General features: G+C 42.3%; 1 protein-coding gene across 1 annotated transcript; it reads left to right on the plus strand.

The window, feature by feature from the left end:
- The first annotated feature begins 4,795 nt into the window (after window positions 1–4,795).
- Window positions 4,796–73,933, plus strand: LOC127573780 (transmembrane protein 182-like). Its single transcript, XM_052022286.1, has 4 exons — window positions 4,796–4,931; window positions 57,935–58,027; window positions 60,476–60,613; window positions 73,707–73,933. The coding sequence occupies exons 1-4, from the start codon at window positions 4,796–4,798 to the stop codon at window positions 73,931–73,933; spliced, it is 594 nt and encodes a 197-aa protein (XP_051878246.1).
- The last annotated feature ends 70,246 nt before the right edge of the window (window positions 73,934–144,179 follow it).

The raw sequence follows: 144,179 nt of genomic DNA on the forward strand, positions 1-144,179 counted from the left end.
TATTGATATCTTTCCTGTAGATAGGTGACTAGAACTGCACACACTACTCCAAATTCTGCCTCACCAATATCTTGTACAACTTCAACATAACATCCCAACTCCTGTATTCAATGTCCTGATTTATGAAGACCAAAGTGCCAAAATCTCTCTTTACAACCGTCTAGCTGTGACACCACGTTCAAGGAATTATGTATCTGTATTCCCAGGCCCCTCTGTTCTACCACACACCTCAGAGCCCTACCATTCACTGTGTAACCTTACCCTGGTTTATCTTCTCAAAGTGCAACACCTCACACTTGTCTACATTAAAGTCCGTCTGCCATTTTTCAGCCCATTTACCTCAATGGTCAAGATCATGCTGCAAGTTTTGATAGACTTCCGTGCTGTCCACTATGCCCCCAATCTTGGTGTCATCTGCAAATTTGCTGATCCAGTTTACCACATTATCATCAAAATTATTAATATAGATGATAAACAACAATGGACCCAGCACCGATCCCTGCGGCACACCACTAGTTGCAGGCCTCCAGTCAGAGAGACAACTATCTACTACCACTCTCTGGCTTCTACTGCCAAACCAATGTTGAATCCAATTGGCTACTTCATTCTGAATGCCAAGTGACTTAATCTTCTGGAGCAGCCTCCCAAGCAGGATTTTGTGAAAGGCCTTGCTAAAGTCCATGTAGACGACACTCAACACCTTTCTCTCATTGACCTCTAGGTAACCTCCTCGAAGAACTCTATAAGATTGGTTAGACATGACCTACCCTGCACAAAGCCATGTTGACTATCTCTAATCAGGCCCTGTCTATCCAAATACTTATATATCCCGTCCTTTAGAATGCCTTCCAATAATTTACCCATGACTGATGTCAGGTTTACCAGCCTATAATTTCCTGGCATATTCTTGGAGCTTTTGTTGAAGAACAGAACAACATTAGCTATCCTCCAGTCATCTGACACCTCACCTGTGGCTAAGGCTGTTTTAAATATCTCTGCAATTTCTGCACTAGCCTCCCACAAGGTCCGAGGGGACACCTTGTCAGGCCTTGGGAATTTATTCACTTTAATTCATCTCAAGACAGCCAACACTTCCTCTTCCATAATCCAGATATGGTTCATGACCTCACTACTCTTTTGCTTCAGTTCTATAGTCTCTGTGTCCATTTCCAGAGTAAATACAGATGCAAAAAATTCACTTAAGATCTCCCCTATCTCTTTCAGCTCCATGCATATATGGTCACGCTGATCTTCAAAAGGACTGATTTTGTCCCTTGCTACCCTTGTAATATAACCATAGAAACCTTTGGGATACTCTTTCACCCTGTCTGCCAGAGCAACCTCATGTCCTCTTTTTGTCCTCCTGATTTCTCCCTTAAGTATTCTCTTGCATTTCTTATATTCCTCAAGCACCTCATTTGATCCTAACTGCCTATACCTGATATGTGCCTCCTTTTTCTTTACCAGGGCCTCAATTTCCTTCAATAATTAAGGTTCCCCAAAGCTGCTAGTCTTGCCTTTTATTCTAACAGGAACATACAGATTCTGTACACTCAATATTTCACTTTTGAAAGCATCCCGCTTACCAATCATCTCTTTGCCAGAAAACAGCCTATCCCAATCCACACCTGCCAGATCCCTTCTGATGCCATCAAAATTGGCCTTACTCCAATTTAGAATCTCAACCTAAGAACTAGTCCTATCCTTCTCCATTCTGCACTATCTTCCTATTTCTTGCCTCGGTAGCACGTGGCACAGGTCGCAATCCTGAGGTCACTACACTGGAGGTCCTGCCTATTAACTTAGCACCTAGCTCCCTGAACTCATTTTGCAGGACCTTGTCACCTTTCCTGCCTACCTGATTGGTATTGATGTGGACCACGACTTTTGGCCGCTCACCCTCCCCGCTCAAGAATGCTGTGGACTCGATCCGAGATGTCTCTGACCCTGGCATCTGCGAAGCAACATACCATCCGGGAGTCTCATTCTCGTCCACAAAATCTCCTACCTGTTCCCCTAACCAATGAATCTTTTATCACTACTCCAGTCCCCTTCCCTCCCCTGCTGAGCCACAGAGCCAGACTCAGTGCCAGAGACCTGGCCACTGTGGCTCTCCTCTGGTTGGTCACCCTCCTCAAAAGTATCCAAAACTATATACTTGCTATTGAGGGGAACAGCCACAAGGGTACCCTGTACTGACTGCCTATCCCCTTTCCCTCTCCTGACAGTTACCCAGCTACCTACATCCTGCAACCATGGTGTGACTGCCTGTCTGTAACTCCTGCCTATCATCTCCTCAGTTTCCCAAATGATCTGGAGTTCATCCAGCTCCAGTTTCTTAACACAGTCATTAAGGAGCTGCAACTAGATGCACTTCTCACAGGTGCAGACATCAGGGACACTGGAGGTCTCCCTGACTTCCCACATCCTATAAGAGGAGCATACCACTGCCCTGACTGTCATTTCACTACTGTAACTGTGGAATAAGAGAGAAAAAAAAAAGACCTCACCTGAATGCCACCTTAGCCTCTGATCACCAAAGCTTCCTGAACCAAAGCTGAATCAATGATAACAGCAAATATAAAACAAAAAACCTTACCTGATCTTACCTACGCCTTCTCTCTTAAGCCTTTTTCCTAAAGAGCTGCTTTCCACTCTCTAAAACTTGGACCAATTACTCCGCCTCTTCACGCTAAAGCCTCAGCTCCTCTACGTTGACACTGTCCACTCCAAAATGGCCACTTCACTTGACCCTGACTTCTTTTTATTGGTTGTGTCAATGAGCTAATTAGCTAATCAGCTATTAACCAACAATTTGCAGATGTGCCAATTGTAGGGTCCTGTTGAGTGAAATCAACAAGTCCTGAGACTTACCTGCTTGAAACTTTAGCCTCTCACTCCGAGTCCCGTCTCCTGCTGGGTGAAATCTAAACTCATTCTCAAGGCATTCTTTGCTAATATCATTTATCCACTTCCTACAAAGATTAATTCTTATTGAATCCTTCTTATAATCCTCATTATTTCTTGATTTATACATTCGGCCCATCGTCCATGCTAGCTCTCTGTAAAAACAATCCCGGTCCCTGTTCCCTGCTCTTTGCCATGGCCCTGCATGTTCACCTCCCTCAGTAACTGACAGCAGCAGATTTCAGTCACAGTTGAATTATTGAATTGAAGGTATCACACACATCTGTCCTCATTTAAGTTCAGGTGAAAGATTGGTTCCCTAAACTTTCATGCTGAAAGCTCATCCTCACCTCCCTTCACATGACCTCCATTTTTCCTGGAGGAGCATTGGGACACCCAAGGCTGGAAGCAAAATCTTGGAACCCAAGGCTTTAAATGAATGGAAAAATACTTCAGCACAGTCAGACCACTCCAAGCAGACCATTTCAAACATCAGGTGAGTATTACTGCCATCAGGGAAAAGATACAGGAGCCCACAGTCAACATTTCAGGAACAGCTTCTTCCCGTCCGCCATCAGATTTCTGAATGGTCCATGAATAGTAGTGTAGCGGTTAGCGTAACACTATTACAGTGCCAGCGACCCTGGTTCAATTCTGGCCGCTGTCTGTAAGGAGTTTGTATGTTCTCCCTGTGTCTGTGTGGGTTTCCTCTGGGTGCTCCGGTTTCCTCCCACATTCCAAAGACGTACGGGTTAGGAAGTTGTGAGCATGCTACGTTGGCACCAGAAGCGTGGCGACACTTGCAGGCTGCCCTCAGAACACTCTATGGAAAAAATGCATTTCACTGTGTGTTTCGATGTACATGTGACTAATAAAGATATCTTATTCTTAATCTTAATGGGCAACACTATAGCTTACAGCTGGCTAACAGTTCCAGCCAACTGGCTTCGATCCTGATGATAACAGCCAAATCTCTCTCTCAAATTGGTTAGAAGCTGAAAATTTAGCAGACAATTTGGAAATACTCAACAGGTCAGGCAGCATCTGTGGCAGGAGAAACAGAGCCAATGTTTCAGTTTAATCATTTCTAATCACAAGCTTTCATCAGAGGGCAAGGAATTGTCCCCCAAAACCTTTGGCTAGACGTGACTTAAAGTCCATTTTTCATTCCCTCCCCTCTCAACAACCTTTAAATGAGCAGCTGATGGTTGCTTGATTGTTGATATGCATAACTTAGACAGCAAACACAGACTATTTTAACAGCAGGATTAATTCATTTGAAATAGTCCAGTTGGAGCATCCACTAAATTAATCGAGAGAGAAATTTAAGGTTGCTCTGTTAGATGCTTATGTAATAATGTCATTTATAATCACTTCCAGTTTTTAATTTGGGCTTAAGTTGCCTTCCCATTTCCCTTCCAAGTAAGCTACACACTTGTTTTGAATCCTGAGGGAGGAACACAATGATCTGTGGCATTTGCAATACCAGATTTTTTCCCTATGAATGATCACACATGGGAACCAGATTACTGGCATGAGGCGCTTGTGAGAAAGTAAAATTCCATTTTATGGGAGTTAGACTAACTTTCCTCACCACTGGTGCCTTTAGCTTCTGGACTATTTTTGGAAAGGAAGCTGAATGAAGAAGCATTTCAACCATAAGTTAGTGCCCTTTTTAGCACCAGCAGTTTCATTTTCTTCATTGTCATCTGTTCATCTGGCAAGGTCATTTACTTTAATAAATGTTGAGGCATACCACTCTGAAACTTACACCAGTTACAAAATGAAATTGATCTACGTCCTAAAATAGCCATCTCATTCTCTCTCATACACACACAGGCGCACATGCTGCTAAAACTTCATTCTACTTATAAAGTTTAATTTGACCATGAAAGTTAAGGTAGTTGCCTTTGTTGGTGGGTTTATCGGAGCTATTGGGCTACTTCTCTTTTTGGTGGCGCTTGGGACGGATTACTGGCTCCTAGCGACTGAGAACTGTGACGTGTATGAACAGAGCTCTGAGAGTGGGAAGTCTGGCTCCACATCTCCTACACTGGTGAGTTGGAGGCATTTGGTGTTCAAGTTATATGCAATGTTGACATGCAGTATGGCCAGAAGTCACTGCAACAAGACAAGGTACACTGAAGGAGTCAAATTTATGATCACAGAACAGTATAGTAGGGCAACCCAAGACCATCTTCCTATTTCTGTAAAATCCAGGCTGTACTTTTGATAATCAATAGATTGCACTTCAAACTGATAAGCAACAGATGGAATCTCATTTGATTTCCATCAGATTTACTCTCTCACTTTACTAATTTGGACAAAAGGCTGGTCAAGTATTCTTTCTTTTTCAATCATTTTATTAATTTTCAAATTAATACGGATTAATACATATAACATCAGTAACTATACACGTAATACAAAGAGATCGGGAGGACAATCATGACATATAGTCATAAAGAATGAAAAATATATTCTAGGCCCCATGGTTTCTTGGTAAATGAATATATTACAAAAAAATCCAAAAGGAGAAAGAAGAAGATTTATTATATATAAAACCCCAAATTGAAAAAAAATTGTAAGTAATAAAACAAAACAAACTAAAAAAAAATTCAAAAGAAAAAAAATCTGGACTGATATTTCTTGATGAACAAAGAGCATTATTATGTCTTCAACTCCGCTCCTCTAAATTCAAAGATTATTGAAAAGGGATCTATATCATATGAAAATATTGAATGAATGGACTCCAAACTTCCTGAAATTTAAGCGAAGAATCAACAGTGCCACTCTTAGTTTTTTCTAAGTTTAAACATGATATAGTTTGAGAAAACCATTGAAAAGTGGTGGGAGGTATTGGATCCTTCCATTTAAACAAAATAGATTGCTTGGCCATTAATGTAACAAAGGCAATCATACGGCAGATAAGTGGCCAGATTCCATCACTGGTAACCTAAAAATTGCAGTGATTGGGTGAGGTTGTAAATCAATATTCAATACAGTTGAAATAACGTTAAAAATGTCCTTGCAATATTCTTCCAAAAGAGGACAGGACCAAAACATATGTGTCAGGGAAGCCACCTCCGAATTACATCTATCACATATAGGATTTATATGGTGATAAAAACAGGCTAACTTGTCCTTTGACATATGGGTCCTGTGAACCACCTTAAATTGTATCAAAGAGTGTCTGGCACACATTGAAGATGTACTAACTAATTGAAGAATTTCCTTCCATATCTCTGTGGGTAAAAGTATCTGGAGTTCTCTTTCCCATTCATTCTTAATTTTATCAAGTGTCTCTGGATGTATTTTCATAATTAGATCATAAATTATTGCTATCAAGCCCTCCTGATAGGGATTAAAGCATAACATTTTTTCCATAATTTCAATTTTATATGGAGTTGGAAAAGAAGGCATAGTAACTTTTAAAAAATTTCTAATCTGTAAGTATCGAAAAAAAGTGTGATCTAGGCAAATTGTATTTATTAGACAATTGTTCAAAAGATAAAAACCAGTTATCAATGAATAGATCACAAAAACATATTATTCCCTTCATTTTCCATAAAGAAAAAGATAAGTTGATTCTGGATGGTTGAAAGAAAAATTAGATTGAATGGGGCTTGATAAGTTAAATTTATTTAATCCAAAGAATATACAGAATTGAAACCATATTCATATTGTATGTTTAACTACTGGGTTAATCACATGTTTACTCAATTTAGTAAGTGCAAAAGGGAGTGAGGCTCCTGAAATAGAAACTAATGAAAATCCTTGCGCTGATTCATATTCAAGGTATACCCATTCAGGACATTGGATTACATCTAAATCTTGTGTCCAAAAAATTAAATATCTGATATTAATTGCTCAGTAATATAACCTAAGGTTAGGCAAAACCATGCCACCATCCTTTTTTAATTTTTGTAAATATTTCTTACTCAATCTTGGGTTTTTATTCTGCCATATATATGAAAGAATTTTAGAATCAATAGTGTCAAAAAAAGATTTTGGGATGCAAGTTGGAATCGCCTGAAATAGATATAGAAATTTTGGTAAAATATTCACCTTAACCACATTAATTTGGCCTATCAATGATAGAGATAATGGGGACCATTTCGTAAATAATTGTTTAACGTGATCAATTAAAGGTAACAAGTTAACTTTACAGGTCCTTATGCTTCTTGGTAATTTTAACACCCAAATACATGAAATGATCTGTTACTAATCTAAATGGTAATTGCCTATTTAATGGAATGAGTTCACTCTTATTAAGATTTAATCTATAACCAGAGAAAACGCTAAACTGAGCAAGCAGTGATAATACTGCAGGGATGGATTCCTCCGGGTTAGAAATATAAAGTTACAAGTCATCTGCATATAGAGATACCTTATGAATCCCCTGTCCACGTGTGATATCAAATATGTTAAAAGAATCCCAAAGGGCAATTGCCAAGGGTTCCAAAGCAATATCAAATAATAAAGGACTTAGAGGGCAACCCTGTCTAGTACCTCGAAAAAGCCTGAACAAAGGGGATCTCTGATTATTAGTAAGTATTGAAGCCATAGGTGTGTGATAAATCAATTTGATCACAGATATAAAATTGGGACTAAAATTAAATTTCTCAAGTGTACTAAATAAATATTCCCATTCGACTCTGTCAAATGCCTTTTCAGCGTCTAATGAAATAACACATTATGGAATTTTAGATGCGGGGGTATATATAATATTCATTAACCTCCTAATGTTAAAATGTAAATAACGATTCTGAATAAATCCTGTCTGGTCATCAGAGATAATTTGTGGAAGAACCTTTTCTAATCTAGAAGCCAATTTTTTGGAAAATATTTTGGAATCTACATTTAATAAAGAAATGGGTCTATAAGATGCACATTCAGTGGGATCTTTATCCTTTAAGAATTAAAGAAATAGTAGCTTCATAAAAGGATTGTGGTAGTTTACCCACTGATAGGGCATCTTTAAAAATTTTTCCTAACCAGGGAGAGAGAAGATCAGAAAAAGATTCAAAAAATTGGACTGTGTACCCATCAGGACCAGGTGTTTTACTTGAATTCATTGAAAAAATTGCCTTCTTTATTTCTTCCTCCAAAATGGGTGCATCTAATATTGAACATTCATTACATGATAATTTCGGAGTCTTCAGGTCCCTTAAAAATTCATGCATTAATGTAGAATCCTCAGGGAATTCTGATTGGTATAAAGAAGTATAAAATTCTTGAAAAGATTTATTAATTTGTTCATGGTCCATTGTATAGTTACCATCTGGTTTACGAATTTTAATAATCTGACGTTTAGTTGAAGCAGCTTTCAATTGATTGGCAAGCAATCTACCAGATTTGTCACCATGTATATAAAACTGACTTCTGGTTTTAAGTAATTGATTTGACTGGAGATGTTAATAGTAAACTATGTTGTAATTGAAGTTTTGTTCTCTTTTTATAAAGCTCCAAATTAGGAGCATCAGAATATTTTTTATCAATTTCTTTAATCTTATCAGCCAATATACACATTTCATTATTAGTTTGTTTTTTCAATCCAGCAGAATATGAAATAATTTGACCACGGATGTATGCTTTAAAAGTATCCCATATTATCCCACTGGAGATTTCTTCAGTAAAATTAGTTAAAAAGAAAAATGAAGTCCGGTCAAGTATTGAGTCAAGAAATTACATAGAGGTCTATCGTCAACTAAACATCACCTGTCCAACAAAAGGGGAGCTTTTAACTGCTATAAAAATTCATTTCAATTGCATGGCCAGAAAGGATAATCCATCAAGCATTTAACAATAAATGGAAACAAGGTGTAAGCATAGTTGTTGGAAATCTTTAGAGATCCTGTCCTAAAACCGATGTGTTGAATGGGTGTTGTGTTTTGTCCATCACCAAATCAGGTCTTCCTGAGTTTACTACCATGGGGTACCATGGTGATAAGGAAAACTAGAGAAAGAAGAGGGAAGAGATGAGAATCAGGGGGTAGGACTAAACTGCACTGTGGTATGTCATAGGGCACCCCAGTCAATGGGAAGGCTCATTCTGCAACCATGCAGCTGTATCGGTGATCGTTAGGGCCACAGAAGGCAGCATCTAAAGCACACATGTTGCAACATTTTATTAGTGTTGCCTGCTTGCAAAAGAGTGGCTCATGGAAATCAATGCAGGGGAATCAGATGTGTAAAACAATGTCCAATGGAAACTTTTTAATCTGCACATAATTTGCTTCTTGTTTTACTGTAGTGAAGAAGGAAGCCTTCAGGCCATGTCCTTTAAATCCATTTTTTGGTCAAGAAAGAAACACACGTTAATGATGTTCAAAGTCAATGTTGAGTGTTATCATGTTATCATGTGTGTGCTGCATGGCAGGGAAATAGCAGTCACTTTACATTGAAATGGAACATGGACTGTCCATCCAACTTTCCAAAGAGCCAGACTTCCATCAGAAAAGGGCACACAATAAAAAACAAGCACAAGACGTTGGGAGAGTCAGGTATTGTTAATGGGCATGTGTGAGGAAATAGGTTACAGAGAAATCAGTGGAGCAATGGGTTTGATAGAATTGCCCTGAGAACTGGCATTGACTTGATAGGCTGAATGGTCTTTTATGTCATAATGAAACATGAGAACACATCTTATTCCCAAATTACATCAAGGAAGCAAATATTGTTTTTTTTTCTAAACCAGTTTCTCATCTTTAATGCTTGTTCATTGTTCAAAGCTTCCACATTGGGGTTATTCAGGCAGTATTGTTGTACAAATATGCTTCAATTTGTAAGGAGGATGTTTCCCTTCCTTCCAATGGGGCCTGAGTATGTCTTTACAGTTGATTCATTATATCATGTGAAAGATGATCGTTTTCTGAAATCCAAAGCAACTTTCATGTGAGGTACAGAAAATGGACCCCCCAGTACCAACCTGACATGTCCTAATAGCAAAAGGTGCCTCTGGCTTTGATAACAACGTAAATAAGTCACAAACACAATTCATTATTCACCAGGATGAAAGACTGGGTCATAGATTCAACTTATCCATGCTGACCAAAGTGCCTACTTGAGCTAGTTCCCTTTGCTTGTGGTTGACTCATATCCCTCTAAATCCTTCCTATCCATGTAAATGCCCAAATGTTTTAAATGTTGTAATTGTACCCACCTCTACCACTTCCTCTGGCAGCTTGTTCCACATACTCATCACCCTCTGTGGAAAAACTTGCCCCTCAGGCCCCCTTTAAATCTTTTCCCTCTCACCTTAAATCTATAACCTCTCGTTTTACTCCCCTACCCTTGGAAAAATATGGTGACCATCCACTTTATCTATGCCCCTCATGATTTTATAAACCTCTATAAGGTCACCTCTCAGCCTCTTTTGCTCCGGGGAAAACAGTCCCAGCCTATCCAGTCTCTCCTTATAACTCAAGCCCTCCAGTCCTGGCAGCACCCTTGTGAAACATTTCTGCACCCTCTCTAGCTTAATCACATCCTTCCTCTGGTATGGTGACCAGAACTGCACACAAATAATGAATCTTGCTGTCTGTGGCCAACAGTTCTGAAGAGAACTCTTGGTGTTCCGATGCTCCTGGATAATTAAGATCCAGATTTGTGCTGTAGATCTGCTATGTGATGAGTGACAGATGTCAGCACATCTGTTACCATGCACATCTGACATCTCATTCCATCACTGGACTCCAGATGGATCCACCAATGGAGTTCAATTGTGTTGGGATTTTCCAGCAGTACTCTGTGTGGTCTACAGCAGAGGTGTAGAGTCAGAGATCCCACTTACCTGACTGGAGATTTGGACGATACTTACTGTATAATGATGGGATTAGTTGAATTTGGTCAGCACAGACATGGTGGGCTGAAGGGCAGGTTCCTTTGCTATATAGAACATAACTGCATAGTACAGGCCCTTGGGCCCATAATGTTGTGCCGACATTTTATCCTGCTCCAAGATCTATCTAACCCTTCCCTCCTACATAGTCCCTTATTTTTCTATCATGTGTCTAAGAGTCTCTTAAATGTCCTTCATGTATCTGCCCCCATAACCCCTGCCGGCAGTGCATTCAACGCACCCACCACTTTGTGTAAAAAAACTTACCCCTAACATGCCCCTTATTCTTTCCTCCAATCACCTTAAAATTATGTCCCCTTGTGTTAGCCATTGTCGCACTGGGAAAAAGTCTTAGTCCACTTGATCTATGCCTCTTATCATCTTGTATACTCTTCTATGTTCCATACAAATCTATTTATTTTTTTATTTTATTGCATTTCAGTATATAATTTACTGCTTCATGCTTCAATGCATTAAATTTTTTTAATTATCTGGAAGAATCTAAGTAGTTTTTAAATCCTTTGTTATAATGTCTTAACAACTCTTATAGCATATGAGGGTTTGCCCCTTAGCTTTGCCCCCTGTTATAGTGTGTTTCAGGGTGGGCTGAACAGAACCATACCTGAGAACAACTTACCACTGAGTCCATGCTACTCCTTGCCAGACTCTCCCAAATGGAAGGCTCAGCTCATTTATCCCTCCATAGCTGGCCCAGATAAATGGGGATGGTGTGTGTCTGAATAGAGGGCCTGATCCTGCATGGTTTGGCCCAATGTTGCAATTCCCTGAATTTATTCCTAGTTACCTAGTATTTATTCAAAGTTACCTAGTATTTCAGAAGACAGTGTAGAAATACAGGCAAGAATTTTGTACAGCATACTCTTCTTTTGGAGGAACACTAAAGCACACTCCATCTCTGTAAATAACATCTACAGTAGTAGAGTTGAAGAGCAACAGGGATGTACAGCACAGAATCGGGCCCTTCGGCAAATCACATCCACGTCAATGTTTTTGACTATCTACACTAAACCATTTGTCACATTAGGTCCAAATCCTGTTTACTTTTCCTATTTAAGTGTCTGTCTAAATGTCTATTAAATGTACTGATTGTATCTGATTCCACCACCTCTGACAGTGAGTTCCAGATATCAACCACTCTCCATGTAAATAAACTTTCCCTCGAATCCTCTTTAAAACATTTTCCTCTCACCTTAATCTTACGCTTTCTTGTTTTGATACCTCTACCATGAGAAAAAAGATTTCTGACTATCTACCTTATCTATGCCCCTTATAATTGTATACACTTCTATCAGGCTCCATCACTCCAGGGAAAACAAGCCCAGTCTATCCAGTCTCTCCCCATAACTAAAGTCTTCCAATCCAGGCAACATCCTGGTGAACCTCCTCTGCACTCTTTCCTTTCTTTTTCAATCTTTTTATTAATTTCAAATTGATATACATAATAGTAATTATACACATGATATAAAGAGATCGGGATTACAATAATAACAGTTAATGTATACAAACATAGAGTTAAATATGTAATCTGAATTTCCCAATCTCTTGATAATTGAACATGAAAAAGATTTAAAAGAAATTTGATTATATGAGAAAAAAAGCCCCAAACTAAAAAAAGTAAAAAAACAAAATGAATGGTAATAATAAACAAAAACTAACCAAAAACTAACAAAAGCTGGACTGTCGTACTTCATCGATTAAAAAAAAATTGTCATTAACTCTGCTCCTCTATATTCGAATAGAAAATTATTGAGAAGGATTCAGAAAGGTCAGCTTACATCATATGAAAACGCTGAATAAATGGACTCCAAGTTTCTTCAAAATTAACCGAAGGATTAATAGTACCACTCCTAATTTTTTCTAAGTTTAAACATGATAAAGTTTGGGAAAACCATTGTAATGTAGTTGGAGGTTTAGGATCTTTCCATTTAAATAGAATGGATCTTCTGGCTATTAATGTAACAAATGCAATCATACACAAACTGAGGCAGATAAATGGCCAGAATCCATCATTGGTAACCCAAAAATTGCAGTAATATAATGTGGTTGTAAATCAGTATTCAATACCACTGAAATTATATCAAAAATGTATTTCTAATACTTTTCCAAAAGAGGGCAGGGCCAAAACATATGTGTCAGGGAAGCCACCTCTGAATTACATCTATCACAGATAGGATTTATATCCTTATCCTTAGACATATGGGTCCTATGAACCACCTTAAACCATATTAGAGATTGTCTAGCACACATTGAAGAGGTATTAACTAATTGAAGAATTTTCTTCCATGTCTCTACAAGTGGAGGTATCTGAATTTCTCTTTCCCATTCATTCTTAATTTAATCCAGTATCTCTAAACTTATTTTCATAATCAAATCATAAATTATTGCTATCAAGCCCTTCTGATAAGGGTTAAAACCTAAAATTTTTTCTGTAATTTCAATTGGATGTAATATCGGGAAAGTAGGTAGAGTAATGTTTAATAAGTTTCTAATCTGTAAATATCTAAAAAAAATGTGATCTAGGCAAATTGTATTTATTAGACAACTGTTCAAAAGACAAAAAACAATTATCAATGAATAGATCACAAAATCATGTTATTCCCTTCGTTTTCCATAAAAGAAAAGCTAGATCAATTCTAGATGTTTGAAAGAAAAAATTAGATAGAATAGGACTTGATAAGATAAATCTATTCAATCCAAAAAATTTACGAAATTGAAACCATATTCGTATTGTGTGTTTAGTTATTGGATTAATCATTTGTTTATTCAATTTAGTAAGTGCAAAGGGGAGCGAGGCCCATAAGATAGAAACCAATGAAAACCCTTGCACTGACTCACGCTCAAGATACACCCATCGTGGATATTGAGTTACATCTAAATCTTGTGTCCAAAAGATTAAATTTCGAATATTAATTGCCCAATAGTAAAATCTAAAATTAGGCAAAGCCATACCGCTGTCCTTTTTTAATTTCTGTAAATATTTCTTACTTAATCTTGGGTTTTTATTCTGCTATATATATGAACGAATTTTAGAATCAATAATATCAAAAAAGGATTTAGAGATAAAGGTTGGAACCGCCTGAAATAGATACAGAAATTTAGGTAAAATAGTCATCTTAACTGCATTGATTCAACCAGTGATAAGGACAGTGGGGACCATTTAGTAAACAATTGTTTAACATGATCAATTAAAGGTAAAAAGTTAACTTTAAATATGTCCTTATACTTCTTGGTAATTTTAACACCTAAATAAATAAAATAATCAGTCACTAATCTAAATGGTAATTGCCTATTGATTGGAACTAGCATATTTAATGGGCTCTGCACTCTTTCCAGTGCAATCACCTATAGTGTGGAGACCAGAACTACACACAGTGCTCCAAGTGTTGCCTAACCAGTATCAAACTATCTAATCTTTGGTAAATAGAATCATTTCCAAATCTGGACTAGATTTTCAATGGAGCTTCTCTTGTTGGCTCAGAAATTGGAATTTATTGTAGGACATGAAGATAAGGAATTACAGCCATAAAGTACAGGCAATTGAGGTGGAACTGAGTGGTCTTGATTCCCAAAGAGGAGATCCTCTGTTACCTTAGAATCTACTTCCTGAAATATATACTGGTGTACATAGACTTATATAGAAAAAGGCTATTTGGCTAATGAAGACAGTTTGGAGTTTTTATACTCCACATAATCTTCTTTCCTTTCAATAGATCTTACCTCGACCGTTCAACAGAATTTTCTAATCCCTATGCCTCCTATACTTATCTACTGCCCTATAGAAAGTAATATATTCTAACTATTCTCCAAGTAAAGAAATTTCTCATCTTGCTGGATTGATTAGTAATTATCTTGCATCTATGACCTCTAGTTTTGGATTCTCCCACAAGTGTTATATTTTTCTCTAAATCTACTTGAAAAATTCATTCATAATTTTAAATACTTCTATGGGGTCACTCTTATGAGTTCTGCTTTCCAAAAACAATTTACCTTAGCCATATTGATCTTACTCAATGGCCATCAGCTCTGGCACACCCTTGCAAACCCTTTGTATGTCCTTTGGAAGGTAGGAGATCAGAGTCTGTGTTGAATTTGAAGAGCAGCTTAACTGTTGTCCTTGGTAAATTTAACATAACTTGGTAACTTCTAAAACAATGTCATTTTTTTTATTAGAATTGTAATTGCTTTGTTCACTTGCAATGCTGCCCTAAATGATTTGTCCACCACTGTTCATATTCACTTGTGTTGTGTGAAAAGGTTCTTTTGGAATTTTAATGATGGAGGACTCTGGACACAGGCTTTGGATTTTAAAAATAGTTTAATCACAAAGGCAAACACAGGAACAGAATGAACAGGAACAGATGCACACTCACAGTGAACCACAAACATGAAGGGGGAATCACAACAAGGATGAGATACACACACACAATAAACAAGGTACAGCTTATCAAGGGATAAACACTTCAATGCCTGAATACCTTAACCCAAACAAGCATTAGCTCTAAAACTCCCTGGAATCTGACTAAGAGACTCTCAAACCACATGGCGGTGCACCCTTTTACCAGTGGTCTCTGCAGCATTGTCTCACTATTCCTGGGGCAGTCAATAGAGGAAGGGCTAGGAATGTGCAACACCCTTTATAGTGCTGGAAGGCTGGGTGGAGCCTGGCCAGGTAATTTAGACAGGCCAATGGCTTCGATGTCAAGGACAAAGGTGTTTACCAAGACCAATGGTCAGACAGGTTCAGGAACAAAGGTGATCTCCAAGGCCAATCCCTATGCCCACACCTGATGGGTGGGGTGGAGCCAAACCTTGATTGACAGTGGTGTCACTTCTGATCCGATAAGCAATGCTGTCTTCCGACCAGAGGGGTCAGTGTTGTTAATGTCACGTGACAGCCATGTGCTCTCATACTACAACTTGTAACGCAGAAGGAGGCCATTTGACCCATCAACTCTTTGATGGATCTCAGAGCATTCACATCAATCCCATTCCCCCACTCATTTCCTTGTAACCCATTCTCTCTCATAGTCCCATCAACTAATCCCCCCTCTCTAATTTGCTCATGACCACCTACACCAGGGGGAATTTACATTTGCAACCTACCAACCAACATATCTTCGGGATGTGCAACAAACAGAAGGAATGTGGTAGTCACACACACAAAATGCTGTAGGAAGTCAGCGGGTAGTCAGTTTGGACTCAGTTTGCTGAGGGACCTGTTTTTGTACTGTATCTCTCTGTGACTCTTTGAACGCAGAGCATTCAGGGGAAACCCACACAGTCACAGGAAGAATGTGCATACTTTACACAGAGAGCACCCAAGGTCAGCAATGAATCGAGGTCACTGGAGTTCTGAGTCCTACTGACTGCAAAAACAGAAACGGAAACACTCATCAGGTCAGATGGCATCCATGGAAAGAGTAACAAAATCATCATTTCAAGCCAGTTTTGATGATGGATCTTCAACTTGAGACATTAAGAGATCAGTTGTTGTTTGTCTTTTATATAAATGATTTGGATGTGAATGTCCAAAGTACGGTTCGTAGGCTTGCAAACATAGGCTGGTGGCATAGACAATGAAGAAGGCTATCAAAGGGGCATGTTGATCAGCCAGGTAAGTGGGCTGAGAATTAACAAATGGCTTTCAATTCATTGTTGCATTTTGTGAAGTCAAACCAGGGTAGACTTATACAGTGAATGGCTGGGCCCTGGGGAGTTTTGTGGAACAGAGGGATCTAGGAGTACAGGACATATTTTGTTGAAAACAGCATCATAGGTAGACAGAGTGATGAAGAAAGTGTTTGATATGCTGGCCTTTATCAGTCAGGGCACTGAGTAGAGGAGTTGGGATGTTATGTTGCAGTTGTATGAGTCGTTGGTAAGATTGTACTTGGAGTATAGTGTACAGTTTTAGTTGCCCTGTTTATAGGAACAGCATCATTAAACTGGAAAGAGTGCAGAGAAGATTTACAAGGATGCTGCCAGGACTGAGTTACAGGGTAGGACTTTATTCCTTGGAGCATAGGAGATTGAGGGGCGATCTTATAGAGGTGTATAAAATCATGAGGGGAATATATAGGGCGAACACACATTGTCTTTTCCCAGTGAAGGGGAACTAAAAACTAGAGGGCATAAGTTTAAGGCCAGAGGTGAAAGATTTAAGAGACCTGAGGGGCAACTTTTCATGCAGAGGATGGTAGGTATACGGAATAAGCAGCCAGAGGAAGTGTTTGAGGCAGGTACAATAACAACATTGAAAAGACATTTGGATAAGTACATGCAGAGGAGGGGTTTAGAGGGATATGCCCCAAACATGGGCAGATGGGACCAGCATAGTGGGCACCAAGTTTGGCATGGATGAGCTGGGCCAAAGGGTTTGTTTCCATACTGTGTCATTCTGTGACTCTAGAGGCCTGAGTTACAGGGAGAGATTGGTAGGCTAGGACTTTATTCCTTGGAACAAAGGGGACTGAGGGGTGACCTTATAGAGGTGTATAAAACCTCGAGGGGCTGAATGTATACAGTCCCCTTTCCAGAGAAAGGGAATCAAAAACTAGAGGGCATAGGCTTAAGTTGAGAGATGAAAGATTTAAAGGGGAGAGACAATTTCTTCATGCAGAGTGGCAGGTATATGGAACAAGCTGCCAGAGGAAGTGGTTGAAGCAGGTACAATATCAACATTTAAAAAACACTTGGACAGGTACATGGATAGGAAATATTTTGAGGGATATGGACCAAACATGTGCAAATGGGACTAGCTTAGATGGGCGTCTTGGTCAGCATGGACAAGTTGGGCCAAAGGGCATGTTTCCGTGCTGTATTACTCTATAACTCTATGAGGGTAAAAAAAGGCCAGTTAAAGTTGAGGAAAATCACAAGGTATTTATAACCTTAAGAGCAAGATGGTAGAGAGGGAAATAGTAGGACCCACTTGGGACTAAAGGAACAAATTATGTGTGGAGCCACAGGAAGTGGGTGCAGTGTTAAATTAATACTTTTCATCTGTATCACTAAGGAGAAAGATATTGTCATTGGAGAGCTCTTTTGGGGATGGTGAAATTCTAGAGCATGTTAAAATTAAAAAAGAAGAGACATTTGGCATCTTGATAAAATAAACCATAGAACTACAGAACCATAGAACAATACAGCACAATACAGGCCCTTCAGCCCACCATGTTGTGCCGACCTTCAAACCACACCTAAGACTATCTAACTCTTTCCTCCCACATATCCTTCTATCTTAAATTCCTCCATATGCTTATCTAACAATCTCTTCAACTTGACCAACGTATCAGCATCCACCACCACCCCAGGCAGTGATTTCCATGCACCAACCACTCTCTGGGTGAAAAACCTCCCTCTGATATCTCCCTTGAACTTCCCACCCTTTACTTTAAAGCCATGCCCTCTTGTATTGAGCATTGGTGCCCTGGGAAAGAGGTGCTGGCTGTCCACTCTATCTATTCCTCTTAATATTTTGTATACCTCTATCATGTCTCCCCTCATCCTCCTCTCCAATGACTAAAGGTAGAAAATTCCTCAGGGTTCCTGGTTGAGAGGATTCCCAGGCTGCTACGTGAGGCAAGGGAGGAGATTGATGAGGCCCCTGATAGAGATATTTAAATCTTTGCTGGCTACTGGTGAGGTTGCAGATGACTGGAAGACAGCAAATACAGTAACTTTATTCCAGAAAAGCAGTTGGGATAAGGCAGGTAATTATAGGCAAATTGGTCTAATGTCAGCAGTAGTAAAATTATTTTAAAAAACTATGTAAGGTAAAATTAATCTACCATGGAGTTCCACAGGGCTCAGTTTTGGGTCCGCAACTTTTCTCTTTATACATTATTGATCTCGATGAAGGAACTGATGACACTGTGTTGGTAACAGATGATACCAAGATAGGTGGAGGAACTGGTGGTGTCACGGAGGTTGGGAGGGTGGAGAAAGAAGTGGCAGATGGAATACAGCATAGGGAAGTGGGGGGTTACGCACTTTGGTTGGAAGAATAAAGGTGTAGACTATTTTCTAAATGGGGAAAATATTTAGAAATCAGAGGTCCAAAGGGACTTGGGAGCTGTAATTCAGGATTCTCTCAAAGTTAACTTGCAGGTTGAATCAGTGCTAAAGAAGGCAATGTTAGCATTCATTTTTAGAGGACTAGAATATAAAAACAAGGATGTACTGCTGAGGCTTTATAAGGCATTGGTCAGAATACATTTGGAATATTGTGAGCAATTTTGGGCCCTGTACCTAAGGAAGGATGTGCTGGTCCTGGAGACGGTCCAGAGGAGGTTCACAAGGATGGTCCCAGGAAGAAAGGCTTAACATATGAAGAGCGTTTGATGTCCCTGGTCCTGTACTCGATGGAGCTCAGGGGGGATCTCATTGAAACCTACCAAATATTGAAAGGTCTGGATAAAGTGGATGTGGAAAGGATGTTTCCATTAGTAGGAGAGTCTAGGATCCGAGGGCACAGCCTCAGAATAAAGGGACGTCTCTTTAAAACTAAGATGAGGGGGAATTTCTTCAGCCAGAAGGTGGTGAATCTATGGAACTTGTTGCCATAGAGGGCTGTGGAGGCCAAGTCTATGGGTGTATTTAAGGCAGAGATTGATAGGTTCTTGATTGGTAAGTGGGGTTAAGGATTATGGGGAGCAGGTGGGAGAATGGGGTTGAAAAAAATATCAACCATGATTGAACGGCGGAGTAGACTCAATGGGCTGAATGGCCTAATTCTGCTCCTATATCTTATGGTCTTATGGTCTTGGAAAGGCTGGGTTTAATAAGGAATAAGGGATAGTCATTATGGATCTGTTGGTGGAGACCCTCTCAGTTTTTTTGAAGAGGTAACTAAGGATAGGCAGTGTGGTGGGTGTGGTTTACATGGATTCCATTAGGTCCCATATGGTCGAAAAGGTCAGAGTTCATGGATTCAAGGCAAGTTGGCAAATTACATCCAAAATTGGCTTAGTAATGGGAGACAAAGGATGATGGTGGAGGGTTGTGATTGTGATTGAAAGCCTGTGACCAGTGGTGTACCACAGGAGTTGGTGCCGGGACCTTACTGTTTGTTATATACATTACTGGGCTACATGTCAATGTAGCAGGTATAATTATTAAGTTTAAGGGTAACATGAAAGTTGGTAATGTTGTTGATTGTGAAGAGAACAGTTTTAGGCTGTAGATTGATATTGGCCAGCTGGCGAGTTGGAAAGGCAATGGCAAATGGAATGTAATACTGATAAGTGGGAGGTGATGCATTTTGGGGGTCAGACAAGGATAGGACATATATCATGAAATGATAGGGTCCTCTAGAGTATTAAGGAACAAAGAGGCATTGGTGTACAATTTCAAAGTTCTCGGAAGGCGGCAGCACATCAAGATAGCGCAGTGAAGAAGACATACAGAATTCATACCTTCATTAGCCAGAGCAGAGAGGACAAGAACAGTGAGGATTTGGTGCACAGGTGGAGTATTGTGTGCAATTCTGGTTGCTGCACTATAGGAAGGATGAAGGATGTGATTGAACTTGAGAAAGCGAAGAGGAGATTCACCAGGATATTTTCCGGGGTGGAGTGATTCAGTGATGAGGAAAGACTGATATAGATTCAGTTTGCTTTCCATGGAGTGGAGGAGGATGGGGGTGACCTGATAGAGGTCTATAACATTAAGAGAGGCATGGATATTAAAGTTTCCCCCCCCCCCCTCAAATGACAGGTATCTAAGACTAAAGGGCATTGATTTAAGGTGATATGAGTTTAAGGGAATCTGATGAAACCTTTTTTTATCCAGGAAGTGATTGCAATCTGGAATGCAGCACCTGAGAAGGTGATGGAGGCAGGTACACTCACGACATGTCAGAAGCATCTGGGAAAGCACCTGAGTCACCAAAGCACAGCAAGCTACAGACCACAAGCCAGTAAATGGGATTAGTATAGATCGTGGTAGGCCAAAGGGCCTGTTTCTGGGCTCTATGACTTTCTGGTTATTTGCTTTGCCGCTCCATCTCCCTGCTGTTCCACCTGATTCATTTTCTTATTTTCCAAGCTGTGGTTGATGTTCCAGTTTTCCCACTGAGGTGCATCAACTCATTTATCTGTGAGCAAGTTGATCTGCCATTTAACTTTTTTTTTGTATTCCACTGTAGCCTCTCTCATTGTTAGCTACTTCAACCAAGTTAGGATCATCTTCAAATTTTGGTGTGGAGTTACTTGTTACTAAAATTTTATCATTAACATAAATGAAAAATTATACTGGTCCTTAGAGCATAATATAAGAACATAAATCTCTCACCTCTCACCTTAAATCTATGCCCTTTAGTTTTTGGTTCCCTTTTCCTGGGAAAAAGACTGTGTGCATTCTCCCTATCTCTGCTCCTTATGATTTTATACACCTCTATAAGTCTCCTACACTCCAAGGAATAAAGTCTTGTCCTGCCCTGCCCAACCTATCCCTATAACTCAGGACCTAGAGTCCTGGCAATATTCTCGTAAATCTTCTTTGCATTCTTTCCAGCTTAATGACATCCTTCCTATAATAGGATGACCAAAACTGTGCACAATACTTGAGGTGCAGCCTCATCAACATCTTGTACAACTACAACATAATGTCCCAACATCCAATCTTAGTGCCCTCACTGATGAAGGCCAATGTGTCAAATATCTTCTTCACCACCCTGTCCACTTGTGACACCTCTTTCAATGAACTATGTACTTCTGCTCCCAGGTCCCTCTGTTCTACAACATTCCCCAGGGCCCTACCATTCACTGTATAAGTCTTACCCTGGTTTGACTTCCCAAAGTGCAACACCTTGCACTTATCTAAATTGAAAGCCATTTGCCAATCTTCTGCCCACTGACCTGCACCAACCCTATATCCCTTGATTCCCTTAATATCTGAAAATTTATTGATTCCTCTTCTTATAGTTATTATGTCTTCTGTGAGTAAAATCCTTTTATCACCACACTCTGCTCTCTATCTAAATGCCCAGATGATTAAGGGTCACTTCTCTCAAACATTTTCCTGCCAATTCTTTCCCCTTGGTCGGGTACCCCCATCACAAAATGCACAATAAGGTCACCAAAGCCAGATTTTATATCTGTTCAGTTTGGGAAAAAAAAGGTAAGGATTAACACAGAAACATAGAAAAAAACTACAGCGCAATACAGGCCCTTCGGCCCACAAAGCTATGCCGAACATGTCCCTACCCTAGAAATTATCCATAGCCCTCTATTTTTCTCAGCTCCATGTACCTATCTAACAGTCTCTTAAAAGACCCTATCATATCTGCCTCCACTGCCATTGCTGGCAGCCCATTCCACGCACTCACCACTCTCTAAGTACAAAACTTACCCCTGACATCTTCTCTATACCTGCTCCCCAGCACCTTAAACCTATGTCCTCTTGTGGCCATCATTTCAGCCCTGGGGAAAAGCCTCTGACTATCTACCCGATCAATACCTCTCATCATCTTATTTACCTCTATCAGGTCCCTCCTCATCCTCCATCACTCCAAGGAGAAAAGGCTGAGTTCCCTCAACCTACTTTCATAAGGCATGCTCCGCATTCCAGGCAGCATCCTAGTAAATCTCCTTTGCATCTTTTCTATGGCTTCTACATCCTTCTTGTAGTGAGGTGACCAGAACTGAGCACAGTACTCCAAGTGGGGTCTGACCAGGGACCTATATAGCTGCAACAATACCTCTCGGCTCCTAAATTCAATTCCCCGATTGATGAAGGACAATACACCATATGCCTTCTTAACCACAGAGTCAACCTGCGCAACCGCTTTGAGCGTCCTATGGATTTGGACCCCAAGATCCCTCTGATCCTCCACACTGCCAAGAGTTCTACCATTAATACTATATTCTGCCATCATATTTGACCTACCAAAATGAACCACGTCACACTTATCTAGGTTGAACTGCATCTGCCACTTCTCAGCCCAACTTTTCATCCTATCTATGTCCCTCTGTAACCTCTGACAGCCCTCCAAACTATCCACAACACCCCCAACCTTTGTGTCATCTGCAAACTTACTAACCCACCCCTCCACTTCCTCATCCAGGTCATTTATAAAAATCACAAAGAGCAAGCGTCTCAGTACGGATCCCTGAGGTACACCGACCTCCACGCAGAATACGACCCTTCAACAACCACTCTTTGCCTTCTGTGGGCCAGCCACACTGCAATGCCCCCTTGGATCCCAGGGTTATTAAGCCAGGCTTATTAAGATTTGAACACCTTTGCCTCAAGGAATCAGCACTACAATATATAATTTTGCCCAAACTCTTCCCACATGTGGAACAAACTGGAGTCTGCATGTTTAAAGTTGTTAAAATTGGCCTCCACACATCCCTCCTCCCATCCCCATCCCCATCCACTGCCTCTGTCGGTACACTCTCATCTCCTCTTGTTATTGCTCAGTTATCCCACTCCTTTTTAACTTTGATCGGAACACAGAGCAAACACCATTGAAAGCCAACTAGATTGCTAATAAATCCTCTTATTTAAATTGCTACAATAATTTAGAGAACTGGAGATGTCGCGCATATGAAGGTAAAGATGCAATTGTATTTTAAGTTGCCTATTCAGTATACCTTGGGCCAGAATGAAGAAGAGACAAGACCCACAAGACAGGAGGAGACTGATTGGTTAATTATACCTATCTACGGCCTCTCTCTGAAAGAACTTTCCATGTGATTCCTTTCCCTAGTCCTTCCCTACACAAATAATTAGTCCACTCTTTTTTTAAGGCATCATGATTGTACTTCTGCCACTCTTTCTAACATTCCATGTGAACAACCCCATGCACTACAGAAGATTCTCCAATTAGACTTTCGGGGATAGTCTTACATTTAATGTTTTTATTTGTCAAGGTATCTACTGATGGAAACAATTTTCCTTAATGGGCTCATAATAATTTTGAACAGATCTCCCCTCTAATGAAAAGACACTTCTTGCTTTTTACATGGCTATTGTTATAATCAATCTCTTCTCTGCCATTTCAAATTACAAACTGAAGTTTCAATCTATGTGTCAAAGTCTTGTTACATTTGAAACAGCAGTAACAGGGTAAATGTACATACAACTGCATTGCTTTACAAGGTAATTCCTACTACAGATAGGTGAGAACTCAAACTCTAAATGCTTAAAGTCACAGCCTCCAATCTTCATTGACACTTTGGACAGGTTTTGGGCATGAAAAGGAGCTGTGTCATGTCTTGTGAGGGAATATTTTCATTTGAAAGCAGCACATGGAGATGATGAAGTGTCAGGATCGTGTGAAGGAATCTCTGAGGGGTTGAGACATAGCTTGGTAACATAAGCAGTTTCAGGATTGAAAATGCATCACAGATGTAAATGCGTATATCATGCAATGTGAAGGAACTGAGCTAACATACATTGTTGAACTGATATGGACCTATAAGATGTCTGTGGTAATGAGTAAAAGCTAATTCATTTGCTCCCTTTGTCCCTATGCCACACATCATTCCCTGCTCTCTTGAGATGAATACTGTAGATGTATGAGGAATGGCTCATATGCCAGTAGTTACTGCCCACACAAGGAAGTATTTATCTCTACACATTGACTCCTGCTAAATGTATGACCCTCCTCAGAAATTGTTAGGGTAAAAATCCATCTTGGGTGGTAACTGAAAACACACAGCCACCTGCTATATGTTCCATTCCATTGATTCCAACGTAACTGAATATCTGGTGGTGAAATATAAAGAACTGTACATTTTGGAGCGTCCATGCGTTCTTCACTTGAGGGAATTTTTGATTTACAGAAGGATTAAATTCCTGGAAAATGTTTCGTTCAGCAAAAATTCAGCAAATAGCAGGGCTTTTCCTGCTAGTTTGAATCCAATAATCCGGTTGCCTTCCAGCGCTCAAGAATTCCAGTCAAAACAAGCCAAGCATATAAATACACATCAGTAAAAGTATCTGAAATAATAACATAATTTTATTAACAATTGGACTCTAAATTAAGATAACAAGAACAAGAACAAGTAACGTACCCTTCCACTGTCGACCAGGTAGATGTGGAAACAAGGTTTCCTTTTGTGGAAGGATCGAGAATGAGGGGCCTCTGTTTAAAAACAACAGATTGTAGCGGCCAACTACACACTACAAAATGAAGACACAGAGTCGCTGGTTTGAAATCAGAAGTCGAATGAACGACAGGGGCGCTGTGTGCCTTTTATACTCCAAAATTTCCCGCGCTACAGTTCCTGCTCTGACGTCACATGCGGGTCACCTGACCTTCCTGCGTGTGGGCTTTCCTAGCCCAATGATGGGGAAGAAGGAGGGCCCTGCCCCATCTTGGATCAGGGCCTCCGACGACATCCGGTGTGGTGAGTCACGACAAGATCATCTATTTATGACAGACATAGTGTTTTTTTTCCCTTGGAAAATGATGAGCTTTTGCAACTCTCACACTCAAAAGATAGTGGAAGCTGAATCTTTGAATGTTTTTAAGGCAGAGGTAGGTAGATTCTTGACACGCAAGGGGTTGGGAAGATATTGGGAATAGGTGGAATGTGCAGGTGAGGTTACAATCAGACCAGTCATTGAGTTATACAGCATAGAAATAGGCCCTTCATCCCAACCCGTCCATGGCCACCAAGGTACCTTCCTGAGCTAGTCCCAATTGTCTACATTTGGCTCATATTCCCCTAATCTTTTTCTATCCATGCACCTGTCCAATAGCGAAGCAAGATAGAGGGCTACATGGTCTACTGCTGCTCCCAATCCATATGTCTACATATTGATTTGTTGGTGGTTGAAGTGGGTTTGCACAACAGGTGGTGACAGAGTTGTCCCTGTCATTTGGATGGTGGTATTGGTGAATCTGACCTTGATGGAGCTTGTGATGTTGAAAGCGAGGGTGTTTCCCGTGACTGTGCCTGGGTAGTTGATGAAGGAGGTTTAAAGAACATATTAATAAGAATCTAGACAGCTCTGTTCTTTCTCATCTGATAAAACTCTTTATAACAAAGCCAGGCATTTTCCATCATACAGCCTCTTCTAATGCTGCATTCCATGTTGGGATTATCACCTTTGATGATTGCTATCATTTGTCTCAACTGGGCAGAATATCTCCAAAAGTCTTTTCATGATGAGTTGCTTTGGTGGTGATACCATGTCTGTGGTTTCTTGCCCTTGCTGTAGCCTCCATTGCTCAATGCTAAATGGCCATCATCCGTGAGCTCTTTGCCATGAGGTTCCAGTAACTTTTCCACATCATCCTGGTCTATTTCAGTACAGGTCTGGCATTGCTGCTCAATGATGAAATAATGTATCTTGTTACACAGTGTAAATCGTAAGTCTTGAACTTAGGAATATCATTCTGGTCCATGGGTTCTAACAATGAAGTTGTGCTAATGAGCAAGGACATTACATGCCAGCAATGTCCTTGATGTTAAGCGGATATCTAAGGGCCTTGTTGACGATGTCGTTCACGATAGTGCAGCGGTTAGCATGACGCTATTACAGTGCCAGCGATCGGGGTTCGATTCCCGTCGCTGCCTGTAAGGAGTTTGTACGTTCTCCCGTGTCTGCATGGGTCTCGTGCTCCGGTTTCCTTGCACATTCTAAAGACATACAGGTAGGTTAATTTGGGGTTTAAAATGGGCAGTGCGGACTCATTGGGCCGGAAGGCCCTGTTACCACGCTGTAAATAAAATTATAAAATTAAAGGGGGAGAGATAAAGTGGGATTGGAAAGAGCAGCACCATCATCTAAGCTTTTCAGTTAAATCACCACACCACTGGAAGACTTTCCTTTGACTATCCCGTCAGAGCCTGAGGATTCTCTGAATGTTCATCTAAGGAAACTTACAGTCACCCTCAACATTGGCTCCAAGGAGAAGAATAAGTGATCTTTGGCTGACTTGATGCCTGAAACAATTTCTTCATCCTTGAAGATGAACATTTCTTTCAAAAGAGCCCTGCCCCATCCACGTTGAACACAGAGTTAGGAGAATAACCACCTTCCTTGATGATTTGTTTCAACTCTTGGGAAAACGTTTCGCTACCATGGTATCTGTATTTTGAGCCAGCTCCCACAAGGTGAATGTTTTACAGATTGGGAGATTGACTGAAACATTCAAACCAATCAGGGCTGCCCTTCCACCCATTGGCACCCTCTGAGAGCCACTGCCCACCTTACATGTGGTGAAGATTGTGGTGACCCAAGTTCAATTCTAACCTCTGTGGAGTTTGCATGTTCTCCCTGTGAGTGCATGGGCTTCCCCCGGGTGTTCCACTTTCCTCCCACATCCCAAAGGTATGCAGGTTTGTAGGTTAGTTGGCCACTGTAAACTGTCCCTAGTGTGTAGAATCTGAGGGAAGTTGACGGGAATGTGGGGGGAATAATTAGGGAATAGTTTGGGATTAGAGTGAATTGGTATTGGATTCTCAGTGCAGACTCGATGTGCTGAAGAGCCTATTGCCCTCTGTGACTGATCCTATGATTTTATAACAACCTCACTTTTCCTGGGATATCCTCAAATTCAGCAGTAAATTCCATTAATTTTGATCATCTAAACACAGGCTTAATGCTTTTTCCATTCTCTCCATTATAAGAACTCTGTCCTCTGTAACACACAATGCACTTACAGGAGTAATAATTTGGCATCAAGTTTTAGTTAATCAACATTGTTAACGTTTGTTCACACTGTCAACATTGCAAGTTTCAGTGAATGTTCACCCATTTTCACTTCTATTGGTTGGTTTGGTTTCTTATTATTGTCTCATATATCAAGAAGCAGTGAAAAGCTTTTGTTTGTGTGCCATCCAGACAGATCATGCCACACATGTACATTGAGGTAGTACAAAGGAAAACAGAATGCAGTATATTGTGTAGCAGCTGCAGAGAAAGTGCAGTGCAGGTAAACAAATAAAGGGCAAGGGCCACAATGGGGTAGATTGGGAGATCAAGAATTTCATTTTTAGCATATGAGAGATCTGTTCAAGAGTCTGATAACAACAGGGATAGAAGCTGTCTTTCAGTCTGGTGGTGCATGCTTTCAAGCTTTTGTATCTTCTGCCTGACAGGAGAGGGGAGAAGAGAGATTGACCACAGTGGGAGGGGTCCTTGATTATGTAGGCTGCTCTCCCAAGGCAGCAGGAAATGTAGACAGAGTCAATGGAGGGGAGGTTGGTTTTTGTGATGTACTGGGCTGCATTCACAACTCCCTGCATTTCTTTTGGTCTTGGGCAGAGCAGTTGCCACACCAAGCTGTGATGCATCTGGATAGGATGCTTTCTATGGTGCATCTGTAAACATTAGTAAGGCTCATTGGGGACATGCCAAATTTCTTTAGTCTTCTGAGGAAGCAGTGTTATTGGTGTGCTTTCTTGGCTGTAGTGTCCCTGTGGCGGGTCCAGGGCAAATTGTTATTAATTATACTCAGCTTAGTATTCATGGTGTGGTTTGCTGTGATCTCTTCAAAGTAGTGCAATGCTCAGAACCACTAAGCAATTGAAGCCATCTTGAATGATACACAACATAGATTGTGAAGAGTCACATTTACGGGGAGAGTACTGCAATCTCCTTGAAAAAAAATAATGTGATGGGAAGTGCGAACTGCATTATGGGTGGAGAATAATGTGCCCCACCTTACAGCAAAACAGTGTTACAGAAATCAAGGAAATAAATCCTAAGAAGTCAATGATATTATACTGAAAATTCTTAGGTTGAGAAATCACTATATATTGCTCTTTAGTAAGGCTTGTATCAAGGATAGAGCTCTACCAACATTTCTGCCTCTCTTGAGCATGTGTGCCATAACTGCTCTTTTCCATTTGCAGGAGCTCGTGCCAAGGACACCATCTGCTCAAGAATCTCATTGCTATTATATGATTGCAAGTGCTTTCTTGCTGCCCCACAGCAAAGGAACCATGTGCAGAACTCATAGACATCCAAACGGTCAATACTGCAAATGGCCAGCTTCAATGAAACACTCTTAGAAAATGTTTAATTCCATGTAAGGTACATTGTTCACTGATGTTCCAAACCTGCAGCACATCTTCATTTCTGGGAGTATCGCCTTCCCATGTGCTGCGACACAGCCCTCAGTTCCACATTATTGGATTTTCAGGCAATCTATTGAGGAAGCAGACACTGTATGCAGACATTGAACTTCCAGGTCTCCTCAGAACCATAGAACCAGAGAACAATACAGCACAATACAAGCCCTTCGGCCCACCATGTTGTGCAAACCTTTAAACCACGCCTAAGACTAACTAACACTTTCCTCCCACATATCCCCCTATTTTAAATTCCTCCATATGCCTATCTAACAATCTCTTGAATTTGACCAATGTACCTGCCTCCACCACCAACCCAGGCAGCACATTCCATGCCCCAAACACTCTCTGGGTAAAAAACCTCCCTCTGATATCTCCCTTGAACTTCCCACCCATTACTTTAAAGCCATGCCCTCTTGTATTGAGCATTGGTGCCCTGGGAAGGAGGCGCTGGCTGTCTACTTTATCTATTCCTCTTAATATCTTGTATACCTCTATCATATCTCCCCTCATCCTCCTTCTCTCCAAAGAGTAAAGCCCAAGCTCCTTTAGTCTCTCCAAACCAGTCAGTATCCTGGTAAATCTCCTTTGCACCCTTTCCAACGCTTCCACATCCTTCCTATAATGAGGCAACCAGAACTAGACACAGTACTCCAGAATTTTGTAGAGCTGCATCATTACCTTGTGGCAATTAAATTCGATCCCATGACTTATGAATGCTAACATCCCATAAGCTTTCTTAACTACCCTATCCACCTGTGAGGCAACTTTCAGGGATCTGTGGATATAAACCCCCAGATCCCTCTGTTCCTCCACACTACCAGGTATCCTGCCATTATCCTTGTACTCCGTCTTGGAGTTTGTCCTTCCAAAGTGTACCACCTCATACTTCTCTGGATTGAACTCCATCTGCCACTTGTCAGCCCAGCTCTGCATCCTATCAATATCCCTTTACAATCTTAGACAATCCTCCACACTATTCACAACACCACCGACCTTTGTGTCATCTGAAAACTCGCTAACCCACCCTTCTACCCCCTCATCTAAGTCATTAATAAATATCACGAAAAGTAGAGGTCCCAGAACCGATCCTTGTGGGACACTGCTAGATACAGCCCTCCAATCTGAATTCACTCCCTCCACCACAACCTTCTGCTTTTGACAGGCAAGCCAATTCTGAATCCACACAGCCAAGCATCCCTGGATCCCATGGCCTCTGATCTTCTGAAGAAGCCTACCATGTGGAACTTTGTCAAATGCCTTATCAAAACCCACTTAGACCATATCTACTGCACTACCCTCATCAATCTGCCCAGTCACCTCCTCAAAAAAACCCTATCAGGCTTGTGAGACATGATCTTCCCTTCACAAAGCCATGCTGGCTATCCCTAATCAGTCCATGATTCTCTAAATGCTCACAGATCCTATCTCTAAGAATCCTTTCCAACAGCTTGCCCACCACAGACAGAAGTTTCACTGGTCTGTAATTCCCTGGACTATCCCTACTAACTTTTTTGAATAAGGGGACAACATTTGCCATCCTCCAATCCTCCGGTACCATTGCAGTGGACAACAAGGACTCAAAGATCCTAGCCGCCAGTTCAGCAATCTCCTCCCTCGCCTCATGGAGCAGACTGGGGAATATTCCGTCAGGCCCTGGGGACTTATCTGTCCTAATATTTTCTAACAGCTCCAACACATCCTCTCTCTTTTTATCTATATGCTCTAGAACATTAACCTTACCAACACTGTCCTCAGCGTCATCAAGACCCCTCTCCTTGGTGAATACTGAAGAGAAGTATTCATTGAGAACCTCACCCACTTCCACAGCTTCCAGGCACATCTTCCCACCTTTGTCTCTAATCAGTCCTACCTTTACTCTCGTCATCCTTCTGTTCTTCACATAAGTGAGAAAAGCCTTGGGATTTTGCTTAACCCTACTTGCCAAGGCCTTTTCATGTCCCCTTCTTGCTCTCCTCAGCCCCTTCTTAAGTTCTTTCCTTGCTACCCTATATTCATCATGAACCCTGTCTGATCCTTGCTGCTTACACCTTATGTATGCTGCCTTCTTCTTCCTAACTAGTTGTTCCACCTCTCTTGTCACCCACATTTCCTTCACCCTGCCATTCTTTCTCTGCCTCACCGGGACAAATTTATCCCTAACATCCTGCAAGAGTTCCCTGAACAATGACCACATCTCCATAGTACATTTCCCTTCAAAAATCTCATCCCAATTTACTCTCGCAAGTTCTTGCCTTATAGCCTCATAATTTGCACTTCCCCTATTAAATATCTTCCTGTCCTCTTTGCTCCTATCCTTGTCCATGACAATGCTAAAGGTTAGGGAGCAGTGGTCGCTTTCCCCCAAATGCTCACCCACTGAGAGATCTGTCACCTGACCCGGTTCATTACCTAATACTAGATCTAATATGGCATTCCCTCTCGTCAGCCTGTCAACATACTGTGACAGGAATCCATTCTGAACACACTTACCAAATCCTGCCCCGTCTAAACCTTTGGTACTAAGCAGGTGCCAATCAATATTTGGGAAGCTGAAGGCTCCCATGATAACAGCCCTGTTATTCTTGCACCTTTCTAAAATCTGCCTCCCAATCGGTTCCTCGGTATCCCTGCTGCTACCTGGGGGCCTATAGAATACTACCAGTAAAGTAACTGCTCCTTTCTTGTTCCTAACTTCCACCCATACTGACTATAGAGAGGACATATTCCACCCTTTCTGCAGCTGTAATAGTATCCCTGAGCAGTAGTGCCACCCCTCCTCCTCTTCTCCCTCCCTCCCTATCCCTTTTAAAACACTGCAATCCGGGAATATTCAATATCCATTCCTGTCCTGGTGAAAGCCAAGTCTCTGCAAGAGCCACAATATCATTATCCCATGTACTTATCCGAGCTCTCAGTTCATCAGCCTTATTCCTGATACTTCTTGCATTTAAGTAAATGCACTTTAGCCTACCTACCTTTCTACTTTTATACCCTATACTCTGCTCTCCTTCCTCAAAGGCTCTCTACATGTTAGATCTGACTTTTCCACATCCACTTCTTCCTCTGACCTACCCCTCTGATTCCCATCCCCCTCGCAAACTAGCTTAAACCCTCCTGAACCACCCTAGCAAACCTGCCTGCAAGAATATTGGTCTGCCTCGAGTTCAGGTGTAACCCATCCACTCCGTACAGGTCCCAGCTTCCCCTGAAGAGATCCCAATGATCCAAAAATCTAAAATCTTGCCCTCTGCACCAACTCCTCAGCCACGCATTTATCTGCCATCTCCTCCTATTCCTACCTTCACTATCACATGGCACTGGCAGCAATCCTGAGGTTGCTCCTCTTGAGGTCCTGTTCTTCAGCCTTCTGCCTACCTCTCTAAACTCACTTTTCAGGACCTCATCCCTCTTCCTACCTATGTCATTGATACCAACATGTACTATGACTTCTGGCTGTTCTCCCTCCCACTCAAGAATACTGTGGACCCGATCAGAGACATCCTGGACCCTGGCACCTGGGAGGAAACATACCATCCAGGATTCTCTCTCACGTCCACAGAACCTCTTATCTGTTTCCCTGACTATCGAGTCCCCTAACACTATTGCCCTCCTCTTCTCCTCCCTTCCCTTCTGAGCTGCAGGACCAGTCCCAGTGCCAGAGACCTGGCTACTGCTGCTTGATCCCTGCAGGTCATCCTCCCCAACAGCATCCAAAGCTGAAAACCTGTTACTGAGGGGAACAGCCTCCGGGGTCCTCTGCACTATCTGCCTGTTCCCTTCCTTTTTCTTTTTCTCTCCCCTGACAGTCACCCTTCTATCTGCCTCCTGGACTGCAGAAGTACCTGCTCTAAGGGGGGTGGGGGTGACTATCTCCCGATGCACAGCATCTATATAACTCTCTCCCTCCCTGATGCTTTGCAGTGTTTGAAGCTGCGGCTCCAGCTCATCAATTCTGAGCTGAAGTTCCTCCAGCCTCCAGCACTTACTGCAGATGTGGTCACTGTGCTCCACAGCAGGGTCCACTAGCTCCCACATCATGCAGCTGCTGCACATCATCATGTCATCATGTGGATAGTGTAGAAGGTTGTTGTAGATTATAGCAGGATATAGACAGGATGCAGAGTTGGGCGGAGAGGTGGCAGATGGAGTTCAATCCAGTAAACTGTGAAGTGATACACTTTAGAAGAACGAACATGAAGGTGGAATACAAGGTTAATGGCAGGATTCTGAGAAGTGTGCAAGAACATGGATCTTGGGGTCCAAGTCCATAAATCACTCAAAATTGCCACTCAAGTTGATATGATGGTTAAGAAGACATATGCATTGCTGGCCTTCATTAGTCAGGGGACTGAGTTCAAGAGCTGTGAGGTAATGTTGCAGATCTATAAATCTCTGGTTGGAACACAAAGTATTGTGTTCAGTTCTGGTCACCTCATTATAGGAAGGATGTGGAAGCTTTAGAGGGTGCAGAGGAAATTCACCAGGATGCTGCCTGGATTAGAGAACATGTCTTATGAGGAAAGGTTGTGCGAGCTAGGGCTTTTCTCTTTGGAGTGACAGAGGATGAGAGGTGACTTGATAGATTATGAGGGGCATAGATAGAGTGGACAGCCAGTACCTTTTCTCCAGGGTGGTAATAGCCAATACCAGAGGACATCTGTTTAAGGTGAGTGAAGGAATGTTCAAGGGTTCTTTACACAGAGAGTGATGGGCGCCTTGAACACACTGCCGCGGGTGGTTGTAGAGTTTGATACAATCGGGACATGTAAAAGGTTCTTGGATAGGCACATGGAAGTAAGAAAAATGGAGGGTTTTGGGCTGTGCAGGAGGGAAGGGTTAGATTGATCATGGAGGAGGTGTAGATTGTGGGCCGAGTGGCCTGTACTGTGCTGTACTGTTCTATGTTCTGTGAGGCGCTCTCCAACACAACTGAGTCTGTGTACATAAATGTTATGAAGCAAAGAATTTTGATAGACAAGTTCTATTGTGGGAGGCTATTAAAATTATCTCTCTCTCAAAGTGGTGAATCTATTAACAAATGACTTTTTGGAGGTGTTTTGTTTTTAACAAGGTATTACAAAAGTTGTGAGCAATTGGGGTTTAACTTTATGTTGAAGAGATAATTTTACTAATCCCTGTAACCTATCTCAAAGGACAATGGTTGGATGAGTGAATGCTTTGTTTAGGAAATAGTATACTCTGGCACATACTGTATCTTGTTATAATTATAGATAGAATATGAAATTTATCAAAATTTGATAACAAAAAGTTATCAAGACTGAATGAGGAAGAGATCGGCTAAGTTTGACTTTTAGAATATGAAGACACATACTTCACTGTTCATTTTTTCTGCTATCAAAATGCTATTAGTGATCTTCCTAACGGTAGAATGTTAGAATTCAAAAAATTCTAACGAAACTGCCAAAAAATTAATTAGCACTAACTCCAAAACCCTCTGAGCTGTCTACCTCAAGAAACACGATACTACTCCAGGAACAGCAGGCATTCAGTGTCAGATTTCTTCTCTTAAAGCACTGACCTCAGCAAGTAGCCCTTAAAGGGTCACACCCCAATACAACCAGCTCTCTCTCAGCTACTGGGAAGGAATGTGTTCACACTGCAATGATGGCTAAGCCCTCTCAGGAAGGCAGAGAATCTGTACCAATTTCTGAAGAACAACACCCTCAGGAGGTGGCCTCATTACCCAAAGGGGAAATAGTGTGAAGGTGAAAGCTGCATTTCTCAAAAGTCAAAGGCGTCATGCAATGTAGCTAGGGCAATTCTTGACTTCCAAACTGCTGCAGAGAGTAGCAAGTGTCACATCTGATATATGTCAGCAAAGAGAGTCTAAATGCAATCTGAGGCAATGTTTCTGAGAATGATGGTGACCCCAGCCTTAACTTGTCTTTGCTTCTTGAGTTGTTCTGGTTTGGGATGAAGGGTGCAGAAAAGATTTATAAGGATGTCGCCAGTACTCGAGGGACTGATTATTATTGAGAGGTTGGACAGGTTAGGGTTTGGTTGAGAGATCAGTATCGGTTTATTACTGTCACTTGTACTGAGGTACAGTGAAAAACTTGTCTTGCATATAGTTCGTACAGATCAATTCATTACACAGTGCAGATAGATTGGGTTAGTACAGAGTGCATTGAGGTAGTACAGGTTACAAACAATAACAGAATACAGAGTAAAGTGTCACAGCTACAGGGAAGTGTATTGCAGGTAGACAATAAGGTGCAAGGTCATAACAAGGTAGATTGTGAGGTCAAGAGTCCATCTCATCGTATAAGGGAACTGTTCAATAGCATTATCACAGTGGGATAGAAGGTGTACTTGAGCCTGGTGGTATGTGCCCTCAGGCTCATATAGAGGGGTATAAAATCATGAGGGGCAAAGAGAGGGTGAATACACTCAGTCTTTTTCCCAGGGTCAGGGAATCCAGAACTAGAGGGCATAGGGTTAAAGTGAGAGGGGAAAAATTTAATAGGAACCTGAGGGGAAACTTTTTTACACAGAGAGTGGTATGTACGTGGAATGAGCTGCAAGGTGAAGTGGTTGAGGCAGGTACCATTACAACATTTAAAAGACTGTTGGACATATACATGGAAAGGAAAGGTTTGGAAGGTTACGGGCCAAATATGGGCAAATGGGACTAGCTTGGATGGGCATCTTGGTGGACATATACTAGTGGGACCAAAGGCCTGTTTCCAACCTGTGTAACCATAGAACCATAGAACAATACAGCACAATACAGGTCCTTCAGCCCACCATGTAGTGCCGCCCTTCAAACCACACCGAAGACTATCTAACTGCTTCCTCCCACATATCCCTCTATCTTAAATTCCTCCATAAGCTTCTCTAACAATCTCTTGAACTTGTCCAATGTATCAGCCTCCACCACCAACCCAGGCAGCACATTCCATGCACCAACCACTCTCTGGGTGAAAAACCTCCCTCTGATATCTCCCTTGAACTTCCCACCCTTTACTTTAAAGCCATGCCCTCTTGTATTGAGCATTGGTGCCCTGGGAAAGAGGTGCTGGCTGTCCACTCTATCTATTCCTCTTAATATTTTGTATACCTCTATCATGTCTGCCCTCATCATTCTTCTCTCCAATGTGTAAAGCCCTAGCTCCTTTAGTCTCTCCTCATAATGTCTACTCTCTAATCCAGGCAGCATCCTGGTAAATCTCCTCTACACCCTTTCCAACGCCTCCACATCCTTCATATAGCGAGGCAACCAGAACTGGACATAGAAGTGTAACCTAACCAGAGTTTTGTAAAGCTGCATCATCACTTTGCGGCTCTTAAACGCGATCCCCCGACTTATGAAAGCTAACATCCCATTAGCTTTCTTAACTACCCTATCTACCTGTGAGGCAGCTTTCAGTGATCTGTGGATATGAACCCTCAGATCCCTCTGCTCCTCTACACTGCCCAGAATCCTACCATTTACCTTGTACTCCACCTTGGAGTTTGTCCTTCCAAAGTGAACTACCTCACACTTCGCTGGATTGAACTCCGTCTGCCACTTGTCAGTGCAGCTCTGCATCCTATCAATATCCCTCTGCAAGCTTCGACAACCCTCCACACTATCCACAACACCACCAATCTTTGTGTCATCTGCAAACTTGTTAACCCACCTTCCACCCCCTCATCTAAGTCATTAATAAATATCACCAAAAGTAGAGGTCCCAGAACCAATCCCTGTGGGACACCACTAGTCACAGCCCTCCAATCCGAATGCAATCCCTCCACCACAACCCTCTGCTTTCTACAGGCAAGCCAATTCTGAATCCACATGGCCAAGCATCCCTGGATCCCTTGGCCTCTGACCTTCTGAAGAAGCCTACCATGCGGAACATTGTCAAACACCTTACTAAAATCCATGTAGACTACATCCACTGCACTACACTCATCAATATTCCTGGTCACTACCTCAAAGAACCCTATCAGGCTTGTGAGTCAAGATCTTCCCTTCACAAAGCCATGCTGGCTGTCCCTAATCAGTCAATGATTCTCTAAATGATCATAGATCCTATCTCTTAGAATTCTTTCCAACAGCTTACCCGCCACAGACGTAAGGCTCACTGGTCTGTAATTCCCTGGACTATCCTTAATACCCTTTTTGAATAAGGGGACAACATTCGCCACCCTCCAATCCTTTGGTACCATTCACGTGTACAACGAGGACTAAAAGATCCTAACCAATGGTTCAGCAATCTCCTCCCTCACCTCACGAAGCAGCCTGGGGAATATTCCGTCAGGCCCTGGGGACTTATCTGTCCTAATATTTTCTAACAGTTCCAACACATCCTTTCTCTTAATATTTACGTACTTCAGAACATTACCCTCATCAACACCGTCCTCAGCATCATCAAAACCCCTCTCCTTGGTGAATACTGAAGAGAAGTATTCATTGAGAACCTCACCCACTTCCACAGCTTCCAGGCACACCCTCCCACCTTTGTCTTTAATCGGACCTACCTTTACCCTAGCCATCAAACTGCTCTTTACGTACGAGAAAAAAGCCTTGGGATTCTCCTTAACCCTACTCGCCAAAGCCTTTTCATGTCCTCTTCTCGCTTTCCTCAGACCTTCCTTAAGTTCCTTCCTTGCTACTCTATATTCCTCACAAGCCCTGTCCGATCCTTGCTGCTTACACCTTATGTTTGCTGCCTTCTTCTTCCTAACTAGTTGTTCCCCCTCTCTTGTCACCCATGGTTCCTTCACCCAACCATTCCTTCTCTGCCTCACCGGGACAAATTTATCCCTAACATCCTGCAAAAGATCCCTAAATGTTGACCACATCTCCATAATACATTTTCCTTCAGAAATGTGATCCCAATTTACACTCCCAAGTTCTCGCCTTATAGCCTCATAATTCGCCTTTCCCCAATTTAATATCTTACCATCCTCTTTGCTCCTATCCCTGTCCATGACAATTCTAAAGGTTATGGAGCAATGGTCTCTGTCCCCCAAATGCTCACCCACCGATAGATCTGTCACTTGTCCCGGTTCATTACCTAAAACTAGATCTAATATGGCATTCCCTCTTGTCGGCCTGTCAACATACTGTGTCAGGAATCTGTCCTGGACACACTTAACAAACTGCGCCCCATCTATACTCTTGGCACTAAGTAGGTGCCAATCAATATTTGGAAAGTTGAAGTCTCCCATTATAATTACCCTGTTATTTTCCCATCTTTCCAAAAACTGCCTCGCAATCTGCTCCTCTGTATCCCTACTGCTACCGGGGGGCCTATAGAATACTCCCAGGAGGGTAACTGCCCCTTTCTTATTCCTAACTTCCACCCATATTGACTCTAGAGAGGATCCTTCTACATTATCTACCATTTCTGCAGCTGTAACAGTGTCCCTGACCAGTACCGCTATTCCTCCTCCTCTTCTCTCCCGCTCCCTATCCCTTTTAAAACACTGCAATCCAGGAATATTCAATATCCATTCCTGCCCTGATGTCAGCCATGTCTCTGTAATAGCCACAATATCGTAGTCCCATGTACTTATCCAAGTTCTCAGTTCATCACCCTTATTCCTGATACTTCTTGCATTTAAGTAAATGCACTTTAGCCCATCCACCTTACTACTTTTATAGCCTGTACTCTGCTTCTCCTTCCTCAAAGCCCCTCTACCTGTTAGATCTGACTTTTCCCCATCCCCTTCTTCCTCTGATCTACTCCTCCGGTTCCCTTCCCCCTCGCAATCTAGTTTAAACCCTCCTGAACCACCCTAGCAAACCCTGGCCGCAAGGATATTGGCCCCCCTCAGGTTTGGGTGTAACCTGTCTTCTGTGCAGGTCCCACTTTCCCCAGAAGAGATCCCAATGATCCAAAAATCTAAAACACTCCCTCCTGCACCAACTTCTCAGCCACACATTTATTTTCCATCTCCTCCTATTCCAACCTTCACTATCGCGTGGCACTGGCAGCAATCCTGAGATCGTTACCCTCAAGGTCCTGTTCTTCAGCCTTCTGCCTAGCTCCCTAAACTCACTTTTCAGGACCTCATACCTCTTCCCACCTACGTCATTGGTACCAACATGAACTACGACTTCTTGGCTGTTCTCCCTCCCGCTCCAGAATCCTGTGGACCCGATCAGTGACATCCCAGACCCTGGCACCTGGGAGGCAACATACCATTCGGGATTCATGCTCTCTTCCACAGAACCTCCTATCTGTTTCCCTGACTATCGAGTCCCCTATCACTACTGCCTTCCTCTTCTCCTCCCTTCCCTTCTGAGCAGCAGGACCAGTCCCAGTGCCATAGACCTGGCTACTGCTGCTTGGCCCCGGCAGGTCATCTCTCTCAACAGCCTCCAAAGCGGAAATCCTGTTACTGAGGGGAACAGCCTCTGGGATCCTCTGCTCTATCTGCCTGTTTGTTTTCTTTTTCCTTTTCCCTCCCCTAACAGTCACCATTCTATCTACTTCCTGGACTCTAGTAGTACCTGCTCTAAGGGGGATGACCATCTCCTTATGTACAGTATCTACAAAACTCTCCCCTTCCCTGATGTTGCGCAGTGTTTGAAGCTGCAACTCCATCTCACTGATTGTGAGCCAATGAGTCTATGAGTCTAATTCTGAGTCTATAGTTTGGAAGGGACATTCAGCTGTAGCGTAGGCCTCCCAAAAGTGCAGAGCTCTCATGCCCTGACAGACCCGTCCTTGGCATCATTGCTCATGGATCAGATGTCTATCTTCATATCTGATCTGATGAAGAAGGATTGCAGCATTTCCTTTGACATTTCTGGCCACTTAGTTTTGAGGACAAACTTGCTGAGTCCACCTAGAAATGCAGACATTGCGTTCCCCCAACTGGGTCAATCTACTTGAGGCTTGATTGGCAGAGCTGTGCAGCACTATTGCCTTTTCCAGAGGAGAAGATGTGCCTGGCCCTTTAAATAACAGGTGAAAGGCCAAAATAAATGAACATTTTATGCAGCTGAATTTTGGGCCTTACTCTACTATTGACGTCAATAATAGACACCAGGGAAACATGCAAGAGTGCAAAAGTTTCTCCCATCCTTATTAATGATGATTGTGTGGTCAGATACTGCTCTAACTCCATCTACAAGTTTGCAGATGACACAACCATAGTGGGCTGATTCTCAAATAAGGACGAGTCAGAGTACAGGAAGGAGGTAGAGAGCTTTGTGACATGGTGTCATGATAATATCCTTTCCTTCAATGTCAGCAAAACAAAAGAGCTGGTCATTGACTTCAGGAAGGTGAGGGGGGGGGGGGGTGGTGTTGCACAATCTCCTGTTTACATCAACAGTGCTGAGGTCAAGAGGGTTGAGAATTTTAAGGAGTAAACATCACCAATAACTTGTCCTGGTCCAACCATTTAGACACTATGGCCAAGAAAGTGAACCAGTGCTTTTACTTCCCCAGGAGGCTAAGGAAATTCGGCATGTCCTTGTTGAACCTCACAAAGTTTTATAGATGAACCATAGAAAGCATCCCATCCAGATGCATCATGGCTTGGTATGGCTTCTGCTTGACCCAAGACCACAAGAAACTGAAGAGAGTTGTGAACACAGCTCAGCACATCACAAAAACCAGCCTCCCCTTCATGGATTCTGTCTACACTTATCACTGCCTTGGTAAAGCAGCCAACATAATCATAGACCCTCCCAACCCGGACATACTCTCTTCTCCCCCCTCTCATTGGGCAAAAGATACAAAAACCTGAAAGCACGTGCCACCAGCCTCGAGGATAGCTTCTACCCTGCTGTTATAAGACTATTGAATGGAAATCTTGTATGCTAAGGTGGAGTCTTGATCTCACAATCTACCTCGTTATGACCTTACACCTTATTGTCTGTCTGTGCTGCACTTTCTCTGTCACTGTAACACTATATTCTGCATTCTGCTATTGCTTTTCCCTCGTACTACTTCAATGTACTGATGTTCTGAAATGATCTGCATGGATGGCAAGCAAAACAAAGTTTTTCACTGTACCTCGGTACATGTGACAATAATAAACTAATTTCAATTAATGATTGACAGTAACTCAAATGGAAATGTTTGCAAAGTTTGTAAATGCCGTATTAATCTGATCTTTGCCTGCACAATGCGAAATTTTTGGGCATCGAGTAGATGAAATCTTAGGCTAGAAGCATCAGAACTGATGAGATTCTGTAAATGATAATGCCACACATTCCTTCCTCCACCACAGAGTAATTAAAATGCCTGGTAGAGAGAAAGCATGATAATCCATGGAAATAAATGGACCAGAAAGTTTGCTTGGATACTCTCCACAAATGCTTTTAGATTTTTGGATCATTGGGATCTCTTCTGGGGAAGGTGGGAACTGTACAGAGAGTACGTGTTACACCCGAACCCGAGGGGGACCAATATCCTTGCAGCCAGTTTTGCTAGGGTGGTTGGGAATAGTTTAAACTAGTTTGCGAGGGGGATGGGAACAGGAGGAGTAGGTCAGAGGAAGAAGGGGATGGGGAAAAGTCAGATCTAACAGGTAGAGAGGCTTTGAGGAAGGAGAAGCAGAGTACAGGCTATAAAAGTAGTAAGGTGGATGGGCTAAGGTGCATTGACTTAAATGCAAGAAGCATCAGGAATAAGGGTGATGAACTGAGAGCTTGGATAAGTACATGGGACTGCGATATTGTGGCTATTACAGAGACATGACTGACATCAGGGCAGGAATGGATATTGAATATTCCTGGATTTCAGTGTTTTAAAAGGAATGGGGAGGGAGTAGAGGAGGAGGGGTGGCGATACTGGTCAGGGACACTATTACAGTTGCAGAAAGGGTAGATAATTTAGAAGGATCCTCTCTAGAGTCAATATGGGTGGAAGTTAGGAACAAGAAAGGAGCAGTTAATCTACTGGGAGTATTCTATAGGCCCCCGGTAGCAGCAGGGATACTGAGGAGCAGATTGTGAGGCAGACTTTGTTATCGTGGGAGACTTCAACATCCCAAATATTGATTGGCACCTGCTTAGTGCCAAAGGTTTAGACGGGGCGGAGTTTGTTAAGTGTGTCCAGGACGGATTCCTGTTACAGTATGTTAACAGGCTGACTAGAGGGAATGCCATATTAGATTCAGTTTTAGGTAATGAACTGGGTCAGGTGACAGATCTCTCGGTGGGTGAGCATTTGGGGGACAGCAACCACTGCTCCATAACCTTTAGCATTGTCATGGACAGGGATAGGAGCAAAGAGGGTGGGAAGCTATTTAATTGGGGAAAGGAGAATTATGAGGCTATAAGGCGAGAACATGAGAGTGTAAATTGGGATGAGATTTTTGAAGGGAAATGTACTATGGAGATGTGGTCAATGTTCAGGGATCTCTTGCAGGATGTTAGGGATAAATTTGTCCCAGTGAGGCAGAGAAGGAATGGCAGGGTGAAGGAACCATGGGTGACAAGTGAGGTGGAACAACTAGTTAGGAAGAAAAAGGCAGCTTAGATAGCGTGTAAGAAGCAAGGATCAGATAGCGCTCGCGGGGAATACGGAGTAGCAAGGAAAGAACTTAAGAAGGGGCTGAGGAGAGCAAGAAGGGGACATGAAAAGGCTTTGGCGAGTAGGTTAAGGAGAATCCCAAGGCTATTTACTCGTACATGAAGAGTAGAAGGATGGCTAGAGTAAAGGTAGGTCTGATTAAAGATAAAGGTGGGAAGATGTGCCTGGAAGCTGTGGAAGTGGGTGAGGTTCTCAATGAATACTTCTCTTCAGTATTCACCAAGGAGAGGGGTCTTGATGACGCTGCGGACAGTGTTGGTAAGGGTAATGTTCTAGAGTATGTAGATATTAAGAGAGAGGATGTGTTGGAACTGTTAGAAAATATTAGGACAGATAAGTCCCCAGGGCCTGACGGAATATTCCCCAGGCTGCTTCGTGAGGTGAGGGAGGAGATTGCTGAACCATTGGCTAGGATCCTTGAGTCCTCGTTGCATACGGAAATGGTACCAGAGGACTGGAGGGTGGCGAATATTGTCCCCTTATTCAAAAGGGTAGTAGAGATAGTCCAGGGAATTACAGACCAGTAAGCCTTACGTCTGTGGTGGGTAAACTGTTAGAAAGGATTCTAAGAGATAGGATCTATGACCATTTAGATAATCATTGACTGATTAGGGACAGCCAGCATGGCTTTGTGAAGGGAAGATCTTGCCTCACAAGCCTAATAGGGTTCTTTGAGGAAGTGATCAGGAAGATTGATGAGTGTAGTGCAGTAGATGTGGTTTACATGGATTTTAGTAAGGCGTTTGACAATGTTCCGCATGGTAGGTTTCTTCAGAAGGTCAGGGGGTATGGGATCCAGGGACGCTTGGCCGGGTGGATTCAGAGTTGGCTTGCCTGTAGAAAGCAAAGGGTTGTGGTGGAGGGAATGCATTCAGATTGGAGGGCTGTGACTAGCGGTGTCCCACAGGGATCAGTTCTGGGATCTCTACTCTTGGTGATATTTATTAATGACTTAAATGAGGGGGTGGAAGGGTGGGTCAGCAAGTTTGCAGATGACACAAAGATCGGTGGTGTTGTGGATAGTGTGGAGGGCTGTTGAAGCTTACAGAGGGATATTGATAGGATGCAGAGCTGGGCTGAGAAGTGGCAGATGGAGTTCAATCCGGAGAAGTGTGAGGTGGTACACTTTGGAAGGACAAACTCCAACGCAGAGTACAAGGTTAATGGTAGGATTCTGGGTAGTGTGGAGGAGCAGAGGTATCTGGGGGTTCATATCCACAGACCACTGAAAGTTGCCTCACAGGTGGATAGAGTAGTTAAGAAAGCTTATGGGATGTTAGCTTTCATAAGTCGTGGGATCGAGTTTAAGATCCACGAAGTAATGATGCAGCTGTACAAAATTCTGGTTAGACCACACTTAGAGTACTGTGTCCAGTTCTGGTTGCCTCATTATTGGAAGGACGTAGAGGCGTTGGAAAGGGTGCAGAGGAGATTTACCAGGATGCTGCCTGGATTAGAGAGTACACATTATGAGGAGAGACTAAAGGAGCTAGGGCTTTACTCATTGGAGAGAAGGAGGATGAGGGGAGACATGATAGAGGTACACAAAATATTAAGAGGAATAGATAGAGTGGACAGGCAGCGCCTCTTTCCTAGGGCACCAATGCTCAATACAAGAGGTCATGGCTTTAAGGTAATGGGTGGGAAGTTCAAGGGAGATGTCAGAGGGAGGTTTTTCACCCAGGGAGTGGTTGGTGCATGGAATGCACTACCTGGGGTGGTGGTGGTTCAAGAGATTGTTAGATAGGCATATGGAGGAATTTAAAATAGGGGGATATGTGGGAGGAAGGGGTTAGATAGGCCTAGGTGTGGTTTGAAGTTCGGCACAACATGGTGGGCCGAAGGGCCTGTATTGTGCTGTATAGTTCTATGGTTCTAATGCTGCTTACATGTATATTTTGTGGGTTAAAAGTTATATGAAGGCAAATTCAATGTTTGTTAGAGCAAAGTTGAAGAGGAAGAAAAGAACACATACATCTGGCTTCTCCAGGATACATTTAATTATGAAAGCTGTCAGCCATGCCAGACTTCAAAAAGGTATGTTATGGACTCAGTGAAAGTCCCTTTAAGATAGAGAGTGTGTGTGTATGTGTGTGTGGGGCGTGCTTACGTCAATAGAAGATAAAGGACGTAATGACGTTGTTGAAGAAGTCAGAAGAAGAAGAGAGAGAGAGAAGGGAGAGAGACACCAGCCTGCTTGTTTTCTCTATCGATGGATGAGAAACAATAACTGTGTTTACCACTGAAATCCATGTATGGAAGTTGGAAGTAATCCGGTGGAGTTCACTTTGTTGCTGACCTGTAGAAGGAAACAGGTATTTGTGTGTGGACGACCATGGTTCGGATGCTTTTCGGGGTGAGGAAGTCACTACCGAGTAAACACTGAAGTGTCGTTTGGGTTCCATCGTGGAACATTTGGATTTCGTATGTACTCTCTCTATGTTTTTCTACATCTACATCTTATCTTCAGACAACGGTGGTTGTTGAAGAAGCCCTTGCTCATGTTTCACCTTATGGCTTGCGGAACTGAACTTTAAGAACCATTCAGGAACTGGGAGTTTTGGACTTTGTCACACACACACACGACGAGTTTAGTTTTGGGGTTAACGTTCGAGGTTTAACATTCTTGAATTCTAACATACTAACATTTTTTTTTACTTTTATTTTACGTATTATCATAAGTAGTGATTAATAAAATAGTTTTTAACACTGAATCATGCTCAGTGTGTTTCTTTTGTTGCTGGTTTGTGACAAAATTGGGGGCTCGTCCGGGATAGTTCCCAAGGTTAACGAGTGTCGTCTGGGATTGTACCCCAGATTGACGAGATTTGTTCGGGATTCAATCCAAAGATTTTTGAGGGAGGTCTGATAAATTCTTTTTAATTGGCTTGTGTGTGTGGAAACCAGCAGCAATGGATATTAAGGCATTTTTGGAGTCACCAACCCAAAAGGGATTGGAGGTGGCGAAAAAGGATGATTTGATAAAGATTGCTACAAGGTTAAACCTTACAGAAGTAAAGCAGTCTATGAGAAAGGCAGATATTCAGAGACTGATAGCTGGCCATTATGTGGAAAAGAAGGTGTTTGAGAAGGAAGTGTTAAAACAGTTTCCTGGCAGTGAAATAGCAATTTCTGAGGCACAGGTGCAGCTGGCAAAGATAGAGGCTGAACGAGAGCAAACCCAGTTAAAGATAGAGGCCGAACAAAAGCAAACCCAGATGAAGATAGAGGCTGAACAAAAGCTAACTCAGATGAAGATAGAGGCTGATCTAGCAATGAAGCAGATGGAATTGAGGAGGATGGAGCTGGATAACGAGGAGAAAAAGAGGCAGCATGAGTTACAAATGAAGCGTAGGAGTTTGGAATCTGATTCTGATGATGGTTTTTCAGCCAGCAGGGAGGTTCGATTAGTCCCTCCTTTTGAGGAAGATCAGGTTGATCAGTACTTCCAACATTTTGAAAAGGTTGCTGTGAGTTCAAACTGGCCAAGGAAAGGATGGGCTCTTATGGTACAGAGTGTGATTAAAGGTAAAGCTCAAAAAGCTTATTCTGCTTTGTCTGTTGAGGATGCAGCTGATTATACCAAGGTAAAACAAGCTATTTTGAAGGCCTATGAATTGGTCCCTGAGGCTTATAGACAAAAATTCAAAGACTTGAGGAAATCTGCAGATCAGACTTATATGGAATTTGCCAATGGAAAGAGAATATGTTTTGAACGATGGTGCCTGGCTAAAAATGTAGATGGGGATTATGATAAATTGACAGAATTGATACTAGTGGAAGACTTTAAAAGATGTGTTCCAGCTGAATTAACAACATATTTAAATGAAAAGGCAGTGGAAACTTTACAAGAAACTGCTAGGTTGGCAGATGATTATGCTTTAACCCATAAATCCAAATGGGGACAACCTAAAACCTTTCAAAAGAGTTACAAAGACAATCCAGGTAAACCGGAGATTAAATTGGGAGGTAATCAAAAAGGGAAGGATGAAAAGTAGCCAGGGCTGGAGAAACCTGTTGAGCGTACTTGTTATTACTGTAGGAAACCTGGCCACGTGATATCTAATTGTGCCCTTTTGAAGAAAAAGAAGGAAGCTGGGCCCAATGCTTGCTTTCAGGCAATTAAAAATCAAAAAGGTTTAGGAGATGCTGTTAAAGATCAGTCCTTGCAAGAGGGAAAAGCGGAAAAGTTGGAGGAGGTGAGAAAAGAATTCCGTTCGTATGTATCAGAGGGTTTTGTTTCACTGAATGATGAGTCACCCCAGGTGCCAGTGAAAATTCTTAGAGATACTGGGGCTAGTCAATCTCTCTTGCTGGACAGTGTTTTAAATTTTGGTGAAGAAAGTGACACTGGTGAAGTAAATCTAGTACGAGGCGTTACAGGTGAGACCAAGTCTGTACCTTTTCAGGACCAGTCGAGATAGGGATAAGACCTAGTTTGCCAGTGGAAGGAGTTTCTTTGTTATTGGGAAATGACCTTGCAAATGGAGAAAGTGATCCTGTGGTACGGTTAACAACCAAACCAAGGATTGATGAGTCTGAGGATGATCCAGATGTTTACCCATCATGTGCGGTGACTCGAGCTAGAGCTAGAGAATTAGCCAAGACAGACAGTCCGGTGCAGTCTGATGTGGTTCCTTGTGACAGTCCTAAACAGGAAGAAAATTTTGATGCCTTATCTGAGACTTTTCTGTCTTCACTGGAGGATCAACATCCTTATAGTGAGCCTGAATTTAAAGATTTGTCTTTGTCGAGGAAGGATTTCATGGTGGAACAGACAAAGGACCCTGAGTTGACAGAATTGAAAGAAAAAGCACTCTCATGTGAGGAGATTGAAAAAGTGCCAACTGGATACTATGTCAAAAATGGAGTGTTAATGAGGAAATGGAGACCTCCTCATGTTCCTGTTACTGAGGAATGGGAAGTTATTCATCAGGTTGTTGTTCCAAACGTTTATAGGGATGAGATTTTAAACCTGGCCCATAGTATGCCTTTGGGTGGTCATTTTGGTGTGAATAAAACTGTAGGGAAGATCTTGAAACAATTCTATTGGCCTGGTTTGAGAAAAGATGTGGTGATGTTTTGTCGAACCTGCCACACATGTCAGATGGTAGGTAAACCAAATCAAAAACCCCCTGTGGCTCCTTTGAAACCAATTCCTGCTTTTGGTGAACCCTTTTCGAAGGTGATTGTGGACTGTGTTGGTCCATTACCAAAGTCTAAGACTGGAAATCAGTATTTGTTAACCATCATGTGTGCCACTTCTAGATTTCCAGAGGCAATACCCCTTAGAAATATTAAGGCCAAGACGGTGTCAAAGGCTCTTGTAAAATTTTTTACCTTGTTTGGTTTGCCAAAAGAAATACAATCTGACCAAGGTAGTAATTTTATGTCAAAAATTTTTCAACAAATAGTCTATGAGCTGGGAGCAAAGCAGATTGTATCATCTGCATATCACCCAGAATCTCAAGGAGCTCTGGAGAGATTTCATTCTACTCTCAAAAATATGCTGAAGACTTATTGCTTTGAAAACACCAAGGATTGGGATGAAGGTATCCATTTACTTTTGTTTGCCGTTAGAGAATCGATCCAGGAGTCAATAGGATTTAGTCCGTTTGAGCTTGTGTTTGGACATAGGGTGAGAGGACCTTTGGAGTTGTTAAGAGAGCAATGGGTTAATGAGGAAGTTCACTTGAGTCTGTTGGACTATGTCCAAAAATTTAAAACTCGGTTGGAGAGAGTCTGCCAGCTAGCGAGAGAGAATCTGAAAACAAGCCAGATAAGAATGAAGATTTATTTTGATAGACGTGCTCGGCCTAGGACATTCGCAGTGGGGCAAAAGGTGTTGGTATTTTTCCCTAGCCAAAATAATCCCTTGCAAGCTCGTTTTTCTGGACCCTATGTTATTGAATCTCGAGTGACTGATCTAACATATATAATCAAAACACCAGATAGACGCAAGAAAACACAACTCTGTCATGTAAACATGCTAAAACCTTATTATGAGAGGGATTCAGTTGTGGCCTTGGTGGATGGTGTAAAGGTTGTTTCTAGAATGCCTGATGTTGATGTTGAGGAAGGCCAATTTAGACCAAATGTTGTTCCATCGAAACTAAAAAACCAAAATATCCTGGAGAACCTTGAAACGAAGTTGGACCATTTACAAGTTTTACAAAAACAACAGATGAGAGAATTAATTTTAAAATTTAAAAATCTGTTCCCAGATGTTCCAAACAGAACATCGATAATTACCCATGATGTTGATGTTGGGGATGCAAAACCAATCAAACAACACCCATATCGAATGAATGTGGAAAAAAGTAAACTTGTTGATCAGGAAATAAAATACATGTTGGAAAATGATATTATTAGACATTCTACTTCAAATTGGAGTTCGCCCTGTGTTATTGTACCTAAACCTGATGGAACTGTTAGATTTTGCACAGATTACAGGAAAGTGAATGCTGTAACAAAGTCAGATGCTTACCCTATTCCTAGGGTGGATGATTGCATAGACAGAGTGGGAAAGGCAAAATTTCTTACAAAGATTGACCTATTAAAAGGGTACTGGTGTGTTCCATTAACAGATAGAGGAAGGGAGATTTCAGCCTTCGTAACCCCTTCTGGATTGTATGAATACAATGTTTTGCCATTTGGAATGAAAAATGCTCCGGCAACATTTCAAAGAATGATTAATTCAGTGATTCATGGGTTAAAACATACAGATGCCTACATTGACGACTTAGTGACTGGGAATGATACATGGGAGGATCACATCTCTGCGTTAGAAAGGTTGTTTGAAAGACTTTCCAAGGCTAACCTTACAGTTAACTTGGCTAAAAGTGAATTTGGCCATGCCACTGTGACGTATCTTGGTTATGTTGTAGGTCAAGGCAAGCAAGCTCCTGTTCAGGCAAAAGTTCAAGCAATATCTGAGTTCCCTATTCCCACAGGTACGAGGACTGTTAGAAGATTTTTGGGAATGGTTGGATATTATCGAAAATTTTGTAAAAATTTTGCTGATATTGCTCTTCCCCTAACTAATCTTCTGAAGAAGGGAGTAAAGTTTGTTTGGACAGATTCTTGTCAAGAAGCATTTAAGAAGCTGAAAGCCATTTTATGCTACCATCCTGTGCTCAGAACACCTGACTTTGAAAAGCCATTTTCATTAGCAGTAGATGCCAGTGATGAAGCTGCAGGAGCTGTGTTGTTGCAGAAGGGTGACCTTGATGATATTGACCATCCTGTAGCTTACTTTTCAAAGAAATTTAATGAGCATCAAAAGAATTATTCCACCATAGAGAAAGAATTACTGTCACTTGTTTTAACCTTGCAACATTTCAGTGTATATGTTTGCACCGCTCGGAAACCATTGACTGTGTATACAGATCATAACCCATTGGTGTTTCTGAGCCGAGTCAAAAACAAGAACAGAAGGCTGTTAAACTGGAGTTTAATTTTGCAAGAGTTTGATCTCATGATAACTCACATTAAAGGCAAAGATAATGTGATTGCTGATTGTCTTTCCCGATGTTAAATGGGAAACATGTATCTGTACTAATCTGATAGTCTGTAGTTGTGTAGCATGGTAATTATTAACATTACTAACTGTATGCGCGGTTAAAATTTTCTTGGGAAAATTTTTTTTTTAGGTGGGAGGTGTTACGGACTCAGTGAAAGTCCCTTTAAGATAGAGAGTGTGTGTGTATGTGTGTGTGGGGCGTGCTTACGTCAATAGAAGATAAAGGACGTAATGACGTTGTTGAAGAAGTCAGAAGAAGAAGAGAGAGAGAGAAGGGAGAGAGACACCAGCCTGCTTGTTTTCTCTATCGATGGATGAGAAACAATAACTGTGTTTACCACTGAAATCCATGTATGGAAGTTGGAAGTAATCCGGTGGAGTTCACTTTGTTGCTGACCTGTAGAAGGAAACAGGTATTTGTGTGTGGACGACCACGGTTCGGATGCTTTTCGGGGTGAGGAAGTCACTACCGAGTAAACACTGAAGTGTCGTTTGGGTTCCATCGTGGAACATTTGGATTTCGTATGTACTCTCTCTATGTTTTTCTACATCTACATCTTATCTTCAGACAACGGTGGTTGTTGAAGAAGCCCTTGCTCATGTTTCACCTTATGGCTTGCGGAACTGAACTTTAAGAACCATTCAGGAACTGGGAGTTTTGGACTTTGTCACACACACACACGACGAGTTTAGTTTTGGGGTTAACGTTCGAGGTTTAACATTCTTGAATTCTAACATACTAACATTTTTTTTTACTTTTATTTTACGTATTATCATAAGTAGTGATTAATAAAATAGTTTTTAACACTGAATCATGCTCAGTGTGTTTCTTTTGTTGCTGGTTTGTGACAGGTAAAATTGTATAAATGAATTAACTGACTCTTGATATGCTAAAATATGGTCAGAATTGCATTAAACCAAAGGAAAGGAATCAGTAAAGCATCACTGGTGAGACTGAAACTTCTCTGGAATGGAAACCATGCCACTTTCAGCTTTGGTTAGTCCCAATAAGATCAAAACATCTGCAAGTTGTCTCTCTGATCCAATGGAAGCAACTTCTTTTTCGCAAGTAGTACATTATAATTGTTTGATATTAACTGAAACGTTGTGGAAGTTCCCTCACCAGCATAGTTTGCTGTTGAACCTTTGGAGAGTTCAGTAATTAAACTGGATGACACTTGTTTTTCTAATACCCCCTCTTGAGTACTACAGCCCAAAATTATTTTTGCACAGGTGGTATAAGGCCGTAATAAACAGAACACACATTCTTCCACATTTACAATTCTCTTTGCTGCCTTGTTTGCTAAATGTATCATTAACACTCTGCAGCTGCTTAGTGTTTTGTTGGTATATTAGGGAAAAAAAGCTTTACCTAAGCAACTGTCTATTTTTTTAGTCAGTCACATTCAGAAGATTTGAATTGCACTCATTCTCTTGTTAATTGCAATTCAGAACAAACTCTTAATTCTCCTGAGTTGAGAAAATGTTGAACTAATTCACAAATAATGTTAAAAACAGAAAATTCTGGAAACAGTCATCAGGTCAGGCAGTATCTATGGAAAGAGAAACAAGGTTAATGTTTCAGGTCAAAGAAGAATCTTCAGTCTGACATGCTAATTCTGAACCTCCTTCCACTGATGCTACTTGACACACTGAGTGTTTCCAGCACTTTCTGTTCTTAATTCAGATTTCCAACAGCTACAGTTTTTTGTTAGGATTTCCATAAATGATGTTGCTTCCTCAAAGACAATCTAACCATGCCAAACACATTGGAAGTAAGCTGATATAGTTGGAGTCTGTATCCAAGACCATCCGTATGGAGAGAGAATGATGGCAGGAAGGCACATCATAAACTCAACGGGAACTGTTTATTATAAATGTAACATCAGGAGGTCCTGAAGAGAATGTTACGTTCCTCTTGATGTTAACAAGAAGAATTAGCAGTACCTTGGGATTTGATTTCATCGCTTGTGAGCACATGCGGTACACAAAGGTGATGTAAATTTTAGCAGTCACGGCAAACTTTTATTTTAGTGTCTCTTAAAGGCATTTTGCAGACCATCAACAAAGGTTGATTGATTAAATAGATCTATAATGACATTCCAGTTATCTATAGTAAGTTAGTGCATGTAGTTGAAGTAACAGATTTCGCCGAAATTATGAGACAAATTTTGCCAGGCTGGCTTTGTGCATATAGCATTGCTGCCTTCATTAGATGCACTTGGGAGTGCTGCACTCTGTACTGGTGACATCACTTTCAGAGACATGGTGAACCAATGCCGTAGTCAGTACCTTTGTTAAAATCGAATCTCACTTTGGACTTCCTGACTTTGGAAAATGCTTCACCACAATCTGCAAATAACCCTAGCTCTAAAACCTCGCATGTCCAAGTCCGTTCTTGAAGCAAGGTGAAATAAAATGAGAAAATGCTGGTCAGGCTGCATCTGTGTGAAAAGAAACAGTGCTGATGTTTCAGGTCAAAGACCCTTCATCAGAACAATGAACCCACTTTGAGTCCTATTTACAAGGTTTTAATATATTTTACTATTTGTAGTTATGATTAACTTCATTTTAATCTGTCCAGTGGTAGGGTTGTAATTTACTTTAACTCTCCGGTTTTTATTTTTCAATACTCACAATTCCTAGTTGCCACCTTTTTAATAGCGCCACACAAATGGGGAATTTCCTTGGAAGTATGTCAAGGTATTGTTTGACTTAAATTGTTGAGAACGTACTGACTGCAGGAGCAGGAACCATCAATGTTCTGTTGACATGAGATCATGGTCAGAGTTATAGAGTAATAAGGCACAAATCAAGCCTTTTATCCCACCATTTCTATGCTGACAGCAAGTATTTGTGTATACTTATCCCATTTATCAGCAATTGGCCTTGTACACCCTCAATTGCTTGTCTTGATACTTCTTAAGTGGAGTCTCTGCCTCCACCAATTCCTCAGACAGTCTGTTCCAAACACCCTCTGGATGAAACCATTCTTCCTCAGATTCCCTCTAAATATCCTTACCCTTTGTGCTCTCTAGTTTTAGATTTGTTATGGGGAAAACTTTCCTACTGTTTACACTACCCATTCCCCTCATAATGTACATTGCAATATGCTTTCCTTCAGTCTTTTCCATTCCTAGGAAAACAAATCTAATGTTTTATAAAGTGGTACCATAATCTCCATACTCATATTGGTAAATCATAATTGGTTTATTATTGTCACGTGTATTGAGATATAATGAAAAGCTTTTGTTTGCATGCCATCCAGGCAGATCATTCCATACGTAAGTACATTGAGGTAGTACAAAAGGGAAAAAAAGTTTGCAGAATATAGTGTTACAGTTACAGAGAAAGTGCAGTGAATGCAGACAAATAAAGTGCAAGGGCCACGACGAGGAAGATTGGGAGATCAAGAGCTCATCCTTAATGTATAAGAGGTCTGTTCAGGAGTCTGATAACAGCCGGATAGAGGCTGTCCTTGAGCCTGGTGGTATATTGTCCCAGATAATGAAGGCAAGCAAATGTACCTTAATTGATACCTCCAAATATACTTGGATATAGCCAAATCAAGGCAAGGCTTCATAGAGTTGTTCCACTGGGTATAGGATGACCTGCGGAGAACACCTGCAGCATTCTACTTCTGGAAAGGGAGATTATCATGTAATTCCTTACCATGAGAATTCCAGGCCACCTACTACAATCTATGTTCACCTTATTTCAGTAGCTCAGTAAGAAATGATGGGCTTGCAAGAGGCAGGATCCACAATATGTGCTCTTTGGAAAGAGGCTTGAACTAAACAAGATGCAAAACCTTCATTTATATTGTGGTCAGATATTCTTGGGTCCAAAGCAGCACTGATGTCACATTTGTGGGTGTCAGTTTCCCTTACATTAACTATCTGAAAACATAAGCTGCAGAGTTAGGAGGCACATCACTGAAAGTAAAAAAGAAAACTGCAGATGTAGAACATCTGAAATATCGACATCTGAAATACCTGTTCTCTGCAGCTGTGTTATCTCCGTTACCATTTGGCCTATAGAATGTTATTGGAGGGGAAAGGCATTCCTGGGGGAAGTCTGTTCAAAGATCAAGGCCATCCAGGGAGCCTGAATTTCCTTCAGGCCAAGCCAGTTGCTGGGGTTTGTATTGTGTGCAAATATGGTCTTGCAGATCCTCAGCTGGCATTCAGGAGGGAAGGTTTACACTGATCTCTCAGTAAAGCCAGCACAGTGAAGTTCTCCCCTACAATCTTGCACTGCACTTGATAAAACCTCCAGAACTTTTTAGCACAACTTCCTCTGTGAGAGCCTATGGACTGTGACTTTGGTGAGTAAGTGGATAATTTTATTATTATTTTAATACTTGTTTTAATATTTGTTTGATTTAGTTTCACAGTTACATTCTCTTAACCTTATAGTTTTAAACTACATTGATATAAAATAATACAGTCTCTCAAGGTTATTGGGTAACCAGCAAGAAATGAATGATAGATATCAGATGACACATTCCAGGGCTAAGAATCTCATTGGGTCTGGAAAGGAATTTGAAGTGGGAGGGGAACTATCTGGTTGTCATGGTCCATTTGGGAATAAGCAGTTGGACAAAGGAAGTTCTTCTGAAGGAATATGAGCAGCTGGGGTCCAAATTAAAAGGCAGAACCACAAAGGGGGAATAATCTGCAGGTTATCAGAGTCAAATTAGCATAGGGTCAATCATATTATGGAAGTGAATCCACGGCTCAAAGTTTGAACCAAATCAAAGGCTCAAAGAAATTGTCCAGTTTATGGGCAGTATTGGGGTATCTCCTGCCTAACCATGTTGTATTTTTAATTTGATGTCTTGATGTGCAGAGTGGGCAAGAAGTACAAGGGCAAGATAAACTGGCCATCACCTTTCACCATGAGGGGTTCATTTGGCGATGTTGGTTCACTGAAGACATTTCTCATGACAGTATTTGGAACTTCTGGTTCAGTAAGTAACGGTGATGTCTTCTTGTTATCTTCAATCAGTGATGCGCATTTATTTGTATCCTACGTTGTATTCAGCAGTACTTTCAAATGTAATGGAGGAGCACTGTATCAGTCGTCATTTATGATGACAGGTCAGCAACCTGAAACTTTAACTCCATTTCTTTCTCCGCAGATGCTGCCTGACCTGCTGAACGTTTCCAGCATTTTCTGTTTTTATGTCAGATTTCTAGCATCTGTAGTATTTTATTTTGTGTAAATCTCAAGATACTGAAGACACAGTGGTTTCTCCTGATATAATGTATGCCATGACCTCAGGATTTCCCCAATATACTTCACAGCTAATGACATGTACTTGAAGTGTTGTAATTTTGTAATGTAGGAAATAGCAAAGAGAACGTTCACACTGAAATAAGTGACTAGATAAATTACTTTTAGTGATGTTGTCTGAAGAATAATCATTGGCTCATAAGTTAAGAGCATCCCTGGTTTCTTTAATCGTGGCTTAAGAGGACAGAAGTACCCTTAGTACCTTTAAAGTGGCAGCTGAGATTACATGATGAAGTACTATACTGAGCTTTGATCAATCTTTTGACTCAGAGGTAAAACAAGTGTTGTTAGTTGCCAGGTTTATTGAGCAGTCTGGTGTTCCCCAAATGAAGCTGCAACAGGAGAGTAGATGGATAGCAACTAAAGTGGTGACATAATCAAAGACCCCTCCCACCCCAGACATTCTCTCTTCTCCCCCCTCCCATTGGACAAAAACTACAAAAGCTTGAAAGCACATACCACCAGGTTCAAGGACAGTTTCAATCCCACTGTTATAAAACTATTAAATGGACCTCTTGTACAATAAAGATGAAGTCTTGACCTCACAATCTACCTCATCATGGCCCTGCACTCATTGTCTCTGCAACTGTAACACTATATTCTGCATTCTGTTATTGCTTTTCCATTTGTACTACCTCAATGTACGGAATGATCTGTATGAATGGCTTGCAAACAAAAGCTTTCCACAGTATCCTCGTACATGTGACAATAATAAACTAATCACCAATTAAGGCCATTCAGCTCATTAAGTGTATATCAGTTCTGAGAACATTCACATTACTCCATTTCTCCATGTTGTCCTGCAACCTATTCTACCTCACACAGCCATCAACTCTTCCTTGACTCTTTTGCCACCCACACAAAGGCAAATTTGCACTAGGCAATTAATCTACTTGTTGGAGGAAACTAGATCACCTGGGAAATCCATGCCACCACAGGGAGATTGCAAACTCTTCACACATATGATAGCCGAGGTCAGGATCGAACCTGGGGTGCCGGAACTGTGAGGCAGCAGCACTAATTGCTGCACCACTGTGTTGACCATCATGTTTCTGACAACAGGTGATCCTTTCTTCTGTTCCAGTCTCTGGCCTTTTTGGGTCCAAACTCTGAAACCTTCTCCTTTATGTTGTAACACACACAAAATGCCGGAGGATCTCAGCAGGTCAGGCAGCACCTATGGAGAGAAATAAACAGTCAATGTTTCAGGTTGAGGCCTGAAATGTTGACTGTTTATTTCTCTCCATAGATGCTGCCTGACCTGCTGAGTTCCTCCAGCACTTCGTGTGTATTGTTCCAGATTCCAACATCTGCAGAATCTCTTGTGTCTCCTTTATGTTGCTCCACTTTCAAAATTCTCCACAAAACTTTACTTCTGATCATACAAGTATGGACTCATAGAATCACAGACTTGTACAGAACAGGAAGAGGCCCTCTCAGTCCACCTCGTCCATGCTGATGGTGATGCCTATGTACACTAATCCCATTTGCCTGAATTAGGCCCTTATCCCTCCACTCCTTTCCTACTAAGTACCTATCCAAATGTCTTTTAAACGTTGTAATTGTATCTGCCTTCACCACCTCCTCTGGCATTTCATTCCAGATAACCACCACTCTCAGTGTGAAAAACTTGCCCCTCAGATCTCCTTTAAGTTTCTCCCCTCTCAATTTAAACCTGTGCCTTCTAGTTCTGGGCTCCCATGCCATGGTAAAAAGATTCTATCTATCCTACCTATGCCCTTCATAATTTTATAAACATCTGTAAGGTCATCCCTTAGCCTCCTACGTTCCAGTCAGATCTCACCATAAACTTAAAACATTCGTAAATCATACTCAGTGCTTGAATTCCTCAAGTATTTTGGAATCCTTGATTTGGTTATGTGTAACTTTTTGCTTTATTATTACAGATGTAAGACAGCTATAATAGTTTCTTAGTACCAGGAAAGCCGGGTCTGCAAATTAAGACTGACATCAGGTCACACCAAACTATTCTTTTCATAACACAAAATAACCTGATGGGTCTTTCAGTGGTGTTGACCCATTAGCTCACTTCAGTTAAGTAGAGATGACTTGCTTCCCCACAAAAAATCAGCCTATGTCAAGAAAGTAAACTTGTAGTTATTGATTTTTTTTAATTTACCATTTTCCTTTTAAATTTTAGGAATCCGCAAGATGTCTTTTCTCTGCTCTCAATCTCTCCAAATTCACCTTTAAGTTGGAGCAGAGTTATTAAGACCATCAATAATCTTCTCTCACTTGGACTCATCTTTCATCTGAACTCACCGATCCCCTGCCTGTGTGTACTCCTCTCCCTCTCCCACCTTCTTATTCTTGCTTCTGCCCTCTTCCTTTCCAGTCCTGATGAAGGGTCTCGGCCGGAAACATTGATTGTTTATTTCCCTCCATAGGTGCTGCCTGACCTGCTGAGTTCCTCCAGCACTTTTTGTGTATTGCTCCAGATTCCAGTATTTGTAGAATTTCCTGTGTCTCAATGAAAGTGGAAATGTTTTTCTTGTGAAAAAATAACTGTACTTACTTTTGTTTTTGACGACAACTTGGTGGAATAATAGCAAGTTCCTCTGAATTGAGGATAACCTGCTTCATGAGTTCTGAAGTAACTAATGAGGCCAATGTGGAACCAGCAGACTCTCTCACAGTTGGATAAATTCCAAGATCTAAGCAAATTGATCTTAGCAAAGGGAGCTCTGTTCAAAGTGGATTTGCATTCAATGATGTGTGTCCCATAGATACAATCCTTACAAACATGACCAATTCCTTCTTGTTTTGCATTTTACAGCAAACCAGCCTCCATCCAAGTACTGTGTTCATGGCTATCTCTTCCCTTTTCCGATTGTAATGGGACCTGTGTTTTCACATGACAGTTCTGCCGGTATGCTTTGAATAACAATACATGGATATTTTGTATGAGCAATTTTCTGTACTTTTTCCTATATTGACAAGTATTGTCCCCATTATAGGAAAGAGGTAGAGGCTTTGGAGAGGGTGCAGAAGAGGTTTACCTGGATGCTGCCTGAATTAGAGGGCTTGTGTAATAGGGGGAGGTTGGACAAACTAGGGTTGTTTTCTCTGGAGTGCAGAAGCTGAGAGGAGATCTGATAGAAGTTGACATGATTATGAGAGGCATAGATAGAGTAGACAGTTGGTATCTTTTTCTCGGAGTTAGAATGTCTAATACTACGGGGCATGCATTTAAGGTGAGGGGGGTAAGTTCAAAGGAGATGTGCGAGGCAAGTTTTTACACAGGGAGTAGTGGGTGCATGGAATGCGCTGCCAGGGGTGGTGATGGAGGCAAATACAACAGAGACGTTTAAAAGGCCCTTAGATCTGCACATGAATGTGCAGAAAATGGAGGGATATGGACCACGTGCAGACAGAAGGGAATAGTTTAGTTAGGCATTTAATTACTAGTTTAATTAGTTCAGCACAACATTGTAAGCCGAAGGGTTGTTCCTGTGCTGTACTGTTCTATGTTCTATATCAAATTTGTGACTTTGATAATTTGTTAGGTTTGATTAAGACATTATTTCTTTGTATCAATCCGATTGGAATACAGAAAGACTTAATCGAGACCCCTATTATTATTCCAAAGAATTGATTGGCCAATGAGAATCAGCTTCTCAATGAGTCCCAATACTTATCCAGTGTTCTGATTGGTTGTTGGACACCATGCAATATATTCATCCAATTATTTGCCTTCTGATTTAAACAAAAACAGCAGATTTATAAATTCCACATCTATTATTAATTTACTTCATAATCATGTATTTTTTATTGGTTAATTAGCTTTCCAAACTGACGCTTGCTCTCTTGTTGATCAAATTTCAACCTGTCATCCTTTCATCTTAATTTTATTAGAAAACCAATTTCAAGATTAAACTGATGTGAAACCACACAGTTATTCTTACACAGAGAGAGAGTGATTTGTTCCTGTCTATTAGATCTCCAATATTTAGAAATTCAGTTGCATAGCAATATTTTGCTTGAATCTGTGCATCTGAAAATCCATTTTTTGCCAGACTGAAAAGTGATAAGATTCAACTTCAGATTATTTTTTCATCACTCTAGAAGTTCCATTGAGCTGGTATGAGTTACTCCTGTATGCCTGATGCTACTTCCACACCAAAGATGCATGGGGTGACATCTTTCCCCATGCAGCCCTCCTTTTGGAGCATGGGAGGGAGCTTAAATTCCATTGTCATGAGAGCAATTGCTTTTGAGCCAACTGAAACTTCACAATGCCACACTGGATTGGAACTCCAATGACATAAGATGGTTCCCCTCACTCCTTCTAGTTTCCCACACCAGCCGACAATGCACCAACTACTCTCAACTGCCCCAAACCCTCTGAGGCCATCCCCCACTTTGCAACTATCAAATCCTCCAATTCCCAGAAGACATCCATTCTACCCAGTCACCTAATCCTTTAAAACCCCTGATTCACAATCCTCTCAGGCTGCCAATGAAGTCCTTAATCTCCATAAATGCCCTTCCCAGCCACGTACCCGACCAACTCCCTGGTCCTCAGCCACAATCCTTGGTTCCCCCTGTCTGATCCTCATCTGTCATCCTGGATTGCGATCATTCCTGCTCTGTCACCCTGGTCTCAGCACATTAACTTCATGTCTTGGATAGTTTACAAACAAAGTAAATTTGCAGATTTAGACTGGTAGTTTGTTGGTTATACCTTCCCGCCACTTCCCCAATACCCCAAACTCAGCACACTGCCTGATCAGCCCTTTCCAACCTCCCAATCTCCTCACTTTGACCAGTACAACTTTCATTCCCAGGAGTAATCAGCTGAACATTGCAATGTGATTCCCATGATTGAAATAATCGTTACCATCGACTTCGTTACTGGACTAGTGCAACGACCAGTGCAACCATTTGGGTGCACCAGAATTTCCAGGCAAACATCTCTTGAGAAAGGAAAATGGAAGTGAGGCAAGGCAAGACTGTGTGCAAATGTGTAAGAGACATAGAGAGATGAGTCTTTCAGAGACAGTAATAAAAGAGTCACAGAAGGAAAAGACAAGGTGAGGAAATGTGTGAATGCCGGTGGGAAACCCATAGACCATAAAAAGGGGAAATAAAAAGGGACAGTAAATAAGAAACAAATGGCAGGAAATGTACCAGAATATTGGTACACCCTTGAAATTGCAACCCATTCTGAAAATAATGTAATGTGGTGCATTGTATATTCTAACTATTTTGTTTATCAGTGATCCCATGGAAGACAATTTAGTACTGTAAACCATAGATGAGTAAATGTACTTAAGCAGCAGGACTAAGTACTTTTCACTCTCCTTCCATTGCACAGTGTATCGTGGCTTCTGGACAGCATTCATCATAGTAGGTGTGGCTGCTGGTCTTGTGGGAGGATTGTTGTTGGTTTGTGCAGTGTCATTTGCCAGTGCCAAGTGCTACAAAGTCGGAGGTGGATTCCTTTTGGCTTCTGGTAAGTCACACTATATCCACATAAGAAATGCCAGTAATTAAACAATGCTGGAATCTCAGGAAGTAATGAGCATTCTTTAATTATTTTCCAAAAAGCATGTTCTTCAAATAATTTTGAGGCTGACTTGTCCATAGTTAAACCATGAAGTGCACATGAACTGAGTAATTAGCCTGTTATGATTTTGCTATGAACATAGAACACAGAACATAGAACAATACAGGACAACAGGCCCTTCGGCCCATAATGTCTGTGCCAAGCATGGTGGCAATTTCAACTGCATATCTGCCTGCACATGGTCTGTATCCCGTCATTCTCTGCATGTTCATGTGTCTATCTAAATGCCTCTTAAACTTTGCTATCGTATCTGCTTCCACCATCTCCCCAGGCAGTGTATTCCAGGCACCTACCACTCTCTGTGTGGAAAAAGAAACTTGCCTCATAAATCTCCTTTAAACTTTCCCCCTCTCACCTTAAAGCTATGCCCTCTAGTATTTGGCATTTCCATCCTGGTAAAAAGACTAACTGCTCTGTCTATGCCTCTCATAATTTTATATACTTTGACGCTCCAGAAAAACAGTCCAAAATTGTCCAGCTTCTCCTTATAGCTAATGCTCTCTAATCTAGGTAACATCCTGGTGAACCTCTTCTGCGCCCTCTCCAAAGCCTCCACCTCTTTCCTGTAATGGGGTGATCAGACCTGCATGTAATAATCCAAGTGCGGCTGAACCGGAGTTTTATACAGATGCAACAGGTCTTCCTGACTTTTATACTCAACACCTCAACCGATGAAGGCTTCTATGATGGTTCCCTGGTTGGTTCACCAATTTATTGTTCTAAGGAACAGTTTCAAATACAATCATAAAGTACTACAGCACAGAAACCAGCCCTTCAGCCCATCTAGTCTATACCAAACTGATCTTCTGCCTAGTCCCATCCACCTTCACCTGGACCATATCCCTCCAAACCCCTCCCATCCATGTAGCCATCCAAACTTCTCTTAAATGTTATAATTGAATCCACATCTACCACTTCTGCTGGCAGATCGTTCCACACTTGCACCACCCCCGAGTGAAGAAGTTTCCCCTCAGATTCCTATTATATATTTCACCTTTCTCCCTAAACCTACTTCCTCTCGTTCTAGTCTCACCCAACCTGAGGGGAAAAAGCCTGCATGCATTCACCCTATCTATACCCCTCATAATTTTGTATACCTCTATAAGATCTCCCCTCATTCTCCTGCACTCCAGGGAATAAATCCCTAATCTATTCAACCTTTCCCTATAACTCAGGTCCTTAAGTCCCGGCAACATCCATGTAAATTTTCTCTGCACCTTTTCAAGTAAGTAGGTGACCAGAACTGCACACAATACTCAAAATTCAGCCTTACCAATGTCTTGTACAACTTCAACATAATATCCCAACTCCTGTACTCAATGCCTTGATTTATGAAGGCCAAAGTACCAAAAGCTTGCTTTACGACCCTATCTACCTGTGACTCCACTTTCAAGGAACTATGGATCTGTATTCCCACGTCCCTTTGTTCTACCATACAACTCAGAGCCCTACCAGTTACTGTGAAGTTTTACCCTGGTTTGTCCTCCCAAAGTACAACACCTCACACTTGTCTGCATTAAATACCATCTGCCATTTCTCAGCCCATTTACCTTGCTGGTCAAGGTCACACTGCAAACTTTGATAGCCTTCCTCGCTGTCCACTATGCCCCCAGTCTTGGTGTCATTTGCAAATTTGCTGATCCAGTTTACCATATTATCATCCAAATCATTAATATAAATGATAACAATGGACTCAGCACCAGTCCCTGTGGCACACCACTAGTCACAGGCCTTCAGTCAGAGAAACAACCATCTACTACCACTATGTCTTCTCCACTAAGCCAATGTTGAATCCAATTGGCTACTTCATCCTGAATGCCAAGTGACTTATCCTTCTGGAGCAGCCTCCCTTGTGGGACTTTGTCAAAGGCCTTGCTAAAGTCCATCTAGACAACATCACTACCTTTCCCTCATCGACCTTGGTTTGACATGACCTACCCTGAACAAAAACATGTTGACTATCCCTAATCAGGCCCTGTCTATCCAAATACTGGTATATTCTGTCCCTTAGAATACCTTCCAATAATTTACCCATGACTGATGTCCGGCTTACTGGCCTATAGTTTCTCAACTTATCCTTAGAGGCTTTGTTGAACAACAGAACAACATTAGCTATCCTCCAGTCGTCCGGCACCTCACTCGTGGCTAAGGACATTTTAACTATCTCTACCAGAGCTCCTGCTATTTCTGCAATAGCCTCCCACAAGGTCCGAGGGGACACATTGTCTGGCCGTGGGGATTTATCCACCTTCATTCACCTCAAGACAGCCAGCACCTCCTCTTCCATAATCTGGATACAGTCCATGACCTCACTACTCTTTTGTTTCAGTACTATAGTCTCTGTGTCTGTCTCCAGAGTAAATACAGATGCAAAAAACTCATTTAAGATCTCCCCCATCTCTTTCAGCTCCATGCATAGACGACTGTTGAGATCCTCAAGAGGATGAATTTTGTCCCTTGCTACCATTTTGCTCCTAAGATAGCTGTAGAAACCCTTGGGATTCTCTTTCATCCTCCTGCCAGAGCAACTTCATGTCCTCTTTTTGCCCTCCTGATTCTTCTCTTAAGTATTCTCTTGCATATCTTATACGCCAGCACCTCATTTGAACCTAACTGCCTATACCTGATATGTGCCTCCTTTTTCTTTACTTGGGCCTCAATATCCCTCAATAACCAAAGTTCCCTAAACCTGCTAGCCTTGCCTTTTATTCTAACAGGAATATACAGATTCTCTACTCTCAGCACTTCACTGTTGAAAGCCTCCCACTTACCAAGCATCTCTTTGCCAGATAACAGCCTATCCCAATCCATGCCTGCCAGATCTCTTCTGATGCCATCAAAATTGGCCTTACTCCAATTTAGAATCTCAACCTGAGGACCAATCCTATCCCTCTCCATAATTATCTTTGAACTAACGGAATTATGACCACTAGATCCAGAGTATTCCCTTACACACACTTCTGTCACCTGCCCTGTCTTGTTCCCTAAGAGGAGATCCAGTATCGCACTCTCTCTAGTTGGGACATGTACATGTTGATTGAGGAAACTTTCCTGAACACATTTGACAAACTCTATCCCATCTAATCCCTTTACAGTATGGGAGTCCCAGTCAGTATGTGGAAAGTTAAAATCACCTACTATCACAACCTTATTTTTCTTGCAACTGTCTGCTATTTCTCTACAAATCTTTTCCTCTAAATCCTGCTGACTGTTGGGAGGTCTATAATATAGTCCCATTAATGTGGTCATCCCTTTCTTATTCCTCAGTTCCACCCATAATGCCTCAGCAGACGAGCCCTCCAGTATGTCCTCGCTGTGCACTGCCGTAACATTTTCCCTGATGAGTAATGCCACCCCTCCCTCTTTAATACCTCCGTCTATATCACGTCTAAAACATCGGAACCCCGGAACATTGAGTTGCCAGTCCTGCCCCTCCTGCAACCAAGTCTCACTAATGGCTACAACATTGTAATTCCACGTGCTGATCCATGGTCTAAGTTCACCTGCCTTACCTACAATACTCCTCGCATTGAAGTAGATGCATCTCAGAACATTAGTCCCACCATACTCATCAACTTGTCAATTTCTATCACTGCTTGAAGGCTTAGCACCTACTTTCCCCACAGCCACTCCACTTGCTGCCCTGCCGTTCTGGTTCCCACCCCCCTGCAACTCCAGTTTAGAGGCCACTGCAAGTGCACTAAATACAGTAGACAAGGTTCAAGGAGAGGCATGTGGATCTCTGCCTCAACTGGAAGAGCTGTTAAGGTTCCCCCCACCCCCCGAGCAGCACTAGCAAATCTTCCTGTAAGGATATTGTTCCCCCTCCAGTTCAGGTGCAAATTGTCCCATTTATACAGGTACCACCTGCCCTGGAAGAGAGCCCAGTGATTGCAGACAAGACCCCAGGATGATGTGTTGTCTCCCAGGTGTCAGGGTCAAGAACGTGCTCAAGGGGAAAGGTGAGGGGATGTCATTGTACAGATTGGTATGACTGACATGGGTAGGAAAAGGGTGAGGTCCTACTGTGTGAGCTTAAGCAGATAGGCACTGTGGACAGAGAGCAGGTGTTTGGCAAAGCAGTTGCATCGTCTGCACCTGGTTTCACTGATGCAGAGGAGGCCACTGTGAGTGCACTGAATGCAGTAGACAAGGTTCATGGAGGGGCATGTGAATCTCTGCTTCAACTTGAAGGGCTGTTCAGGTCCCTGAATGGTGATGAGGAAGGAGGTGTGAGGACAGAAGTTACACTTCCTACAATTACAGGGAAGAATGTCTGGGGAAGGGTGGATAGGGAGGGATGAGTGAACCAGAGAGTCACAGAGAGAGTAGTCCACAATGACCTTCTGGATCTCACAGTGGCCAGACATTTTAACTCCCTCTGCATTCCCACACCAACTTCTCTGTCCTGCTCCACTGCCAGGGTGAGGCTCAACGTAAACTCGAGGAACAGCACCTCACATTCCACCTGGGTAGTCTGCAACCCAATGACATGAACATCGAATTCTCTGATTTCAGGTAACCTGCTCCCCCTCTGTCCTTTTCTCTTTCTTCCTGATCTACCCAGGTCCCCCCTCACACCCCTTCTTTCCAAAAAACCATCCCCTCAAACTCCGATCATCCCCACTCACTCTATCTACTCATCACCCACATTCCTCTCATTGAGTCCCATTCCCCCCACTATTCCCTTCTGCCCATGCCCCTCCACCTATTTGGTTCCCCTTTACCTTTCTTTCTTATCCATAATCTGCAGCTTTTTGTTGCCTCCACCTTTCACCTGTGTTTCTATCTCCACCCTTCCCTCCCCACCTGATTCCATCTGTCAATTGGATCTGTCAATCCTCCTCACTTGGATCCACCTATCACCTGCTAGCTCTTGCCCCACCCCTTCTCCTCATTCCCCTCACCTCTTTATACTGGCTATCTCCCCTCTACTCTTTCAGTCCAGGTGAAGGGTCTCGACTGGAAATGGTGACTGTCCATTTCCCTCCACAGATGATGCCTGACCTACTGTGAGTTCCTCCAGCAGCTCATTTTTGCAATAGATTTTGGCACCTGCAGTCTCTTATGTCTCCAGAGATTTTTCTACCTTCCTTAGCCATGGGTGAGATATCGGAAGACTGATGGGTGGCTCATGTTATGTCTTTATTTAAGAAAGGCTGCAAGGACAAGCCAGGATAGCTCAGTGAGCCTAACATCAGTGGTGGGTAAGTTACCAGAAGGGATTTAGAGAGACAGGATCTGTCAGTATTTGGAAATGCAAGACTGATTAGGGATAATCATCATGGCTTGTGCGTGGGACATCGTGTCTCAAGAATTTGACTGAGTTTTTTGAAGAGGAGACCTAGAGGATTGATTAGGGCAAGGTGATAGGCTTAGTCTACATGGACTTTAGTGAGACTTTTGACAAGGTCCCACATGGTAGGCTGGTCCAGAAGGTCAGATCACGTGGGATCCAGGGTGAGCTAGTCAATTGGATACAAAATTGCTTGGTGGAAGGAGTCAGGGAGTGGTAGTTGAGGGTGGTTTTTCAGATTGGAGGCCTGTGACCAGTGGTGTGCTGTAGGGATCGGTACTGGGTCCACTGTTGTTTCTCATACATATTAACGATTTGGATGAGAATGTTTGTGGCATGATTAGTGAGTTTGCGGATGAAACCAAAGTTGGTGTGAAATGGACAGTGAAGAAGGTTGTCTAAGGTTACAATAGAATCTAGATCAACTAGGAAAGTGGACAAAGGAATGGCAAATGAAACTTAACTCCGACAAGTGCGAAGTGATGTTTTCTGGGAGGTTAAACCGGGACAGGACATTCACAGTGAATGACAGGGCCCTGGGGAGTGTTGTAAAACATCGAAACCTTGGGGTACAGGTACAGAGTTTCCTGAAAGCGATGACAGAGTTATACATGGTGCTGAAGAAGGCGTATGGCATGCTTGCCTTCATCGGATGGAACATTGAGCACAGGAGTCGGGACATCATGTTACAGCTGTACAAGACGTTGATGAGATTGCACTTGGAGTGTTGTGTGCAGTTCTGGTCACCATACTATAGGAAGGATGTGCATAAGCTAGAGAAGGTGCAGAAAAGATTCACAAGGATGGGGCATAGATGAGGTGCATGCTCATAGTCTTTTTCCCAGGGAAGGGGAACTAAAAATTGGAGAGCATAGGTTTAAGGTGAAAGGTGAAAGATTTAAAAGAGACCTAAGGGGCAACTTCTTCATGCAGAAGGTGGTGGATATATGGAATGAGCTGCCAGAGAAAGTAGTTGAGGCAGGTACGATAACAACTTTTCAAAGATATTTGGATAAATACATGGAAAGGATGGGTTTAGAGGGATATGGGTCAAACATGGGCAAATGAGACTAGCTTGGTGGGCACCATAGTCGCCATGGACGTGTTGGGCCAAAGAGCCTGTTTCTGTGTTGCATTACTCAAAGAGTCTATAAATGCCTCTATCACACCCATATTTAATTTTCTGTGTGGGAGCATTCTCTAGGAACTGGAAACCTTACTTGGTTTAAGGATATGATTGCAATGCTGTAAAGCAGTGCTGGGAATCTGGAGTTGGACAGATCATGGATAACTGATGTCACAGCAGCTTTTGAAAGAAGCTATCACCTGCACACCTTCAGTGGGGTTAATTTGACATTTTCTCTATGCAGACTTTGGGAGGGGACCTAATTGTTGCTTTTAGGGTAATAGAGACTTGACAATGTAAATTGCTACAAGATCTTCATGCCTGCTTGAAAAGGAGTAAATGTAAAACCAATCTGTAGAAACAATGTACAGTGGCATCAATCTACGGGAGCAGGCTTTCTAAGGAGGCAAAGGGAACAGTCAGTTGGGACTTGTTCAAATGCAAATTAAGCAAATTTATTTCATAAAGTAATATTTTGGGAGAGGGGTATTTGAGTAATTTAGTGTCAAATACAGCACATTTGGGAAGAAGTTGACTTTGGATTACTAGGGTTATTAGATCTCTGGAAATTTGCCCAGCTCTTGTTTCTGCTTCAGATCGGGTTTTGTCAGTGTGATTAATCAACTCGTATTGTTTCTGTATCAAGCAGCTACCCAGAGGTAAACCAGAAAAGACCTTGATTTCTTTCTTATCTAAAGGTTCCATTGTGGTGCTTGAAGAAACAACTTCTTCATCATTGCTGTGGTATTAAGAGAGAGAATTTGGGCTGTGACACTGGTGTTAGAGTTGCTAACAATCCCAAATTTACAGAGCATTCTGTATGTGCCAATTTTCCCCTAAATCCAACTGATGGTGGGTTGTGTGGGCAGGTAACCCCACAACACCTTCAAATGAGTGACCATTGGTGTCAACATCCAGTTTGCTCTAATAATCAGCTGGAGACAATCGAGGCTACAGCTGAATACTCTGGGTAAGATCACAACTCACCCACCTCCCCTCACTCCATCCCCACTGTTTGCAGAGGTCCTTGGTCCCTAGGAGACATCAGGTCTGGGATCTATATTTGCACACTCTCTCTGTGACTGTGTGAGTTTCCACTGAGTGCTCTGGTTTCCTCCCACATCCTAAAGACATGCAGGACTAAAAACTGTTCAAATTGCTGGCTGTATCTATCACTGTCAAGGATGGACACGTGACTGCATCTGGAGTTGTATTTACCTGAATCCTAACTTGGTGGTTTAGAGAGCATAGGCAAAGGTTGTAACACTGTTCTGTGGCCTGCAGAGAATGCTCACACTGAGTAATAGGTGAGAATTTTGATTAGATCATCACCATATCCAGTAACTAGTGATCATGAAAGGTTCATTCAAATCAATCATCTTCAACCTGAAATTTAAATGTTTTTCTTTTCAATGTAGCTGTCTGACCTGCTGAGTTTTTCCAAGTTTTTTTCTTCTTATTTCAAATTTCCAGCACCCGCAGAGGTTTTTTGATTTTCACCCACCATTAACAGCGTGGGCTAACAGTCTGTCCTACCATTGATGCTGGGAAATGCCACAGTCCAGAGACAGCTGACCTATGTGTGTGATCATCCAGTATTCATACACTGGCTCAGCTCAGTAAACAGGAAGAACTTTCCAGTTGCTGGACTGACCTCTGCATTTTGCATTTTCCAAGTATTTATCTGGCAGGTGGCAGAATAAACTCAATGACTGAGTGCGTGCAGCCCTTTGAGGTAAAGAGTACCAAGGATGTTGTGGGACAGAGGTACCTTGGAGTTCAGGTACATTGTAGCCTGAAAGCGACATCACAGGTAGACAGGGCAGTGAAGAAAACATTTGGTATGCTGGTCTTCATCAGTCAGGACATTGAGTAGAGAAGTTGGTGAGGCTGCACCTGGAGTATTACATAGCCATAGGCGAGGTCCTGAAGGACTGGGAAGTTGCTAGTGTTGTTCCATTATTCAAGAAGGGAAGTGGGGATAATCCTAGTAACTATAGACTGCTGAGTCTCATGTCAGTGGTAGGGAAGTTACTGAAGAGGATTTTTAGGGAAAGGATCTATGAGAATTTGGAAAATCATAGCCTAATTAGGGACAGTCAGCATGGCTTTGTGCGGGGCAAGTTGTGTCTCACTAACTTGATTGAGTTTTTTGATGAAGTGACGAGGGTGATTGATGAAGGTAGAGCTGTGGACATTGGGACCTCGTAGGGCATTTGACAAGGTCCCCCATTGGAAGCTCACACAGAAGATTAAGATGCATGGGATCCATGGTGAATTGGCCGTTTGGATTCAGAACTGGCTTGCCCGTAGAAGACAGAGGGTAGTGGTCAATTGGACTTATTCTAGCTGAAGATCTTTGATTAGTGGTGTTCCTCAGAGATCTGTACTGGGACATCTGCTGTTTGTAATGTATATAAATGACCTGGATGAAAATGCACATGGGTGGGTTAGTAAGTTTGCAGATGATACAAAGATTGGTGGTGTTGTGGATAGCGTAGAAGACTGGCAAAGGATACAGCAGGATAGAGATCAGTTGCAGATGTGGGTGGTAAACGGCAGATGGAGTTCAACCCGGCCAAATGTGAAGTGTTGCACCTTGGGAGGTCAAATGTAAAGAGACAGTACACTGTTAATGGCAAGACCCTTAACAGTGTCGATGAGCAGAGGGATCTTGGGGTCCAAGTTCATAGCTCCCTGAAAGTGGCTACACAGGTTGATAGGGCGGTAAACAAGGCATATGGTACGCTTGCTTTCATTAGTCGAGGCACTGAGTTCAAGAGTCAGGAAGTTTTATAAAGCTGCAGCAACTTCAGTTAGGCCGCATCTGGAGTATTGCATTCAGTTCTGGTTGTCCCATTATAGGAAGGATGTCAAGGCTTTGGAGAGGGTGCAGAAGAGGTTTACTAAGATGCTGCCTAGATTAGAGGGCATGAGCTATGAGGATAGGTTGGACAAACTTGGGTTGTTCTCTCTGGAGCGGCAGAGGCTGAGGGGAGATCTGATAGAAGTTTAAAATATTATAAGAGGTATAGACAGAGTAGACAGCCAGTATCTTTTCCCCAGGGTTGAAGTGTCTAATACCAGAGGGCATGCATTTAAGGTGATGGAGGTAAGTTCAAAGGAGATGTGTGGGGCAAATTTTTTTTACACATAGAGTGGTGGGTGCCTGGAATGCACTGCCAGGGGTGGTAGTGGAAGCAAATACGATAGGTGCATTGAAGAAACTCTTAGATAGGCACATGAATGTGAGGGAAATGGTAGGATATGGACATTGTGTAGGCAAAAAGGATTAGTTCAGTTGAGCATTTTATTATTAATGTAATTGGTTCAGCACAACCTTGTGGGCTGAAGAGCCTGTTCCTGTGCAGTACTGTTCTATGTTCTATGTATTCAGTTTTGGTCACCCTGCCATGGGAAAGACATCATTAAACTGGAAAGAGTGCAGAAAGGATTTACAGGGATGTTGCCAGGACTTGAGAGACTGAGTTACAGGGAGAGTATGGACAGGGTAGGACTTCATTCCTTGGAGTGTAGGAAACTGAGAGGTGATCTTATAGTGGTATCTAAAATCATAAGGGGCATAGATAGAGTGAATGTACCCAGTCTTTTTCCCAGAACTGGGAAATCATGAACAAAAGCGCATATGTTTAAGGTGATAGGAGAAAGATTTAATAGGAACTTGAGGGGCAAATTTTTTACATGGAGGTTGGTATGTATTTTTTTAAAATTTTACTTACAGCGTGGTAACAGGCCTTGCCAGCTCAGCGAGTCTGTGCCGCCCATTTTTAAACCCAATTAACCTACCCGTACGTCTTTGGAATGTGGGAGGACACAGGAGCACCCGGAGGAAACCCACGCAGACACGGGAGAACGTACAAACTCCTTACAGACAGTGACAGGAATCGAACCCCAATCGCTGGCGCTGTAATAGTGTCGCGCTGCTACGCTATCTGCCAGAGGAAGTGGTTGAGGCAGGTACAATAGCAACATTGAAATTTGGTCAAGTACATGGAAAGGAAAGGTTAAGAAGGACATGGGTCAAATGCAAGCAAATGGAACTTGCTTGGATAGGAATCTTGGTTGGCAAGAAGGGCCTGTTTTGTGCTGTATGACTCTATGCTTCACAATTCTTATCTTAGTTCTAAATCCTGAGATCATGTCTCCTGATATCAGTTTCTGCCAATGGAAACAAGTTCCTTGCATCTGACCTCTCAATCCTTCCATGTTTATATTTCACTGAGATTACCTCCATTCTTCTAATCCCTGGAGAATACATTCACTTTATTCAAATTTTCCTGCTGTCATAACCCTTTCAATGCAGGAGTCAATTCATTGAACCTTTAATCCACCACTTCTAAGGCAAGAATATGTTCTGTACGTGCAGAGACCAAACCATAAACAGTACTCCAGGTGCAGTCTCACAATAATGCTGATACAATTACAACAGCTCTTTCTCACACCTTTACTTCAACACCTTTGCAATAAAGACCTACATACCAATTGTCTTCATAATTACTTTCTATAACTGCTTGTTAACTTTGTGTTTCATGTGCAAGGACATACTGATCTCCCGAAGAACATTTAATAGTTGCACATCATTTAACAATTATTTTGTTTCTCTATTTCTTCACCAAATGAAAAATCTCACATTTTCCCATACAATCCAGTTACATTCCCAACTAACTTTCCATTATCTGTAGACTTAGATACAGTAAAATCCATTAACACAATTAAGGTTAAAAAGAATGCAGGAATTGGGGCCCAAGTGAGTTTCAAGGAGTATGACAAACATGGCCAGTAGCCAAATGCCAAACCATTGGGAATTCTGAATAACTGGACAACAGAATATCAGATTACTGTATATTGCACTTGGCCCCAGTCTAAGTTATTTAATATTGATTTTAAATGGACTGTAAAGGACACCATTACTGATCTCAATGGCAGCCACAATTAGTAGCCTACCAACCTGAAAATTACTTATTTAATTCTATTTTAATTGATCTTCCAACATGAGAGACTGGATAGGCAGAGCCTGTTTTCCCTGGAGCGAAGGGAGCTGTGAGGTGACATGATAGAGGTTTATAAAATTATGAGAGGCATAGATAAGGTAGATATTCAGTATTTGGTTCCCATGTTAGGGGTGTCTAAAATTCAAGGGTATAAGGTTATGGTGAGAGGGAGAAGGTTTAAAGGGAATTTAAAGGATAAAACTTTCTCACAAATAGTGGTTGGTATCTGTAATGAGTGGTCAAAAGAGGTGGTGGAAGCAGAACAGTAAGAACATTTAAGTGGCATCTAGATCTGAATGAGCAAGACGTAGAGGGGTATGCAATTAATGCAGATGTGGGGTTAGTACTGACAGAGCAGCTACAGAGAAAGTACAGTGCAGAGAAACAAAGTGCAAAGGCCACAATGAGGTAGATTGGAAGATCAAGAATTTATCTCGAACATATAAGAGATCCATTCAAGAGTCTGAAAATAGGGGAATTGGAGTTGTCCTTGAGTCTGGTGGTATGTGCTTTCAGCCTTGTGTATCTTCTGCCCGATGGGAGAGGGGAGAAGAGAGAATGACCAGTCTGCTTCTCATGGTAGGGGTGCCTAAAATTAGAGTGCATAGGTTTAAGGTGAGAGGGAGGAGGTTTAAAGGGCATTGAGTATACAAGTTGGGAAGTCGTTGTAGCTGTACAAAACTTTGGTTAGGCCACGTTTGGATTATTGCATGCAGTTCTGGTCACTGCATTACAGGAAGAATGTGGAGGCTTTGGAGAGGGTGCAGAAGAGGTTCACCTGGATTAGAGTGTATTAGCCATAAGTAGAGTCAAGGGAAATGTACTGCAACTGTTAATCAACCCCATAAGAATAGTCATAGAGTCAAAGAGCCATACAGCATGGAAGCAGTCCCTTTGGCTCAACTCATCCATGCCAACCAAGGTGTGTTCCTGACCTCCCATTTGTCTGCATTTGCCCCATATCCCTCTAAACCTTTCCTACCAATGTACCTATCCAAATATCTTTTAAATGTTGTAATTGTATCCGTTTCTACCAGGTGAGGAGGGAGATGAATGGCAGATGGATCCAAGTGAGGGGAGGAGAGGATGGAGGTAGAGACAGAGGCTAGAAAGTGATGAGGAAGAAAGGTGATAGGGTGATTCCTCCTCCTCACCTGGTTCCACTATCACCTGCCAGCCCCTGTCTTGCCACTCCCTCTCACCTCTTTATACTGGCTATTTTCCTTCTGCACTCTTTGTCCTGATGCAGTCTCCACCTGAAATATCAACCATCCCTCTGCCTCCATAGATGCTGCCTGACCCACTGATTTCCTCCAGCAGTTTGCTTTCTGCCAGATTACAGCATCTGCAGCCTCTTGACATTAATGTTGTTTATGTGAAATTCCTCACATTTTCTGCTGGGAGCAATATTTCACCACTGAATAGATATACCATTAACCATAACAATAGGCAATGTTAGTTCAGAAACTGACAAATACATATTTTGCCTTTTGAGCAGTTCTGAGTATGAACTGGTGAATTTCAATAGATTTTCTTACTTTGCAGGAATTTTATTTTCCATCCTGATATTTCTATTCGTAATGTGGAAGGAATTTGTTGTGGATTTGGAAAAGTACATACTACTAGAGAGAAGTAGCAGCTGCCAGAACATCCAAGTCAATGTACAGTATGGATGGTCCTTCATGTTTGCGGCTGCTGGGATCCCTCTGGCTCTACTTGCTGGATTGTTATTCTACCTAATTGGCACCACCGTTGAAGCCCACAATAAATAAGTAGGATTCACTGAAGTCTGGAGCACAGGCTCTTATATGGTGCTAGATTTGATACAAGCAATGGGAAATCAAAAATAGTTGTTTATACCCCAAGATATATGGTGTTGACAACTATCTTCATCTTGTTAATAATAGAGACATACAAGAAAGCTTGTATGCTTTTGTTTAAGTTCAATTGTGTCACATTTGACAATACAAGAATTAATTTTGGCAACATGGATGGCAAAGAAGGCCTGTAAATCTCTATATTATGAGCAAGCAATTCTTTGGTCCACAGTTTTAATCTTGGTATTAACCCTTGAAATAACTGACAGAAGAGTGCCATTTGCATATCAATTGTTGGGTCACTAGTATCATCTGAAGGAATTTCTCAATGTTGTTCCTTTGCTTACTTTTTTTGTTGTTACAAAACCAATGAATAGTTATATCTTCAATTCCACAGATCCCATAAGTAAAACTCTAAACTACCCCACTTCCCACAATTGCAAGCGTTTAGTACCTTGATGCATTTTCATCATTGGCATAAATGTTCAGCATCAAAACCTATTTCAACAATTCCTGCCTGTATTATTCAATGATTGGTTGATGTGGAATAAGTATACGTTTCATATTAAATGGCAGCTAATTCTAATGCGCTTTAGTTTAAGTCTTTATACCCAGATCCACAGCTCAAATTTCAGTGTTCTATGCTTTTAGAAATATGATGGCTAATAATGTATATTCTGATGACAATTTAGTTGTATATTAAAAGCAGGTAGTTATTTAATAATGACTTTAATAGTCTAAGAACCTAACTAGAATGTACTGGTTATGCTGAAGGATGTTTAAATCCTACAAATAGTGTCTGCTACTCAACCTTCAAACTTTTTGATGCCAATATTGTAACGGAGTATTATAAAAGACTATCTTTGCTGTAACAGTGTTTAAGGCTTGTTCACTGTCAGACCATGTGCTGGTGCGTTAAGTCTTAAAATTTGCATCAATTTGAGGTACAAATATTATTGCAATAAACAGAGGGAAATGTTGGAATACAATTTGTGACATTTGTGCCAAACAAAACTCGCATCAATTAATTCCATGGGAAAGACAGAGTTTAGAGTTATTGGAGGAAATGATAACAAAATTTGATAGAGGGGAATAAATCCACTGCAAGATTTAACCCTAAAATAAAAATTGCATTCTTGGTTGCCAAATACATGAGAGAACCTTTAAATTACAGTAAGTGATATTGCTTAAACACATCGTCATTATGTTAAATTTCTCTTCATCTTAGCACAGAGACAAATTTCCTAAAGCATAAAATGTCTTCATCAAAATAACAGGGAGAAGAATTTAAGTTCACCACAGCATAACTCATTCTTTCCAGTGTATAGATAGACTACTACTAATTCTTGAAAGGCTAGGTGTAACCTTAATGAAATTTTACAGTTAAGAACATTTGGAAGTTTAGATATAGGAGGCTATTGCTGGATGGTACTGACTTGTCATACTACAGAAAAAACAACCATGGAAAACATTGAAGTCCATTATAGGCTTTCACACATGCAAACAGTTTGGTGAAAGGACTAGAAATGGAACTGAGAAAGTACAACACTGTAGAAGAGGAGTACTTGAGACATATCCATGAGGGTTTTTCCATGCAAAGTACTCATGCAGGTAAGATGTGACTTGGTGAATTGTGGAGCTTTATCTTGCTGATTTAATGAACTGTGCTCAAGCTTACATAACTTTATAAGTTATATACTGTTTTTTTTGGTTATCATTGAAGCTAAGTCCAAAACAACACAGAATTGTTGAAAGTAATATTTTTTTATCAATTTTGGGAATAATTCAAATGTTATTGCAATAAACATTGTTAGGAAAATGTCAGAACCATAGAACCATAGAACAATACAGCACAATACAGGCCCTTTAGCCCACCATGTCGTGCCGACCTTTAAACCACGCCTAAGACTATCTAACCTCTTCCTCCCCCATATCCCCTTTTTTAAATTCCTCCATATGCTTATCTAACAATCTCTTGAACTTGACCAATATATCAGCCTCCACCACTACACCAGGCAGCACATTCCATGCACCAACCACTCCCTGGGTGAAAAACCTCCTTCTGATATCTCCCTTGAACTTCCCTCCCATTACTTTAAAGCCATGCCCTCTTGTATTCAGCATTGGTGCCCTGGGAAAGAGGTGCTGGCTGTCTACCCTATCTATTCCTCTTAATATTTTGTATACCTCTATCATGTCTCCCCTGATCCTTCTTCTCTCCAAAGAGTAAAGCCCTAGCTCCCTTAGTGTCTCCTCATAATTCATACTCTCCAGTCCAGGCAGCATCCTGGTAAATCACCTCTGCACCCTTTCTAATGCTTCCACATCCTTCCTATAATGAGGCGACCAGAACTGGACACAGTACTCCAAGTGTGGTCTAACCAGAGTTTTGTAGAGCTGCATCATTACCTCATGGCCCTCAAATTCAATCCCATGACTTATGAGCAAACATCCTATAAGCTTTCTTAACTACCCTATCCACCTGTGAGGCAACTTTCAGTGATCTGTGGATATGAACACCCAGATCCCTCTGCTCCTCCACACTACCCAGAATCCTGCCATTAACCTTGGACTCCACCTTGGAGTTTGTCCTTCCAAAGTGTACCACCTCACACTTCTCCGAATTGAACTCCATCTGCCACTCCTCAGACCAGCTCTGCATCCTATCAATATCCCTCTGCAAGCTTCGACAGTCCTCCACACTATCCACAACACCACCGACTTTCGTGTCATCTGCAAACTTGCTAATCCACCCTTCTACACCCTCATACAAGTCAATAATAAATATCATGAAAAGTAGATGTCCAAGAACCGATCCCTGTGGGACACCACCAGTCAAAGCGCTCCAATCTCCCTCCACCACAACCCTCTGCTTTCTACAGGCAAGCTAATTCCGAATCCACATGACCAAGCCTCCTTGGATCCCATGCCCTCTGACCTTCTGAAGAAGCCTACCATGTAGAACCTTGTCAAATGCCTTACTAAAATCCATGTAGACCACATCTACTGCACTACTCTCAACAATCTTCCTGGTCACCTCCTCAAAGAACCCTATCAAGCTTGTGAGACATGATCTTCCCTTCACAAAGCCATGCTGTCTGTTCCTAATCAGTCCATGATTCTCTAAATGTTCATAGATCCTATCTCTTAGAATCCTTTCCAACAGCTTGCCCACCACAGATGTAAGGCTCACTGATCTGTAATTCCCTGGACTATCCCTACTACCTTTTTTGAATAAGGGGACGACATTTGCCACCCTCCAATCCTCCAGTACCATTCCCGTGGAAAACGAGGACTCAAAGATCCTAGCCAACGGTTCAGCAATCTCCTCCTTCACCTCGCGGAGCAACCTGGGGAATATTTGGTCAGGCCCCGGTGACTTATCTGTCCTAATATTTTCCAGCAGCTCTAACACATCCTCTCTCTCAAGGCTCCTCTCTTTGGTGAATACTGAAGAGAAGTATTCATTGAGAACCTCACCCACTTCCACAGCTTCCAGGTACATCTTCCCACCTTTGTCTCTAATCGGTCCTACCTTTACTCTCGTCATCCTTCTGCTCTTCATGCACGTGAAAAAAGCCTTGAGATTCTCTTTAACCCTACTCGCCAAAGCCTATTTATGTCCCCTTCTTGCTCTCCTCAGCCCCTTCTTAAGTTCCTTCCTTGCTACCCTATATTCCTCATGAATCCTATCTGATCCTTGCTGCTTACACCTTATGTATGCTGCCTTCTTCTTCCTAACTAGTTGTTCCACCTCTCTTGTCACCCATGATTCCTTCACCCTGCCATTCCTTCTCTGCCTCACTGGGACAAATTTATCCCTAACAACCTGCAAGAGATCCCTGAACAACAACCACATCTCCATAGTACATTTCCCTTCAAAAATGTCATCCCAATTTACTCTCGCAAATTCTAGCCTTATAGCCTCATAATTTGCCCTTCCCCAATTAAATATCTTCCCATCTTCTTTGCTCCTATCCTTGTCATGACAATGCTAAAGGTTAGGGAGCAGTGGTCTCTGTCCCCCAAATGCTCACTCAGCGAAAGAATTGTCACCTGACCCGGTTCATTACCTAATACTGGATATAACATGGCATTCCCGCTAATCGGTCTGTCAACATACTGTGACAGGAATCCGTCCTGGACACACTTAACAAACTATGCCCTGTCTAAACCTTTGGCACTAAGCAGATGCCAATCAATATTTGGGAAGTTGAAGTCTCCCATGATAAAAACCCTGTTATTCTTGCATCTTTCCAAAACCTGCTTCCCAATCTGCTCTTCAGTATCCCTGCTGCTACCAGGGGGCCTATAGAATACTCCCAGTAGAGTAACTGCTCCTTTCTTGTTCCTAACTTCCACCCATACTGACTCTAGAAAGGATCCTTCTACATTATGCACCCTTGCTGCAGCTGTAATAGTGTCTCTGACCAGTAACGCCACCCTTCCCCCTCTTCTACCCCCCCCCCCCCCATCCGTTTTAAAACACTGAAATCCAGGAATATTCAATATCCATTCCTGCCCTGGTGACAGCCAAGTCTCTGCAAGAGCCACAATATCACAGTCCCATGTACTTATCCAAGCTCTCAGTTCATTACCCTTATTCCTGATACTTCTTGCATTTAAGTAAATGCACTTTAGCCTATCTACCTTTCTACTTTTATACCCTGTACTCTGCTTCTTCTTCCTCAAAGCCTCTCTAACATGTTAGATCTGACTTTTTCACATTCACTTCTTCCTCTGACCTACCCCTCTGGTTCCCATCCCCCTCACAAACTAGTTTAAACCCTCCCGAACCACCCCAGCAAACCTGCCTGCAAGGATATTGGTCACCCTCGGGTTCAGCTGTAACCTACCCACTCTGTGCAGATCCCACCTTCCCCTGAAGAGATCCCAATGATCCAAAAATCTAAAACCTTCCCTCCTGCACCAACTCCTCAGCCACACATTCATCTGCGACCTCGTCCTATTCTTACCTTCACTATCACGTGGCACTGGCAGCAATCCTGAGATTGCGACCCTTGAGGTCCTGTTCTTCAGCCTTCTGCCTAGCTCCCTAAAATCACTTTTCAGGATCTCATCCCTCTTCCTACCTATGTCATTGGTACCAACATGTACCACAACTTCTGTCTGTTATCCCTTCCGTTTAAGAACACTGTGGACCCGATCAGAGACATCCCGGACCCTGGCACCTGGGAGGCAACATATAATCTGGGATTCATGCTCACTTCCACAGAACCTCCTATCTGTTTCCCTGACTATTATGTCCCCTATCACTACTGCCTTCCTCTTCTCCTCCTTTCCCTTCTGAGCAGCAGGACCAGTCCCAGTGCCAGAAACCTGGCTACTGCTGCTTGATCCCTGTAGGTCATCCCCCTCAACAGACATCCAAAGCGGAAAACCTGTTATTTAGAGGAACAGTCTCCGGGGTCCTCTGCACTCTCTTCCTGTTCTCTTTCTTTTTCTTTTTCTCTCCCCTGACAGTCACCCTCCTATCTACTTCCTGTACCCTAGAAGTACCTGCTCTAAGGGGAGTGACTGTCTCCCGATACACAGTATCTACATAACTCTCTCCCTCCCTGATGCTTCGCAGTGTTTGAAGTTGTGACTCCAGCTCATCAACTCTGAGCTGAAGTTCCATCAGCCTCCAGCACTTACTGCAGAAGCGGTCACCGTGCACCCCAGCAGGGTCCACTAGCTCCCACATCAAGCAGCTACTGCACACCACCATGTCCTCCATCTGAACTAATTCTTTCCCTACCTAGTTTTATCCTACTTAAAATTTATAACAATAACAGATAACAGATTAACCTTACCTTTACCTACCAGTTACTCACCTGCCTCACCCCTGTACGCTTAAGCCCCTTAAGCCAAAGCCCAATCACTCTGCTTCCTCTCACCCAATTGCCCGCTCCGAACGCAGCCCGCTGGATATGGCGGTTTTCTTTTTAAACTGCCCACGTGCTAACTGCTTACGTCACGCGCCTGCGCAGTCTTGCCCCGCTATTCCTGATTAGAGAAAAATTTTAAGAATATGAAAAGTGAAAGCAGGAGTAGGTCTGTCACCCATTCTGCCACATGGTAAGGTCATGTTATTCAGTAAATGCTTCAGTGCCATGTTCCTACACTAAACATGTATCACTTTATTTCCCTAATATCCAAAAATATACCAGTCTTTGCTTAATCTCACCTCAAAGGACAACCACTCCAAGCCAAGAATCAGTCTGGTGAACTCCCTCTAATGCAAGTTGATCATTTCTTTGGCACCCCAGGCCTGTATACAATATTTCAGATGCAACCTCACCAGCATCTAATATAATTCCAGCATGAAATCTATATCCTTGTATTCAAATCATCTTACAACAAAGGAAAACATGTTGTTTACCTTCCAGTCTGCTTCCTAACCTTTATGTTAACTATCTATAACAAGGTATTGAAGAAGGAAGTTGGGAGGCTTACCTTCATCAGGTACAGGAGTTGGAACATCATGTTATAACTGTACAAGATGTTGGTGAGTACTGTGTGCAGTTCTGGTTGCCCAGCTACAGGAAGGATGTCATTAAGCTGGAAAAGGTGCAGAAAAGATTCACAAGGATGTTACCAGGACTGGAGGGCTTGAGTTATAGGGAGAGACTGGACCTTTTACCCTGGAGTGAAGGTGGCTGAGGGGTGACCTTATTGAGGTTTATAAAATCATGAGGGGCATTGATAAGGTGAATAGTCACAGCCTTTTTCCCAGGGCAGAGGAGTCTAAAACTAGAGGGCATAGGTTTAAGGTGAGAGGGGAAAATTTAAAGGGGACCTGAGGGACAAGTTCTTCACACAGAAGTGGTGGTGTATGGAACAAGCTGCCAGAAGAAGTGGTCGAGGCAGGTATAATTACAACAGTTAAGAGGCATTCAGACATGTTCATGGATAGGAAAGGTTTAGAGGGATATGGGTCAAATGCAGACAAATGGGACTGGCTCAGGTAGGCAATTTGGTCAGCATGGGTGAGTTCGTCCGAAGGGACTGTTTCCGTGTTGTGTAACTCTATGACTCTAATAATTTGTGGATAAGAGCACTAGGCCCCTCTGAACTCCAAAGCTTTTCTGTCTCTCACCATTTGATAGGACTTGATAGATTCTAACATTGTCCTTTCTTCTGATATCTAGCTTAACTGACACGTCATTCTTCATATCCTGTATCCCTTTTTAGATAGTCTGCAGACTTTGATAAGGTGCTAGATGAGGTTATTAAATAAAATTAGATCACATGTGATGGGTGGTAATATACTTGCATGGATTGATGATTGGTTTATGATTAGAAAACAAAAAATACAAACAAAATCAACATAAGAAATCTGTTGGTTCTACAAACTATTCTGCAGGGTATATTCTCAAAATCTCCAGCACACTTATCAGACATGATTTTCCTTTCATTAATCCATGTTGACTCTGCCCAATCCAATTATTATTGTCAGTGGTCTGCTACCAATTCATTGATGATTGATTCCAGCATTTCCTTCCTACTGATATCAGGCTAAGTGACCTGTAGTTCCCATTTCTCTGTCTTCCACCCTGAAATAACGGGGTTACATTTTCAGACTTCCATCCTGAGCCATTCAAGACTTTGTATGACTCTGGAAGATGGCATCCACTACCTCCAAACCACCTCCTTCAAAAACCTAGCCTTTAGATCATCAGTTATCAGTTTCAGTCCCATTATTTTCTCCAATAATTATTCACCCTTCACCTGCTGTTTCCCACCTCCATTAGGTTTTCTGTGTCTTCTTCTTTGAAGACAGATGCAAATCATAAACATAAAAGTTAAGGGATACCTTGTGGGTGTCTTTTCTTCGCAGATATATTTTTTGCTGTAACCACAAGAATCTCATTCTACATGCCCATCATAAAATTTAAATACATTAGCCTAGCTAGGAACATAAACACTACGCAGATGTCTCAAAATAGCTAATTGGCTGCAACAAATAAATTACCATTACCACTGGAGAAGAATTTAGTAGATAAACTGCAGTTTCTACAAGTCCAAAACTCTTGGAGTCTCAGCAGGAGAATGAAGATATTAATTCAATTTCAAAGTACACGTTACGTTAGGAAAGGACATTAACTCAAGTAGTTAGACAAATTCATGGATCAAAGCATATATGAATAGTGATCCCTCTTTGATCTAACTGGCATGTTAAAATCTTTAATGACTTTCATGCTTTTGATGTGAAGGAAATATTTCAATGTTTCCGCCATTTAGCATTTGAATTGATCTACAAGGGAGATCTGGCAGTGATGTATTGTTTAAATCATACAGTCCATTACTTCAGAGCATCGATTATAACAGGCAATGAGGCAAGATATTGCCTGGGCTCAAAGTAAACAGTTGATTATATCATAAACAATTTTTCCCAGAAAACAGGAAAAACAGGAAGGAATTATAACTTAATGCTGAAACTATGCCTGCTTCCCAAAAGCAGAATAATTTGCAAGAAAGTGCAGTGTGTGGAGGATAGTTATAAACTAATGTTGTGGATAAAGTTAATCTCATCGCTTGCAGCAGTGAGTCGCCAGTCTTGGCTCCATTGAAATTACCCAAACACAGGTTTCAAATTATTCCTTTGCCTACTCCTCTAGGTACCTATCTGCCTTAAATAATATGATGCACAAGCAGTAACTGCAATGCAAGAACTATCTCAGTTGAAAGGACCTGCTGGTATTAAGAGGTTAAATGCATTGTACATTTTCTTCTCATCAAAGAGAGGAAATATTCTTAAATGTGAGTCTTCAGACAATGTTGTAATCCTATATGTACAGGATGTCCTGAATCTGTGGAAATAATTGACTTTCTATTGGATTGACTGCTGTTGAGTCATTGTTTTGGAAAGAGTTAAATGAAGCATGAAGAATGCATCATGAAAGCTTCAATCATCAACTTTATACAATTCAGCGCCATGCTTTGATCTATGACAACAAAATCTCAGACAGCAGTTTGGAAACAGCTGAAGCCAAAATATATGAAAAAAAAATCAAGGCAGATTTAGTTTTTGCTGTCTTAGAATGATAAAACTCATATAAAGTAGTTCCTGCTGTGGAATGAACTTATACCATAATGCTCAGAGTCTAAGTCTTTCTACATACTTCACTTCCTCCTAAATAAACACTTTCTCAACACACTTTTCATCATGGTATCCAATTGTCCTCCAGTTGTCTTCCTTAATCCTTTCTCAGGCCTCATGCTTTTGCTCAGGATGGATATTTGTAATATCAGAATCAGATTTATTATCACTGACATATGACATGAGATTTGTTGTTTTGCAGCAGCAGTACAGTACAAAGACATAAAAATCTATAAATTACAAAAATAAATAGTGCAAGCAAAGAAAGGAATAATGAAGTAGTGATCACCGGTTCATGGACCGTTCAGAAATCTGATAGTGGAGGGGAAGAAAGTGTTCCGGAATCATTGAGTTTGGGTCTTCAGGATCCTATATCTGCTCCCTGATGGTGGTAACGAGAAGAGGGCATGTCCCAGATGGTGAGGGTCCTTAATGATGGATGCTGCATTCTTGAGGCACTGCCTCCTGAAGATGTCCTCAATAGTGGGGCGGGTTGTGTCCGTGATGGAGCTGGCTGAGCCTGCAACCCTCTGCAGCTTCTTGCAATCTTGTGTATTGGAGGCTTTATGCCAGGCTGTGATGCAACCAGTCAGAATGCTCTCCACCATACAGCTGTAGCAATTTACAAGAGTCTTTGGTGACATACCAGATCTCCTCAAACTCCTAATGAAGTAGAGCTGCTGACATGCCACCTTTATGATTGCATCAATGTGTTGGGCCCAGAATAGATCCTCTGAGATGTTGACACCCAGACACCTGAAGCTGTTCACCCTTTCCACTGTTGGACCCTCAATGAGGACTGGTGTGTGTTCTCCCGACTTCCCCCTTCTGAAGTCCACAATCAGTTCTTGCTGACATTGAGTGTGAGGTTGTTGTTGTGACACCACTCAACCAGCCGATCTATCTCACTCCTATAAGCCTGTAGTGAGACAGCACATGGCTGTGACGTGACAGTAATGGCACTGACCCCCGCTGGTTGGAGGACAGCATTGCTCCTCGGATCGGAAGTGATATCACTGTCAATCAAGGTGCGGCTCCATCCACCCCTCAGGTGTGAGAGAACCTACCTGACCATTGGCTGTGGCAGGCACCTTTGTCCTTGACCCTCAAACTATTGGCCCACTTAAATCACTCAGTGAGGCTCCACTCACCCTCCTAGCACCATAAAAGGGTTGCAATCCCCTAGTCCTTCCTCTTTGATGACCCCAGGAGTAGTGAGACAATGCTGCAGAGATCACAGGTAAGAGTGCATCACCATGTGGTTTGGGAGCGTTTCACTCAGACTCAGGGAGCGTTAAGGGCCAATGCTAGTGTGGGTCAAGCATTGAAGTATTATGTCCTGAAGTTGTACATTGTTATTGTGTGCTCATGTTTATCAGTGTGTGTGTGTGTGTGAGTGTATCTTATCCTAGTTGCAATCCCCCCTCACGTTCAAGGTCTCCTGTGTGTGTGTGAGTGTGTATCTGTTGCCATCCATTCTGTCCCCGCATTTGCCTTTGTGATTAAACTAGTTTTGATATCCAAATCTTGTATTGGTATTGGTTTATTATTGTCACCTGTACTGAGGTACAGTGAAAAGCTTGTCTTACAAACTGATCGTACAGGTCAATTCATTACACAGTGCAGTTACATTGAGTTAGTACAAAGTGTGTTGATGTAGTACAGGTAAAAACAGTAACAGTATGGAGTAAAGTGTCACAGCTACAGAGAAAGTGCAGTGCAATAAGGTGCAAGGTCACAACAAGTGACGTGAGGTCATAGTCCATCTCATTGTATAAGGGACCAGTTCAATAGTCTTATCACTGTGGGCTAGAAGCTGTCCTTAAGTCTGGTGGTACATGCCCTCAGACTCCTGTATCTTCTACCTGATGGAAGAGGAGAGAAGAGAGAATGTCCCGGTTGGGTGGGGTCTTTGATTATGCTGGCTGCTACACCAAGACAACGAGAAGTAAAGACAGAGTCCAAGGAGGGGAGGCTTGTGTCCGTAATGCGCTGGGCTGTGTCCACAACTCTCAGCAGCTTCTTGCGGTCCTGGGCAGAGCAGTTGCCCTACCAAACCATGATACATCCAGATAGGATGCTTTCTATGGTGCATCGGTAAAAGTTCATGAGAGTCAAAGGGGACAAACCAAATTTCTTTAGCCTCCTGAGGAAGTAGAGGCGCTGGTGTGCTTTCTTGTCTGTGGCATCTATGTGATTTGACCAGGACAGGCTGTTGGTGATGTTCACTCCCAGGAACTTGAAGCTCTCAACCCTCTTGACCTCAGCAGCATTGAGGTAGACGGGTGCATGTACACCACCCCCTTTCCTGAAGTCAATGACCAGCTCTTTTGTTTTGTTGACATCGAGGGAAAGGTTGTTGTCATGACACCATTCCACTAAGCTCTCTATCTCCTTCCTGTACTCCGACTCATCACTGTTTGAGATACGGCCTACAACGGTGGTATCATCTGCAAACTTGTAGGTGGAGTTAGAGCAGAATCTGGCCACACAGTCTTGAGTATATAGGGAGTAGAGTAGAGGGCTGAGGATGCAGCCTTGTGGGACACCAGTGTTGAGAATAATCATGCCGGAGGTATTGCTGCCTATCCTCACGTGTCCAGAGTCCTTCATCCTTAAGGCCAAAAAGAACCATTTCACACAACAAAGCCTCCTCATTGCCGTCTGAAATTCTACCAACAGTGGTCTTCATTACAGCAACAGTACAACAATACAACAACTGGCCTTTGTGGTCTATTCTGAATTTCTCACCAATCTTCACCAAGTATATCTCCACTGTAATACCTCCATCATTATCCCATTATCCTATATGCTCATCTCTGACTTTCTAGGAGGTCTCAGCACTCGAATATTATCATACAGACTGAACTTCTTTCCCTTGCAGCATGTGTCTTGATGCTTATTCACGATGACTTGATTTTCCTTTGTCTTTCATCCTCAGTTAGGCTGAGCGAGGCAACCACGTCCTGAACCTTCTGTGCATCATCATTCCTGCGGAGTGTATCCTATTATGGTGTTGTTCAACTGCACAGAAGAATTGCTGCATCTCAGTGTTTTTTGGTGACGTTTCATCGATCTTCCATGACCTGCTTTTCAATGCCTCCATTATGGTTCAAAGTTTCAGTTTCCCCACTTGAAGTTAGGTGGTAAAGTGAAGTGAAGTGGTGCTTTATTCCATTGCTCTTCATCAATTCTTCAAGCTGAAACAATCGAAAGAGTAGACTGTTATCAGATTCCACTTCTTTCAGTAGACTGTGTGTAGCAAAGGCAGATTGTAAGTCCACTTTTGTGAATTCCACACTGTTCATGACCCCCCCAGATGCTTGATTCTTGCCACTTCAGTGGCTATCAATTAATACTTGAAAAGTTGTCCGCCTTAAATACAATATGATCTTGATGGAATAGTCTTGTAAACCATTTCCACAGTAACAAACAATCTGCTGGAGGAACCCCTGTATATCTCCTCATCACCATCTGAGATTCTACTAACAACAGTGGTGTCATCAGCGAATTTATAGAGGCCTGATGTGTTACAAGGATTCACTCTTTTGATGGATGTTCTGACATCGGCCTCCAAGACAGAGATCACAGGGTCATCGGATGTTCTGGGGATTCGCACAGGTGCAGCATGCATAAAAGTGTTCAGCTCATTGGGGAGTGAAGCATTATTGCCATTTATACTGTTAGGAGTCGCGTTATAGGAAGTAATGGAAGGCAAACCCTGCGACAGCTGTTGTGCATCCAATATTGCAGAGTTAGGATTGTAGGCATGTACTATACATATAAGAGAAAGCTTTGTTCATAATATGTATTGCATCCATCTAATAATAAAGGGCTAAATTATGGGTACTAATTTCTTCCTCAAATTTAGGGTCTGAGATTTTTAAAAACAGGCAGAATTGAAAGTCTACCTATTGAAGTTCACATGATTTACTGCCTTTTGAAAAATATCCTCTACAGACCTGCCAATGAAAGCGAATTAAAGTAAGCCTATCTGTAATTTTTGAAAACACATGTAAAGTTTGTTGAAACAATGGTCCATGCCATGCATATTTAAAACCAATAATAAAATCTGATTTGGACTAAAGATTCTGAGGCTGGAGGTGTTTGATTTTTTTTTATTTTCAACATGTTTCAAAAAAATAAAGCTTGGTCTTAAACATGGACAGAGCTAACATTGGATACCCGGCCAATGGAACAGAAATCAGATTCCTTACTATTATCTTAATCATAGACAGAACTAACATCAGACGCACTCCCATTAGATATAAAAATTGTACCAGAATTGACATCTGATATCCTCCATTAGGTCTGATGCACAGACTCACCTAACCTCAGAAACCCAACTACAAGATCTGAAACATTCATAGAAATGACATCAGATACATTACAATTACATGTGAACAACAGAGTTGACATCAGATGCCTTAGCTTTAGATCTTCAGTACATACAAAGCTGCCATCAGATTTTTTTTTTAAATTTTATTTACAGCGTGGTAACAGGCCCTTCCGGCCCAAAGAGTCCACACCACCCACTTTTTTAAACTCAAATTGACCTACCCGTACATCTTTTAGAATGTGGGAGGAAACTGGAGCACCTAGAGGAAACCCACGCAGACATGGGAGAACGTACAAACTCCTTACAGACAGCAACGGGAATCGAAACACGATCGCTGGTGCAGCAATAGCGTCGCGCTAACCGCTACGCTATCGTGCCGCATCCTGGACTACTAGATCTGAATGGACAGAAATGATATCAGATTCTCTCTTATTAGAACTAAAACCAGGACAAACCTGACATCAAATGCCCTTCCATCAGACCAGAAACCTGGGTTGACAAGAAAACAGATGACTAACAATAGATCTGAATCATGGACATCATTTCCCAATCATTAGATCTTATCTAAGGACAAAATTAACAAAAAATATTTGCTCCAAAGCACAGACACTCCTGACATGAGATGTTCTCCCATGATCTCTGAAACCTGAGCAAACCTGACAACAGGTGCCCTGGACTTTTGCCTTAATATGGGCAAAACTGGTATCTTATATTCTATTAGTAAATCTGAAAGATAATCAGAACCTGCTGGAACTGAAATCTGGAAACTTGTGCCAACCAGTAGACCTGAAACATGGGCAGAAGTGACATCAGATGAATCATGACTGGAATTAAACTGCACGTCCATGCCATTCATTCTGAAACGGGAACGGATTTGAAATTAGGTATGTTCCCATTACATATCATTGTCAACTCTTATCATTACATCTGAAACTTGAAGAGAAATAAGATTAGACACCCAACCAGCTGAATTGTGGACCAAACTCACACCAGACACCCTACATGTTCATCAAGTTGATATCAGGCACCTTACCATTTGATCTCAAGCACGGCAGAACTATCAACAAATGTTTTCCCATACCATATGAAACAATTGACATTAGATATCTTACTACGAGATCTGAAATGTGATGCTCCTTCATTAGAACAGAGAACATAGAACAGCACTGCACAAGAATAGAGAAACAAAGGACAGCAGATGCTGGAATTCAGATGAAAAACATAATGATGCTGGAGAAACTCAGCAGGCCAGGCAGCATCCGTGGAGAAAAGCAGGAGGTCAATGTTTTGGGTCAGGACCCTTCTTCAGGACTGAAGGTAGGAAAAGGGGAAACCCAATATATAGGAGGGAAAAGCAGAGCAGTGATAGGTGGACAAAAGATGGGAGGTGGGGTGGGCATGAGGTGGTGATAGGTAGATGCAGGTTAGAGATAGTGATAGGCAGGTGTGGGTGAAGAGGGGAGAGCAGATCCACCGGAGGAAAAATGAGTAAAAAAAAGAGATAGGCAGAGATAGGCTAGGAAAGAAGAGAAGAAGAGATAGTCCAAGTGAATTGCAGAGCAGGGTGAAAATTAGTGGCAAAATTTATGAAACTGTTGAATTCTGCACAGGTACAAGAGGTGGCACCAACGCAGTCATCTATATAGTGGAGAAAGAATTGAGGAATGGGCTGGAGTAGCCTTGGAAATGAGACTCTTCAACGTAACCAACAAAGAGGCATGCATAGCTGGGGCCCCTCTGACACCTCTCTCTCCTTCTTCCATCTTTCCATCTCCATCTCAGGAGATTCCTTATCCACTGACATCTTCTACATTACCAAGCATATCTTCCCCTCCCCACCCCTTTCTGCCTTTCACAGGGACTGCTCTCTCCGCGACTCCCTAGTTCACTCCTCCCCCTTCACCCATCCCGCCCTTACCCCCAGAACTTTCCACTGCTCCTGCCATAGGTGCAACACCTGCCCCTACACCACCTCCATCACCTCCATCCAGAGACCCAAACATTCCTTTCAGGTGAGACAGAGATTCACCTGCATCTCCCTTAATATCATCTACTGCATTTGGTGCTCCAAGTGTGGCCTCCTCTACACTGGTGAGACCAAACACTGACTAGATGATCATTTTGCAGAACACCTGCTCTCTGTCCATAACCGTGATCTGCATCTCCCTGTTGCCAGTCTTTCAACTCCCCCTCCCACACTATCACTGATATGTCAGTCCTCGGCCTCCTCCACTGCCAGGAGAATTCCAATCGCAAACTGGAGGAACAGTGCCTAATTTTCTGTCTTAGAACCTTACAGCCAAATGGCATGAATATCGAATTCTCCCACTTTAAGTAATCCCCACCCCTTTCCCCACAACACTCCCCCCAACAAGCTTCTTCTCTTCTTTCCTAGCTCATCACTGCCTATCTCTTTTTTACCTTTTTTCCCTCTCTCTCCTTACCTTTGACCCATCCCCCAGAGGATCTGCTCTCCCCTCCTCCTCCGCACCTACCTACCACTATCTCTTACTTGCATCTACCAATCACCACCTTGTACCCACCCTGCCTCCCCTCTTTTGTCCACCTATCACTGCTCTGCTTTTCCCTCTCATATATTGGGCTTCCTCTTTTCCTACCTTCAGTCCTGAAGAAGGGTTCTGACCCGAAACATTGACCACCTGCTTTTCTCTATGGATGCTGCCTGGCCTGCTGAGTTCCTCCAGCATCATCGTGTTTTTCATCTGCACAGCAACAGGCCCTTCAGCCCATAATGCCAGTGCAATCCATGATGCCAATTTAAGCTCCATATTTGCTTGCACATGGTCTATATCCCTCCATTCCCTGCTTGTTTATGTGTCTGTCTAAATACCTCTTAAGTGTTGCTATCATATCTGCTTCTACTGGCAGCACATTCCAGCCACCTACTACTCTCTATGTTAAAATCTTACTACGTAAATCTCGTTTAAACTTTCTCCCTCTCACCTTAAAGCTATATCCTCCAGTATATGACATTTCCATCCTGGGAGAAAGACTCTATCTACCCTATCTATGCCTCTCATAATTTTTTATACTTCTCAGCCTCTGACACGCCAGAGAAAACAATCCAAGTTTGTCCAACCTGTCCGTATAGCTGATATTCTCCAATCCAAACAATGTCCTGGTGAATGTCTTCTGCAGCCACTCCAAAGCCACCACATCCCTTCTGTAATGGGGTGACCACAACTGCACACTCTATTCCAAATGTGGCCTGATCAAAGTTTTATACAGCTCATAGAGTCATACAGTATGGAAACAGGTCTGCTGGCCCAACTGGTTCATGCCAACCAACATAGCCAAATAAACGAGGGCATAGTTTCAGGCTTCCCCACCCCAGGAAAAAGACTATGACCGTTCACCTTATCTATGCTCCTCATGATTTTATATACCTCTATAAATTCATCCCTCAGCCTCCAGCGCTCCAGGGAAAACAACCCCAGCCTATCCAGTGTCTCCATATAATTCAAGCTCTCCAAAGCTGCCAACATCCTCATGAATATTTTCTGCACCCTTTCCTGCTTAGTTCACTGCTCTACTCTGTCTACATTCATGACTGTGTGGCTAAGTACAGCTCAAACATCATCTATAAATTTGTTGATGACACCACTGTTGTTGGTAGAATCTCATATGGCAACAAGGAGGCATATAGGTGTGAGATAGATCAACTGGTTGAGTGGTGTCGAAACAACAACCTTGCACTCTACGTCAGCAAGACCAAGGAATTGATTGTGAACTTCCGGAAGGGGAAGTTGGGAGAACACACACCAGTCTTCATTGAGGGGTCAGTAGTGGAAAGTGTCAGCAGCTTCAAGTTCAGATCCATGAGGAGTTTGAAGAGATTCGGTATGTCACCAAAGGATCATACAAATTTCTACAGATGTACAGTGGTGAGCATTCTGACTGGTTGCATCACAGCCTGGTATGAAGGCTCCAATGCACAGGACTGCAAGAGGCTTCAGAGAGTTGTAGACTCAGCCAGCTCCATCATGGGCACAACCCTCCCCACTATCGGGGACATCATCAAGTGCCTCAAGAAGGTGGCATTCATCACGAAGGACCCTCAGCATTCAAGACGTGCTCTCTTCTCGTTCCTACCATTGGGGAGGAGGTACAGGAGCCTGAAGTCTAACACTCAACAATTCAGAAACAGCTTTTTGCCCTCTGCCATCAGAATTCTGAATGGTCCATGAACACTGCCTTGTTATTCCTTTTTATTTTGCAGTATTCATTTGTTTTTGTAATTTCTAGTAATTCTACGTCTTTGCACTGCACTGATGCAACCAAACAATAAATTTCACATCATATACGTCAGTGACAATAAATCTGATTCTGATTCTGATTCTGATTCTTAATGACACTCTTCCTATAGCTGTGTGACCAGAACTTCACACAGTACTCCAGCAATTAACATCAGAATCCCTACCATTAGATCTGTAAGCATGAACAGAACTGTTCCTATTCAATCTGAAACATGGACGAAACTGGCAATAAGATGCCCTATCATTAGATCTGAAATAAGAACAGAACTAACAATAGTTACCCTACCATTAGGTCTGAAACATGGACAGACAGAGCATCAGACACCTATCATCAGATCTAAAAAATATAGATGGAATTGCATCAAGTGCCCCACCATTAGATCTGAAACATTGACAGAGCTGTCATTGGATGAAATTATACCTTAAACATAAACTGAACTGGTTATCTGATGCCTGACTATTACATCTGAACCATTATTAAAACTGACATGAGTTAGCCTCCCATTAGGTCTGAAGTATTGTCAAAGTTGGTGTCAAATACCACCCAGAGAAATGAAACAGTGACAGCAGTGATATCCCATACACTGTGATTAGATCTGAAACAAGGACAGAACTCACATCAGATGCACCACCATTAAATCTGAAAAAAAAAACATTTCTGCATCGAATGCCCTAGAATGAGATCGCAATGTATAAAGATCTATTATTGGATGGTTTGTCTTTACATCTAAACATGAATAGTACTCGACACTGAGATCTGAAAGGTGGACAGAAATGACACTGACACATCTTCCATTATACCAAGAAGATGGGCAGCACTGACATCAGATCTCCTCCAGCTAGGTCTCAAACATGGACAGAATTTACAGGAGTCTGAAGCATAGTCAGACTTGACCTTAGATATTCTAATTAGTGATTCTGATCTGATTCAATTTCTTCCTGATTCAGTTTGATCTGAATCAGAAACCTTACTGTGCAATCTGAAATGGACAGAACAGTCATCAGACTCTCTCCTGTTGGACCAGATGCCCTTATGTTACATTTGGGTCATGAATAGCAGTGATATCAGATGCCAAACACTTCTGAGGAAACTGAGATATTAATATATTGATGCATAACATACTGAAACTATTCAGCAGGTCTGGAAGCATCTATGGAGAGAGAGCTGACCTTACATCAGAACTGGGAGAGGTTAGGACAAAAAATGCTGCAAATGTTGAAAGTCTGAAATAAAAACAAAAAATTCTGGAAATGCTCAGCAGGTGATGAAGCACCTGTGGAAAAATAACCATAGACCCATAGAACAATACAGCACAATACAGGCCCTTTGGCCCACCATGTTGTGCTGACCTTCAAACCATGCCTAAGACTATCTAACCCCTTCCTCCCACATATCCCTCTATCTTAAATTCCTCCATATGCTTATCTAACCATCTCTTCAACTTGACCAACGTATCAGTCTCCACCACCACCCCAGGCAACGTATTCCATGCACCAACCACTCTCTGGGTGGAAAACCTCGCTCTGACATCTCCCTTGAACTTCCCACCCATTACCTTAAAGCCATGTTCTCTTGTATTGAGCATTGGTGCCCTGGGAAAGAGGTGCTGGCTGTCCAGTCTATCTATTCCTCTTAATATTTTGTATACCTCTATCATGTCTCCCTTATCCTCCTTCTCTCCAATAAGTGAAGCCCTAGCTCCTTTAGTCTCTCCCAATAATCCATGCTCTCTAATCTTGGCAGCATCCTGGTAAATCTCCTCTGCACCCTTTCCAATGCCTCCACATCCTTCTTATAATGAGGCAACCAGAACTGGACACAGTACTCTAAGTGTGGTCTAACCAGAGTTTTGTAGAGCTGCATCATTACTTTGCGGCTCTTAAACTCGATCCCATGACTTATGAAAGCTAACATCCCATAAGCTTTCTTAACTACCCTATTCACCTGTGAGACAACTTTCAGTGATCTGTGGATATGAACCCCCAGATCCCTCTGCTCCTCCACACTACCCAGAATCCTACCATTAACCTTGTACTCCGCCTTGGAGTTTGTCCTTCCAAAGTGTACCACCTCACGCTTCTCCGGATTGAACTCCATCTGCCACTTCTCAGCCCAGCTCTGCATCCTATCAATATCCCTCTGTAAGCTTCAACAGCCCTCCACACTATCCACAACACCACCGATCTTTGTGTCATTTGCAAACTTGCTAACCCACCCTTCCATCCCCTCAGCTAAGTCATTAATAAATATCACAAAAAGTAGAGGTCCCAGAACCGATCCCTGTGGGACACCACTAGTCACAGCCCTCCAATCCGAATGCACTCCCTCCACCACAACCCTCTGCTTTCTACAGGCAAGCCAATTCTGAGTCCACATGGCCAAGCCTTCCTGGATCCCTTGACCTCTGACCTTCTGAAGAAGCCTACCATGCGGAACATTGTCAAACACCTTATTAAAATCCATGTAGACCACATCCACTGTACTACCCTCATCAATCTGTATGGTCACCTCCTCAAAGGACCCTATCAGGCTTGTGAGGCAAGATCTTCCCTTCACAAAGCCATGCTAGCTGTCCCTAATTAGTCCATGATTCTCTAAATGCTTAGAATCCTTTCCAACAGCTTGCCCACCACAGATGTAAGGCTCACTGGTCTGTAATTCCCTGGACTATCCCTACTACATTTTTTGAATAAGGGGACAACATTTGCCACCCTCCAATCCTCTGGTACCATTCCAGTGGACAACGAGGACTCAAAGATCCTAGCCAACGGTTCAGCAATCTCCTCCCTCGCCTCACAAAGCAGCCTGGGGAATATTCCGTCAGGCCCCAGGCACTTATCTGTCCTAATATTTTCTAACAGCTCCAACACATCCATTCTCTTAATATCTACATGCTCTAGAACATTACCCTTACCAACACTGTCGTCAGTGTCATCAAGACCCCTATCCTTGGTGAATACTGAAGAGAAGTATTCATTGAGAACCTTACCCACTTCCATAGCTTCCAGGTACATCTTCCCACCTTTGTCTATAATCGGACCTACTTTTACTCTAGCCATCCTTCTGCTCTTCACGTACGAGAAAAAAGCCTTGGGATTCTCCTTAACCCTACTTGCCAAAGCCTTTTCATGTCCCCTTCTTGCTCTGCTCAGCCCCTTCTTAAGTTCCTTCCTTGCTACTCTATATTCCTCACGAGCCCTATCTGATCCTTGCTGCTTACACCTTATGTATGCTGCCTTTTTCTTCCTAACTAGTTGTTCCACCTCTCTTGTCACCCATGGTTCCTTCACCCTGCCATTCTTTCTCTGCTTCACCGGGGCAAATTTATCCCGAACAACCTGCAAGAGATCCTGAACACTGACCACATCTCCATAGTACATTTCCCTTCAAAAATGTCATCCCAATTTACACTCTCCTCGCCTTATAGCCTCATAATTTGCCTTTCCCCAATTAAATATCTTCCCGTCCTCTTTGCTCCTATCCTTGTCAATGAGTTAACATTTCAGAGGGATAACTTTTCACCACGTTGTAGAAAGTTAGAAATTTGCAGGGAAAGTGGAGGGGTGTAGAGAACAAAGGGAAGGTCTGTGACAGGGTGGGGACCAAGCGAGACTATATGATATATATGTGTTGATGCCATTTGTCCATCTCTACCAAAACCCACTTCCCTTTCCTAAGAGATGCAACACCTGACCTTCACCTCTTCCCTTCCCTATTATGCAGGAATTCAAAAGCTCCTTCCCAATGAGGCCACAATCCACTTGCATTTATTCCACTTTACTGCATTGCATTCTATGCTCATGGTACGGTTTCCTCTACATCAGGGTGACCACTTTGCAGAACACCTCTGCTTAGACTGCAAGCGTGACCTTTAGCTCCCTGTTGCCTGACACTTTAATTGTCCATCGCACCACCCCCTCCCAACCCCTCTGACCCTCTCTGTCTGTGATCTTTTTAGTCTACTCCAACAAGCCCAATGTAAGCTCAAGAAACAACACCTCATCTTCTATCATGTTTTGTTACAGTCCGTGGTGTTCAACAGTGAATTCAACAGTTTCAGATTACCAGCCTTTCTGGTTTGTGGTAGAATTGGCCAATTTTGAAGTAAGGACATCAATGTGTAGCGCTGAGTGTCATTCACTCCCTTTGCTCTCTCAAGCCCTCTCCTTTCTCTGCAATCCAAAGCACATTTGTACTCTAAGTTTTTCCACTTCTGATGAAGGGTCACATACTCTGTTTCCCTGTGCAAAGATGCTGCCTGACCTGCTCAGAATGTCCAGTGTTTTCTCTTTTAATTTAAGATTTTCTATATCTGCAGTTTTCCCTAATTTGTTCCAATCGCATTTTCCTGCAGAATTCCCCATGAGCTTTTGCACAGCAACTTAGAACATGGAAAAGTAGAACATAGAACAGTACCACACAGGAACAGGCCTTTTGGCCCATGATGTTGTGCCGGACTAATTAAACTAGTAATTAAATGCCTAACTAAGCTAATCCCTTCTGCCTACACAATGCCCATATCCCTCCATTCTCCGCACATTCATGTGCCTATTTAGGAACCTCTTAAATGTCTCTATTGTATTTGCCTCCACCACCACATCTGGCAGCGCATTCCAGGCACCCACCACTCTCTGTAAAAAAACTTGCCCCGTGCACCTCCTTTGAACTTCCTCCCTCTCAGCTTAAATGCATGCCCTCTGGTATTAGACATTTGACCCTGGGAAAAAGATACTGGATGTCTACTCAATTATCCCTTTCATAATCTTATAAAATTCTCTCAAGTCTCCCCTCAGCTTCCAGTTGGGAAACCACTCAAAACTGCATCATCTTCTTCAAGGCCTCTGAGACCTATGTAGTCAAGGCAAGCAACTCTCCATCACCACTCTGCAGGGACTTGCAAGTAGAACAATTGATGTATTTATATGTTAATATTCATATTTTCCAAAGTTAAACATATCCCGAGACAAGACTGTTGATTATTAGTTGATGATCAATCAGACTATAGACTGAAATAGAATATTTGGGATTGAATACATTCAATTGTTGAAAAAATTTGCATCCATTTCTCAGGATGTCCCAAATCACTTTAGAACCAGTGAAGCATATTTTTGAATGTAGTCACTGTTGTGGGGCATTGGACAGTGACAGAGAAATGTTCAGTTCTATGTCACATTTGGAGGAAAGAGAGATATGATTAAGACATATAGATTAAAAAGAAAGCATATTCTAAATGCCTAAATGTAATTAAGATATGAAGGAATGAAACTCTGTAGCACAAATACCGTAGAATCCATTTTGTTATTGCTATTTTTTAAATATTTGCTCTCACTTGTAGCAAGGGCATTACCCAAAGACACAAGAGGCTGCAGATGTGGCAAAAAACAATCTGCAAAGACAAGTACTGAGGATGGACACATGGGCTGCAGTCCTGATGCTGGGTTTCAACCTGAAACAGCAACAATTTCTTTCCCCTCCCTCCACAAAGATGCTGTTCGACTCGCTGAGTTCCTCTAGCAGTTTGTTTGTGGCTCATAAATATTACCCGTTCATTTTTGTTCTGCTGACTTTAAGGGTTCTCTGTCTTGAAGGAGCTAGGTGGGTTTTAAATCACAACCCAGTATTTTCATGACCTACTTAGTTCTTGTCAGAGGACAAATAAGACCGAGATTCCATTTGACAGTGGTATGTTTTTGAAATCATAGACTCACCTTTGCTGATCTGTTAATGTACGTAACTATCAGACTACTGTACCTTTTCAACATCCACAGTCTGACCTGAAGACCAAGGGGTTGCATTGTGTTTGACCTGGCCTTCCACTGGTGGGCCACATTACACTCACCATTGTGGCTGTGGAGCCCCAGATGTTCTGGAGGCACAAGAGACATTGGGATTGTTCTCTTCAGAGCAGAAGGGTAAAGGACAGGGTCAGGTTGTCCAAGTTACAATAAGTTTTGATAGAGTCAATAAGGAGAGAAAATTTCCAAATTATAGGAGAATTAGTACCAGAGGACCCAGATTTCCTAATTGGCACATCAGAGGGAAGAGGAAATTAATTGTTTTGCGCTAAGATGCAACAATCTGAATGAGTAATAGAGCCAGATTCAAAGGGGGAATAGAGACACAAGACACTGCAGATGCTAGAATTTAACCTCCTCATAAAGCTGGAGTGTAACCTCCCTGCTCTTCTCTTCAATGCCCTGACTAATGAAGGCCAGTATCCTATATGCCTTCCTCTTTGGAGGGTCTCAACCTGAAACATCGACTGTCCCTCTGCAGATGCTGCCTGACCTGCTGAATTCCTCCAGCAGTTTGCTTTTTACTCAAAGAGGAAATAGATGTGCACTTAATGAAAACAAAAATGAAAGGACATGAGACTAGATCTGGGCAATGGGACAAATTGGATTGGCTTCTCATAGGGCTGGCACAGACATGATGAGTTGAGGTGCTGCATCATTTCAATGATTTTGGATGAATTTTTTATGAGCAAATTTTCCCCTTTAACATTTTCTTCTCTCCACCTTCTCCACCATCTTGCTGGGCTGTTTGCATCTCCTGTAAAGTTGGGAGAGAGTTTTCAGCAGCTGGTAGCTGAGAGTCATGGAAATATTTGCAGAGACGGGTAGGGGTAACAAATGGGGAGTGGCAGAGGATAGAAGGTGGGTGGATTTGGACTCAGAATAAGTAATGGAATGTGTAGATGGGAGGTGGGAAGGTAGACTCAAGTGAAAGCAAAGATGAGCCCTGAGTTCAGAGTTGACTAGTTAAGCCAGGATTGACACTTCGAATTCACAGGAGGTACCAAGCGGGAATTTAAGTTATGAGAACAGTGCATGAGTTGGGTTGCAAGCAACACAGTGTAATATGCCAATTATTACAGAAGAGTAATTGTCTCAAGACATTAGCTAGTTAGCTAATCAAGACATTAGTTAGATACAAAAAAAACTTTTTTTTGTATGTAGTGGAATTCAAGCCAATGCTGTACAAAGCGAGAACGCTATATACTTATTTATTTCTTTTCCTAGTCTACTGACTCAGCACACGTTGATCTCCCTGGGAAACTGGTGCAGGATCTTTGGAAGAGGTGATGGAAAGGACTGAGTGACAGGATGGTTGGTATGAGGTGTAGGAGTGGGTAAGGGAGGGAGGGGCTGTGAATGGGGATTGGGATGAGGGGCAGGAATGGATGATATGCATGGCTGAGGGACTGGATGGGGAGGAAGCACGGGGAAATGGGGATGAGGGAGAAGATGGAAGAGTGAGGGAAGGGAGACACAAGAGACTGCAGATGCTGGAATCTGGAGCATCAAACAATCTGCTGGAGGAACTGAGCAGGTTGAGTGGCAAGGGAATGGGATGAGAAGGAAGGAAATGGACAGAATAAGAATCAAAACATAAGAATATAAAAAAAAAAGTTGGAGTCGTCCATCTGATCCCCTGACCCTGCTCCACCACTTAATAAAATCTTAACCTCAGCCCTACCTTCCTGCCTGCTCCCCATAACCTTTGACACTTCCCATTCCCCAAAGATCTGTCTCTTTTGACCTTAGAAAATACTCAACGTTTCTTAGAGGCTGCATTTGGATTAAAGTGTACAGTTTGGTCACCTTGTTACAGGAAAGACATCATTAAGCTGGAAAGAATCCAAAGATGATTTACAAGAACGTTGCCAGGACTCGAGAGTCTGAGATATAGGGAGAGGTTGGGCAGGACAAGACTTTATTCATTAGAGCGTAGGAGACTGAGGGGTGATCTTATAGAGGTGTATAAAATCATAAGGGGCATAGATAGAGTGAATGCTCACAGTCTTTTTCCCAGGGAGAGTGAGCCAAAAACTAGAGGGTATGATGTTAAGGTGAGAGGAGAGAAATTTAAAGGGGACTTGAGGGCCAACTTCTTTATGCAGTGGGTGGTCCGTATATGGAACAAGCTGCCACAGGAAGTGGATGAGGTGGGTAAAATAATGACATTTAAAAGACATTTGGATATTGATAGGAAAGGTTTAGAGAGATATGGGCACCTTGAATGGTCTGTTTCCATGCTGTGTGACTCACCTCTCTTCTCTCAGGCAGAACCTCAGAGTTGAGGGTGACTTTACTTCCACTCCAGCTCTGCGGATTCTGATGAGGGCAATGTGGGATCATGGACGTAGCCACAGATGTGGACGTGCTGCATGGGGGAGTAGAGAGGCAGCATGTTCCTTCTGTGGTCTTGTAGTGAGAAAACACATGGCTGTCATGTGACAGTAATGGCACTGACCCTCGCTGACCGGAGGACAGCATTGTTCCTTGGATTGGAAGTTATACCACTGTCAATCAAGGTGCGGCTCCACCCATCCCTCAGTTGTGAGAGTACCTTTTGTCTCTGAACTTGCTTGACCATTGGCTGTGGCAGGTACCTTTGGCCTTGACCCCCAGTCCATTGGCCCATTTAAATCACAACAGTGAGGCTCCACCCAGCTTCCTAGCACCATAAAAGAGTTGCAATCCCCTAGCTCTCTCTCTTTGATGACCCCAGGAGTAGTGAGACAACGCTGCGGAGTTCACTGGTAAGAGTGCATCACCATGCGGTTTGGGAGTGTTTCACTCAGACTCAGGGAGCGTTAAGAGCCAATGCTAGTGTGGGTCAAGCATTGAAGTATTATATTCTGAAGTTGTACCTTGTTATTGTGTGCTTGTGTGTATTAGTGAGTGTGTGTGTGAGTGTATCTTATCCTAGTTGTGATCCCCCCTCACATTCATGGTCTCCTGCATGTGTGTGAGTGTGTGTCTGTTCCCATCCATTCTGTCCCCACGTTTGCCTTTGTGATTAAACTAGTTTTGATATCCAAAGCTCGTGTCCAGAGTCCTTCATCCTTAAGGCTGACAAAGAACCATTTCACACAACAAGTTTTACCAGACTTCAACGTGCTCTCAACATTTGGTATTGGTATGGTTTATTATTGTCACTTGTACTGAGGTACAGTGAAAAACTTGTCTTGCATACCGATTGTACAGGTCAATTCATTACACAGTGCAGTTACATTGAGGTAGTGCAGGTAACAACAATAACAGTACAGAGTAAAGTGTCACAGCTACAGAGAAAGTGCAGTGCAATAAGGTGCAAGGTCACAACAAGGTAGATCGTGAGGTCATAGTCCATCTCATCGTGTAAGGGAACCATTCAATAGTCTTATCACAGTGGGGTAGAAGCTGTACTTGAGCCTGGTGGTATGTACCCTCAGGCTTCTGTATCTTCTACCTGATGGGAGAGCAGAGAAGAGAGAATGACCCGGGTGGGTGGGGTCTTTGATTATGCTGGCTGCTTCACCAAGATAGCAAGAGTCCAAGGAGGGGAGGCTGGTGTCCGTGATGCGCTTGTTCAGTGCCATCTGAATGCTCTGTGTCTGTTGTTCCTGGTTATGGCCAGGTATTCCCATGGGTCAGTGGGAATGTTACATAACTTCAAGGAGACTTTGAGAACATCCTTGAATCTTTTCCTCTGTTCTTCTGGTAATATCTTGCCAGTATAGAATTGAGAATAGAGTGTTTGTTTCAGGAGTCTGGTACGAGCCGTGTGATAACATGGCTTGCCCATCGTAACTGACTGAGTAACTGGAGCCTCAGTCTTGGGGATATTGGGCTGGAAGAGGCCACAAATATTGGCTAAACTAAACTGCCAGTGGACTTGGAGAACTTTGCAGATGTAGTACTCTGCAGTGTTTTGAGCAGACTACTGTAGGCAGTCCATGTCTCAGAAGCATACCATAGAGCCATAGAACACTACAACACAGAAAACAGGACATTTGGCCCTTCTAGTCTGTGCTAAAACTAGTCCCATTGACCTGCACCCAGTCCATAACCCTCCAGACCTCTCCCATCCATGTATCTATCCAATTTATTCTTAAAACTTAAGAGTGAGCCCGCGTTTACCACGTCAGATGGCAGCTCATTCTACACTCCCACCACTCTCTGATTGAAGAAGTTCCCCCTAATGTTCCCCCTAAATCTTTCCCCTTTCACCCTAAAGCCATGTCCTCTCGGAATTATCTCTCCTAATCTCAGTGGAAAGAGCCTACTCGCATTTACTCTGTCTATACCCCTCATAATTTTGTAAACCTCTATCAAATCTCCCCTCATTCTTCTGCGCTCCAAGGAATAAAGTCCATACAGTCGGATACAGATCATTGGTGCTGAGTTGACCATGATCTTTGTGCCAGTTTTGAGGACTTCGACTATTTTTCTTTCCCAGATTGCGATATGCTGTATTGCTCACTGAAAGTAATGATCAAGGTCATCATCAATGGAAGTTCCCTCTCAGTGAAGGTGGACAAGATATGAAAAGTTGTCCTTAATTTCTAGGCTCTTGTCATAGACTTGCATTGGCTGCCTATGGGGGCAGGTTTAGTGGAGGTGTTCAGTTTTGCAGGTGTTGAGCATAAATCCCATTCTCTCCTATGTTTCAGTGAATGAGTTGTTGATAACCCAGAGTCTGGCCTCCAAATGTGCACAGACACAAGTGTCATCTGTATACCATAGCTTCATAGCAGAGGTTGGGTGAACTTGCTCTGCAGTGGAGGTGATGTAGGTTGAACAGTTTCCCATTCATCCTGCACACCCCACTAGGTACATCTTACCAACCTGAAAATAGCTCATTTATTCTGACTGTTTTCTGTTCCCCAGCCAACTCTCAGTCAGTGCTAATATCCCTGATGCCATCAACTCTTACCTGATGCAATAACCATGTACATGACACCTTATTAATAGTCTTCTGAAAATCCAAATACACTACATGTCCTGGCTCCCCTTTATCCACCCTATTCATAATATACTCAAAGATTGCTTATAAATTTATCAAATTCAGTTCATAAATTCTTTTCTCAAACCATTTTGAAATTGCTCGATTGTATTTTGATTTCCTCTTCTAAGTAGGAAAGTGCTTTTAATTTGTAACGTGACTTACAAAGATTCCACAAGAAAGCATTCAGAAAATACGGACAAAAATCCCCAACAAATAGTTGCAACACAATCCCTGAAGATTGACAGTTTTCTTTGGAAACTGTAAGTCTGGTTGTAATTTGCAGGGATTTTCTAAGGAAGTGCAGGAATCTTGTGCAGAACACATCTGTTACATGGGTAGGGCTATTATGATGTATAGATATGTATTCTGGCAAGAAGGAACACACTTTACAACGTTAGAGGTGGTTACAAATGCAAATTATTGTTTTAGGCAAAAATTGAGGAGAATTGGGAATATTGCATATAGTCACAGTTCTCGAACCCCATGACTGTGTCTTTGTTTTGATCCATGGTTACACAATGTCTGCATGCAAAACCCAAAACCCTCAAGGCCAGAAAGTGGATGTGAAGGTAAGATAAATGAAAGGTGGACCAAAGGATGAAAGTCACAGATTCATACAGCATGTTAACAGGCCTTTCGGCCCACCAAGTTCTCACTGACCACAAGCACCCAGTCACCAATTGGACTGACACATGATAAGCACAAGAAGCAAGAAGCATACGGCATAGACATGGGCCCTTCTGGCTCACCTCGTCCATGATGCCTATCTACGCCAATACCATTTGTCTGCATCAGGTCTGTATCCCTCTACGCCTTTCCTATCCAAGTACCTGTCCAAACACCCTTGAGACATTGTAATTATATCTGCCTTTACCATCTCTCCTGGAAGCTCGTTCCAGATATTCACCAACTGCTGTGTGGAAAATCTTCCCCTTTAGATCTCCTTTAAATTTCTCCCCTCACCTTAAACCTGTGCCCTCTAGATCAAGGCATCCCTCCCTTGGAAAAAGTCCTTCGACAGTCTACCCTATCTATGCACCTCATAATGTTATAAACGTCTATAAGGTTACCACTTAGTCTCCTACATTTCAGTGAGAATGATCCCAGTCTATTCAATCTCTCCTTATAACTACAGCCGTCTGTTTCAGGCAACATCCTGGTGAATCCCTTCTGCACTCTCTCAATTGCTATTACATCCTTCCCGTAGTGCGGCACAACTGTACACAACACTCTAAGTGTGGTTTAACTCATATATTCAAATCCTTGACCTTTGAAGGCAAGCATACTATATGCCTCTTTCACTATCCTATCCACCTGTGTTTTCATTTTCAGGAAACTATAGACTTACACCCCAAGGTCTCCTGTACATCGACACTCCTAAGGTTCCTGCCTTTATGTCTTACCAGAATTACTTTGCACTTGTCTGGATTAAATTCCATCTGTCACTGCTCCACCCAACCTTCCAGTTGATCTATGTCCCACTATCTCCTTCAACAAGCTTCCTCACTATCTATGACTCCACCAACTTTTGTGCCATCTACAAACTTACTAATCAGACCACCTACATTCTCACTCAAGTCATTTATATATATGACAACCAACAAAGGTTGTACACCACCAGTTATAGACTTCCAGTTTGCCAATATACCTCAGATTCCTTAAGGGAACTTGGGATGTCACCAAATCCTCTCACTTCTACAGATGCACTGTTGAAAGTATCCTGACGGGTTGCATCTCAGACTGGTATGGCAATTCCAACACACAGGAAGGCAAGAAACTGCAGAGAGTAGCAGACACAGTCCAGTCCATTATGGGCACAGCCCTCCCCACCATTAACAGCATCTACAGGAGGTGCTGCTCAAGAAGGTGGCATCTATCATCTAGGATCCCCACCATCCAGGCTATGATCTCTTGCTGCTACCATTGGTAGGAGGTACAGAAACCTGAAATCCCACATCACCAGATTCAGGAACAGCTACTTTCCTACAACCATCAGGTTCCTGAACTGACCTGCACAACCCTAACCCTACGTCAGTAATGGAACACTATGAACCACCTCTTGCACTACCATGGACTTGTCTTCGATTGTGTCATTGTTTATTTTTGCACTAAAGTCTTGGATTTGCATAGCGTTTTTTCCACGCTAGGGTATTATTTTCCATGTAGGGTATTATTTTATGCATTATTTATATTCTATGTGTTGTCTGTACCTACGTGCCTGTGATGCTGCTGCAAGCAAGTTTTTCATTGTACCGTACTTCACTGTATTTGTGCACTTGAACACATAACAATAAACTCGACTTGAATTAACTTGCCTTAACTTTCTGGAGCAAGTAGTACAACTGAATAATTTGAATGAGCAGAGCATGTGTCAGCAATGAATTTCTATTGTTCTGGCACAAGTAAAGGCAGGGATTGTGACAACACTACCAGGCTGATTTGGTCACTGGGGAAGGTGGGTTAAATATGTGGAGTTCTTCTATGTCACAGAATCATCAAATTCCACTGTCATTGGGCAGGATGGACATTTGTATAGAATCTTTTGCACCCTTAGAATATCTACAAGAGTTTCATGTCTATCAAAGTACTTTTGAACTGCAGAAATTGTTGTAATGTTGAAAATAAAGCAGTCAACTTGTGCATAGCAAAATTCCACAGGCATCAATAAGATAAATCAGCAGAGCAGAGGAATAAATTGACAGAATTACTGAAAATACTGATCAAGCATTCTAATTCATAGAAGATGACATTTTTTCATTGAAAGGATCATTAATCTTTGCACATTATAACACTCACAACGACAACCACTAATTCCCTTTAGTTGGCTGAATTACTAACATGATATCTAGCCGCTGCAACTCATTCCCGACAGGAGAGAGCGCTGTTGTCTGTACTTTCTATCTACAATCTGTTCTCTTTTTGGTGGGGAAACTCAGCCAAATAACTTTAACATTTTCAACCATTTTTCCTAAAATCTCAGCTAAAATGCAGTAAAGCAAATCCAAAATTGCCCACAGATATCAATTTTCAAATCTTTTGGTTTCTGTATTAGATTGTACAGTGTTTCCACCCATGGAATTTACAGTTTGGACCTGCATTTAACAGTATTCATTGCAACAGTTCATGTCCAAGCAAGCAAGGTTAAGGAAAGTATGTGCTATGTGAAGGGAGCACCAGTCTCACTGTGCCTCACTTCCATTAGGGCATAGGGAGACAGTAACATTGGAGATCATGTAGCATGACCTGGTGTGGAAACTGCTCTGTCCAAGACTGCAAGAGAATACAGAGAGTTGTGGACACAGCTCAGTCCATCACGAAAAACAGCCTCCCTTCCAAAGACTCCGCCTACACATCCCGCTACCTGGGGAAAATAGCCAACATAATCAAAGACCCCTCCCACTCTGATCATTCTCTCTTTTCTATCAGGCAGAAGGTACGAAAGCTTAAAACCATGTACCACAAGGCTCAAGGACAGCTTCTATCCCTGGCTATTGAATGGAACTCTTGTACGATAAAGATGATCTCTTGATCTCTCAATCTACCTTGTCGCGGCCTTGCACTTTATTTGTCTACCTGCACCGCACTTTCTCTGTAACTGTAACACTATATTCTGCATTCTGTTATTACTTTTCCCTTGTACTACCTCAATGCACTTCTGTGATGAAATGATCTGCATGGATGGCATGCAAAACAAAGTTTGTCACTGTATCTCCGTGCATGAGACAATAATAAACCAAGTACCAATTACTGATTTCTCATTGAACTTTGGATACTGGGGAGGCACAATCCATTCTGTGCAGACAGTGAATCAGCTCAAAACGGGGATCACTCCACATACACACTATGCCAGTGAGGAGCAGAGCTGCAGTCAGTTGTGGCCAGATTGTGAGCCCAATCAGCTTACATCATTGATCTGCCACTTGTGCTGTTGTCTTGGATTTCGGTTGTCCTTGACATAGCCTCTTCTAACCAAGCACCACAGCACAGGAGGCCACCAGGATTGTGAAAGGGCCACCTGCTTCTTCAAGTTACTTGCTGATTGAGACATATGAGGCTGGAATCTGGAACAACAAACCCGCTGAGTTCTTCTAGCAGATTGTTTGTTACTTGCTGATTGATTTCTACCCTATTGCTATAATTCTAGATCTTTTTAGGTGCTCTCTAAGCTTCTTTAATGTAATGGAAATCTATAGCAAGTGAGGTGGCAGGGGTTGTGGGACCTGGTCCCAAGTTCAAGACTTCAGCACAAACCAGTTCCCCCCATGATATGCCGCAGGGCTAACCTTTCCCGGACTGATGTCTGGGGTAATGATTAGTGGGTGCACACAACAGGACAACCCAGAGAGAAGGGGAAAGCAAGGATCTCAGCAGTAGGGTATTGAGGAAACATCTTTATCTGATTGAGGAACGGAGCCCCTGTGAGGACATTTTTGCTTCAGACCGGCTCCAAATCCAAATTTGAATCAACTTCATGCATAAGTGCTGCCAGGCTGGAGCTTCAGAAAACCACATCACTTCCCACTGGATAGGGAAAGCCACTGGCACTCGGTTATATGGAGACAACTGCACTCTTTCCTCACTGGGCGGGGAGGAGTTGGTGGAGTGAGGTTGCAAGCTGCTTGTCTGCCTGTGGAGGTGGGATGCAAGTGTGTCAGTGTGCTAACCTGTCATCTCTGAAATCACATCATTCGGCACGGAAACAGGCCCTCGCCCCAGCCTACAAGGCCCGCACTGACCACCGAGCATCCATCTGCCAATCCAAACCTAAATTAGTCATTTTTAGAGCTAGTGAGTTTGCTAAGCAAAAATTGTGTCTTTTTATATCACTGACAACTCATCCAAGAATAGTTTGTAAATACCCAAAGTTCTGTAGGAGTTAATGATCTGATGAGATTATGCTGGAGTAAGCTGTAGGGCAGCACAATGGCGCAGCAGTTCAATTCTGACCTCGGGCGCTGTCTGTGTGGAGTTGGCACATTCTTCCTGAGATTGCATAGGTTTCCTTCAGCTGCTCTGGTTTCCCAAAGACGTGTGGGTTGGCAGATTTAATTGGCCAGTGTAAATTGGCACTGGTCCTTTGGAAAAGTGGTAGAATATGGGGAGAGTTGACAAGGATGTAGGGAGAATTAACAAACTGGGATGAATGCAGGATTATGGTCAATGGGTGGTTGAAAGTCATCATAGACTTGGGGGACCAAAGGCCCTCTTTCTGTACTGTATCTCTCCATGAATCCAAGACTTAACATGAATCCCATTTTACTCTCGCACATTCCTTCAACACATCCCAGATCCTACCTCTCACCTGAACACTGAAAGCAATTTGCAATGGCTGATTAACCTATCATCCAGCACCCAGGGAGTATTCCTTCCCCCCTTGAACAGCCGGTGTGTCTCCAATAATCGCCATTCAAGCCTTACCCTCAGCCTTGTTGTTGCACTCACACACTGGTCCTGCTTACTGTACAGGGAGCCACTGTTCTCTGAAGCTGCAAGCTGTGCCTCAAAAGCAATGTCACTGGCACAGTGCCAGGGTTAAGGACATTCCCTGTGGTTGGAGATGTACGTGGAGTGGGCGAGGACAGCTCCAGCTGTCTTGGTTCATGAGGGAACGTAAGACATAGACAGGACAAAGAAGGAGATTCTGCTGAAGGATTGCAAGCTGCCAGGGTCCAAATTAAAAAACAGCACCACAAAGATAATTATCTTTAGACTACTATTTGTCACATACAAATTTGCATACATTAAATAAGATGAAATAATTGAATGTATAGCTGAAAGATAGGTGTGGGAGAAATGGATTTCAAGGCACTGGATCAGTACTGGGAAAGAGGGAGCCATTCTGTTGGAACAGGCTTCACTTTATTCAGGCTGGGACCAGTATCCTAGCGAATCAAATCACCAAGGATTTCAATAAAGCCTTAAACTTTATGAGAAGCAAAAAATGGTGGATGCTGGAAATCTAAGATAAAAATAGAAAATATTGGAAATATTCAGCAGGTCAGGCAGCATCTGTAGATAGAAAAGCAAATGTAGTGTTTCAGGTCAAGTTTCAGTGCTGTTGAAAGGTCATTGACCTGAAAGATTAACTCTTTTTTTCCCCTCCACAAAAGTGCCTGACCTGCTGAGTGTTTGCAGAACATTTTGTTATTATTCCTTAACCTAAATAGCTTTGGGTTGTGGGAGAGAGAGCAGGGAGGATAGAGGGGAGAGGGGTGGAGGTGGCAAGGGGAGTGGTGTCTCTGGTAAGTAGATATTTGGAAAGTTAAAGAACAAAGTGTGACAGCACAGGACAGTGAAATAGAAATCATTAACGAGATCTGTCACGGAAGGATAGTGCATCCAAATGTGAGAGTACACCTCCAGTTGGAGTCGGAGCAAAGGAAAATGGCACAGAGACAAAACTGAGTGCTCTTTATCTGAATCCTCATACCATCTGTAACAGTGTGTGAGTTAATGGCACAAACAGAAATAAATGAGTATTACTCAATAGCTATCACTGAGATGTGACTGCAAATTGACCAACACCAGAAATTAAACCTTCCACGATACCTAACCTTTGGAAAGATGGGCAACATGGTAAAGGGGTGGGGTATAAAGTGTGGGTAGCTCTGATGTTAAAAAAGGCAATAAAGGAAAAAGGATCTTAGTTCAGAAACTCAAGAATAAAATCAGTTTGTTTGGAGATAAGAAACAGATAGGACTCCCAAAACAGGTGGAAATGCAGGGCATTATATACCTAAGGGAATTAGAGGTGGGGAATTTCAAATATATGGAGACTGGGCAAACCAAATTAGCAATTATAATGTGGAAGATAAATTCATGGAGTGTATAAGAAATGTTTTTCTGGAAGAATAGGTCAGGGAATCTATCAGGATATATAGAGGAGTCTATTGGTGGCGCTCGATGGACTAAGTCACAACTTGGCTTTGTTCCAGTCACTTTTTAATCTTCCGTTTACCACTCTTTAATAAGTCTTGTACAATATTGGCACAAGTTTAATTTTGATTTTTAACTGTTGAAATGAACACCAGATCTAAAGCGTCAGCTTAATGGCAAAGGAAATGGAGACCAACCTACTTTGGAAGCTATTTCTAATCTGGATAAAAAGTTTGACCGGAGCTTTGCTGAATTGAAATCCATTTTAAAGCACTTTGAAGACAGACAAAATACACTTATCCAGGAAAACGCCAAACAAAAGCAATTAATTGCTGAACTCGATCGAGCTGGTAAAGAGAGAGATGTCAAACTCCACTCACTTGAAAAAGCCTTCACTATGACCAAGCAAAACTTGGAAAAGCAACAACAGAGGATCATCGACCTGGAAAGCCGCAACAGGAGAAGAAATTTAAGAATCATCGGTTTTCCAGAGAACACCGAGACTGGTAACCCTACAGATTTTTTCTCTAAACTCCTGGTCGATGTGTTTTGTTCCAAAATGTTTCCTGTTCAGCCTATTCTTGATAGAGCTCATCGAGCAATAAGATCCAAACCTCCCCTGGACCAAGACCTTGGCCAGTAATATTGAGATTTCAGTATGTCAACATCAAGGAAATCTTGATTTGTACTGCTCGTGGACGTGGAATGATTCAATTTAAACAATGGAAGTTTCGAATAGTTGAAGATTACACCCCAGAAGTTATGAAAGAAGGGCTGACCTACAAACCAATTACGGTTCGTCTTTATCAATTATGGCTTATCCTGCATTATTATTCCCAGCAAGGTTGAGAATTACACTACCTGATAAATCTTGCAAATGGTTTAAATCCATCCAAGAGGCTGAAGAATTTCTTATGAACTGGCTTTTAACTTTAGAAGCTAAGAAATGTGGAAGAGACACAGTGTTTTTCCTTTGATTTACTACCTACTTGTTTATTATGCAATTAATTTCTAGATTTAAACCTCTCCTTTTCTTTCTTTTAATATTTTTAATGTTTTGTTTTAATAATAATTAAGAATCTAACAAAATGACTGATCGTTTGCTTTCTTTTCGAAATAACTATAAAACTGTATTTTTTAAATGTCGACTGTTAACGCCCTTTGGCTCTATTTCAATCTCACAACTATTGTTGTTAGTTTGATAACCTTGTTTCGACTATGTCGATAGCCTGTTTAGACTAACCATGAGTGGTTTATATTTTTTTTCAACTTGGACTTCTGCCAACAATAGAGCTGGGGTTAGTTCAATTACAGGCTAACTTTCTGGCTGCCTATTGGCCAGTTTTTGGGCTGTTGGGGGAGGGGGGTGGGGCTGTTTTTAGGTTTTTCTTCTGGACTGATGAACTACAAATATGTCTAAATTGCCATCATATCCGCTTCTTCTTTAAACTTTTTTTTACTTCTTCCTGCTAGTGGGACTCTTGTATAGCAAGATTAACCCTTTACGTACCATACGTTTTTTAATCTGTTAAAATGGATAAGACTATTAATTTTATCTCATGGAATATTAACGGTTTAAACAATCCAGTCAAGTGCAGGAAGATCTTTAAAGTTTTTCACAGATTAAATGCTCAGATCATTTTTGCCCAGGAGACTCACATCAGCAAGAAAGATAATCAACGTTTTTTTTAGATTTTGGAGGGGTCAACAGTTCTATTCAAATTCACAAACAAAGGTGAAAGGTGTCTCTATTTTTATAGACTCCTCAATTTCGTTTGTCCATCATGAGACAATATCAGACCCAAATGGTAGATTTTTATTAATTACCAGTATACTTCATAATAAAAAATTTGTTATGGTTAATATTTATGCACCCAATGTAGATCACCCTGAATGTTTTAAACATCTGTTTGCATTTTTTCCTAATTTAAATGAATACACTTTGATTATGGGTGGAGATTTCAACTGCTGTTTAAACCCTTCGATGGATAGTTCTGTGTCAAATCCTGCACTTCCAATCAAATCCGCTGCCTTTTATTAACTCCTTCTTAGTTGAATCCGGATTTTAGATGTTTGGAGATTTCTACACCCGTATGATAAAGGATTTTCATTCTTTTCTCATGTCTACCATAATTACTTGAGGATTGATTATTTTTCTATTGATGCTAGACTAGCTCCACTTATTATGGACCGTAAATACGATGCAATTGCCATTTCTGATCATGTACCGTTGAAATTATCAATTAAATTAACAGATGTATCCTTCGATGTCAGACAATAGCGATTTAACCCTTCACTATTACAAGACTTAGATTTTGTCCAGTTTATTAAAGAACAAATTTCATTTTTCTTTTTAACTAATTTTACTGAAGAAATCTCCAGTGGGATAATATGGGATACTTTTAAAGCATATATCCATGGTGAAATATCTATATTGGCTGACAAGATTAAAGAAATCGATAAAAAATATTCTGATACTCCGAATCTGGAGCTTTATAAAAAGAAAACAGAACTCCAATTACAACATAGTTTATTATTAACACCTTCAATTGAAAATCTACTACTTAAAACCAAAAGTCAATTTTATATACATGGTGACAAATCTGGTAAATTATTGGCCAACCAATTGAAAGCTACTTTATTTAAACGTCAGATTAATAAAATTTGTAAACCAGATAGTACTTACATGATAGATCATGTTCAAGTTAATAAATCCTTTCAAGAATTTTACTCTTCTTCATACCAATCAGAATCCTGTGAGGATTCTACATCAATGCATGAATTTCTAAGAGATTTGAAGATTCCTCAATTATCTTTAAATGAACGTTCTACATTAGACACACCCATTTCGGAGGAAGTAAAGAAAGCAATATTTTCAATGAACTCGGGTAAAGCACCCGGCCCTGACAGATATACAGCCGAATTTTTTAAATCCTTTTCTGATATTCTTGTTCCCTGGTTAGCAAAAATTTTTAAAGATGCCCTATCAGTGGGTAAACTACCACAATCGTTCTATGAAGCAACTATTTCTTTAATTCTTAAAAAGGATAAAGATCCCACTGATTGTGCATCTCATAGACCTATTTCTTTATTAAATGTAGATTCAAAAATATTTTCCAAATTATTGGCCTTTAGATTGGAAAAGGTTCTTCCACAAATTATCTCTGAAGACCAGACAGAATTTATTCAGAGATTATTTACATTTTAATATTAGGAGATTAATGAATATTATATATACCCCTTCATCCCAAATTCCGGAAGGTGTTGTCTCACTAGATGCTGAAAAGGCGTTTGACAGGGTCGAATGGGAATATCTATTCATTACACTTCAAAAATTTAATTTTAGCCCTAAATTTATATCTGCGATTAAAATGATTTATTATACACCTATGGCTTCAATACTTACTAATAATCAAAGATCCCCTTTGTTTAGGCTTTTTCAAGGTACTAGATAAGTTTCTCCTTAAGTCCTTCATTGTTTGATATTGCTTTGGAACCCTTGGCTATTGCACTCCGGGACTCTTCAAATATATGTGACATTACTCACGGACAGAAGATTCATAAGATCTCTCTTTACGCAGATGACCTGTTACTTTCTATTTCTAATCCGGAGGAATCTATCCCCACAGTACTATCACTACTAGATCAGTTTAGTGTTTTTTTCTAGCTATAGATTAAATCTTAATAAGAGTGAGCTTTTTCCATTAAATATGCAAACCCCAATTTACAGGCAATTACCTTTTAGATTAGTAACTGACTATTTTATGTAGTTAAGTGTTAAAATTATCAAGAAACATAAGGACTTATTTAAGGTTAATTTATTGCCTTTAATTGACCATGTTAAACAATTATTTACTAAATGGTCTCCACTGTTGTTGTCATTGGTAGGCTGAATTAATGCGGTTAAGATGAGTATTTTACCAAAATTTCCATATTTATTTCAAGCGTTTCCAATGTTCGTCCCGAAATCTTTTTTGATACTATTGATTCTAAAATTCTTTCATATATTTGGCAGAATAAAAACCCAAGGTTAAGGAAGAAATATTTACAAAAACTAAAAAAAGGATGGCGGTATGGCTCTGCCTAACTTTAGATTATATTATTGGGCAATTAATATCAGATATATAATTTTTTGGATACAAGATTTAGATGCAATTCGATGTCCCAAATGGGTACACCTTGAGCATCAATCAGCACTAGGATTTTCATTAGTTTCTATTTTAGGAGCTTCACTCCCTTTTGCACTTACCAAATTAAGTAAACATATGACTAACCCAATAGTTAAATATACAATACAAATATGGTTTCAATTTCGTAAATTTTTTGGATTGAATAAATTTAACTTGTCAAGTCCCATTCAATCTAATTTTTTTTCAACCATCCAGAGTTGACTCAGCTTTTTCTATATGGAAAAGGAAGGGAATAGTATGTTTACATGATTTATTCATTGATAACTGTTTTTCATTTTTTGAACAATTGTCTAACAAATACAATTTGCCTAGATCACACTTTTTTCGATATTTGCAGATTAGAAATTTTTTAAAAGCTACTATACCTTCTTTTCTGACACCATACAAAACTGAAATTACAGAAAAAATTTTAGGTCTTAATCCTTATCAGAAAGGCTTGATGGCAATAATCTATGATTTATTTATGAAAATATGTCCAGAATCATTGGACAAAATTAAGAATGAATGGGAAAGTGAACTCCAGACATCTTTACCTACAGAGACATGGAAGAAAATTCTTCATTTAGTTAATACATCTTCAATGTGCGCCAGACACTCTTTGATACAGTTTAAGGTAGTTCATAGGACCCATATGTCAAAAGATAAGCTAGCCCGTTTTTCTCACCATATAAATCCTATATGTGACAGATGTAAGTCAAATGTGGTTTCTCTGACACATATGTTTTGGTCCTGTCCTCTTTTGGAAAAATATTGGAAGGACATTTTTAACATTATCTCAACTGTATTGAATATTGATTTACAACCTCACCCTATCGCTGCAATTTTTGGATTACCAAGAATAGAGTCTGGCCATTTATCTGCTTCCACTTACTGTATGATTGTCTTTGTTACATTAATGGCCAAACAATCCATTTTGCTTAAATGGAAGGATCCAATAACCCCTACTACTTTTCAATGGTTCTCTCAAACTATATCATGCTTAAACTTGGAAAAAATTAGGAGTGGTAGTGTTGATCCTTCGCTTAAATTTGAAGATATTTGGAGTCTATTTATTCAATATTTTCATATGATATAGATCCCTTTTCAATAACTTTCCAATTTAGAGGAATGGAGTTGACGACATAATATTGTTCTGTTTCTATTGAGAAATTTCAGTCCAGTCTTTTTTTTTGTCTTTTTTAATTTTTTTTTTCAGTTTGGTTTGATATATTGTTTATAATTTTTCTTATTGATTTGGGGATTCTTTTTCCTTTCTTTTATATACACAATAAATCTTTTTCTTTCCTTTCTTTTATATTATATTTATTTACTATGAGATCGTGGGAGCTACAGATTTTTTTTATATTTTACTGTTCTTTATGATTATCTATGCCATGATTGTTCTCCTGATCTCTTTGTATTACATGTACAAACATTGATGTTATATCAATTTGGAAACTAATAAAAGTATCAATTTGGAAACTAATAAAAAGATTGAAAAAGAAAAGAAAGGATATATAATATTTTAGGTCTAGTATTCCATAATAATAAAAGGATATTTCACAATCCAGTGGTCAAGGGACCTTTGGGGAAGAGTGATCATAATATGATAGCATTTTATATAAAACATTGAAAAGTGATTTCGATTTGAAACCAGAGTGTAAAATCTGAATGAAGCAAACTATGAAGGCATGAAATGTGAGTTAACCAAAGTAAATTAGGAATCTACATTAGAAGATATGACAGTATACAAGCAATGGCTAAGGCTAACAGTTAGTTTAAGAATCAGAATCAGGTTTATTATCACTGACACATGTTGTGAAATCTGTTGTTTTGTGGCAGCAGTACAGTGCAAGACATAAAGACATAAAAATTATGATAAGTTACAGAAATAAATAAATAGTACAAAAGAGGAGTAACAAGGTAGTGTTCATGGGTTCATGGACTGTTCAGAAATCTGATGGCAAAGGGGAAGAAGCTGCTCTTGAAACATTGAGTTTGGGTCTTAGGTTCCTGTACTTCCTCACCAATGGTAGTAACGTGAAGAGAGCATGCTCCAGATGGTGGGGATCCTTAATGGTGGATGCCACCCTTTGTTTACAAATAACATATATCCCTCTAAGGCAAAAATCAAACATGAGAAGTGATCTAGCCATGACTATCAAGAGAAGTTAAAGACAGTATTAGAATAACAGAAGGAAATTATAATGTTGTCGGAGAAAAAGTAAGTCTGAGGACTGGGAAATGTATAGAATTCAGCAGAAGAGGACCAAGGCACTGATAAGAGGAAATGAAATAAGAATATGAGTTCAGTTCAGCAAGAAATATGAAAACAGATTGTAAAATGAAATGGTGAATGTTCAGGGTGAATGTTTTCCCATAATGGTCTGGGGTGGGTGGGGTCTGGGATTATGTTGGCTGTTTTACTGAGGCAGCAGGAAGTGTCCTATAAATTCTGGATTTGAGGGATATTGAGTTGAATAAAGAAAAGGTAGTATTGGCAGATTTTGAGAACTGGGAACAGGGGAGTCCCTTCAGGAGTGTACAAAATGTAAGAAGAGGAGTATGTAAAAGAGTAAGTAGGAGGACAAAAAGTGTCCATGATAAAGCACTGGTGGACAAGATTAAGGAAAATCTCAAAACATCTTAATGTAGCGGTTGCTACGGCGGAATAAAAAAAAGACTCTACTCGGAGGGTTGCCAAACAGAACTGGTTTATTTTCCTGCCTTGCGTGGGCCCTTTAAGGGAGAAAACTCCCGCCCAAAAAAACCGGCAATGACGTAAGTCCTACGTCATCAGGACTTTCCCGCACGCGGGTTCTCCCCGTCGCTCGGAAAGACGAGGCCCGCCGCCATCTTGGGCCTCGTCGCTCCGACACCGCGCGACCCGACTGCCGAGCCGGTTCGCCCGACTAGACGGTGAGTCGCCACACAACCCCCCCCCAGAACCGGCGAGACAGTCCCCAAGGTCCATGGGCTGTGCCAGCTGCCGCTTAGGGGGGCGGCCTCTGCGTCGCGGTGTGGCAACTTCGACAGGCTGTTGCAGATCCAAATGGGCCGGTTTGAGGCGGTCCGCCGTGAAAACCTGTTCCCTGCCTCCAATGTCCAAAATAAAAGTGGATCCGTTATTCCGTATGACTCGGAACGGTCCCTCATATGGTCGTTGCAATGGCGCCCGAGGTGTGCCACTGCGAACGAAAACAAACTTACAGTCCCGTAGTTCCTTGGGCTGGCAGGATGGGGTTTGACCGTGCCATGAGGTGGGAATCGGGGCCAAGGCGCCAAGCTTCTCGCGCAGTCTTTGTAGGACTGCTGGGGGTTGCTCCCCTTGGTCCCGAAGGGAAGGTATGAAATCCCCGGGGACAACTAGTGGCGTCCCGTATACAAGCTCAGCTGACGAAGTGCGGAGGTCTTCTTTGGGGGCAGTGCGTATGCCGAGCAGGACCCAAGGCAGCTCGTCAACCCAGTTAGGACCCTTCAGGCGGGCCATCAAGGCCGATTTTAGATGGCGGTGAAAACGTTCCACCAACCCGTTTGATTGAGGATGGTAGGCCGTGGTGGTGTGCAGTTGCGTCCCTAGCAGGTTCGCTAATGCAGCCCAGAGACTGGAAGTGAATTGGGTGCCTCTGTCTGAAGTGATGTGGGCCGGAACGCCAAAACATGAGACCCAAGTTGTGAGCAGCGCTCGGGCGCAGGAATCAGTTGTGATGTCAGTCAGGGGGGTTGCCTCAGGCCACCTTGTGAACCGGTCCACGATGGTAAGGAGGTACCGGGCTCCTCATGAAACCGGCAGAGGGCCCACGAGGTCGACGTGTATGTGGTCGAACCTCCTACGGGTAGGCTCGAACTACTGTGGTGGGACCTTGGTGTGTCGCTGGATTTTTGACGTCTGGCAGTGCGGACAAGTCCTGGCCCACTCACTGACCTGTTTGCGCAGGCCATGCCAGACAAACTTGCTGGCGACCAGTCGGACAGTAGATCTGATGGACGGGTGCGCCAACCCATGTACCGAGTCAAAAACGCGTCTCCGCCAGGTTGCAGGGACTATAGGGCGGGGCTGACCAGTCGCAACGTCGCAAAGTAGGGTCCGCTGACCTGGACCAACCAAGAAATCTCGGAGCTGTAGACCCGAGACTGCGGTTCTGTAGCTGGGCAGTTCGTCGTCGGCTTGCTGTGCGTCAGCCAGTGCCGTGTAGTCGACACCCAAGGATAGGTTGTGGATGGTTGGTCTGGAAAGTGCATCAGCAACAACATTATCCTTTCCGGAGACATGTTGGACGTCAGTTGTGAACTCAGAAATGTAGGATAGTTGTCTCTGCTGACGAGCTGACCAGGGATCGGAGACTTTGGAGAAGGCAAAGGACAGAGGCTTATGATCGGTGAAAGCGGTGAAAGGCCTGCCTTCTAGAAAGTATCGGAAATGCCGGACCGCCAGATACAGCGCTAGAAGTTCCCGATCAAAAGCGCTGTACTTCAGTTCGGGCGGTCTAAGGTGTTTGCTGAAAAATGCCGAGGGTTGCCAGCGGCCTTCGAGTAGCTGTTCCAGTACCCCACCCACCGCGGTGTTGGACGCGTCTACCGTGAGGGCAGTTGGGACGTCAGTCCTGGGGTGTATCAGCATCGTGGCGTCTGCCAGGGCGTCTTTGGCCTTAACGAAAGCAGCCGCAGCCTCGTCAGTCCAGATAATGTCCTTGCCCTTACCAGCCAGCAGCGAGAACAGAGGGCGCATGATACGGGCTGCTGCAGGGATGAAACGATGGTAAAAGTTGACCATCCCAAGGAATTCCTGTAGGCCTTTGACTGTGTCGGGGCGGGCAAAATGGCGGATAGCATCCACCTTGGCGGGTAGGGGTGTTGCCCCGTCGCTGGTGATTTTGGGGCCGAGGAAATCGATAGAGTCAAGTCCGAATTGGCACTTGGACGGGTTAATCGTGAGGCCGAAATCGCGGAGGCGGGAATACAGCTGGCGGAGGTGGGAAAGGTGTTCCTGGCGGTTACGGCTGGCGATCAGTATGTCGTCCAAGTAAATGAACACGAAGTCCAGGTCTCGGCCTACTGCGTCCATCAGCCACTGGAAGGTCTGCGCGGCGTTCTTAAGGCCGAACGGCATCCGAAGGAATTCGAACAGGCCGAATGGGGTGATAATCGCAGTTTTGGGGACGTCATCCGGATGGACCAGGATTTGGTGGTATCCCCTAACAAGGTCCACTTTGGAAAAGATGCGGGCCCCGTGTAAGTTCGCTGCGAAGTCCTGGATGTGAGGGATGGGATAGCGGTCCGGGGTGGTGGCGTCATTCAGCCTGCGGTAGTCGCCGCAGGGCCTCCACCCTCCGGTGGCTTTGGGGACCATGTGCAGGGGGGAGGCCCAGGGGCTGTCTGACCTGCGAACAATCCCTAGCTCCTCCATGTGACGGAACTCTTCCTTTGCCAGGCGGAGCTTGTCTGGAGGTAATCGCCGTGCTCGGGCATGAAGGGGTGGCCCTGTGGTAATGATGTGGTATCGTACCCCATGTGTGGGTCTAGAATTTGTAAACGAAGGTGCCAAAATCGATGGGAATTCGGCTAAGAGCTTGGCGAAATCATCGCCAGAAAGGGAAATGGAGTCCAGGCGCAGGGCTGGTGGGCTGATTTCTCCCAGGGGATAGGTCCGGAGAGTGCTAGAGTGAACTAACCGCTTCCTTCGCAGGTCGACTAACAGGTTGTGGGCCCGAAGGAAATCGGCTCCGAGGAGTGGTCGGGCGATGGTGGCAAGGGTAAAGGTCCAGGTAAAACGGCTGCCGCCAAAGTGTAATTGAAGGGTACGGGTGCCGAAAGACCGTATCGTTGTACCGTTGGCGGCATTGAGTAGAGGACCTGGTGGCCTGTCACGAGTGTCGCGGCCTGTCGGGGGCAAAATACTGACCTCCGCTCCAGTATCAACGAGGAAACGCCATCCAGATTTCTTGTCCTGAACGAAGAGGAGGCTCTGTCGGCGGCCAGCCGCCGTAGCCATCAGCGGCGGCTGGCCCTGGCGTTTCCCTGAAACTTGCAGGGTGGGCGGCATCGACGGGCCTCCGCACCCCACCTCTGATGGTAGAAGCACAGCTGGTCACCCATGTCGTCGTCTGCGTTCCTGGGGCGTGGCTGCTCGGTTGCTGGGGCCGGGCGAGGTGGGCGTTGGGCTCGCGGCCTGTTGATTTGACTGACGGACGAACCACTCTCGCGCTTGGTCCTCCACAGGACATCTGCCCGGGCGGCCACCTCACGGGGGTTGCTGAAGTCGGCGTCAGCTAACAACAAGTGGATGTCATCGGGGAGCTGTTCGAGGAAGGCCTGTTCGAACATCAGGCATGGCTTGTGTCCCTCGGCCAATGCCAGCATCTCATTCATTAGGGCGGATGGGGATCTGTCCCCCAGGCCATCCAGATGAAGCAGGCGGGTGCGCGCTCACGACGGGAGAGGCCGAAGGTCCGGATCAAAAGGTCTTTGAAAGCCGGGTACTTAACTTCCTCCGGAAGCGACTGGATGAAGTCTCCAACCTGGGCGGCTGTCTCCTGGTCCAGAGAGCTAACCACATGGTAGTACTTCGTGGAGTCGGAGGTGATCTGCCGAAGGTGGAATTGCGCTTCGGCCTGGTCAAACCAGACGCTGGGCCGAAGTGTCCAAAAGGTGGGCAGCTTGAGGGCCACTGCGTTGGCTGCTGCGCTGTCGTCCATTTCGCAGGTCCAAAAGCCGTTTGGACCGTCGGGGTCACCAATGTAGCGGTTGCTACCGCGGAATAAAAAAAAGACTCTACTCGGAGGGTTGCCAAACAGAACTGGTTTATTTTCCCGCCTTGCGCGGGCCCTTTAAGGGAGAAAACTCCCGCCCAAAAAAACCGGCAATGACGTAAGTCCTATGTCATCAGGACTTTCCCACGCGTGGGTTCTCCCCGTCGCTCGGAAAGACGAGGCCCGCCGCCATCTTGGGCCTCGTCGCTCCGAAACCGCGTGACCCGACTGCCGAGCCCGTTCGCCCGACTAGACAGTGAGTCACCACATTAACATGTATTAAGGGCAAGAAGGCAACCAGAGAAAGAGTAGGACCCCCATGGACCAAATTGGCGATCTGTGCGAGGAACAATAGGATGTAGGTAAGTTCTTAAGTGAACACTTCTCAACTGTATTTATGAAGCAGAAAGAAAATGTAGTTGGAGAATTCAGGGAGCGGACAGTGGAATCCTAGAATAAATTATCCTCAAAAAGAGGGTATCAGATGTCTTAATGGTCTTAAAGGAGGATAAATCCCCAGGGCTTGATGAGATGTATGCCAGACTGCTATGGAAGGCAAGGGAGGAGATTTCTGGGATTCTGACAGAAATGTTCAAATATTCTCTGGCCGCAGGGAATTTAGGAAGGACAAGGTTAAGCCAGATAATTATTTGCTGGTGAGTTTAACATCATGGTATGAAAATGATTGCAAAAATTCTTAGGGACTGGATTAATCTTTACTTGGAGAGGCAAAGATGGAATCAAGGATAGTCAGCATGGCTTTGATAAGTGAAGAACTTGTCTGAGTAGTTTGAATGAAATATTCAAAGAGATGACTATGTGTCTTCATGATTGCAGTGCAGTTGAATAGACTTCAGTAAGGCCTTTGACAAGGTCCTACTTGGGAAAAGGTAAGATCCCATGAGATCCAGGGTAATTTGGCAAATTGGATACAAAACTGGCTTGGTTGAGGATGATGGTAGAGGAGACACAAGAGACTGCAGATGCTATAATTTGGGACAACACACTAGATGTTGGAGGAACTCAGCAGGTCAGATCCAGTTATGGTAGAGGGTTGTTTTTGTGATTGGATGTTGTTTTTGTGATTTTGTGACAGGAGATTGTAAGTGTATTGGTGTTGGGACCCTTATTATTTCTTAAATACATTAATGTCTAAGAAGTAAATGTAGAAAATATGATTAGTAAGTTTGTAAATTACATAAAAACTGACAGTCAAGAGGATAGTCTTTGGTTACAGAATGATATTAGTGAATTGGATGCAAGATGGGAAAGAAATGGCAGATGAAATTTAATCCTGAACAATGTGAGGTGATGCATTTTAGGAGGACTAATATGCCTAGAATATACACAATGAATGGGAGGACTCGAGGAAGTACAGAGGAACAGAGGATTACATGTCCGAGGATCTCTGAAGGTAACAGCACAGGTAGGTAAAGTGGTGAAGAAGGCATATAGGATACTTGTCTTCATTAGTTGGGCCATAAAATATAAAAGCAGAGGGATTGTAATACAATTTAAAGATATATTAAGGGCAAAAGAATAATCAAAAATTAGGACCCATTAGGAATCTGTGGGCAAGGAGTCAGAAGGTATAGGTGAGGTTCTAAATGAATACTTTTCATCAGTTTTCACAAAGGAAGCTGACTTTGTGATTGGTGAGTTCAGTGAAGGGGAAGGAGAAGGTCTCGTGCAACTCTCCATAAATAAAGAGGAGGTACTCATTGCCTTAGTGGGCTTAAAGATGGATAAATCCCCAGGAGCTGATGAGATTTATCCCAGACTGCTATGGGAGACAGGGCAAGACATTACTGGGACTCTGACTGAGATTTTTACATCTGTGTTGACCAGAAATGAGGTACCAGATGACTGGAGGACAGCAAATGTGGTCCCTCTTTTCAAGAAGGTCATCAGGGAAAAGGTTGGCAATTACAGACCTGTGAGCCTAACATCAGTAGTAGGGAAGCTATTTTGAGGGACAGGATTAATGATCGCTTGGAGAGACAGGGACAGTTCAGAGAAAGCCAGCATGGCTTTGTCAAGGGCCATGTATGATCTTGTATGACCAATCCGAATGATTTTTTTGAAGAGGTAACAAAGTGTATTAATGAGGGCAGTGCAGTAGATGTAGTCTACATGGACTTCAGTAAGGCCTTTGACAAGGTGAGAGGGGAAAAATTTAGAAGGGAATTGTGGGGCAACATTTTCACACAGAGGGTGCTGGGATATGGAATGAGCTGTCAGAGGAAGCTTAAAGGCAGGTACAATTACAGCATTTAAAAGACTTTTAGGCAGGTACATGGATAGGAAAGGTTTAGAGGGACATGGGCCAAATGCAGTCAACTGGGAATAGCTTGGATAGACATCTTGGTCGGCATGGATGAGTTGGGCCAACAGGCCTGTTTCTGTGCTGTATAGCTCTATGACTCTATTCTTATGAGGCCTGACATCATAGTTGCAGTTTGTTTCCCATGCAACCTCAGATTAAGAGGTTGGCCACTCGGGACTTAGAAAAGAAAAATATTCTTCATCGATACTGCAGAATGCCTTTAGAATTTTCTATCAAGTGAGTGCTTAGTCATGAGGTATACTTAAAGTCAATAGATGATTTAATAATAAGGATAATAAAGGATATGGGGAAAGTGTTTGAGGTAAAAGATGAGCTATGGCCTAACTGAATGGCAGAGCAAGCAAGAGGTGTTAAATAGCCTGTTTCTACTTCTATTTCCTATGTTCTCAGGCTCTTCTGCACTGTTGCATTGTCTGCATTGTACAACTGATGGTATGTCAGAAATACTTCACTGACTGTATAGTACTTTGAGACATCTTGAGATTGTGAGAGGTGCAATGTAAATACAAGTCTTTCTTCTTTCATGTGTGACTACCTGGGGCACTATTATGCTTTTGAGCTTGAGTGTAAATGACTTCAAGAAACCTAAGGTTGCTTGTTATGAAGGTGCCAAAAGGAAAGAAGCATAAAGAGAAACAGATCCTGGGAGGTGTTGACAGATTTGGTTTGCACATTTATGTTACTGGTGGCTCTGGGGTGATTTTCAGTACAAAGGGAAAATCAGAATAGGTACTTTGCAGACAGGAAGGTGAGTATTTGGAACTCTCTGCCTCAAGCTGTGGGTGAAGCAGATTGGACAATCTTATGAAAGAGAAAGAGCTGCTAGAAGAACAGGGGCATTGAAGAGGACATGGAGGAAACAGGAGTCTGGGATTAGACTGGACCACCTCAAAATTTGACCACCCACGTTTGGTGCACTAAATTGACATTGCACTTTGTGCAGATGCCGGACTGGGTAATCTGCAAGAGATCACAGCATTGGCCATTTAAAGGAACATTAGAATGATTTGCACTATGAGCATTACATTGAGATAGGATCGGTGTGTTTCCTGGTAGGAGCTGCATGTCAAGATCCCAGTTCTTGAGTCTTTGCCATGCTAGTCACTGGGAAGAGTGCCAGAACTGAAAGGACCTCCTCGCTCCTTGGCAGCCTCAGAGCCGCTATGGTGGTGGGCAGGGAAACATGGGTGACAGAGGATGGGGATTTCCTTGTGTCTGAGCAATTCCCCCCCCCCCCCCCCCGTGGTGTATCCACCATGGTGGAGTTCCATGCTGTGACTGGTCCCACATCACAGCAAGGTACAGGATGATGAAGGGAGTGGAGATTGCAGTGTGTGACTCTGATACACGTTGTATAGAAAGGTTCTTATCAGTGATGGGACTTCAAACATCATGAGTGTTGCTAAATGAGGGCAGCAGATGTCAGGTGCAAGACTTCTCTGAGAGGGGGACCTTTAATTCACAGTTCTTTGCTGTTTTCCGCAGGCTTTGCTGCTTAATTTGCGAGTGTTTCCAGAGGTTATAGATTACAGCCTTCTGCTCCAGCCAGTGAGGGTGGAAGTGAGAGGTCTACAAATGATAACGTCACCAAGTGTATGTCTGACATTGGAAAAAGGTTCCCATTTCCCAATGAGTACTACTCCACCCAGAAAAGAAGACTGGGTGATTGTACGGTGGGCTAACTTTGGCTGTAAAATATAAACATGTAACACTGTAAATTGTAGTCCTCACCATCTTCAAGAAAGGAGATACAGGTGACCCCATTACGACCATTCAGGTTACCCAAATTTGCACTTATGGAATTCACAAATCACTGTCCAAAAATCTGAGATATGGAATAAAATTCCCTCTCACAGAAGTTATGTGAAAAAACATAAATAAAGCAACAATTTTTTTTCAACTCGTGATTCTTGAAGCATGTGAAGATGACACAGCTTTGTATTATGGAAAATCACAATGTAACCCATTTTCTCGGAATGCAACCCCTCCCCCCCATAACATGGGGGTTGCCTGTATCCATCTATGGAGGGTAAATGTAGAGGGGTCATCCTGTTGTCAACATTAAGTAAAACCGAGCATTGTGTGCTGGAAGCATGAAAGACTTCAGGGAGTATAGCTGGTGGCTACAGATATTTGAGGGCTGGTGACCACATATAGCAAAAAAAATCTTTTGATTTTTAGTTGATAGAAGTAAGTTACAGAAGTAGCACGGAGGTTCAGCTGGTAGAACGGCTGCCTCACAGCTCCAGCAACCTGGATTTGATTCTGACCTTTGGTGCTGTCTCTGTGGATTTCGCAGACTCTCCCTGTGACCGCATGGGTTTCCTCCGGTGCTCCAGTTTCCTCCCACATCCCAAAGATGTGTAGATTGATGGGTTAATTAGCCACTATATATTGCCTCTGGTGTATGTGTGTGTGGTAGAATCTAGAGTTGATTGGAATGTGGAGAGATTAAAATGGGATTAATGTGGGACTAGTGTAAATGGATGCTTGATGATCAGCATGGTCTTGTTGGGCTGAAGGGCCTGTTTCATGCTGTATCACTCTATGACTCAGCTTCCAGGAGGCTGCTTTGAGGGATGGGGTCTCTTTGAAAGGGGTGAGTTAATTTGAGTCAAGACCTCACAACCGTCTGGAATGAACTCTTGGAAAAGGTTAACATTGTTTCACTTATCTCTGTCCTTTGATGGACACTTCAGCCAATTCCCCTTTGCCAGCTCCAAAATTAAGGATTCTTTATCAATCCCATTTTGATGTGTTCCTTTGATAAGATTTATCATTAAACATTTACCTGATATCCTGTAACGATGAACTGTGTTTCAATAATCACATGTTACATATTCAATACCTGAAAATCCTTTGTTTGCAACCCTCTGCAATATTGCCCCTTAAGATGCCACTTTTAAATTTACAGCCTTGCAGTTCTGTTTACTGACCAGCAGGAAGCTACCATCCACCATCTGAAAACCATTGAACTGCTGATTGATGCTCCCCGTAGTCCAGTGAATAGAGTGTAACATAGTGCAGCCTTTACAACCATCACATCAGTCAATAGATGCTTCACCTTTCCCAAGACGACTATAATGGTATAATGGACTTGTCCCAACCTGCCCACACTCCTCCAGCTGTGAATCTAACCAATAGCATGCTATGATTTCTTCATCATTCCCTTCCTTTCTACATGCAATGGCACGGAATATATAAAGTCTAGAATTCTATTTAAAAAAAACTTTCTCAGAGAAGATCCACATGTTTGTAACTCAATTGCAGCTGCTCTGCCTTCATAATTGATCTTGCAGATCATCCTAATGGACTCACCAGAAAATCTGCAACTGATGTAGGAAGATGGTGTGGTAAAAATCTCTGTAGTCAATGAGAAACCGAGAGAGAATTTTTACTTGATATCTCCTCATACAGGCCTGATATGTTAAAGTCACCTACTCTCAGTGGAGAGTTACACACACTTTGTGCTGGGATAACCATAATCATATTAAATATTAATTACCTGTTCACTTAAGAAGATAAAAGGATTTTTGTACAAACATCGCCGAAAATAGTGACTGAAACAAATGTTGAAATCAATTCCATCAAAAGTCCCTTTTCTTCATATATATATCTGCCTCATGAAAGATCAGGCTTTAAATATTTGGTTATCCACAAAGCAGCTCTTCAGTATTACAATTATAGAAAACCCTTGCAAGTTTCTTTTTGAATTCATTCGTAGGCAGCAAATATACTGGTAAAGCTAATATTTATTGCCATGTTCTTGGTTCAGAGGTTGGTGTACTTGGGGCAAGATATTTCCACAATCCACTTACATGAGGAGTTCTCTAAGGATGTCGATACTGTATTGATAATGAAGTAGCAACATACATCAGGTCTTGGGTGGTACAGTGGTGCAGCTGGCAGAGCTGCTGACTCATAGCTGCATGACCTGGGTTCAATCCTGACTTCTTGTACTGTTTGTGTGGAGTTTGCACGTTCTCCCTGTGACCAGGTGAGTTTTCCTCGGGTGCTCTGGTTTCCTCCCACATCCTGAAGATGTGCGGGTTGGTAGGTTAATTGGCCACTGTAAATTGACTTCAGTGTGTAAGTAAGTCGTGGAATCTGGGGATAATTGATGAGAATAAAAAATGGGATTAATGTAAAACTAGTGTAAATGGGTGCTCAATGGTTGGCATGGGCTCAGTGGGCCAAAGGGCCTGTTTCTGAGCTATGTGACTCTTTGAATTGAAGCTCAATATTGAATTCAACAATTCCAGATAACCAGCTTTTTCTGTTTGTGTCAGAAATGATCAGTTCTGATGTAAGGTCTTCCACCTGTAACATTAACTCATGTTTTGCCCTGTAGATGCTGCCTGACCTGTTGAGTATTTCTAGCATTCATTTTTATTTCAGGTTTTCAACAATTGCTGCATTCTACCTCTCAGTTCCAGCACTTCTTGTCTCTTTTATGTCCTCATGTTGACTTCTCCATATACATCAGCTATGATTAACCAATCTTTGCCATCCTCTCATATACAGCACTAATGATATTTCTGTCACCACACAGCCTTAGTTCATACATTATCACAGACATCCATCTGTTTTCTCATCCTCTCTGCAACTTAAGATGCACTTGCTTTCTCACTTTTCCTGAAATGAACAACTTTAAACATTAGCTCTGTTTTCTTCTCCACAAATGCTGCCTGATCTGCTGAGTATCTCCAGCAATTTTGTTTTTTTTTCAGGTCTCCAGCATCTGCTGTTTTATTGGTATTGGTATTGGTTTATTATTGTCACTTGTACCGAAGTACAGTGAAAAGCTTGTCTTACAAACCGATCGTACAGGTCAATTCATTACCCAGTGCAGTTACATTGAGTTAGTACAGAGTGCATTGAAGTAGTCATCGTCGTGGCAATCCCTCGAGGTCGAGGATGATGGTCTTCGTTCCGTTGATCTACTTATGGGCTCTCAAGTGGCTTATGAGTCCAATCTTGGCTCTGAAAGTTCTTCCACATTCAGGACAGCTAGTTCCAGATGGCAGATCGGGCTTTGGTTGTTGCTGCCTCTCTTTCTTCTCTTTTCCTCTAATTCTGCAACATCTGTTGGCTTCAAAGGTTGCTGTTCCTTCTCGGATGATGGTTTGCCAGAGTTTCCTGTCCTTGGCATTGATTTCCCAATTGTTGATGTCGATGTTACATTTCTTCATGTTGACTTTTAAGGCATCTTTGAATCTCTTCTGTTGCCCGCCTCTTTTACGTTTGCCTACTTTAAGCTGGGAGTAGAAGATTTGTTTCGGCAGACGTTCGTCTTTCATCCGAACAACATGACCGCTCCATCTTAGTTGGTTCTTGATAACGTAGGTTCAATGCTTGTTGTTTTTGCTTCATTTAGCACGCTGATGTTGGTTCTTCTATCTTCCCAGCTGATATTTAAGATATTTCGAAGACAGCGTTGATGGAACTTTTCAAGTGCCTTCAGTACAGTACAGATAAAAGTAGCACAGGTAAAAACAATAACAGTACAGAATAAAGTGTCACAGCTACAGAGAAAGTGTAGTGCAATAAGGTGCAAGGTCACAACAAAATGGATCGTGAGGTCATAGTCCATCTTATTGTATAAGGGAACTGTTCAATAGTCTTATCACAGTGGGGTAGAAGCTGTCCTTAAGTCTGGTGGTACGTGCCCTCAGGCTCCTGTATCTTCTACCCCATGGAAGAGGAGAGAAGAGAGAATGTCCCAGGTATGTCTTGCATACCTTTTGTACAGATCAATTCATTACACAGTGCATTGAGGTAGTACAGGGTAAGAACAATAACAGAATACAGAGTAAAGTGTCACAGCTACAGGGAAGTACATTGCAGGAAGACAGTAAGGCGCAAGGTCAAACAAGGTAGATTGTGAGGTCAAGAATCCATCTCATCGTATAAGTCTTATCACTGTGGGATAGGAGCTGTCCTTGAGTCTAGTGGTATGTGCCCTCAGGCTCCTGTATCTTCTGCCTGATGGGAGAGGGGAGAAGAGAGAATGACCCAGGTGGGTGGGGTCTTTGATTATGTTGGCTGCTACACTAAGGCAGCAAGAGGTCCATGTAGGGGAGTCCATGTAGGGGAGGCTGGTTTCCGTGATGTGAAGGGCTGCGTCTACAACTGTCTGCAGTTTCTTACAAGTCCTGGACAGAGCAGTTGCCATACCAAGCCGTCATGCATCCAGGTAGGATGCTTTCCATGATACATCTATAAAAATTGGTGAGTGTCAAAGGGGACATGCCAAATTTCTTTAGCCTCCTGAGGAAGTAGAGGTGTTGGTGAGCTTTCTTGGCCATGGCATCCGCATGGTTGGACCAGGACAGGCTATTGGTGATGTTCACTCCTAGAAACCTGAAGCTCTCAACCCTCTCGACCTCAGCACCATTGAAGTAGACAGGTGCATGTACACCAGCCCCTTTCCTGAAGTCAATGACCAGCTCTTTTGTTTTGCTGACATTGAGGGAAAGGCTGCTGTCATGACACCATGCCACTAGGTTCTCTATCTCCTTCCTGTACTCCAACTCATCATTATTTAAGATACTACCTACTACAGTGGTATCATTTGCAAACTTGTAGATGGAGTTAGAGCAGAATCTGGCCATGCAGTCATGAGTATATCAGGAGTAGAGTAGAGGGCTGAAGATGCAGCCTTGTGGGACATCAATGTGGAGAATAATCGTGCTGGAGGTGTTGCTGCCTATCCTCACTGATTGTGGTCTGTTGGTCAGAAAGTCAAGGATCCAGTTGCAGAGGGAGGTGTTGAGTCCCAGGTCTTGGAGTTTGGTGATGAGTTTGCTTGGAATTACAGTATTGAAGGCAGAGCTGTAGTCAATAAACAATAGTCTAACGTAGGTGTCTTTACTGTCCAGATGCTCCAGAGATGAGTGTAAGGCCAGGGAGATGGCGTCCTCTGAAGACTTGTTACGGCGGTAGGCAAATTGCAGTGGGTCAAGGTTGTCTGGGAGGCCGGAGTTGATGAGTGCCATGACCAGCCTCTCGAAGCACTTCATGATGGTGGATGTCAGAGCCACTGGTTGGTAGTCATTAAGGCATGTTACCTTGTTTTTCTTCGGTACCGGGATCATAGTTGTCTTCTTAAAACAGCTTTTCAATAAATATCCAAGTCAGGATAGTTCTTGAATTAAGGAATTAAGGAGGTCGTTGTGTTCCCATGTGTTTGTTGCCTTTGTCATTCCAGGTCACAGAAAAAGCAGATTTTCTAGAGCTCTCTCCAGACTAGTACCCTTTGTCATTATGTATTCGTAACTATATTTTAAATCATACAAAATGCCCAAATCACGTAATTAAGAAATACGCCATCCACAAATGAGTACTGTTCCTCCCCAGCTTACAAACGCATGACTTATATACAGCCCATATAAACAAACGAGTGTTTGGTAGGTTGGCAGGATGGATTTGCCAACAGCTGCGGGACTGCAGCCATCTTCTGCCATGTGGAGACTTGTTTCCGGCTGCATTTCTAACTTGCAAACCGTTGGGGATATTGGGGCTACATATAAACAGCTTCATTATCATCACCACAAATTTATCTTTGGTTCAAGAAATAGGATAAGTAGCAAAGAAAGGGCGTGATGTTATTAAACTTTCAATAACTGTGAAATTTAATTTGTTTTTAATAACAGAATATCATTTATATATATTTAGAAACATTCATAGCCTTTGATAGGCTTGAGAGTCAGCTCACCTACTAAGACAAGAATGTTCAGACGTCTGTCACAGTTTTTGTTTCAGTTATTTTGTGGACAGGGCCTATTCTGTCACAAACCCCATTCCCTCCCTCTCTTACCCCACCCTGTCAACACCTCCCCTCCTCCCCCACCAACAGAATGCAATGATTACTACAAAAGGCTCTATTGTTGGGAAGGGCCTTGCTGCATATAATAGGAATGGGTTCTACATTACAACAGGATCCATACTTATATAGTGGAAAGCAGTCTGCAATGTTAAGGTTATAAACAGTGCTTTTGTTTCTGTATGAAGCTTCTAAATTTGCATTGATGCAGATTGTTTTTGTTAAGCTGTATTATTTCAAAAACATAAATTAACTCCTAAGATGAACTTGTGTCTTAATGTATAATGTTAAGATATTATAGAGTCACAGAATCATACAGTAAAGAAGCAGCCTATCGGGTGCATGCTGCGCATTAGGTACATGTCAATACTAATCCCATTTACAAGCACTTGGTCTATAGCCTTTAATACCTGGCAATTCAAGTACTCAGCTAGATTATTCTTCAATGTTGTGAGAGTTTCTGCTTCCATTACCCACTCAGACAGTGCATACCCGATCCTAACCACTCTTCTGGCGAAAAAAATCCATCCTCTAAACCCTTTATCCCTTACCCTAAACCTATGCCCACCAGATGTAGATCCCTTTGCTTTGGATGTAGTTTCCTACTATGAACTTATAAACCAGTTTTTTCTCTTTTGTGTTTCTTTCCTCTTTAAAATGTTTCCAAAAAGCATGTCCATCTTTGAAAACCACGTTGAAATTTATAATGACTGCATGAACTAAGTATATTGGTTCCATTAATGTAGACATGATGTTAGACGTCATTAGCAAGTAAAACCAATAAATGAAAGGTAATTTGTGGCAAGAGAAATGACTTAGCTGTTTTAGGATCTTCATCTGCACTGTTCATTTTAAGAATAATATTCCTGCTTGCATTTTCATGTGAATGCTTCATCATTTCAGCTGACGCTAGATGGAGCTTTTCATTCTGTTGCAGTGGATCTCGCAGTGAAGCTAGTCATGAAAGTAAGTAATAGAGTGAAAAGCTCAACACAGCTTGTTACATCTAACAGAGCTGGTTTGGCAGTGGCACAATATTAGCAGCGACGTTTACACAAACCATAAGGATGATTGGTTTGGGAAATAGAAATAGCAAACTTGTGACAAGTTGAAGACTGAATACGTACTCAGTAATCAAATACAGCAGCTCTCATTTGGCAAGCTGCAGAGAAAACACATCTCTTACTCCTGGCGTCAGTTCAATACAAAGGCACTATGATCAGTGGACTGAATAACGCAGTGAATTCTGTGCCAATGTCTATTGCAGCAACCTGTCAGTCTTCAACATGATCATGACAGGAGCTTGGACTTTAACTGAGTTTCCACAGGCACAGTATAACCACAATAGCTGGGTTATTAGGAGACAAAGTTATGACCAGACAGTGCATAGGGATCTACAGATTAAGTGGGCCCCTTGTAATGCTCTCCACTTTCCTAGAAACTTTCCTGAAGAATGATGCTTATTGACACAGCAGCACTTCAGAATTTTCTGACTGCCCATCAGCACGTACTTTGTCAGTTGTTAAGTGAACTGTGTCACCAAACTTCATCCTATCTATGGCTTTTCAAATCTCAGTTTGAACAGATCCAGCAAACTCTTGGCAAAATACAAATGATTCAGAGAGCAGTATTAGCCACTCCAGCACCGTTCCACTGCTAAATCCCACTTACAAGAGGGAAGGTTACCTTCTCTTGATAACATGAAAGGTGCTCTAATGAGAAGTTCTTTTTTTAAAATCAGAATGGTTTGTTGTAGGTGCTGTGTTCTTGCCTGACCTAAAGTCTACTTAAAGGAAAAATGTGTGTAGCAGAATTGGGAAAAAGAAAAACAACTTGGGCCTTTGCACATTCTTCCTTGAATGCAATGGCAACGATTCATTCTTATAATGTAAGTGTTGCATACAGAAAGTTAGCTTTCCATTCTATAGAACAAAGAAATGGAAGCAGGCAGGAGTAGGCCATTCAGCCCTTCTAACCAGTTTTGCTATTCAATAAGATCATGGCTGATTGAAGGCTAGAAAATTTGGCATGTTCCAGATGACTCTTGCCAATTTTTACAAATGCACCAATAGAAAGCATCCTATCTGGATGCATCACAGGTTGGTATGGCAACTGCTCTGCCCAAGACCACAAGAAACTGCAGACGGTTGTGATCACATCCCAGTCCAACACGGAAAACAGCCTCCCCTCCATTGACTCTGTCTACATTTCTCGCTACCTCAGGAATGCAGCCAACATAATCAAGGACCCCTCCCACTCCCACTCTTCTCCCCCCTCCTAATGGGCAGAAGACACAAAAGCTCAAGAACATGGACCACCAAGCTCAAGAACAGCTTCTATCCTGCTGTCATCAGATTTTTGAACTTGTATGCTGAAGATAAACTCTTGATCTCTCAATCTACCTCATCGTGGCCCTTGCAACTTATTTGTCTACCAGCACTGTACTTTCTCTGTAATCGTAACACTATGTTCTGCATTCTGTTCTTTTCTCCTTTTGTACTACCTCAATGTACTTGTGTGGAATGATCTGTCTGGATGGGACACAAACAAAAACTTTTCACTGTATTTTGGTACATGTGACAATAATAAACGTGTTACCAATTACCAGTTACCATTCCCCCACCAGCCATCATATCCCCAAATGTCCTGTGTATCCTAAAACCAAAAGATCTCAGCTTTGAATACATTAAATGACAGAGCATTCACACATTTACAACCCATTCTATTGTTTGAAATTCATATCTCATAGAAAGGAAGATTGTTGTGGTTATTTGAGGTTAGTCAGTCTTATTCCAGACACAGGGCATCACTGCAGGAATATCAGGGCAGTGTCTTCAATACAATCAACTGCAGATACTTCATCATTGACCTCCCTTCCATCCTAAGGTCAGAAGCAATGACATTTGCTGCTCGATCCCATTCACGACTCCTCAGCAAATGAAGCAGTATATGCCTTCATGCAACAAGGCCTGAGGAACATTCAGGCATGCTAAGCAACATATGTGTCACACAAAAGTCAAGCCATCACCATTTCCAACAAGCAGAGCCTAACCACCTACCCCTGACATTCAATGGCATCACCGACCCTGAGTACCATCACCATTCAAGGGATCACCAGTGACCCTCCTTCAGAACCTTAGCTGCCCTGCAATGGATATGATACAATTAAATTAAGTCTGACAGACCATAGAAAAGCCAGGTGAATCACATAAGGACCAGTAGAGTTGGGATGACAAGTTTCCTTCCCTTAAGGAGATGAAACCCCTAACCTTTCATGGTCTTGTGATCACATATCATCTCTCTCTTTACTGATTTTTAAACAATTAAAGTTTTCATGGTGGGATTTTAATTTACATTTTCTGGACTATTAATTCTAATGTCTGGATTACTAGTCTAGTAAAATAAACAACTTTATTTTACCCAAAGAGCAGTCCCATGACACACCTTGATGAGCTTCCTGAATTCTTACCAAAATGATACTGCAACCTGCCTCAGATAGCCTGTTTTATCCATCCCCTTATGGTAACCAAATCCAAATAGCTTTTAATATGACTAATTTTCTTAGTCGAAGCAACTGTGTGGTCAGAATGTTTAAGGATTTTAACAAGGATGTTGCATGTTTTTCTGGTCTATTTTCTCCTTGTGATTTATGAACCTGTGTTGAGTTGTCTGATTCTGCATCTCCTGTTGAAGGAAGATCGGAGAGGGAGGAGTGTGGTTTGGGAAAGAGGTGCTGCTGACAAGTTTACTGGGGATTACTTGTCTTTTGTAATCTCTCCTGGTTGATTGATGTCTGTGACAGAAATTAAAAATGCTGCAGATGCTGGAAGTCTAAAATAAAAACAGAAAATGCTAGAAATAGTCATCAGACTGGGCCACATCTGTGGGAAGGGAAACAGAGTCATGTTTCATGTTGAAGATCCTTCATCAGAACTCAGAAGGAGACAGAAGAAGTTTGTTAAAGTGCAGGGTGGGTGGAAGAGAGGGGATGTCTCTGATAGGGTAAAACTGGGGTGATGATGGGGATAAACTGTAAACAATGTTTTCTGGTCAATGAGTGAATGGGAGCTGTTAGAGTGTGTGAATGCAGACAAAAGAATGTGGCAGTTATAAAATTCAGAGCAGGAAGACATTCCCCATAGATCAGGCTGGGCATGTCCTCCACTCCAGAAGGAAGAAAAGAAGGTTTTTGTCAATCTGAAATGTAAACTCAGTTTCTCTACCCATAGATGCAGCCTGATCTGCTGAGTGTTTCCAGCACTTTCTGGTTTATGCTTGTACCAGCACTCTCTGAGCTTCTAAGGTGAATACATTTTGAAAAAGCAGAAGTCTGGGCTGCTTCATATGTTGTAATGCTGAAAGGAAAAAGACTGCAGGGTCCAATTTCCTGTGAAGGCTGGTGTCCCAACAACAATCTCTCCGAATCGCTCCACAGTTATTGTTTTCAGTGTACTCCCATGGGAGTTGAAGTTCACAGCCTTTTGCAATACAGACCTGAAAACATCCAAATCTGCCAATGAGATAAATTCAAAATTTGTTTTATTTCTTATTTTGAATGTATTTTATATATTTAGTATATTTTCCCAATGAACTCATTCACTAGATTGGATACAATTTAAATGCAATTCAAGATCCTTCTCCAAGAATTAAAGTATTATAAATCAGAGAGAAATTTGAGTTAGATTCCAATTAACCACATTGTTTAGTCTTCAGATTCAGAGTCACAGAGTGGTATGGCATCGAAACAGGCCTTTTGGCCTAAGATGCCCGTTTACCATAGAACCATAGAACAATACAACACAATACAGGTCCTTCGGCCCACCAAGTTGTGCCGAACTTCAAACCACTCCTAAGACTATCTAACCCCATCCTCCCATATATCCCTCTATCTTAAATTCCTCCATATGCTTATCTAACAATCTCTTGAACTTGCCCAACGTATCAGCCTCCACCATAACCCCAGGAAGTGCATTCCATGCACCAACCACTCTCTGGGTGAAAAACCTCCCTCTGACATCTCCCTTGAACTTCCCACCCATTACCTTAAAGCCATGCCCTCTTGTATTGAGCATTGGTGCCCTGGGAAAGAGGCACTGGCTGTCCACTGTATCTATTCCTCTTAATATTTTGTATACCTCTATCATGTCTCCCCTCATCCTCCTTCTCTCCAATGAGTAAAGCCCTAGCTCCTTTAGTCTCTCCTCATAATCCATACTCTCTAATCTTGGCAGCATCCTGGTAAATCTCCTCTGCACCCTTTCCAATGCATCCACATCCTTCTTATAATGAGGCGACCAGAACTGGACACAGTACTCTAAGTGTGGTCTAACCAGAGTTTTGTAAAGCTGCATCATTACTACGCGGCTCTTAAACGCAATCCCCCGCCTTATGAAAGCTAACATCCCATAAGCTTTCTTAACTACCTTATCTACCTGTGTGTCAACTTTCAGTGATCTGTGGATATGAACCCCCAGATCCCTCTGCTCCTCTACACTACCCAGAATCCTGCCATTTACCTTGTATTCTGCCTTGGAGTTTGTCCTTCCAAAGTGTGCCACCTCACAGCTTTGCATCCTATCAATATCCCTCTGTAAGCTTCGACTTCCCTCCACACTACCCACAACACCACCAACCTTTGTGTCATCTGCAAACTTGCTAACCCAGCCTTCCACCCCCTCATCTAAGTCATTAATAAATATCACAAAAAGTAGAGGTCCCAGAACCGATCCCTGTGGGACACCACTAGTCACAGCCCTCCAATCCAAATGCACTCCCTCCACCACAACCCTCTGCTTTCTACAGGCAAGCCAATTCTGAATCCACACAGCCAAGCATCCCTGGATCCCTTGGCCTCTGACTTTCTGAAGAAGCCTACCATGAGGAACCTTGTCAAACACCTTACTAAAATCCATGTAGACCACATCTACTTCACTACCCTCATCAATCTTCCTGGTCACCTCCTCAAAGAACCCTATCAGGCTAGTGAGGCAAGATCTTCCCTTCACAAAGCCATGCTGGCTGTCCCTAATCAGTCCATGATTCTCTAAATGCTCATAGATCCTATCTCTAAGAATCCTTTCCAACAGCTTGCCCACCATAGACGTAAGGCTCACTGCTCTGTAATTCCCTGAACTATTGCTACTAAATTTTTTGAACAAGGGAACAACATTCGCCACCCTCCAATCCTCCGGTACCATCCCCGTGGACAACGAGGACTCAAAGATCCTAACCAATGGTTCAGCAATCTCCTCCCTCACCTCACGAAGCAGCCTAGGCAATATTCTGTCAGGCCCTGGGGACTTATCTGTCCTAATATTTTCTAACAGCTTAAAATACATCCTCTCTCTTGATATCTACAAACTCTAGAACGTTCACCTTACCAACACTGTCCTCAGCGTCATCAAGACCCCTCTCCTTGGTGAATACTGAAGAGAAGTATTCATTGAGAACCTCACCCACTTCCACAGCTTCCAGGCACAGCTTCCCACCTTTATCTTTAATCGGACCTACGTTTACTCTAGCCATCCTTCTGCTCTTCACGTACAAGTAAAAAGCCTTGGGATTCTCCTTAACCTACTCACCAAAGCCTTTTCATGTCCCCTTCTTGCTCTCCTCAGCCCCTTCTTAAGTTCTTTCCTTGCTACTCTATATTCCACATGAGCCCTGTCTGATCCTTGCTGCTTACACCTTACGTATGCTGCCTTCTTCTTCCTAACTAGTTTTTCCACCTCCCTTGTCACCCATGGTTCCTTCACCCTGCCATTCCTTCTCTGCCTCACCGGGACAAATTTATCCTTAACCTCCTGCAAGAGACTCCTGAACATCGACCACATCTCTATAGTACATTTCCCCTCAAAATGTCACACCAGTTTACACTCTCAAATTCTTGCCTTATAGCCCCATAATTCACCTTTCCTCAATTAAATATCTTCCCATTCTCTTTGCTCCTATCCTTGTCTATGATAATTCTAAAGTTTATGGAGCAGTGGTCGCTGTCCCCCAGATGCTCTCCCACTGATAGATCTGTCACCTGACCTGGTTCATTACTTAAAACTAGGTCTAATATGGCATTCCTTCTAGTCGGCCTGTCAACATACTGTGACAGGAATCTGTCCTGTACACGCTTAACAAAATCTGTCTCGTTTAAACCTTTGGTACTAAGCAGGTGCCAATCAATATTTGGGAAATTGAAGTCTCCCACGATAATAACCCTGTTATTTTTGCATCTTTCCAAAATCTGCCTCCCAATCTGCTCCTCAGTATCCCTACTGCTACCAGGGGGCCTATAGAATACTCCCAGTAGAGTAACCGCTCCTTTCTTGTTCCTAACTTCCACCCATATTGACTCTAGAGAGGATCCTTCTACATTATCTACCCTTTCTGCCGCTGTAGTAGTGTCGCTGACCAGTATCGCCACACCCCTCCTCCTCTTCTCCCCCTCCCTATCCCTTTTAAAACACTGAAAACCAGGAATATTCAATATCCATTCCTGCCCTGATGTCAGCCATGTCTCTGTGATAGCCACAATATCGTAGTTCCATGTACTTTTCCAACATGTACTTATACTTTACACTTGTCTCATTTTCCTGCATTTGACCCATATCCCTCTCAACCTTTCCTGTCCATGAATCTGTCCAAATTCCTTTTAAACCCTGTGATTGTACCTGCCTCTATCACCTCCTCTGGCTGCATATTCCACATTCCCACCACCCTCGGCATGAAAAACTTGCCCCTCAGATCTCCTTTAAAACACCTCTCACTTTAAATCTCTGCCCTCTAGTTATGGAATCCCCTCCCCTTGGAAATGACTATCTACCCTATCTATGCCTCTCATAGGTTTATGGGATCACCCCACAGGTTCTGACGTTCCAGTGAGAATAAACCCAACCTTTCCAATCTCTCCTCATAACTTCAGCCCTCCATTCCAGGCAACATCCTGGTGAATCTCTCTGCACCCTTCTATTGCTACCACATTCTTTCTGTAGAGTTATGACCAGAACTGTACACAATACTCCAAGTGTGGCCTAATCAAAGTCTTGTACTGCTGCAACATGATGTCCCGACTCTTCTACTCAATACCCCTGCCTACGAAGGCAAGCAATCTAAATGCCTTCTTCACTACCCTAACTACCTGCGTTGATGTTTTCAGGGAGCTATGAACTTGCACCCCAAGGTCCCTCTGTACATCGACACCCTGCCATTTGTGTCTTGCCAGTATTAGATGACCCAAAATATATTACCACACATTAGCCTGGATTAAATTCCATTTATCACGACTCTGCCCAACTTTCTAACTGATCCATGACCCTTTGTATCCTTAGGCAACCATTCTCATTTTCTGCAATTCCACCAATAATCCTGTCATCAGCAACCCTACTTATCAGACCAACTACATCCCCATGCATGTCATTTACATATACAACAAACAACCAAGGATTCAGCACCGATCCCTGTGGTGAACCTTTGGTTACAGATTTCCAGTCAGAAAATCAACTCTTTGTCTCCTACTACAGAACCAATTTTGGATCCAGTTTGCCAAACACCTTGGATCCCATGGGCCCTAACATTCAGGACCAGCCTACCATGCAGGACCTTGCTAAAGTCCATGTAAACCATTTCTACTGTCTTGACTTCTTCAATTTTCTTAGTAACTTCCTCAAAAAATTCAGTCAGATTTATACTTGGAGTATTGTGTTCAGTTCTGGTTGCCTCATTATAGGAAGGATGTGGAAGCTTCAGAGAGGGTGCAGAAGAGATTTACCAGGACGTTGCCTGGACTGGAGAGCATGTCTTATGGGGATAGGTCAGTGAGCTATGGCTTTTCTCTTTGGAGAGAAGGAGGATGAGACATGACTTGATAGAGGGGTATACGATGATAAGAGGCATAGATCGAGTGGACAGTCAGAGACTTTTTTCCAGGGCATCAATGGCTAACATGAGGGGACATCATTTTAAGGTGATTGGAGGAAGGTATAAGGAGGATGTCAGAGGTAAGTTTATTTGCACAGAGAGTGGTGGGTGCGTGGAACGCACTGCTGGCAGAAGTTGTGGGGGCAGATACATTAGGGGCATATAAGAGACTCTTAGATAGGCACATGAATGATAGAGAAATAGGAGGGAAGGGTTAACATTTAGGATAGAAGGGTTAGATAGATCTTAGAGCAGGATAAAATATCGGCACAACATTGTAGGCCGAAGGGCCTGTACTGTGCTGTAATGTTTTATGTTCTATGTTCTATAAGGAAGGATTTCCCCTGTGCAGAAACCATGCTGTAACTATGCCAACCCTAGTCAGTCCCTGCTTTTCCAAGTGATCAAAAATCCTAACCCTAAGAAATGTTTCTGATAGTTTCCCTACTACTGGTGGGGATAAGCCAGGAAACTACAGGCTCACTGGCTTGCAGTTTTCTGGCATATCCCCACCGCCCTTCTTGGATATGGGAAGAACATCAGTTACCCTCCAGTCTTCTGGTACCTCGCCACAGCTAAAGGTGATCCAAAAATCTCCGTCAGAGCCCCAGCAACCTCCTGCCTTGCTTCCCAATACACCCTGGGATAGATCAGGCCTTGGGCATTTGTTCACCTTAATAGGTATCAATATCTCCTTAGGAATTACATGTTAGATGTTACATGTTAGAACACTAAACAAATGGAAACAAAGACCACAGTTGCCAATAATAAAATCTTCTCTCATCTAAGGCAATTTAGATGAACTGGCTACTTACCGAATCTAAACCATCTTTATAATTTATTTAAAATGGTGAATTTATTTTGGTCCTTCCCTTGAACATCTCTACATTTCAGAACAGGATGTTTTTTCAAGTTAAGCCACTCTTGATGAGTTCCAGAATGTGTACAGGTAACAATGAATAGGCAGGGGGTGGCAAGAACTGAGGATGTAATGATGCAGATGGAGAGAAGGACAGGAATCAAATAGAAGGTGGATGCTGAAAATCCAAAATAAAAACTGAATGGTCAGCAGGTCAGGCAGCACCTGTGGAGGGTAAAACAGACTTAAGGTTTCAGGTGGAAGAACCTTCATCAGAAAATGGTGACCAGTTCATTATTAATAGATGCCATTACTGATCATTATTGACCATTAGAGGAGTTACTGATAGTTGGGATGGCAAAGTTGTGTGGCAGTTAATGTTACGACCTTAGAACTCCAGGGACCCAGGTTCGATCCTAACCTTGGGTGCTGTCTGTGTGGAGTTTGCATGTTCTCTCTGTGACCATATGGATTTACTCCAGATGCTCTGGTCTCCTCCCTCATCCTGAAGGTGTGCAGGCTTGTACTTTAATTGGCCATTGTAAATTGCCCTTACTGTGTAGGTAGAGGTAGAATCTGGGAGGAGTTAATGGGAATGTGAGGAGAATGAAGTAGGACTAATGTAGGTGGGTGCTTGATGATTGGAGTGGACTCAGTGGGACAAAGGGCCTAATCCTGTGCTATCTGCAACTATGACTCCATGAGTTCATAACCACATCTGAAATATTGAACCCATTTGTGCACAAGTTAAATTTGTTCACACATTAGATGCTGTAAACAATCATTTCAGAATCAATGAGAGACCATCGGATAATTGACCTGCACACTCCCTAACATAGTACACTTTAGCACATTTGACATTCGCTTGGCATCAGGCATACATCTGATGATCTCTTCTGGTGTGCAGTGATCATTTTCACATTTCCCCAGAGAAGCTGGCTGTTAAAGGTGCAACCTACGGCCTACGTTTATTACTCACAATAAAACAAGAAACAAAGTGCATCTTAGGTTGACAAGGAAAGGTGACTTTAAGGGTTCCCACTGTTTCATTACTATATTGTTCCGTGCATCCGCCAGTCACAATTATTCTTGCTTAGCTTATTTCAAACAGCATTTCATGGTACCCCAGCACTTATTGCAGCCTTTTGCATAAAGAACAGTATGCTATTAGGTGATCGTGGAGGCAGAGTGGACAATGGGAGTGCTGGGCTGGGAGGGGCAAACATACTGAAGACGCATGTACTGGCTCCACCATTTCTTCCATGACCACATATCTTGCAGCTGCTCTATGGCTTCATTGTAGAAATGTTTCTGATATTTCCTTACAACATAGAAGGAGACCATTTGGCCCATCAAATCTATGCCAGCTCTCAGAACAATCCCATCAATTCCATTCCCCACTTATTTCCCTGTAACCTATTCTCTCTCATACACACATCAATTTGCCCCTTCTCCTGCCATCCACCTACACTGGGGTAATTTACAGCAGCCAATTAACCGACAGACATGCACATCTTTGGGATGGGGAAGGAGCACCTGGCAGAAACCCATGTGGTCACAGAACATGCAAACTCCACACAGACAGCACCTGAGGTCAGGATTGAACTTGGGTTGCTGGAACAGTGCAGCATCTATCGCTGTGCCATCCTACTGCATCACTATCAGTTCTTTAATGGTCTGACCCACTTCCCATGGCTCATTATGGCAATAACAAGACATCTGCAACTTGCTGCCATGGGGAATCATGTTGAAAGGTTTGAACACACGATTCGTGATAAAAACCTTCCTGACACTCTGTAACAGGAGTTTTTGCCAGTTGCCTGGGTCTTTTCATAACCAGCTGCTACCTGTTTAGCACATCCAAAAAGAGTGCACTCCAATTTCTGGTCACAGATGAGCAACAATGGATGAGGAAGAAAGCCTGGTGTTGAAGTGGAGGATGTACTGCATTATAGAATTATTGTACGATGGGAAGCAGTCCTAGGCTTTATCATAGCAACATGGAAAATATGAATGTTATCCTTCTGTACTCAATTATCAGTGTTCATTAATTGGATATCATTAAGTCCTAATAGGTTGCCCACTGGAATGGAAACCCTGTAGTACTGCCACAGCTGGAAATTTTCCATCAGATGCAGCTCTCGCCCTCTCTCTTTCTCTCTCTTTCTTCTGTAATAATAGGCTTTGTGCTATAAGGCTTGAAAATCACACATCATTGTGTTCAATCAACCAGCTTTCATTACTCTCTGTCACCAACTGAAAACAATCACCTCTTATACTGTCCTATGATTACCGCCCTATTAACAAAGGCTGCCAGCCTTTCAATGCTTGATTGCACCATTTCCTTGAGCTTCTCATGGCAGGTTAATGTGCTGTGAGGATGCTAAAAAGCCACAGTTAAACATGTCATCACTGTTACCCTGTGGCAAATGAAACTGCCATTGGGAGTGCATTGCAGTAAAGATTCTCCGATGAACCCTGTCAATCACTGACAATTTACATAGTGCAGAAAATCTTGCGTCATATTCCATCATACCTAGACTGTTATTTGCCTTTGTAGATAATTGCCAGTCACTTTGAAGAAGAAAAAGAGAGGGAAAGAAATGCAATTCCTGATACCAAATTCTCATAGCCTCTCCCTTATCTCTGTGTGACAGAATCCCTTATTTCTTTAGCAGCTTGAAAACCTTTGTTAAAATGTCAGTGTGTCATACTCTTCTGTGTAATAAAGAGACTGAGGCCCTTTGCTATAAACTAAACAGATTCAATGGAATTAAAGCTCATTTTAGTATAAAGTATCTCAATAAGACATTTTCCATTTAGTCAATAATCACTAGTCTGGACAATAACGTTATGAGTCATTTAGATTTTCCTACTTTAACATTTAAACGACATTAAAAATATTCAGGCCCTCCAGCATGTTCCAGTATTCAATTAGATCAGAGCTGATCTGCACCTCAGATCCATTTACTCACCTTTTCTCTTGTGTACTTATCTATCTAAACTCCATTAGCCTCAGTCTTTAAACCTTCAATTGACCTCCAACATCCACAGATTTTTGGGTGCTGGAGTTCTGGATTTCCACTCTGAGCATCTTGATGTCATTCAGGAATGTCATCACTCTGACTTTAAAATCATGTGTCTTGTTCTGGATTCCTCTGTTACTGAAGCTCTTTAGCATATTACACACCATGATTGGATCACACTTCAATCTTCCAAACTGAAAGAAATTGGCCAGGTTTATGCACAGTTCTCAAAAATATTCTGGCTCTCCATTCCAACCACATCAATGGACATTCTCCCTATTTGCCTGTCAGCAAACTCAGGTCAGACATTATAGCTGAATGTTGCTGTTTTACTCTGGTGAAATTCCCTCAGCAATCTGACTCAAAATGTCACAGAAGTTTAAGCACAATTCCACCTCAGTGTCAATCCAGTTTCCGCAATCCCTTCTGCTGATTTTTAAGGCATTTTGCTAGAATCTGGCTCCACCCACAAAACTGGCCAATCACCAGGGTTAATTGACAATTGCCCCTAATTTGGAGAGTTTCAATGAAACACTAAAACATAATCTGAACCTCCTATATTTAAGAACACAAAAATATTTTGAATGTTTTTTAAACTCCTTAAGAAAATAACTATTGAACATCAATATTACTGGAAAATCTATCCAACCACATGCTAACCTATCTGTGGATAGTGTTTCCTTAATTCCTTCCGAACAATTATCTTACATTTAATGATACCTAACTTCGGTTGGTAACAGAGAAATGCATCACAAAAACAGACCTTTCGGCCCATTGACCGTCAAGCATTCAATTTTACATAGATCATACTCTAACACACTTTACTCTCCCAACATTTCCAACAACTCCCCTAGATTCTACCACTCATCAACATGCTAGGAGCAATTCACAATGACCAATTAACAGATCAAACTGCAGCTTTTTGGAATGCTGGTGGAAAT

The sequence above is a fragment of the Pristis pectinata genome, chromosome 8 (assembly GCF_009764475.1).
Source record: "Pristis pectinata isolate sPriPec2 chromosome 8, sPriPec2.1.pri, whole genome shotgun sequence".
Classification (NCBI taxonomy): domain Eukaryota; kingdom Metazoa; phylum Chordata; class Chondrichthyes; order Rhinopristiformes; family Pristidae; genus Pristis; species Pristis pectinata.

Bases quoted from the DNA above. Each gene is read 5' to 3' on its own strand.
- LOC127573780 (XM_052022286.1), top strand. From the start codon at position 4,796: ATGAAAGTTAAGGTAGTTGCCTTTGTTGGTGGGTTTATCGGAGCTATT. The intron at 58,028-60,475 runs GTATGCTTTGAA...TCCATTGCACAG, and splicing joins TTCACATGACAGTTCTGCCG to TGTATCGTGGCTTCTGGACA. The intron at 60,614-73,706 runs GTAAGTCACACT...CTTACTTTGCAG, and splicing joins TGGATTCCTTTTGGCTTCTG to GAATTTTATTTTCCATCCTG.